This window comes from Canis lupus, chromosome 34 (genome assembly GCF_003254725.2).
Source record: "Canis lupus dingo isolate Sandy chromosome 34, ASM325472v2, whole genome shotgun sequence".
In the NCBI taxonomy this organism is placed as follows: domain Eukaryota; kingdom Metazoa; phylum Chordata; class Mammalia; order Carnivora; family Canidae; genus Canis; species Canis lupus.
This window is the reverse complement of record NC_064276.1, coordinates 8,546,576-8,690,754: the sequence shown is the minus strand read 5'-3', so window position 1 is coordinate 8,690,754 and position 144,179 is coordinate 8,546,576. Positions and strand designations below refer to the sequence as shown.

At 40.6% G+C, this 144,179-nt stretch overlaps 1 long non-coding RNA gene across 2 annotated transcripts; it reads left to right on the top strand.

Annotated features, from left to right (window-relative positions):
- The first annotated feature begins 41,462 nt into the window (after positions 1-41,462).
- On the top strand, positions 41,463-120,697 carry LOC112662816 (uncharacterized). Of its 2 annotated transcripts, XR_003138858.3 has the most exons (4): positions 41,463-41,594; positions 58,838-58,920; positions 115,224-115,402; positions 119,829-120,697. It is a non-coding gene; the product is annotated as an uncharacterized LOC112662816 (long non-coding RNA). The 2 variants fall into 2 exon arrangements; XR_007408258.1 differs by lacking the exon at positions 119,829-120,697 and having other exon boundaries at positions 115,224-116,442.
- The last annotated feature ends 23,482 nt before the right edge of the window (positions 120,698-144,179 follow it).

Below are 144,179 nucleotides of genomic sequence, written 5' to 3'. Positions count from 1 at the left end.
AGGCAAATGACGCTGTTGGCTTCCTCACTGGGAAATAGATCTGGCAATTAAAAATGAAATACACCATTAGGTAAAGCCATCACTCACAGCATCCCCTTTATGCACGCTTCCTCTAAATTGAGAAGAAGAAACCAGGAGGAAGGGCAATTTTTGCGCTCCTTACGGTGGATTCAGGGCATCCTAGCGGGAAGCCCACCGCGCTGCCGCCCGGCCCGGTGCCCACGTCTACTGCTGCTGTGCTACCTGGGCTCCTGGTAGTTCAACGTGGCAGGGGATGGGGACTCACGAGCACACCAGGCTCGGTTTCAACTGAATCCCAAAGTGGAATATTCACCCCTGATGTGAGAATGCGATGCAGCACGTTTATTGTGGTGCCATTACGCCCAATTATTTTGATTTCAGTTAACAACACGTGCAATCAACAGTCTCTAAAGACATAAAGCGGTCCTGATTTATTTCTGCTCTGAAATGTGACCGAAGTTGATTAAAGTAATATGAAGAAAGAGCATTTAGCATTAGGCATCGGCTGTTGAGGCTTCAGAATGAAAGTGGTTCCGTACCCAGCTCAGGCTGGGCTCGCTGGACCCGGGGCAGGCAGTGGTACCCACGAGGCTGCGGCGATCCCCTCTTCCCCTGGATGCCAGAAACTCTCTCCACAGGGCACTTGCCTCTGAATGGGGAGCAGAACAAGCACATTTCTAATGAAAACTAAAGTGACTTTACTATCTGTACATACTCTACTTTTTAATCTGTAATTTTGCCTTAGAAAAGAGTAGTACCTCATATTTCTCTTATAATCTCATCTTTGATATTGTACTTAGACTCCTACTTCCACGTCACTGTGATGGACCATAATATAACCCCAAAGTGCAATAACTTAATAATTCAGGACTCAGAGCAAGTGTGCTTTTCTCTTTTTTTCCCCCTAAATTTAAAAGTAGCTTAAAATTGTATATTATTAACTGCCTATTAATTGCAAGGGGAAAAGGGACCCAGACATAGCTCCTCTGACTTGAACTTGTTCTAATTTTTCTAATTAATTCATCTAATTTTTAAATATTAGTTGAAAAACTGTGAACGTCTAAGGCTTGGCTGTGTGGTTTTAAAATTTCCTCTCTGTCTCGTAAAGTAAGTGTTTTCCACTTTCAAGTATCTTAACACTATAATTATTACCATCAATCTTTGTTTAAAGGCCAGACCTACGTTACTTCCTGGTAGTGAATTTTAATAACTACCACAGCGTGCCCAATGGGAATCCTAGTGACCTAAAATAATTAATGTACCTCGGAAAGCACTAGAACTGCTCATCAGGAGCATGCTGGGAAAATCTTACAGAATTAGCCCCATAGAGCAAGACTGTACCAGCCATAGGAAGAGTTAGGATTGTTCACATTGGGATTTAAAGCTAGCTTTCAATATCTCTGTCTTTGCAACGTGAAGATAATCATACTCAGGCAACCAAGGGCCCGGGAGAATTTGTGTTGCTATTTTGGTTTGCTGCGCAGTCTTGTGTTTTCTTTACACAAATCGCGAAGCAACCGCTCACCTTGAATGAGGTTCCCTCGGTTCCCACCCCACAAGGTGAGATGATGCGATGTTGAAGGGAAGGGCCTACGTCTCGGTGGACAGTCAACCACCTTCTGAAGCGGCTGCCTGAGACGATGGTAAAGGAGCCCGCACCAACTCTCATGTGCACTTCGGAGTTTCGATGTGTGTCTCTAAAGCCTAATCAGTCATTCCAGTTTTCATTATTTCAATAGATGTCAATAAAGAAAAGGTTAATTATTTGCATTGCATTGCTACTGAAATTAGACAGCTGAAGAGTCTATTGTCTCCGAGAATCTGAGAATCTGAGATACTAATTCCGAAGGAAGATTTGCTAGTTTACAGTAGACAGTTCCTTCACTGCTCTTTGAATTCTCTCTGCTTCTGATGGTATTGGATACAGTTCAGAAATCCAAGCTTCTACCGAATGCGGGATCCATACATCAAACAATGGTGTTATTAGTGATTTGGCCAAATTGTTTCTCCTTCGTTAATGCTATTTCTTTTTCCTTTCTTTTTTTTTCCTCTGTCTTTTAATTCGGTGAAGACAGTTCCTGTATTTCTCAGCCCCATTTCAAAGTATTAACCGGGGAGCTGCTCATTTATACTTGTGCCAAACTTCTGGCAGAAATTTATGAAAGATGCTCAAGGAGAGAGAAAACCGGCAATGATAATCCAGAGTACGGACCATAGATGTAAAATTTAGAAAAGACCCCTTCTCTGAAACAGCCTTCTGGAATGGTCCAACAGCACCCTCTGCCCCCTCCAAGGGGGAAGTGTTCATCACAGCAGCACTGCAGAGATGCGGGGCCCGGGCTTGGAAGACAGCAGCGGGCTTGCTGGCTCTGAAAGCGAGCTCCAGAAAGGCCGTGCCCGTCCAGCCCGGGCAGGACGCGGTGGGAGCCCCCCACCGATGCCGCCCAGGTGAGCCCTGCCACAAGCTTCTCTTCATTAGTTCACTGATGACTGGCCGGAGGTAACAATTAAAGGGAGGGTTTTTTATGACATTATTAACGTGAGAAGTATTAAAGGTGACTCCATTTGTCATGCCTTATTAGCAAAAGCATGGGAAAATATTCAAATCACAGAACATTCAACCTCCTTCCCCCCAACAAAGTCGACCAAACCATTTAACTGTCCCACATTCCCGTCCACACCAGCAACTTCCAGTTAGAAAGGGATCGAGCTGTGGGGAGGTTTGCCTGTGGAGGCCGGAAGAAACAGGGTTACTTTAGGGCGGTATTGCTCAAAATCTTAATGTTTTGAATGTTTCTTGAATTCTCAGTATTTATTTCTAACAAGTACAAATGCACCTATACTCAGGTGACCAAACATGTCATTTAAACCCCAGTTTAGCCCGGGATGCTGGCATGGAAAACACAGCTTGGTTTTAAGAAGCCAACATACAGATTGAGTATGGCTTTATCTGCACGTAGGTAGTCACGCTCACAAAGGAGCTTGCATTTTGTCTGTTTTCAACTACAGACTCCATGCACCCACATATATCTTAAACACATAGATAAATTTATTTAATTTTCCTATGTCATGCTTACCCAAAATTTAAAAGAAACATGCTAATTCATTCCATGCCACCTAATTTAGATATTCCAGTCATGTTTCCTTAGGAAAAAATGATTAAATGTAATCATTACTAGTTAAAACCACACTCATCATCTGAAATCCTCTGCCTGTGATAGATCATGATACTGATTCACCTCAGTGTGGTTTAGCTTTCGCTTTGAGTCATTTTGCTGGTACAGATGTGGTATTCGTTCATTCACCCACCTATCCACGTATGTAAGGTTATTGAGGACTTACTGGGATTTACTTACCCTAGTAAGTAAGCCAAGGGAGTCCCTGGCTCCCTCCCTCACAGGCCAGGGAGCAAAGCTCATGAAATGTGCCCACTTGCCCCGGGAGCACATGAAGGAGAAGAGGACTGGCCAGATCTAGCACTGACACAGCAAGAGATGTAGGCTTGGCTGCACTCAGGTATGCCCTGAAATTTTGGCTTTATTTCCCTGTACGAGCAGCCATGGCATTGAATGTATAGGTATATATGTACATGAATATGTGTGTGTGTGTGTGTGTGTGTGTGTGTGTGTGTGTGTATATATAATATATATACACATTAATAGTCTAATATCCTCATGTGCCTACTTAGGGCATATTGGTATTGGCTTTTGCATACAGGACACAAAACTATTACTCTAAATTAAAACAAAATACTCCCTCGAATAATACATCTCTCTCATTTCCTCTTCCCTGTACACATGCATGCTTGCATACTCAATGTGATACAGTCATTTATCAAATTAAAACAAAAACAAATTATTAAGGATCTCTGCAGTACTAACAAAGAAACAGCCTTGTAAAAAATGTGAATTTATTAGCACCCTATCCTCTGAATGTACATTGATAGAAAATATAATTAAATCAGCATTTTTTACTACTCACTCAGCATAAATTGTCGCTAGCTCTGCAAGACTGATGCAATGCATTGTTTGTGCTCGTGAGGACAATAGTCTTTGAGGCTGAAATCCTTTCTTTTAAAAAAAAAATCTATACGGGATCTCCATACCCAAACTTGGGCAAATGGGGGTAGAATGTCAAATAATAGCTTCATTCTCATCATGCCACCCAGAAATTCTCATCTTGCCAATTGCCAGAGCACTGTGTATGGGAAATATCCACGATCCAAGAGCTGACAAGGGATGGCTCTTAGAAGCCACTAATTATTTGACTCCTGGTATTCGCATTGGATAAATCCCACTAACTGAGAGGCAAAAGGCAAGATAGGCTCTTGCTTCCACTCTTTGAACAGATACTGTCAGTCAGCATGGGCTGCTCTAGCAAAATGCTATAAAGCGGATTGCTTAAACAATAGATATTTATTTCTCACAATTCTGCAGCCTGGGAAGATCCAGGTACTGGCAGGTTAGGTCTCTGGTAAGAGCCCACTTCTCGGCTTATAGACGCTGTCTCCTCTCTGTGTCCTCACATGGCCCTTCCTTGGTGAGTATTCCTGGAATGAGACCTCCCTCTCTCCTTTGTCTCTTAAAGGCACTGATCCTGTCGTAGGGGTCCCACCTCCTCATCACCTAATCTAAATGTAATCTAGGGCAGCCTGGGTGGCTCAGCGGTTTAGAGCCGCCTTCAGCCCAGGGAGTGATCCTGGAGACCTGGGATCGGGTTCCATATCCGGCTTCCTGTGAGGAGCCTGCTTCTCTCTCTGCCTGTGTCTCTGCCTCTCACTGTGTGTCTCTAGTGAATAAATAAATAAAACCTTTTTTAAAAATTAAAAAAAAATAAACCTAATCTAAGCTTAATCACCTTCCAAAAGCCTCGTCTCTAGAACCATCACACTGGGGGCTAATGTTTCAACATATGGAATTTAGGAGAACATACATATATATGCAGCCCATGGTAGATACTATACTCTTATTAGACTAATATGACCCTGAAGCTCTTCTCTTCTGGAATCATGGATGATATCAAAGTGGTGCAGCTTAGTTTTGAAAAACTAAAACAAAACAACATAACACAAAATAAACAAAACAAAACAAACCAGACCAATCATAAATGGCCCCCATGATTTCTGCCCTCCACCCAAGGAGCCTGAATACCACAGGAGGACAAAGTCATACCCAATGGTTTGCCAAAGTGATACCACCAGCCAAAATCTTTCCTCTAACTTCTCTAGTAACTTTTTCCAGGATGACTCCTCAAGTGCTTCCGTGCATTTCCACAGCCATTGCCCTGCATGACTTTCTTGGGGACTAATGGCTATGCCAGATGATCTGGGAGTTCACGTTCTAATCCTAATTTTTCAATGGACTTCAACAAGTTCCTTTCCTCTTGTATGATTTTTTCCTCTTATGTAGCACATGAGCTAAAGTCAGTAGGAAACATAATTCTGATGGTGCTAGAGACCACGGCACAAGCTCTGCAAAATAGGTGGTGCTGGAGTGGCACAGGTGTCCCTGTTCCAGGTCCTGGGGGCGGGGGGATGGGGAACCAGCAGTAAGAGGTGGATTTTGACTTCAATTCACGGTGTTCCCAGACTTCTAGGGTGAAGGCCTATAACCAGCAGAGCTCTGAAGCAGAAAGTGAATGCCTTCGTGAACAGTCTTGCCTGCCATGCTTTCCCCAAGGAGAAGGTAGAGGAGGGAGCAGACCTCTGCCAAAGACTGTGGCTTGGATGTTCTGGGATGAACAGGAAGCAACAGGGAGTTGTCTCGCTGTGTTACGGGTCTACAAACTTCTAGTTCAGTGGAGAGGAAATTTGCCTGAACACCTTTGTCACTTAAAATACCTCAAAACTGAGCACATCTGAAGAAGGCAGCCATCTATTAAGGTAGAGTCTCTGTGTACATGGGAAGATTCCTCCCACCTTGCGAGGGTGCATGTTGCTAGCTTAAGGGGTAGGTCTGGGCCATGAGCTTCTGTGCCCCAAGCCTCTCCATGTGACGCCCTGGTGACCAGACACCTGCAGCTCTGACACAGGGGAGCTGTGAACAATGGATGCTTCTTTCCATGTGTATAGGTTGTAGAAACATTTGCCGGCTGGCTCCGTGTAGATGGATGAGAGTTGGCATGAGAGTAAACAGGCACCATAAAATACAATGTACTTATTTTAAAGACCTTCATGCTCACAATGTCCTGTTCTTTTTCAATGTCTGTCCTCATCTCCTTGGGGACCAGTTGCCATTCCAGTGTGTCTATGGACACACTGCAGAGAGCTCTTCGGGCCACCTGGCTGGTGGTGGCTGGAAATGGCACCCAGGGCAGCGCAGCAACATCTAGGACTCCGCTCTTGCTTCTCTCCTGAGTTACGTTCATGAAGAAAGACCCATGAGACCATACTTGGGACAAGTCCCCAGCTTGCTGTCCTTGAGAATAATTCTAACACATCCTCAATGGACGCATTCCAAACATGTTAATGAAACAAACTCGGTTAGTCAGAGAGTAGACACACCTACTCAGTGGACATAAAGTTCCTGTCTCTGAGTATGTGGAGGAAAATGTGGGACTGGTCTGGGGACAGAGGGTGGAGGAAGGGACAGTGAAGATAAGACATTCAATGATGTTACCTGGTACTTTGACTAGAGTAGAGTGCTGGAGAAGGGAAGTGAGCCCTGGCTCCCGGCCCAGGCTGGAGGAGAAGAAGGAACATATTTAGAAATTAAAGTAGATGGTGGGATCCCTGGGTGGTGCAGTGGTTTAGCGCCTGCCTTTGGCCCAGGGCGCGATCCTGGAGACCCGGGATCGAATCCCACATCGGGCTCCCAGTTCATGGAGCCTGCTTCTCCCTCTGCCTGTGTCTCTGCCTCTCTCTCTCTCTCTCTCTGTGACTATCATAAATAAATAAAAATTAAAAAAAAATAAAGTAGATGGTGCCTGCATAAAGAAAAGCATTAAATCATAACAAAATACACCCTATGTGATTCAATCTATATGAAATCAAAGAATGTATATGCTAGTACAAAACTAGTAAATTCAGAATGGTGATACCCGAAGGGGAGTTAACTGGAAAGGGCACCCGGGAACTTTCTGGGTGACGCAACTGTCCTATGTCTTATTTTGCTGACAATTATTTGAATGTGTGCAATTGTCAAAACTTATTGATCCGAACACCAAAGATTGGTGTATTTTGCCATATGTAATTTATGCCTCAATAATAATAATTTTAAACTATGGAAGGAAGCTGTTACTAGACTGAGACTTGGTAATGTCGATATTTTTTAAGAGAAGAGCCTAAGTGGTTCTGAAATCTGGTCTCAGCAGGCAGCAGCGAGCCTTTCATTTTCAGATTTCTTGAGCATCCTCTTGTGCCCGGGACACAATGGAGTTATGTGTAAATAAATAATAGTGGAAGCAGCACATTGGAACACTCACTTAACCTGTGAATCGCAAGGTTATTTTTGTAGCTGTGTCCTGTCTTCCTGTGTGGAGGGTGATTTATGGTTTTCCGCCGAGCTTCATCATCATTGTGCTCACCTTTGTTTCCATCATAGTTAATTAAAGGGAAGGTCATTGTCACCTTATGTTTTAAACCTTCTTAACATAATATATCACCCTTGGTACACTTTAATAAGGGGATTTGTGAAGGAATGGTGTAATAGGAAAAAAGTTTACGGCATAATCCATCCTGTTCACAATTACACTTTAGCTCTTGCACATAATGAAAGTTAATAAGTAGACAAAATGAAAGGTCTATCTTGGGATTCATTCAAGTGTTGATTAATTGGCTGGGTGATATAGTGGAAAAGAAGATACCTAGCTTTTCTAAACTGCACGCAAATGTGGCCAAAACAAACTCCATTAAAGGACAATCTCTCCTTCCCTTTTTTCCTTGCAAATTGTCACCCCTAAACAATACGAAATTAATTAAACAACTGTTTATTGAATGCCTTCCATGTGCCAGGCAGAGTATGAAACCTGGAACATAAAGGGTGAAGCAAGATACTGTCCCTTTCCCCGAGGGGGACGTAGACTAGTGTTGGTTGAGATACAAAGGAAGGACAAATTATTTATTCTAAATGGTTACTCCTGGGGATACCAGAATTAGTTAAGATTCATAAGAATGACTGAAATAATATTAAGTACGCCAAGCACATCTGCCAAGAAAATGTTAAACCCTTTCTCCAAAGCCATTTATTTTATTTAACAAACACTTATAAAGCACTTACTAAAAGACAGCCATTGTTCTAAGTGTTCTCTAAATATTAAGTCATTTAATACCAACAACGTCCCTAATGAGGAAGGTACCATTATCATTCCTCTTTTATAAATGAGAAGACGAGGCACAGAGTGATCAAGTAATTTACCCAAGGTGGTATAGTTCTTCAGACTCTGAGCTCGGATCCACTAAGCTACACTACCCATAAATAAGATTCTTTTGACAGTTTCAGAAAATAATGACTTTTTACAAAATGTTCAGTTAAAGGGGACGGTGTTGCATAAAGATCTTTTAGGATTCTATATCTCTAACAGTAATTCTATGTCTAACAGGAATTACTGGTCTTGTGAAATAATACAACTCACCTAATGTAAAGAAACGATTAGCCCAGTAAAAGTAAATTGCTGACCCAGTTAAAATTTAGGAGAACATGAGGCAAGATGAGAAAAATGTGTTTTGAAGCATATCCTCTTATGCACTTGCAAAAAAGAAAGGGGATATGTCAAATCTAGGATGAGGAATATGTGAAGTGAAGCTTCACACATCAAGAAAAGTGTCATGGTGATTAAGGTAGAAGGGGTTCATCAATGACACGATTCACTGTTTGAGTTATCAACAGGCCCATCTTTGATCTGTGTTCCCCTAGGATAAAGATGGATGCAGGTTTGCATAATGCAAAAGATGAATGCAAACTAAAATAAATCACAAATGGCCAAGTGAGAATTGAGAGGAACAGTGTGGTGGGCAGTTTCCAAGATGACGGCACTGATCCTGCCTCCTGGTGTTCACACCCTTGCATCAGTCCCCCACCTTTGCGTGCAGGCTGGACCTAGTTATGTTACAGAGAGAGCAGATTCTGTCCTGGCCACTGTTCCTCCCATGTGTTCACTCTGACAGTGCTCTAGAAAGGCTCATGAGACAAGGAAGTGAGGGTGGCTTTGGACAAAATCCAGCAAGGAAATGAGGCCTCGGGCCAAGAGGTTGCAAGGAACCAAATCCTGCTACACCCACAGGCATGGGAGTGGAAGTGGATCCTTCCCCAGGCAAGATTTCAGATGAGACCACAGCCCTGCTGGACACCCTTACTGCAACTTCAAGACAGACCCTATGTCAGAGGTACCCCGAGAGGCTGCACCCACATTTTTGACTCGCAGAAACTCAGACATAATATGTATTTCTTGCTTGAAACCACTAAGGATTTATGTGATTTATTATGCAGCATACATAGTAAAAGCACTTTTCTTTCAATACGTGTTTATTTTCTGCTAACTGCCAAGAAACAGAAGGGAAACTGCAGAAAGGATGAGGTGCAGCCTCTGCCCTCGGGGAGGCTGCAGTCTAGTAGAGGAAAGGCGAGTCCATGCTCCCCAAAATTGTCCAATAAAATGTCATGCTCCTTGGGCAACAAGGAGCAAAGGGGCCTCTGTAATGATGTGTGTCAAACACCAGACACAAAGTCCTCAATGATGAAAGGTGGGGATTGGGTGGTTTTCAGTATATTTATGCTTTGTTTTGTGTCAATAGAACACAGAAGTTTAGGGGGACTGTTAGCAGATGATTTTCTTCATTTTGTAGGTGGAGATAGGCCCTAGGAGATCTGGGTGGGTTGCCTAGAAATGGGGAAACTCTGGCATATGGCTGCTCCTTTGTTTATCTCCACTCCTTGATTCTCCCTGTGGTTGTAGTAAAACAGCAAAAGAACTGGAATGAGAAAGGATAATACAGTGGGTGATGTGCCTGCTTTTCTTCCAATAAACACGTGTTCAGCAGCTCTATGTGCCAGGTCTGGTGTTTTGCTGAGAGATACACATACCCTATATGTCTCCATATGGTAATATGGAGATGAAAAGAAATAATTTTCAATTCAAAATATATTTTATACAAGATGCCTAACGTGGTCTACCTGTTGCTTGTGTAGATGTCCTTAAGAATACTAAGTGGACTTCACATGTGTAACTCAAGCTCTGACGTTCCTTCATGTAGTTAAACTGATACTTTGTCTTCCAACATGAGCATCTGTGTTTGAAAGAAAACCAATAATTCTATAATGTGTATCGCCAATACCTCCTCTTTATAACAATCCTAAAAAGGAATAAGATATTGGGTAGATGTCAGTTCATTTCATAGGGAAGCAGTTCTCTTTCCAATAATAGAAAATAAATATTTTCAGATATATTTTGAAATATCAGTTCAGTTCCATGGGAGTCTCTCTTACTGGTGTAAAGTGCAAGACATTCATGACAAAGGTGCATGGATTTCACCCACCAGAGACCACCAATTAGCTTTATTTGATCTTGTACAAGTCGCTTCCCTGCTGGCAGACCATTTCATGGCCTTTGGGGAGGGAGACAGAAAGACGGCCCACAGGGCCCCTTGAGGCAGTACCACCTCTCTGGAGTTTGTACTGAGATGTACCCTTCACTACTTATCAGTCACATGGGCACGGGTAAGTGACCATCATTTTGAACCTGTTTCATTATCTTGAAACTCACCTTACACTCATCTCATAAGATGAGGAAATCAAAAAGAGATAACCTTTACAAAGTACAAAGCCGAACAACTGTCACAGGGTAGGTATTTGATTTATAGTGATCATTAGTATTTCTGTTTCTTTAATTCCATGATTGTTATTTATATCGCTGTTATATAAGGTGGCAATTTCTGAGTCTCTACACCAAAGGGAAAACTCTCTACCTGAGACACTGGGAAATAAGAATATATGACTCAGCTTTGAAACCCTTTTTGCAATAAGCTTATGAAATCAAAATGGTGCCCATTAGCTCCACTTATCTATGGAAGGATTGAGAAACACTTCCAGGCTGAAGCTGTGTTCATTTATTATCCTCTCTGTCCCTTGGTGCCATGGCTGACACAAGTCAGCACTTAATACCTGCCAAATGACTGGATTCCTTAATGGCTTTTAAAATATTAGAAATTTCATCCCCTTTAATTACTTATGGGAATGTTTCAAGGTGATGGAATTCCCCTGAATTCCTGGATGGAATGATCATCTTCATCTGAGAAAGTCTCATCCCTTCCTCTTCCTTGGCTTATGTTGAGGAACACAGGACTTATTGTAGATGGGCTGGGTTTCAACACTATTCCTTTTTTTTTTTTTATGGCAGATTCTTCTGAGCAACACTTCTTATTCAACAAGTATGACACATAGATTAGTATGACTTACTGTGGTCTCACTCCTTGAAAAATCCGGGCTTTAAGAGCCTGAGAATGCATGCTCATATCATGACTGGATTCATCCTTTCCTGGCAAGTCTAGAAGAATCACTGAATCGGAGCCCCAGGAAGTAGAAACGAGGCTTGCAGGTGATTGCCGTGTGTCCATGCCAATGGGCAGCCATCACACTCCTCTGGCCAACTCAGTACTTTGTCCAGAGCTTTATTTTAGCTCTGTGAGCATATTTAGGTCAGGTGATTTAACATCTGGTAGGACTTCTTCACTGATAGTTTCTGTTTATTTTTTTTTTCTTGTGATCTGGTCACACTGTCTTGTTTTTTTCTGTATGCTTCTTTTTTCTTTCCTGAAAACTGGACATTTGAATATTATAATGTAGCAACTCTGGGAAGCCGAGACCCCTTCCCCTCCCAGTGGCCCCAACTGCTATGGGCTCCTGTTTGCCTGTGTGGAGGCTTCTTTAGACCAAAGCCCTAGCTCTCATGACTGAAATGAAGGCAAATTAAATTCAGTCTTTTTCTAAATATCTTTCAGTCTTCCCCTAAAAGAGGCCATAATGGACTCTTCTTTCCCAGACTCCCAGCAAGAATAAGTCAAGTCTCAAGTGGACTCCACTGCTCACTGCAAACTATTTTCCTTTAAATCTGGTCACAAAACCAGCAGAATGTGCTGTGCAGCCCAAGCCTTCTTATCCCTTTGCCAAATGAGGCCTCAGTGACCAGGGCAAGCAGGCTAGTAGAGCAACTATCTTCTGGTGGACAAAGCGACAAACTGAATAGTCATGTTCTGTGGAATACGTATCCAACTGTTGCGACGGATCTATCTCTTCCTGCCAGACCTTCCTTTCCTGGCTAATGCTCCACTTCCTGGGCCCCTGACAGAGAACCACCTGGCCTGATCTGCTTCTTAGAGATGCTCCTCCAACTCAGCTCTGGGGACGCTACAGGAAGGTAGCTTTCTGAAGTGCATGTGAACTTCTCCATCCAGAGAGGTGCATTTGGTGAACGGCTTTTAGGATCCAAGTAAAGAGGTTAGGCACTTTTTGCCTATTTCTAAAAGAAGCAAACACACACGAGGCAGGGCCTCCCACAAACTCCCTTAGGAGGAGAATGTTGCTTTTAAATATACTTTAATGAGGACTTGTCCCCTTTATGTCTTGTGGAAGTTAAATAATTCTGCAAAAGGAAGGTTCTCCAAGGGTTCCAGACTGCTTCAGAGACATGCCCATATCTGCTGGCCCCTGGCCTCCAACTACTCACACTTGCCTTCTCTGAGCCACAGTCTTGCTGCCCAGGGTCTATTGGGGTCTCCAAAGTCTTCATGACTCCATTCCTCCAATTGTGTCATTCAGAAAAGGCAGGCATGATTTGACAACAATCCAAACCTTTCATGTAACCTTTTTCATACAACTTTCGGATAATTTAGTGACTTTTTCTAGATATCATAGTGCAAATTATTTAATAAAAATGTTTGTTCCAGGATTAGCAAACTACTTTAAGCAATGACTTACAGACTGCTCTCTCTTTTGCAATCTTTAGCTCATTCTAATGAGCCAAACTTCTCTCTGGTGTTGATCTTTGATTTAGAGCTTCAACTGGGACATGCTTTGCCAAGTTCACACTAATCAAAACAACTGGCACACTAGGTGATTCATCAGGACAAGCATCTACTTTGTGTTCTGTTAGAATACTGACCAGCAGAGCATAAGGTGCTACTTTCTGAGATTCCTGACCCTCCTGGGCTCTAGTGCTTGGCCTCTAGGCCTTTCCTGGTGCAGATAGACACATTTCAGGGTATTTTCACACAAATATGACACCTACGTCTTCATCTCCAATGACCAAATTGGTCCCTATACTACTATCCTTGTTTGAAATACATGATAAATTTTCTTCTTGGTTGAATAAGTGACTTTACAAAATAAGGGTTTATGTCATGAAGTAGGATTATTCTATCAATCTAAGGGTTTCAGTGGTGTTGCCTGGTGTTAGTTCATATTTCCCACTTGGCAACACAGTTCCCATTTGATGACATAGAGTCTCTTTCCTTGTGTACATATTTGGTGATCGTGGCTTTGAGTGTCTTCATCCTTCTAAGAGTGTAGTATCAGGTTGAGTATCTGAAGTTTTCTGCTCCATTTCAAAGATTATGCAACATCACTGTAGCTACCGGGTTAGATTAAAAACACCATCATGTTTATCTGCTGCCTGTATATGTATCATCAGTTAACTAGTATTTAAATGATGTTTCCAAATGGTTTACATTTAGAAAACAAGCTACCACCTAAATTAATTATCTATCACTATGCACTAAATTTTTGTGATAAGGTTATGTCTTTATTAATGAGTAAAAATCATAACTTCTCATCTGTCAGAAATCCTATTGAAAAACATTTGGCTTGTTGGCTATTGTATAAAATACTTAAAGCTTTGAACATACAGCTTTCAGCCTAATTTTTAAACACAAATGAGCCAAAGAGCATTGGAAATGCAATGTCTCAAATGTCTGCAAATGTCTCATCCTGATTTTGAGGCCTGACATGGCTCTCATCGAACTAAAATCAAGATGCCTACAGGGCAGTATTTCTATCTGGAAATTCCCAGGGACAACCTTCCCCTGGCCCTTTCCAGCCTCCAGAGGCTGCCTGCATGCCTTGGCTCAGGAGCCCTTCCATCTTCAAAGCTGGGAATGGTGGGCTGAGTTTGTCTAATTCACACTCCCGCCTCCTCTTGCGCGTACAATCCAGGACTCCTGGGATTACACTGGGTCACCTGGAGAGCAAGTCTCAGTCTTACAGTCCTTAACTCAAACATATCTGCAAAATCCCTTTTGTCATTTAATTCATAGTCCGGGACTCTTGTACTTAGGACATGGACACATTTGGGGTTTGTTATTCTGTCTACCATAATGTATTTAATTTGAGACTTCATTTCTTAATTCTTTCAAAGAGACAGGATATCACAAGCAAGAAGTCCAGGCAGGGGAAGGCCCTACAGCCACAGTGGAGACACATGGGAAAGTGGAGGCTATGTTTGGTTAGGTCACAGCTGTCATCGGGCATCACTTCCCTGGAATGAAATTTCTGAATCATGACTAGTAAGTGCAAAAGTATGGCACTGCTCATGCTTGGATCTTGAGGGTAGCTGGCTGAGACACGGTAAAGGGGAGGATATGTCCAGGTAGGGAGAGTCCAGCTCACGAAGGAAGCCATGGGATATCCTGGCCAAGCTAATTTTATACAGACCAACGGGACACTTAAGAGGCCCTGAGGACATGAGAGTATGACCATATTTTCATTTTGAGTAGACAACTCAGGTACCTATTTGAGGCTGAGTTGGAGCAGTGTTCTGTGGGGCATCAGGAATCCAGGAGAGAGACAGAGGATCTTCGTCCTCTGGGGGAGACAGAGAGGACCCAGAGCAGACCTTAGGCTTTAGGCAAAGGTTAAAATCCAGAACTTAACAACAGTTGTGGGAGCTTTGAGGAGAGGAGGCAGGCCAGCCCATGCTCAGACAGTGGTCTTGGATGGCTGCAGGACAGGTACTGCGACCACAGATGGGCCAGAGTGGAGGGTCAGATTTAAGGGCACAGCCCAGAGTTGGTTTGTCATCTATATCTGAGGTCCCTAGTGCAATCGGGGTTATGTTGGGGGCCTAATGTAACTAGTGCATTGAATTAAGAACATGCGGATTATGGCCTCCTGAATGAAGAGGCACGGGCCACCCACACAGGGTGACAGCTAGCTCCCTCAGCATCCAGGCTCCTACTTTGGGGAAGTGAAACTCAGGATCATTCTGGTTGAAGGCGCAGTTTCAATACGCCCACACAAAGAAAGTAAAGCCATAGGTTTATTACTGACAAATCTCAGAGCAGGGGTGCAGAGCCCAGGGAAGGGCAGTCCTCCATCCCAGGTCACAAGCGAGAAGCAGACAGAGGGCAGGGCGGCAGCACCTATTACTTTAAAGAGGTCGAGGTGGAGGTCACCAACTTTTGCAGACTCAGCTCTAAGTGATTTTATTGAAAGGTTTCCTGGGCAAAACAAAGTGGGAACTTCTGTCAGGAATCCTATGCTCGGGTTCTGCTCTAAATGTGAAGATTCTGGGAGCACCTGGGTGGCTCAGTGGTTGTCTGCTTTTGGCTCAGTCGTGATCCCAGAGTCCTAGGATCGAGTTCCACATTGGGCTCCCCGCAGAAGCTTGCTTCTCCCTCTGCCTACATCTCTGCCTCTCTGTGTGTGTGTCTCTCATGAATAAATAAATAAAATCTTTCAAAATAAATAAATAAATGTGAAGACTCTGGGCTGAGAATCTTCTACCGTAAATGCCCAGGCAGTGCCTCAGAGTGGCTATCCTCTCATCACAAATTTGAAGCCGACCACAGGGCTGCCCCATGCAGGGTCTGATGGGGTAGTCAGGCAGAGAGGAGAATAGAGGCCCTGGACATCTAAGAGGCCCCGGACATCTAAGAGGCCCCGGACACTCAAGTGAGGCCTGTGCATGCTAACCCAGGGGAAATGCACTGGAAACATTCCTCACCCTCTAAAAGCCTGAACAGGATGAGAATCCTCACATGGTAGCTACTTTGACTTGTCATCTGGACTGGCTCATAGGACACCCAGCAATTATGTTGAACATTATTCTGGTGTGGCTGTGAGGGTGTTTCTGGATCTGCAGACTGAGTCAGGCAGGTGGTCCTCGCCCAGGTGAGTGGGCCGCATCCAGTCTTTCCAAGGCCTGAGTAGAATAAAAAATTGAGTAAGAAATAAATCTCTCCCTACCAAATGTGGCCTTGGACTGGAGCTATACCACTGGCAGTCCTGAGTCTAGGTTTCTCAGCTTCCGTAACTGTGCGGACCAATTCCTTGTAATCCGCAAATCAATAAGCCAATAAGTCAATCAATCAATATCACACACACACACGCGCACACACACGCACACCTCGCTATGAGTTCTGTACCTCTGGAGAACCCTGACCTAAATATCCTGTTTAAAATTTGAAAACAATGGTGCCCGGGTGGCTCAGTCGGTGAGGCATCTGCCTTCGGCTCAGGTCATGATCCTGCAGTCCCAGGATCAAGCCTGGCATCAGGCTCCCTGCTCAGTAGGGAGTCTGCTTCTCCCTCTCCTTCTACCCCTCTCCCTGCTCATGCTCTCTCTCTCGCTCTCTTGCTCTCTTGCTCTCTCAAATAAATAAATAAAATTCTTAAAAAAAATAAAATTAGAAAAAATAAATAAAATAAAATAAAATAAAATAAAATAAAATAAAATTAGAAAATAATCAAATTCATGTGAAGCCTGATTTACTTGAGATGAATTGGCATAGCTCAAGCTGTGACGGGCTAGAACACATGAAGGCTGGTTGCTGGAGTGGGGAATGGCCCTGCACCCATATCACCCCCACCCCACATCTCGGGTCCCTGCTGTGTGTGTGGCTCCCATTGCCATGGGCAGAACAGGAAGAAAGACATCTCTCACCAGGTCTGCTCACTCCCACACTGCAGTCATGATCATTAACAAATGGACATTTAAATAAACAACGACATTCAGGAAAGCAAGGAATAAAACAGTTTGCCGAGTCTTATCTTCACCTGCTAGCCTTCTCACCTCTCTACATATCTCCATCTGACCATCACACTCGTTTCTGTCTTGTTTTCCTGTGTTGCACAGGTACTTCCTGTGTCTCACGACCAGTGAGGAATGACTGTGCGCTCCAGTCACACGTCTACCTGGCTGCACCCTCGCACGTCCTTCGCCAGTGACCGATCCATCACACCAGTCACACCAGGGCCCCGATGCAGCGGGCAAGCCCTCTATCCACTTGGCCGCCTCCGCTCCTTTTTCTTGGGCTACCCAAGGATTTCAAGACGACACCCTAAAGCTTGACCACCAGGGTATAGAACTCTCATCCGTAAAAAATGCTTTGAAGTTTTAAAAGTCATTGAGAGAAACTAACTTCCATTCTCTCTTAGCTGCAATAAGCCTCCCTCAGAGAAACACATTCTAGCACTGAAATTAGAAAAAAAATAATAAGGTGCTTACCCAATCCATTTTTAAATGTGGAATCAATAAAACCTACTAACTTATTGTTTCGAGGTTACCTTTAAAATGGTACTGAGGGAAGGGTCTGTGTACATTAATGCATGCAAATAATTCAGGATTTAACAAGAGCCTGAAGATTTTCTCAAAGGAAGAAACATACACACCTGCTTTCTCACATGCTCTCCAATTCATCATTGTGTTCTCTTAAACTCTGGGGTGTTGCATTTTAGGGTCCTATTAAATAAATCACAAGAGCATATTATCTGAAATTAGGAACCAGACAGGACAGCAGCTAAAATTAATTCACCATAGTAATCTCCTCCTAAGAAACTCCCCTGGGGGAAAACGTTATATGCCCATTTCCATGGGCAAAGATTTCAATATATCTCTCCTATTAGCTTTACATGCCTAAATCCCTATGCATTAAAATAAAATATATCTATCCTCTCAGAAGAGAAAACTGGAAATCTGTACCGCCCTCTAAATGAGTCCAATTAAATTTAATCAAGTTGCACATCTACATTTTAGAAACCACACCGAAAGGTGGCGGGAAAACGGGTCTAAAGATAGCTGTGCCCGTGTACATTTCCAAACATTTCAACCCCGGCCTCTGCCAAAGAAAAGAAAACCCAAACTGAGAGCTATCAACACAGACACATGCACGCGGAAATCCAATCATCCTAACCCCTTCATCTCGGAGCTACACATGCAAAAATAATAACTGTGTTCAGCGGAAGTGTTGTTAAACACCAGTACCCAAATTCCATTTCATTTCACCTCCAGTGTGTTTAGGGTGGGGGGCACGAAGCGCGCTTGGGTTCGTTGAAGATAATATGATACGGGGCTCGAAGCCCTCCTTGGATTTCAAACAGGTCAACTTGTCAAAGCTTTATGTGGGAGCCAATTACATTAATTTTCCACAGCAGCCAAATACATATTTCATTTCCATCTCCCACAAGAGATGGGGTCCAGGGATCCTGTTTCGAAAGGCTCTTATCACTAAGTAACATTCATACCCCCAAAGGAACCCTTGGCAGCCGGTGGCCCGTGGATGTGATTGAGCGAGGCCGGGCTGCCTGACGCTGCCGCCGAGCCTCTCACAGCCGCACGCGCGCGGGGACAATGGGCTTCCACGTCGGCCACATTGTCAATAAATTTCAATTACACTAATTGCCAAGAGTTCAATGAGTGCACTTTGAAAAGAGGGAGAAAGGAGTATAAAAAAAAAAAAAGGAGCTTATGCCTCGTAGGGCTAAAGAAAAGGAAGTAATAAATAGTCTGTGTTTTCTAATGGGGGCATTCAAGTATTTTTCAACATGGCTTAACCAGATTTTACAAGCTGTTCCCAGCTTCGGGGGATCCTGTTTTACATTTCTTTGTTACTGTCTCCAAACAACATACACAGAAACTCAATTATGTGGTGTTATATTTCAAGGGAGATTTAATTTCTTAGTTTTTTTTTTTTTTTTTTTTTAAACTCATCAATCTGCTCTTGCTTGGATTTGGATGGATAATGTGCTGAGTGCATTTGGGGAGGCCGTTTTCTGAATGAATGGGGCGGTTTTAAACGCTCACCCCCAGGATGGCACAGGATGCAGGGTGGGTGTCCCCATGACCTGCACCCAAGGAGTGTGCGACATGGAGAAAGGGAGCCCCGTGCCATTCTGGGGGTCACACACCCACGGAGTCGGGCACTCTGACCGGTCTCTGGAAGGTTGGTGGGACTTTGAGCAGTTCTTCACCATTGGACACATCCTCAGCACCATTCACCCTCTTCGGTCTTCATAAGCGAAGAGACAAGAGAAAGCAAGAATGGCCTCACAACCTGTAGGACGATCGGGGTGGCTCCCCGACGCCGGCCTGGGGCCACAGCACCCACTGCGTGCGGTGCCAGAGCACCAGGTGTGGAGGGATGCTCGCTCTGCAGGAGGCTGCTGGCTGGAGGATCCAAACACCGCTTGCGGGTATGTGGTCAGGCCCCCTCTCTGACACCCTCCCTGAGAACCTCGGCGTCCAGGGCACAATGAGGCCAGGAAAAGTAATGAGACAACACACCTGCCGGTTGCTCTTGCGACTGAGTACCAGGAGCTACGTTAGGCTCCCTCCCCGCCAGGTGTGGTCCATCACAGCCCCGTCCAGCAGGAGCCTGGGCGCGGAGGCTCCTTGGTTCGCACCAGGGCCGTCAACCTGCGCAGGCCCCTCTTCCTTTGTAAACTGGAGATAATAGCAACCCCGCGACTTGGCGGGTGCTCTGCAGCAGGCACTGTACTAAGCCCTTTATACGTATTAGCTCATTTCATCCTCAAATTGAATCCTCAGGGTCATCTTTTCTCATCTTCCAACACAAAACCTGAACACCAGAGAAATGTGGTGTTAGTAAATTACGCCTCGGTAATACTTTTAAGTCATTGTATTGCCTCTTGCAAGGATATTTTCATTTTAAACAGTATCTCTCCTTATTGAATGAAAAGCTTTGTGCTCTGTAAAGGGGTTTTCAGCATCAAGGAGCAGATGGGGGAAATTGTAATAGCTTGATCTTTGGAAACATGGTGCTAATTACACCCTGGGAGGATTAACAAGAACGAGGAAGGAGCATGACAGCACTTCTGAACACATCCAAAGGAAGCAGTCGTTGGGCTGCCCTCAATGGAGGCTTGTGTCCTGGTGAACAAAATATTCAACAGTGTGGTACGTGATTCTGTGAATGCCTCGTGCAAAGGAGCTGTCGCCGCCGAGGATGAAGCCAGGGCTATTTGTAATATGGCTTCCCGACTTGTCAGGCTCTGATGTGCCTTGAGTCTGTCATTTGGTTACATGACTCAACCTCCCGGGCATTTTGGATCTTTTAGGGCAGAAGGTTGACCCCTGAAGGTAAACAATTTAAAAAGAATAAACAAGAATAGAATGGGGAAGAAATAAAGAGGAGGTTTAGGGCCACTAGGCCGTTCCTCAGAGGGCATGGAACAAAGTTCAGAGGACGCATGCATGAGTGCATCTCAGGAACTCAAAATACTCTTATCTTGTACATGCCTATAAAATCTTTATAAAAATTATGAGTTCAAAAAATGAGTCAATTTGTAAAAAAAAAAAAAAATTCGAATGAGACGTGCACGGTCCCTCAAAAACCTGCTTATCTTAACCCTGGAGCTTCACTGCCCAGTACGGTGGAACAGAAGGAGGCTGTCTTTGCTCCCAGAGAGCATGCACTCTTTTGGGGGAGGGCTCTGGTCCCCAAAACACCATGGCTGCTGCTGGTATGGATGATCTTGGAAGGCCTTCCTTCCAGAGATCTCTGGCTACCTGTCCAGGTCTCAGGTATTGTGCAAATAAAACACCTTGCCATTTATTTATAGACTTGAGATTAGTTCCAAGGCAACACACCATAGAGTCTACCTTAGGAAGGAATCCAGACAGTCCTTTTGAGGAGACAGGGAGAAAAGAAGTCATGTTTGCATTTTAGCAGCAAATACAGACAAGTGGCAATGGGTCTCCAGGAGCCCGGAGTTGATTGCACACTTCCAGGTGACATGAAGTTCTCTCTCCAGAGATGGTTGGTAAGACAGGAGAGAGAGAACTCCCACATCAGGACACAGAAACTCAGGGATGGAAACAGAGAGAAAGGGTGTGTGAGCTGCTCTATGGCTTAGGAAGCAGGGGGGACACAATCCAGCTGGGCCCAGGGCAAAGTCATCCACGAAATTGATGAGGCCATAATCCCACGTGAGAAACAGAAAGTGGGGGAAATTCGGACAAAGCAGGAGAGGGCCACTGCAGGGTGAAATGTAGCACGTTCATGTTTCAAGAGGTTAAAAATCATCTTATCTTGATAGAGAAATCATTTACTTCTGCAAGTTGACTTTTCTTAGGTATTTTCTCTTATAACAGGGCATACTTGGCACACAATTGTTTATTTGATGTAGCATATGCTGGTGTCTTTGGCTCCCGAGTGTGACGGCATTCTGATCGATGTCCTCAGGGAGATCCAGGAGGGTAGAATGAAAAACTCTTGTCGCAGCCCTTGACGGGTGTGCAGTATTAATTCCACTCAAAAGGCCCCACGCTTTACTCGGGATGCAAAATCCATCCTCTGGGAGCATTTACCCACAGGCATTAAGCAATGGCAGTTAAGAATATTGCTGCCTCGGCCTTCGGAAAGGTTAAATGCCCCGTGAGGACTGTTGTCTTGTGTTATTTTAGGACAAAGAGCAGGTATGAATTATTACTTCCCAATCTTGACCTTGCCTTGTTTTAGAGAAAGCCATCTCTCTGCTTCTCCCAGAGTGGCCACTGATAAGATTATCACGATGATATTTTAGTATTAACGATGAGGACGGTAATGACAGCGGCCTCACCCTGCGATGCTTACCGAGCTCTTTCTGTGCGCCAGGTTTGGGACTATGTATTTTTCACGAATGATCACATTCAATGCTCTGAAACAGGCTATGCTGTAGGTATTGCTGCAGACTTCACTTTGTAGGGAGGAGGGAGAAACTCAGATTGCCTACGTAACTTCCCCGTAGTAGCACAACGAGTGAAGAGCCATGCCACATGACCCATCCGTCCAAGCCTAAGTTCTTAACCACTCAACACTGAGCTTCTTCATGACTTATAAACGCATCACCCTCAGAGCAAGACAAAGCCATCCTGTGGCTGCTGCGAGGTGGAGAATACAAGCATGGAGGGCACATCTGTCAGCATGTTGAGGCTCATTCTGAACTCCCATGAATGTGGTGGACTAACACCACCATAGACATTTAATGTGATGGCCCAGGATGCATGAGGGGGTCCGGGTCTCCCGTTACTAGGCACACCTGTGATTCCAAGGACACCTGCCCTCCTCCGCTCCATGAGCTCCTGGGCTCCTCTACCAGCCTTGTCTGCTCCTCAGTTTTGCTTGGTTTTTCTCCTGAAGAATCACAAGCATGTGGACCATGCACTGAGACATCATTTTGATGATGACAGGAAGGGAAAGCCAGAGTGAAAGCAGCGAGTGACTCACCTGGGATCTCATGCGATACAATTGACACTCAAAATCCCAATACGCACGTTTGAGGTCCCGTCACCCTGCCTCAAGCTCCAGAGACAGCCAGGCCTCCGAGCACTAGGATTAATGACTTTATACAGTGCAAATTCTATTACTTCCATTTAGAGGGAATAAAAAAAAAAAGAGCCTTAAGTGTCAGTCTTATCCTGTGATCTGATCTCTTGCCCTGTCCTAGACATTTTCTCATTAGAGCTTTTAAGATGTCTGTTCATCAGGCTGAAGGGGACAGAACATCCTCTCTGGCTTCAGTTCTCAGCACACACAGGCTTGTGAGCCCTGGCTTCTAGACCATCTCGCAACAGCATTGTGCTTCTTTTCTCTCAAATGGGAAATAACCATTCTCTACACCTATGACCTTTAAAATGAGGAATCTTGTAAAAATTGAAACCATGTTAATTGGGTTTTATTTCCTTTTCAGCTTTAGTTCCCCACCCACCCACCCACCCCCACCTTGAAACTTCCAGTAAATGCTCAAGGTGTTTTTAAACTCTGGGAAGCAGTGACTACAGCACACCAGCGACACAAACTCCAGAGTGTGATGTATTGAACCTGGCAGGAGCCGCTCATTCATCTTTGAGGTATAGCTGGAGCATCAGTAATTCCAAAAAGCATTACATTAAAATGAAAAGCCCTGATGGCAATTGAAGGTGGTTTTTTGTTTCTTGTCATCATCCATTTGTATCTGCCAATAGCCTCTAGTTAAATCAATGTTCCTGATAAATATTGCTTGACTGAGGAAATAGAGCCAATCATCATTTCTTAGTAATGGATATTTATCTCTTTTGTGATAACATTTATTTTTCAGAGATGCACATGCACAACCTGTCCCAATTTCATAATCAATTAACACAGTTTTGTGGGCAACTGAAAATTAAAGCTACTGAATGTGTAATTATTTGCTTTCTCATCTGTTCTTTTTTTTTTTTTTTTCCAACAGAGTGAATATAACTGATTGATACTGGATGCATAAGGAAGAGCGAGGACAGAAGCTTCTGATGCCCTGCCATTTAACCCTGGGTGCCCTGATCCCTCTACTTTCAGCATCCTCTCCATGTGCATCCACTGAACGCCAATCCCTAGTCTGTGCCAGGCCTTGGGCCAGCTTGGGGATGGCCTTGGCCCTCACAATCATGGGAGAAGGCAGTAACTTAAAAGTCAGACCAATAAATGGAAATTTGAAGCATAAGGAGTGCTGCCCAGGGAGGCTGGAGCCAGAGCTCTTGCAGCGTGGGGGTGGGGGGGGAGATGGGAGCATCTGAGGCACCAGAGAAGGCATTCCCACACAAGCGGCTCTGTAGCTGCTGTTCAAATTACCCATACAGGTCACTAAACAGGTGTTGGAAGGAAGCACATTCCAGGAAGACAGAACAATTTGTGCCAAGGTTGCTGGGAGGTAGCAACTTTGCAGGGTGCAGGGACGAGCAGTGGTGGCAACATGTAGTGACAAGAGGATCCTGCTGCAGAGGAGGAAGTCCACCAGAGCCAGCTGTGTGGTGCCTGTGTCTCCATCTCAGGGCAATGGGAAGCTACAGATAACTACTGACAGCAAAGCTACTGACAGTAAAATGTGGGTACGAGGGAAAAGGGGTGTTTATGTCCATACCTGTCAATTGCAATGATTACTCCAGGTGGATCATGGACACTGGCTGGAGGAAAGATGAGGAAGGGTCAGAGACCATGCTGTAGCTCATTTACAGGTGACTGCAGCGCAGCAGAGAGGTGGTGGTGGGGGTGGTTATGAAGGTGGGTCACAGTGGATGATTGGAAGGGGGCTTGGGAGGTGAAACCAACAGGGTCTGATGTTGGTTGGGTATACAAAATGAGAGCAGGGTGTGAGGGATTGTGTCCCAGGCTTGCGGCCAGCTGCCCAAGGTGAACATTGCACCATGACCTAATGCAGCCATATGAGAGAGGGCCCTGCTTGTGAGGAGACCGAGTCTAATTCACACCAATATGAGGAATCTCATTTGTAAAGAGATTCTTTCTGTATGTAATACATTTGTTTGTGTAACCATGTGGTGCTCACTCTATTCTGAGCCCTGGTCTAAATTCCTCACTCTATGAGCATCATCACTGCTTGTCATAACCCTACAAGGGGGCTCCTGCAATTGTCACCACAGAGGTCAAGAGAGTTTACTGCATGTGCATGAGCACTCACAACCCACCTGTGGGTGTCTGGGCATCTGATCGGCCAGGGCCTTGGGCTCTCAGCAGGATACAAGGCTGCCTCCCTCGGTACACACAGCCCAGCTGGCTTGCTTGGGGTTTTCACAGTTAGGATTACTGCATTTCTGGGATTTAATGAAACTGACATCAGTCCTTTTCCTTCAAAACAGTAGTTCCTTGGCCAGGTTCCACAACTTCTCAACATGGCAAGCTAACAGCCCTGCGTCATTCAAACATTCAAGGTTGCAGTCCTTCTGTGCCTGGGGTCCCTGCTCAGCTCTGGCACAGCATGGCTGGTGCCCTCGAGCATCCGCTTTCCTGTCCAACACTGCTCAGGTCCCAGGGAAACCTTCCTCCCAGACCTTGCTAGCTTTATGCCCTTGCCCCAAAGGTCACTTGTATGTGAAGGCCATGGAGGTGATGGGGTAGGCACGACCAGTGTCAGAGACCGATGGTCTCCAGGATGCAAGCAGGTTTGAGTGGTAGAACCATCAGGTAAAAGGAAAGACAAATTAATGAACTCGCCCATCCCAGAGACAGCATAAAAACAACAAATTATTTCAGAATGAAATACTGTCTCTGAGTGCCTAACACCTACTTCTTCCTTCTTCTTGGGCCTCAATTCCCAATTCTAGAAGTATTCCCAAATTAGCATAGTTGTGCATGGTGGCTGCAGACAAGCTTGCAAAAAAAAATCATATTACTCTTAAATTTGTGCATATAAAAATCTACACCAAACATTTGTGAACTGTGACACCAATTCTTTAATCGACAACAATATTCTCCTCATGTCTATATAGACACGTTCCCAGGGGACATCTGGCAAAGTCTTATTTAAGAATATGACATGGAGTTGTTGTAACTTAATCTCAGAAGTGAATTCATTTTGTATTTTGAGTTTATTGTGGTCTCCTTGGGTCTTCCTGCCTAGTCCGGCCCCACCCCCACATGCTGGCACACACAATTTCTTCCAGGGAGTGTGCCATCGGTCATCATGCAGGGCCAAGAAAGCTCTTGTAGTCAGTATATGACCATAATCACAGGTTCCTAATCACTAAGGGGTTTCAAAAAGTCTTTAAGGAATGCAGAAGATCACATGTAAATGCAAGTGACAATGGGAAATTAAACAAAAGCAGAATTTTATCGTGTTTGAGATTTGCCTTATAAGTAATTCATGTAGATACTGGTAAACACCAAGTGTTCATCAATGGTTTGGACTTATGATCAATGTGAAGCCACACTGGCAACAGTGTGAAAGTTGACATTGGAAATCAAAATAGTTAATCTCACCATGTTCCAGTTTCAGACCTGTATACAATTTTTTGATATTTTACATCGGCAATGGTCAGTTGAGGCAAATTTTCTCCTTAGGGGACATTTGGCAAAGTCTGGAGATACTTTTGATTGTCACAATTGGGGAAAGGGGAATGCTGTTGCCATTGAATGTGTAGAAACCAAAAATGCTCCTCAGCCTCTTACAAAGCAGAGGATAGCACCCACACACACAACAAAGCATCACCTGGCCCTAAATATCCGTAGTGCTGACATTGGACATAACACAGAAATAGTGAGACTATTGGAAAAATAGCTGAGAGTTACCTTGAAATATTTGGAGGAATGATAACCAGGGAAAATCAGGTACTAGTTCAAAGCTATGTGTAAAGCTCATGCTCATTGCCAGATATATAAAATGAACACGTGTCAGTTGTGTTAAGACAAAGTCTCTGAGATTTCTAGCAGTTGTCATGCTGAGTTGAGAGGAAGAGGTGGGTAAGATGGGGGGCAGATGGTGCAAGCTTTCACAACAAGGTGGGGCGGGGAGGGAGAGGAAGAGGAGGCAGGCGGGATGGTGCTGCCTTCCCTGAGGGTCTAAAGAAACTGGCAAAGAGTCTGGAATGAGGCCTGCCTCGTAAGCACAGCAGCTTAGAAAATGCAATTCCGTGATCTGTTCCTCATGTTGATTATTACTATGACTACGCTTTATCAGCGCTTAAAGATTTGTGAAAGAAAAAGCCATAGGTTATTTAAAAGCAATTGAAATAATTCAACAAGCACCTAGGAGTGATGCCATTCTCTTTCTGGGGCATGAAAGAAGTGCTTGACATTTAGAGAATAAGAAAAACAGGTTGTGATACTTGTCGACAGCAGCAACACAAAAATGCAGGCCCTGGAATTGCCTACATGCTAAATGTACAGTCACCAAATAAATACGACCTGTGGGGCACCTGAGTGGTGCAGGCAGTTAAGCAATCCACACTTGATTTCCGCTCAGGTCATGATTTCAGGGTCATGAGATAGAGCCCAGGTCGGGCTCTGCACTGAGCATGGAGTCTGCCTGAGATTTTCTCCCTCTCCCTTTACCCATCCCTCACTCCGGCTTGCACATGCACTTGCTCTCTCTTGCTCTCTCTCTGTCTCTATCAAATAGATAAATAAATAAATAAATAAATAAATAAATAAATAAATAAATACTACCCTTGCTGCCACCAAGAGGGACCTCTCCCTCAGAAGTCAAAAACAGTAGCTATGTATGGTTCCTGGATGGAGGCCTCTGTGCTGCATTGATCATTTCTCCGACGTTCACCAAGGATTTTTCACTCTGACCATCAGACGCACTGCCCCTGGGGCTCCCCCAGTATCTGCACCTGAAGTGGATGCATGACTCTGTCTGGCCACCACCTTTTATCAGAGTGCAGAGCTGGGCAGAGAGCTTCAGGCACACCCCAAAGGTGGCTGCAGCCTTACCACATCCTCCTTGCTCTCCTTCCCTAGAATCGAGACAGTGCTTTTACAGTCAACTTCACCAAAGTGCAACCCTCTTGGAGGTGACATGTCCCAGCCCATATACCTGACCTTTGACTTGGTCTGGGTCACAAAGCAAACCACCAGGGCCATTATGAACTGTGCACATCAGCAGAACGTCCTCAGCCTGAAACATTGGCACATTCTAGAACTTGGCCCATATAGTAACACGGTTAAGTCTAACTGGGCAATTAGTTTGGCTAAGTAGAGTGCATATAAAAAAATCAGAGTTTGTTTCTTCTTGCTTTTCAAGCTTTTCTGATTTTATCACTTGATGCAGGTTTAGATAAAAAGCATTAGTGAGTAAGAAAATTAAAAGTTGAGTTGATTTTAGTGATTCTAGAATTAATTAAGAATATCAAAAGGAGGTCATGAGAGAAGTATAAAGAAATGGCTGCAGTGAAGGAGAATGATGTTGGCCCAAAGTTGACATTCCTTGGGCTTAGAAGACACAGATTCCGGCTCCTCATCTTCCTTCTGAGAATGCCCTGCTCTTAATATGTTAACTCTACACAGAACTGGAAAACAAGGAGGGAAAATTGAGTAAATGTGCTAATACTTAATGACATAGTAAAATATGATAACAGTGAATTTCAATGATCAGATCCATAAAAACTCTAGGCTATGTGTTTCCAGGAGGGGAAGAGGCTGGTATGGGCAAAACTGAGTTCGCCTCATCATAAAATTTTGACATTAAAGAATCAGAGCTCAAACTATTGATTTGTTGATGTGCATGTTTATTCAACTGGCATACAACTAGTGTCTATTATCTACCAGGAGGAGGACTAGAGAAGAAATAGGGCCCCTGGCATAAGAGACACCTGGCCCACAGAGAGAGCACGTGAAGGTCAGGATCAACAACAAAATAGACAGAGTAGAAAGTTCTTTCTGGCATGTATTGGAGGGACCCTGTGCTGACCGCAGAGTTCAAAACCACTTTCCTCTGAGGGAAAAAGACATTTCTGAAAGTTGCCGATGCAAGAGGCGGCTTCTTTCCTGGTGTGATGGGCAGGCCCTGTTAGGAGGGCCGGCAGCAACTCCAGCGAGTAGCATCAGAGAGAACCTCAAGCAAGGCCAAGAGTTTGCCTGCATTTCCAGGGAAAGCTGCAGATCTGGGCAGGAGACCATGGGAGATGCACCTGGGTCCCACCCGCTGTCAGCCCTGGGCTTCATACTGACACTGCCTACAGCCCTGGACCTTGACCTCTACAGACCCAAAAGTCTTCTTCCACAGCCTGGGCATGATGGAAGCCAGGGTTTCTTAGGGCTTCCCAGGGGTTTCAGATCATGTTCGATGACCTTCATGTGCCAAAGCAGATGAGCTCCATAACCAGGAAAAGAAAGGCCTCAGCACAGACCCAGAGTCATCTGTCATGGTACTAAGACTATGCATATTGGCCCTAAGGCTCAGTTAAACATTGACTTCAACCTGAAGGCACAAACGCTGTCCTAGCCAATCCAGGCAGCATCATTTTGGCTCTCACATTGATTAGCATGACTGGGCAAGCATATCTTTACCAAAATCACTTCGCCATATGTTCATTAATGAAATGATATTAAGCTTTTGAATGTAAAGAGATTCACCTCTTACTTCGCTTATAAAACTATACTGAAATCGGTGTGGGAGGGCAAAAAAGACAAAATCTATGATTAATTTCCTTTATGTCATATTGAAAAGGGATTCACATGCTAAATAAATTATTAGACTATTTTATCTCCTCTTGCAAAGTCTTTAGAGAATTGTAGAGGAGAAGTATATTTTTCTCATAAATGGTTGGTCAGTATATGAATATGAAACTGCCTTATTTATATAGAACACAGTTGCAATTTTTACATATTGCTACAGACTACATGATCTTTGTTATTCTGTGTCAACTAGGCAGTGAGACCTTTTTCTTCAGAGTTAAGAACTAGAATAAATTTGCTTTTCTTCATTGAATAGCATATTTCTTTAAGTAAATGATGAGATCCAAAATAGTGAACCGTCAGGCAGCCTGGGTGGCTCAATGGTTAAGCGCCGCCTTCAGCCCAGGTGTGGTTCTGGGGTCCCGGGATCATAGGGCTCCCTGCATGGAGCCTGCTTCTCCCTCTGCCTGTGTCTCTGCCTCTCTCTCTCTGTGTCTCTCATGAATAAATAAATAAAAATCTTTTAAAAAATGGTGAACCGTGTAACTGTTTTTTTTTTCTCCATAATAGAAGAGTTTGGGCCTTACATCAATACTAATAACCCATGTTTGCCAATGCTGGTTTAATTGGAACCAGATCAAACTCTAGACCCGAAATCTGGTTTGCATGGTATAGAAGGATAGAAAAACAAGGTTCACAAATCCATAAAGAAATAACCACACAAACCCAAAATGTGTTATCAAGAGACAACTGACCCAGATGATCAAGGTCATGAAGGACAAAACGAAAGTTGCTTAGTTGAGAGAGAGAGAGAGAGATAACAACCATGTAATTCTAGTTTAAAACAAAGCAAAACCAACCAACCAAACAAACAAAAAACTTGTCACAACTGGAACATGTGGGCAAGTGGAAAAATTTAACAAGATTGGGATATCAGATAGATGGTGGATATTGGCTAATTACCCAAGACGGGACAATGCCATTTTGGTTATATGGCACACCTATGCTTGGGTGAAACCCGCTGACATTTTGACAAAATGACAAAGTGTCATTACTTTCTGAACATTTTCAGACTTGTTCCAACTGTTTCAGCAAAGACATGTCTGTGTGCATGCTTGCAGAGCTGTGTGGGTGTGTGAGTTTTCTGGAGAGAAATAAAGCAAAAACACAAATGTTAAACCATGAACTCTAGGAAAGGATTGAATGACTAGAATCATGTCCAAAGGAATGACAATTACTTCTTTCCAACAAGATTCTATCTCTTTATATCATTAGAATTACAGCCAGCCTAGCAGTGTTAAATATGATTACAGGATGACACAGTTGTGACTGATGTTAAATATTTGAAGCCACATAGCAGGCCAGGCCAGGCCAGTTCTCTACCAGGCCCCATACCCCAATCTCTGCTTCCTCAGCATAACATCTGAGACTAGATACTTAGATTGTGCAGAATCCTATTTTTTTTCTTTTTTTAAAGATTTTATTTATTTATTTGAGAAAGAGCACACAAGCGGGGGTGAGAAGGATCAGAGGGAGAGGGAGAAGCAGACTCCCTGCTGAGCAGGGAGCCCAACACTGGCTGGATCCCAGGACCCTGAGATCTCGACCTGAACTAAAGGCAGATGCCTGACCAACTGAGCCACCCAGGAGCCCCTTGCAGAGTCCTATTTAATGAAATGCAATGTCTTTGTCTCTCAGATGCTCTCCCTACTGCTGACCCTGCCAGGGCTTGACCTACGGGGTCATGACCCTGGAAAGCCACACCACTGATCGCAAGTCAAGAGGTCTGTAGAGGCAGGAGACCAACACTAGGAAGCCCTGCAGAGATGAGTGCCCATGTCTGCTAAGCCTGAGCTCTGACAGTGGAAGGAACAGAAGCATGGCACATGAAGACAAAATGGGTTGGGGTCCTGTTGGCTAGGGCACAAACAGTGAAATAAAAGACCTTTCCTCTTAATGTTGTTCCATATAGGAATTCCCTTTGGGGGAGTTGGGCAGTAAAGTTCAGGAAGTCCACCTTGGCACTTAGGCTTTTAGCCTGAAGCCCCAAAGACTGCTCTGCACGAGAATGATGGAAACTGTTGTGGTTGTAAAGAGTCTCTGGGAAGCTCTGTCTCTGAGCAATGACACTGATGCTGAAAATGCTCTGGAGAGCCACCATGAACACGCATTGGCCCACTCATCCAGCTGCCACTGCCAGCAGAGAACACAGCCATTACCTTCTCCATGACCTGGCAAACCTCAGGGTGGTGCTTCTCACTTCAATGACATGCTGACAAACACTGTCCCTGTACTGCAGAAGAGCCCTCAGAAGGGGCAGGGATGATGCTTAACTGAAAACTGGTGTTCATGTATAATTTGCCATTTTGTCACATAAGTGTCCATATACCCACTCTGTTCCTATCTAATGTCCAAATAAAACAATAAGAACACATAACTCTTATATATACAATTGAAGACATACTCACCCCCTTTCCAAAACGGAGATACATGTGCTAAGTACTCCATTTCCATCTCCAAAGATTTTCCAATCTTGTTTTTCTTAATTTCCCTTTGAGATATATAACAAGTATTTAACTAGCATAAGATAAAAGTGGGGTGCAAGGGGGAAGCAGTTAATACAAGCACTGATATACACAGAAATACAAAGGAATACAGAGGGATTTCCCCTGGGATTATTGACCTATTGATTGGTTGATTCATTGATTTGTGTTTTTCTAAGACACATTCTCCAAAATCCTGCCTGGAAAGTCATACCTGCATTTTAGGAGCCTGGTACATTTTTGCTTATTTCCCCTTTTCTTATCCATACTTTATCCTCACCATCCACTGGGTTAATCACTGACAAGCCTGGAGTTCAGGCATTTAATTGCTCTCTGGAATAAGCCCATAGGACCTGGAAGAGTAGGGTGAGATCAGTTGATGGGTGGAGGAGGCAGGCATGCAGTCTGAAGACTTCAGAATGTCCTCTCTTTCTTCCGTGCCCCTCCCCCCCACTACTGTTCATCATACGATCCTGTGCAATACTCACAGACGTGTCACTGGTTCATGTCCAGCAGTGTCTGATTTCCTTGGTTCTTATGGGACTTACACATTTGTATTCTTTCCTGTAGTTTAATTGAGTTTCATGAAAGAGAGAGAATAAATCATGCAATCAGTCTGTAGACACCTAAACACCACCAGGTATTTGAGGGAAACCTCTCACATGAGAGAGACCAAAATGAGACAAAAACAGAATGGGAAGAAAGCCACAGCAATGTAAAAATACTGAGGCCACTCAAGAACAAAATGTAATTAATATCCAACAATGATAAGAAAAATACTGTGTCCACAAAACAAAAAGTGCCAGTCTTAAGAAAAGATATAATTCATGAAATTTAAAGATATTAAAGGCAAAATTTAAAATACAGAGCATTAAAAAAAATCAAGGAAAGCTGTAGAAAAGTGAAATGGAAAGAATGAAATAGGACACAAAAAACAGGTAAGAACATCATGAAATGAGGCCAAACAGTCTAAAATAAAACAAAGAGGGTATTTGGAAAAAAAAACTACCAACGTGGAAAGAAGCACTGGGTGTGTATGTAAGTGATGAGTTGCTGAATTCCACTCCAGAAGCCAATATTGCACTGTATGTTAACTAACAAATTTTAAATTATAAAAGAAAAAGTATCAAAAAACGAAAGAAGAAATGTCCTAAGGATTCACCAGATCAGAGGATATAAAAGGCCGAGCACAGTGAGGGAGCAGACACACACCAAAGCAGACCATCACAGCATCCTGGAATCTCAGAACTAGAGAGAAAATACCAAGAAATCCAGAAAAAAAAATAGGTCACATGCAAAGTAACAAATGAGAGGAGTCAAAAGTCTTAGAGGCATCAATGGGTGTCAGATTTTGCACAAATTAAGACTGCAAATCTCAAATAATTTAGTTTCAGAATCCTACACTCTTAAAACTTACTGAAAATAAAGGAGTTATTTATGTGAATTATTTATATTTATATTTGCTATATTGGAAATTAAAACTGATATGCTTAATTCTATTAATTTATTTAATCAGCACAATGCATGTTTATGTACATAATGTATTTTTGTAAAATAAATTAATAATTTAATGGGGTACCTGGTGGCACAGTCAGTTAAGTGCCTGACTCTTGGTTTTGGCTCAGGTCATGATCTCAGGGTCATGGGACTGAGCACCACATGGGGCTCCCCACTTAGCACTGAGTCTGCTAAAGTTTCTCTCTCCTTCTCTCTGCTCCTCTTTCCATAATCTCTCTCTTTCTCTCTAAAATAAATAAATACTTTTTAAAAATAATAATAATTTTATTTTTAAAAAAGGCAGGGAGAAGAGTTGCATTGCTTTAAAATTTTTGCAAATCTATTGAATGCCAAACTTCTTATTAGATAACTGGGTCCTCATATCTGCTTCTTGATTTAATCCCTTGTGATGAGCTGTTTGAGTTTGAATGTATGAGGAAATTCTTGGCCTCACAGAAATAAGTGGTGGGGAAAAAAAAGAGAAATACTTAAATGTGTAATTGTGGACATTCTTCCAGGATACTACTGAAACCAAGCAAGTAGTAGTTAGTTTCTTGCAATATAGGGTCAAAACAAACAAACAAACAAAATAATGGTCTTTTTATGTTCTTTTACATTGAAATCCTCTAGTCTATCTTGTATCTTGAATGGAGAATCTATCCGTGATGCTGTCACAGCCCTCATTGGTCATTTGGAAAGCACTGGTTCACTGAATTTTGTAGATCTTCTGATTAACACAGTTCATTTCAAAATATCAAAACTTTGTCTTTATTAATAATATCCCAATCTCATCAGAAAAAATCTAAGTATTGAGAAGCTGTCAAGCTCATGCTTAAAAACTCAAATTTTATCCGTAGCAACAAAGACTGTCAGTCATTTTCCTTGAAGTGTCAGGCTCACTTGATTTGTTTTCAAGGAAAGGTCTACAAAATGTCTACCAAAGTCTGAAAAATTATAGTTCATCTGTCAGATGTTGTTTCAATTAAACATGGTGTACATGTGGAACATAGCGAGTTGGGCTTCCAAGCCAGTCGCAGAAGGCCTCTTCCTGGAAACATTTGTCATACTTTCGTGTGCAGCAGAAATGCATCATGGGACTCGCCGTGTCATCGCTTGGGGTCCTGAAGAGCCAGGGTCTCCAGGTGCACTAAGCGAGGATAGTGCATGCTGGGATGTCTGCAGCACTGGTGTCCCCTGCCTGGGGAGGCAGCACTACGGAGCCCAAGGGACTACCATCCAGCATCACTCTGGGTTTTCTCTTTAGAGATTCTTGTTTAAGAGCATCCAGCATGCATCTTTTAAAGATCTTAATATATTTGTAGTCAGTTTTTAGACAGTATTAAAATACTTTTAAGAACTCAGTTTATGAATTCATGAGTTTAATTTTTAAGATTTGCAAGATCTTATTGTTTTGGAGTATTTTACTCTTGGGGTTGTATGTTTGCCCTGGGAAGAGCCTGAGTACACAAAAACATAATCTAATACAGTAGTTTTGAGTAAGATAATTTACTCAAATAAGTAATTGAATGGCCTTTATTGTTGTAAAGGGAATCTTATCAGTCAGTTTAATACATATTGATCAATTAAATGTTAATTTTAAAATGACAAACAATTGCTAGATTAATAAACAACAATGATATTTATAAAGTTAATTTAAATACTTAAATGGAGCTATGGTTATGGAGTTTTGATATTCACACATTATACATTACTATAAAACCGAAATATCTAATTATTCCTTCCTGGTCTCCCCTTGGGCCTAAACACACAACACACAACACACACACACACACACACACGCATACATGCAACTCTCTCCCAATTTAGAATCACAAGCACTTGAAAGAACAGAATAATGAGGCAGAGGCTTTAAACAATTAAAAATTTAAGAAATCAAATAAAAGAAACAAAATATCAACAAAATAAAATATATTAAGACTGTAAAAATAATGTAATATTTGGAATAAGCAACCCAGACGATGGATAATATCATAGGTGAGTCAATAACCAATATTTTGCTTAAGGAAGAGATAATTAGTAAAGGGGAATACAGAATTAAGGAAATCACCAGTGCAGGGTGAAGAGATCACAGCAGGTAACAGGGATGAGGCAGCAGGAAAACGAGAGAAAATCACATGAAAAGGTGCAACTCAGATCTAAAACGAAGGAAACAACAGAAAAACACATTTAAAAAGTCAAAAAGAAACATTTTTGCAAAACTCTTGATGGACAATAAGCACAGTATGTCACAGGGTAGATGAGGTGAAATCCACACCCAGACATGAGTCAGTGGAACAGCAGGACTCTTTGCACAAGGGAAGATGGAATGTGTCCAAATAAAAAAAAGAGCTCATCTGTAAAGGGTCAATACTTAGAATTATAGTCTGAAAGCAACTATATCATCCAGAAAAAAAATAATAAACCCAATTCATATATTAAGACATAGATAACTAAAGAAGAAAAATTGAAGCAGATCAAAGAATCAATAAAACTCAGTTCTGGTTTTTAAAAGAAATTAAGTAAATAATAGCTGCCAAAATATATCAAGAAAATAGGGAAGGCAAAAATAAACCAATATTAGATCTGAAACTTATGACATATCAAATAATAGAAACAATATATAAAAATTATGGCATCATAAGATATGTTATGCTGACAAATTTGAAAACTTAGATAAATATACAATTCCTGTAAAAATATCGATTATGAAAATTAAGTCAAGAAAGCTCAGAATACCTGAGTAGACCTGGAACCATTAATAAATCAAATTATGAGTAAGCTCTTCTCTTCCTTTTCACAACAGAAAAGAGATACTGACTGTTTTACAAATGGGATTACAAAATATCAGAGAATATATTATCTCTGTGCTATATACTCTCTCAGAGAGCAAAATATGAAGCAGGGTTCCATAACTCATTCATAAGGTTAATATAATCTAGTGTATACTGGGGAAATATTGAAAAGAAAAAAATTCTAGAACAACCTCACTTGTCATGATAGATGAAAGGATTGTAAGTGAAATAGTAGCAAAGCAAATTCCTTGGGGTATGGAAAACACACATTGCTATTAAATCATGCCATATACATAGACAAGAATTAGTGGAATTTACTGAATGAAGATAAGAAAATATGTCTCAACTGACTCAGAAAAATGATTTCATAAATTTCAGCCAACTCTCAGTCCTCATCAAAAATTATATGATGACTCAAATTTGGAATAGAAAGGATTTTCCTTAACTTATCAGATATTTCTTTTATAATACTATAGTATAAGCCCATCCTTAGTGACAAAACGTCAAATGCTTTCCCCTTGATGTCAGGAAAAATGCAAGGATGCCAGTTATAACTCATCCTGTTTTGCTTTGTGTTGGTCCTAGCCAAGCAGAAAGTCAGGAAATAATTTATGAGAAATATAAAGAAAGAAACACAACTGTCTACATGTAAGACTATGTATAAAACATACACATATATGAGTGTATACACAACATACATTATGGTATATACAACATATATGATATTCTATTATATAATGCATTCTATTTAAATATTAATAGTATTGCTGAATAATAATGATTGTGAAATTTAATAGAAATAAAGTAAGATCTCGTTTATAGTAGAAATAAAAACCACTGAGCTACCTAGGAAAATGGCCAACAAAGCATGTTAATAAAAGACATAAAAAAGGCCCAAATAAAATGAGAACCCTGTCATGTTCATGTATAGGAAGAAAAACTGTTAATTCTTCCCTAATTAGTCAACAAATGCAATAGATTTTTAATGTACACATTTTATGCAATTCAATAAAATTATATGGAAATCAACAAGTTGATCATTACAGTCCCATATAAAAATGAAACAAGAAAATCAGCCAGGAGAAGTGAAGAAGCATTCCCACCTAATCAGAATTAAAGGGTAAATTTTTAGTCTTCAAGAGCACGCATGTATGCATGGACACAGAAATAGAGCATGTAACCAAGTATAGATGCTCAACAGTCCATGTATATGTGAATATTTTGTGTGAAAGATGAAATAAAAATGAATGAGACTAGCAGAATATTTTTTTGAAAACAACTTTTCATATGTGAAAAAATATAAAATTAATACTCCGATTACATCAAAAAGTAAGTCCCGGGTGGATTAAAGATATGATTAAAATGCAAAGGTATCAACTTTCAGAAGATGACACACAAAAAAATATTCATTCAACATCAGTGTAGGGTGAGACTTCTTAAGGAGATCTTAAAAGACCAACATTATCCTCTCAAGTCATTGTTCATTTTGACTACATTAACATTAAAACGTCTTTGTTACAAAAGACATTTCCATTATCCATTAATAATAAGGATAACAAACATTTATATAGTGCTTATTATTTGTCTGTCCTTGCTCTCATTGCTGCATATATATATTAACCCACTTAATTGTCAAGATATCTATTAGGTAGATACTATTATCATCATAAATTTTCCAATGAGGATATTGAGCTATAGCATATTATGTAACTTCTTCAAGTTCAAATAGCTAGAAACATTAGAAGCATACCAAAGACTTGGAAGAGTTATTCAAACAAAGAACAAACAGCACAAGAAGCAAACCAAGAAAATAGCTTCCAGAATATGCTGAAATCCAGACAGAGTAATAAGAAAAATTTTAAAATTGATACACTAGAGAAATAGGCAGAGGTATGTTTTTATCGTCATATGATGGATATGAGCATGCATCAGAAACAGGATGTGATGTCTCATTGGGAAAGGACTAGAAACACCCACTCAGAGTGGAGCAGAAGGAGGGAAGGCAGCACCAAGGCAGCCAGGCTTCCTCAAGGGACACACAACTAAGGTAGCTGGGACCAGCTGACAATCTGGCTGCTTTCAGAAAGCTGGACGTGCTGTTCTCACGGAGAACTGTGTGCTCTCCTGTTCATCAGCCTCTCCCCACATGCTCTGGAGACCCTGGCTCCATGTCTCATGGGTTTAAGCAATCAGAAAAACAAAAACAAAAACAAAAGAGAAGAAACAAGTGCAATATGTTCATATATGTTTCCCAAAGAAGAGATGAACGATAACTTGCCTCTGCCATCATCCCCTAGGACACACCGGAATCTAGGTTTGCTCCAGCCCCTTCCTGCACACAAGAGCAGGTCATTCATAAAAGAATAAACTTGAGTCTTCAACAAACATAGAAACGTGCTCAGCTCTACCTTAAAAAAGGAACTGTAAATTGGCACTACTAGGAGATGGCATTGGTGAAAAATTAAGGAGTCTGATGAGGGCATATGTGGGATGGGGTTACGGAAATATGCATTGCTGTGGGGAGGCCATATGGACCCAGCCACTTTGGAAAACACCTGGGCAATATCCAGCAAATGTGAAAATGCTCACACCTAAGTATGCAGCCTATTCTAAATACACATTCTACATCAGACAGAGAAAGATGTGCACTGTGTGTTCTCACCTGTGGAATCCAAACAGGCCAAACTCCTAGAAACAGAGCGGAATGGCGGTTGCCAGGGGCTGGGAGGTGGGAGAAATGGGGAGATGTTGGTCAAAGTATACAGACTTCTGTTACAGGATGAATACCTTTTGAGGATCTAATGAACAGCATCAGAATTATAGACAATAACACTGTACTATAGAGTTGAAAGTGGCTGGGAGACTAGATCCTAGAGGTTCTTACCTCAAAGAGGAAATGATCTGAGAGATGTGTTAGCAGACACTATGTTGGTAATCCTATTGCAGTATGTAAGTGTAGCAAATCAACAGGTCATACACCATAGGCTCATGCAATATTATATATATCAATTATACCTCAATAGATCTGGAGAGATTATCGAATATATATATATTATAGACTAGAGATATATGCTCACAAGGCCATAAGTATAAGAATACTTATTGCAGCATTTTTGTAATAATAAAAAAAGCAATGTAAGATCTTGTGACTTTCATTTAGAAAAAGATGTTTTAGATATGACACTAGAATCCCAGTCTATAAAGCAGAAAAACTTTAACTTGAACTTTAAAACAGCAAATCGGGATCCCTGGGTGGCGCAGCGGTTTGGCGCCTGCCTTTGGCCCAGCGCGCGATCCTGGAGACCCGGGATCGAATCCCACGTTGGGCTCCCGATGCATGGAGCCTGCTTCTCCCTCTGCCTGTGTCTCTGCCTCTCTCTCTCTCTCTCTGTGACTATCATAAATAAATAAAAATTTAAAAAAAAATAAAAAATAAAACAGCAAATCATACTTCATAAAAATTGAAAACTTCTTCAAAATATACTTTTAAAGAGAATGAAAACACAATGATAGGCTGAGTAAAATGCTTGCCAATACCATATCAATAAGAATTTTAACCAATATATAAACCCAGAAATGCAATAAATAATAAGAAAACAAAAAGACAAGTTTTAAAATGAGCAAATGGAAAAAAATAATGAAATAAAAATGAGCAAATGATGTGAGCAAACACATCACCAAAGAAAACATACAGATGGCAAATAAGCACACTAAAAATACTCAACACCATTTATCATCAGGGAAATGCAAAATGAAACCATGGTGAGATAATACCCTATCCCTGATAGAATGATTAACATGTGAAAGAAAGAAAGAAAGAAAGAAAGAAAGAAAGAAAGAAAGAAAGAAAGAAAGAAAGAAAGAAAGAAAAGAGAGAGAGAGAAAGAAAGAAAGAAAGAAAGAAAGAAAGAAGAAAGAAAGAAAGAAAGAAAGAAAGAAAGAAAGAAAGAAAGAAAGAAAGAAAGAAAGAAAGAAAGAAAAAGAAAGAGAGAGACATGAAAAGAAAAAGACTAACCTTATAAATTTACAACGTGTTAGAGAAGATTTGGAGGAAGTAGACGTTCATGGACAGAGACGTTCATAGACTATGTGAGTAGGAATGTAAAATGTCATGATAATTTTGGAAAACAGTCTGGGTTTCTTCAAAAATTAAATCTACTCCTCCCATCTGCTCTAGCCACCCTGCTCCTAGATATTTACCCTGCAGAAATGAAGGTATATGTCCACAAAATACCCCCAAGGTATGTTTAAACAGCCTCATTAGTATTAGCCGACAACTAAAATAACCCAAATGTTTACCAAGAGGTGATGGATAAACTGTGGTACATCCCTATGATGGAATATCACTCAGCAAGAAAATAAATGAATCATTTATATAGGCTTCCACACGGATGCGTATCACGAGAAGCATCCTGAGTGGGAGGAGTCAGAAAAAAGTACATAGGGTATGATTCATATTTCGGTAAAATGTGAACTTCATTTCCAGCAAGAGAAAGTAGATGAGCAGTCGGCTCCGGAAGAGACTGGGAGTGGGGGGCGGGTTATGACAAAATTTGGGAGTGAATGATGCGTGCATTATCTCCACTGTGGTGATGGTTTCCTGGGGAAGAATTTATAGATCAAAGCTTATAAAATTGAACACTGTAGATATGCACAGTCAATTCTATGTCAAATATACCTCAACAGAGCTGATTTTCAAAAACATCCTACTAAGACTCTCACATCAGTGAGCTTACCCCCCCACCCCCAGCTGCTGTGTTACGTATATATGGAATGCAGGTTTTTCTTTTAATTCTCTCCAGCATGCAAGTCTGTGGGAGGCTACTGAATCCGTGGTTTTGACCTGGGTTCTTTCTTTTCAACTGGCACAGGGGGATCCCTGGGTGGCGCAGCGGTTTGGCGCCTGCCTTTGGCCCAGGGCGTGATCCTGGAGACCCGGGATCGAATCCCACATCGGGCTGCGGGTGCATGGGGCCTGCTTCTCCCTCTGCCTATGTCTCTGCCTCTCTCTCTCTCTCTGTGACTATCATAAATTTAAAAAAAAAATCAACTGGCACAGGGAAGCCCACCACCGAGGAGTATTTCCCCGGGCCCGCGGAGCACTGTTGACAGCTTACCCTTGATGTTAAGGTGCAAGCAGATCTAGGGCACCTGCACACTCTATGTGGGTGTGCATTACTTACAATCCTGTATGTGTGGTCATTTGATTAACACAGGGAAAGAGGCTGGTGGTAGTCTAGCAGTGTCAATCTCCAAATGGAAGCTAGGCAGTATTTCTCAAGAGTGGACATGCAGTGATAAAGCAGGTTCACTTCCGAAATATGCAAAAGAATAAAAAATAAAAATACACAGAAAATACTCCTATGGGGGTATTTTTTTTCCCCCAGTCATTTGAATGTCTCTTACACATCAACTCACCTTTATATTTTTTGCATGTTTCCAATGTGGGGAGCATCCGCATCCCTTGGCTGAGTTCAGCCGGGCCTCTCCTGCAGGACTCCCTCTTCCCGTCCGTGACCTTGGCCCACTTTGCAGCCCCGCTGATTGCACTTAGCCACAGCACTTAAACGCCTGGAACTTTCCCGCTGGTAAATGCTGGCCCCTCGCGCGTGAGGGTGAGATCCGAGGACTCGCATCCTGCTTGGCAGTACAGGGACCGGGATTAATTGGGTAAGTGTGTGTTTTCACCTCCCCTGCCTCCCCGCCCCCCCACCTACCCCGGGGTCAAGACCGCTTTGAGAGTTACAAGAGTAGCAAAGGGGGTTGCTGGGGGGTGCTGAGCTGCCGTGCCCACATCATTAAAATTGTGGGTGTCCGTGCCACAGTGTCGCTGCAATGCTTAGGTGGGATCTCCCGTGTGTGTGTGTGTGTGTGTGTGCGCGCGCGCGCGTGCAAATATTCCGTGCAGCGCTCGGGGAATTTCTGGCTCTCCAGAAGTGTTAGTCGCCGGCTCAATAATCAGCCTTACCATCTGACTGCTAGATCAGAAGGTATTCACTTAGCAGTAATTAAGAGGAAAAGCTGATTTTTATCGGTGGCAATTGTTAAGGAAGATTTGATTCGCACACAGGCAGCTGCCCAGCTCGCTGACGGTGCAAATGTTGTCTTATACCCCCACCCACTGGCTGGTCCTGGGAAGCAGAGGCTGCGCGTCTGCAGACCCACGCCCGCCGCCTGCCCCCGAGCCTCCTTCATCCCCTGATGGTGATTGTGGAATTCATGCAGCTCGCAGAGAAAATGATTCCTCTAAAAGATGGGATGCTTCTGAAAGTCTCTGGCCGAGAGCCAAGTCGGATTTATAAAGGCAACACAGGCGAGGGAAGAAAAGGAATGTTCCTCGTGCTTCTGTGTGCGTCATTATCAGATACATTTCAGAAGATACGTTTTAATTAAACCCCTGAGCAGGGAGGAGCGGACAGTTTTTTTGTTTTTAATTCTGTGCATTGATAAAAGTTAAGTGTAAATATGTTTCAAGGAACTAGTAAATCACAAGAATATCGGAGGGTTAGTTTCTCTTCAATTACAACGGCTAAAAAAAAAAGCAGTAAAAGAACTGCGTTGGAAATTTTCATTTTATCGTGTTAGTTCCACTTTCTCCATTGAAATACAGGAATATCATGCCACTCAAAGGAAAATTTTAAAAAAAGAAGAAGAAAAGATACACTAGGAAAAACCCTTCAAAATATTCTGAAACACCTAATAAAACCAAAGAAATTGCTCTTTAATAGGCCATGGAAAATGTTGCAATTATTACCCAGTGAACCACATAAATTCTTTCAAGTTACATTTTAACTGTAGAGTTTCATTTCCATCCCCTAGCAATAGGGAAGGCAAACAATCCAGCATAATGGTTAAATTGAAAGGGAAAAAATATGTTTTCCTTGATTCAGCTGCCTCACATAACTGCACCGGCGAAAAGATTCTGAATTCAACATAACCCGTGTGTGCCTCATCCTGAAACAGGAGTTTGGAGAAAACCTCCACCTTCTGTGTTTCCTGCTGAAGAACACAGCGGCTCAGGAGCTCATGGTGCACCCAGGCACGTTATGCCGCTGGGTGGTGAAGAGACCCAGGCCCCGAGTCCAGTGGTCTTTCTCCTTTACCAAACTCCTCTCAAAGAAATACTAATATTTGTATGCTCATTTGCATGAGCATGTTATAATTTGTACAAAGTAAAACACACTCTTTGTAAGAATATTTGGAGAAAATCAATGCTCTGATGAAATCAAAGGCAAATAAAATAGTTGGCCCTTCGGTTTCCATCACTGTACAAATGCTATTTTTCTAAAATCTTTTGAAAATGCCAGGGACTTCTTGTCTCTGACTGATGGATTTCAAAGTCCTGGCACTCGGAGGTTTAGCACTATTGTTCGTGAAAGGAATTATGGGTAACCACAGGCTACTAGAAAAGTGCATTAACACAAATGATTAATTGATTCCTGTTCTCATGATGATAGCAATATCTGCTTACTGAATTTTTTTTAGTAGGTAAAAATACTAAAAAGAGTAAAAAAAAATAACAAAAGCAATCTATAATTCTGTTATTGAGCATATCCAAACGAACCATAATTCCATTTTTAGAGTACTTCCCTCTGTCTCTAGAGAGATGACACATGGATAGATAGATACACAGATGGATAGACACATAGATGATAAATAGAAAGCTCAATAGGTAGTTCGATCTCCATATCACTCATACTGCTTTTCTCATGGCAAAAATAATAATAATAATAAACTTATGGTGACAGCTCCTGAAAACCTTATTTCAGAGTTTCTCCGATCTTAACATAGGACCATTAAAAGCAAATGGACGCAATTTCCAAACAAAAGGGCGGGGATAGGGGACAGTTTCACACATTTCCTGGTCAGGCACAGACTGTGGATATGAAGGGAGTGGGATTCTCAGAGTCTCTTGGGGTCAATAATCTCAAGAGCAAGAGAGATGTTTACTGGAATGGTGTGTGTGTGTGTGTGTGTGTGTGTGTGTGTGTGTGTGTGTGTATGTGTGTATGCACTCATGTGCACAAGTGTGTGGTAGGGGGTATCAGATCCCAGGAGTCAGGATTTACTAAAGTCTTTAACAATAGATTCTTTGCATTTTACTTTTCAGTTTGCACAATAGCTTATATAATACTGACTTTCTTAGTCTCTGATTTATTCTTTTGTGCAAATATTGATGCTTTTTTTTCTATGATGTCTTTTTTGAGGTTCAGAAACTAAGAACTGCATAAACAAATCTAACAAAATATTTTCACCTTTTTTCCCTTTGGCTTTTGAATTAGCAAATTCCTCCTGACCCTCATGGTTGTTTACGTTCATGCATTTGTCTTTATGGCTCATTAATAGTTTTATTAAATATATATTCCTGCTGAAACTTATTTTTGTGTATTATAAAAAACAAATCATCTAAACTTATTTTTTCTAAGTAGTTAACCTGTGTTTTAGTGCAGATTGTTAGAAATCCATAAACAAACATAAAAATCAATTTGATAGTATTAAAATGGTAAGAAAATATATTTTTTATTTTGTTCTACTAATTTCTTCTGTTCCATCCACCGTTATTTCTTTTATCAGTAACATACTGTTTGATAACTACTATACTGCCAAGAGCTCTTGATGGTTATTTTTATTTTATTTTTAAGAATTTTTTTTTTAGTATAGTTGGCACACAATGGCACATTAGTTTCAGGCACACCACATGGTTGATTGTTATTTTTAAAATGTTGCTTTCTCACAGTCCATTTTACAGATGTCTTATATAGTCATATCTGAATGGACATCACTAAAAAAAGATTTTGATGGAAATTAAACTTTAAAAATTTAAAAATTATACCTGTATACACATCTATATAACATTGTGAGACATTTTTTTTTGTGAGACATATTTTTAATGTCTTAAATCATGTCATGCCTATCTATTTAAACCATATGTAGCCTTCAGGTAAGATTTGAAATTGTCTTCAGGCAGACCTTATGCATTTTTTGCTTAAATATATTTATGAGTTTTTTTTTAATTTATGGCTCTTTTCCACATTTGTGGTTATTGCCACTGTTATACTGGCATAAATTGTAATGTCTAGTATTAAAGAGTTCAAAATTCTGTCAAATTATTTTGCATAATAGATAATCTGATTGAATTTCACATTATTTTAAGTTTTGCTTATTCTTTTTTTTTTTTTTTTTTTGGTAGGTTTGTAGAATCTGAAGGTACCTGCATACACTGACATTCTCTTTTCATCTTTTTGGAAAGTTGTGCTTTATTTGCTTTTCTTATTTTATATGATTATCTAAAAAATCAGAAAAGTGATCAGTGCTAAACAGGACAGTTGACATTCTTTCTTGAAATTTTTTGCTTTAATAGAAATTAACTGAATTCTTCAGTTAGATGTTGGTTCTTTGCATAAATAGAGGTGATTTATAATTGTAAGTAACTTCTTGTTTCCTAAATGACTTCCATTTGGTTTTGTTTGCTTCTTTTAATCATGAAAGAATACTGGATATGATCAGCTGTCTTCCTGAACTCTATTGAGATCATCCTAGGCAAGTAAGCCATCATAGAAGAGGTTTTTCTGACTATTGACTCATCTCATTGCTAGTACTGTGTCTGCATGGCCAGAATGCCTTTCTTCTATTTTTATACATATGTTCTAATTTGTTGACTTTACAATATAACTGTTTTAGTTGAGCATTTTAAATAAATATTGTAAATCTGTTATTATTTATATTTTACTTTACTTTTTCCTGAAGTTGGCATCATTAAATTTATCTCAACTTCTTTAGATTTTCTTCTTCAATAGAGATCCTTAGTACATTTCATTTAATTATTTCTTGTTTAATCATGAAACTAATAGAAACTTTAATCTTGCCCCTAATACAACAACAAATTTGAGTTCGGTTTTTAAAGACATTGTGTATGAAAAAATTTTGCCTAAGTACTATATTAACCACATCTTAAAAAGATGTTTTGTAGATAGAATTTTTCCTGTTTTAAATGTAATTAGTAAATATTATATAAGTTTTAGAAAATGGATAATTCGGGTGATTCCAGCATTTGTTTTACCTAAGAGTCCCAGCAATAAAATTATTTGCATTTGGGTTGTCTGATGCTAATAAGAGAGTTAGTGACTTAATCACTACAATATGCTGTTCTCAGGGTTGACAGAGCTTGGCTACATGGTTTTCTGCTCCATGTGATGTTGGCTGGAGTTAGAATCATCAAGAAAAGCACTTGGCGCTGCCTTGTATATTTACACTCCCTACCACAATAGATTATCACTGCTTGTTTCTAGAGAAACATTTCACATAAGGACCAGGAAATATGCACAAAAATGTTTATATAGGAGCAATATCTGACTTACATGATCAATTACAGAGAATAGTAACAGTATGTTTTCACCATGAAAAATCAAAGAACAGCACAATGAATGAATTACAATTACATGCAAAAATATGCCTGGATCTTAGCAATGTAATTTGAGTGAAAAACAAGTCCCATGGCATAATATCTAAAATATATTTCCATTAAGCCCAAAAATGAGGCATAGAGTAATCTGTAATAGAACTTTTTCAAAGTAAGGGGATGATGAACACAAATAATCAGGCCAGAGGTTGATTTGACTAGTTGAGGAACTGGAGTGGGATAGATGGTAGATGGGGAACACCTCAAGAACTGCCATGTTATTGGTGATGGTCTAGTGTTGGAGGTGAGCAGTGGCCTCATGATATTATTAAATCAATTGATTACTTAATTAATTTCAAAGAGAGTCAGGAATCGTGAGCCAAGGATGACTGTGCCACCTTCTTGGATATTTGTCAAGCTCCTCACATACTCTCCATCTGACTTTTCACTGCAACTGTACCTGCAACAGCCAGGTGCACATACTCATACAACCCCTTCCAACAGGTGCATGTCTGCCCTTCCTCCATGGGACTCTGTCCACTCACTCAGCTACTCTGATGCATGCACAACCTGGAAGAGCAAGGGAGCTGGCACCTTAGAGAGAATTCCTGGACCAAAAGAGGATGGGAGCCAGTGGAAAAATGTGGAGTTCCCCATGTGTCCCTTGCACATGGTGCTCACATTGGAACTGAGCTCCTGTCTCTATTGTCTGGTCAGCTCCTTAACACATCCTTGATTTAACTTCCCTTGCCTCTCCCCTCCGTTTCTTGCTTTTTGGTATCCAGCATACAGGTTCTTCTTTGGAGAGAAAAATAGATAAACCAGTTAAAGATAAAATTATTAATTCCATCATGAACACATGAGGGACACTATTTTTTCTACACCTTCTCAGTTTATAGTATATATATATTTCCACATATTTGATGCACAATAAACTACACACAAAGTACGTGGTCTAATGAGAGGTATGTAATCACAACCAAGAGTGTGAACCCCCAAATTTTCACCTTCCTTCACTTCTACCCAGAACACTGATCTTCTTTATGTTGTTATAAATTAGTTTACATTTTCTATAATTTTTATGTCAGTGAATTTGTACGATATATACTCTTTTGGGGGTTCTGGCTTCTTTCACTCAGTATAATTATTTAGAAATTGATCCAATTGATCTCTATTCTCTTTATCAATATCATACTGTGTTAATTACTGCAGTTTTGTAGTAGATCTTGAAACCAAGTTAAATGAGTCATCCAATTCTGTATTTCTTTTTCAAAATTGTTTGGCTTTTCTAATCTTTCACATTCCGAGACAAATTTTAGAATAAGCTTGGTCATTTCAACAAAAAGAAGTTTCCTAGAATTTCAGTTGGGATTTTATTGAACTTATATATCAATTTGATAAGAATGGAAATCCTAATATTAGTCAGTGCATGAATACAGCATATATCTCCATTTATGTCTTTTCTGATGTATTTCAACACTCTATTTTTACTTTCAACATAAAGCTCTTGCACATAATTTTTAAGGTTTATATCTACATATTTAAGATTTTTGTAAATAATGCAGATGTCACTTTTAAATTTAAATTTGGCTTTTTTTAGTATATTGATCTTATACTCTTTGACCTTATAAAACAAATTATTAATTTCATTAGTGTTTTATATTCTTTGTAATTGTCTACATAGATGATCATATCATCTGTGAATAGATATAGGTTAATTACTTATTTCACAATATTTGTACCTTTTTCTTCCTTACCTTACTTTGCTGGCTTGGACTGTAATTAGGATATTAAACAAGATGGTGAGAATAGACACCATTGTTTTGTCCAGTCTTAGGAGAAAATATTTCGTCTTGTACTTTAAATAAAAATTTAATTGTAGGTTTTAAATGAATGCTTGTTAATTGGTTTAAGGAAATTCCTTTATATCCCAGTTTTCTAAGAGACTTAGCATGAAGAGAATTTAATTTAGTCAGTTTGGGGTGGGGGGGGTTGCATTAATTGAGATGTTTATATTGTTTGAATTCTTTAGTTTGATAATATGCAGTCAGTGACTGATTTTCAAATGTTGAATAGGCTGTGTGTTCTTAGGGTAAAGCAACATGTATGTGCTATATTATCCTTCCTATATATTTCTAGCTTCAATTTGTCAATATTTTGTTGAAGATTTTTGCATCTATGTTCATGAGAGATACTGGTTTGTATCTTGTTCTTTTGCAATGTCTTTGATTTACATATTAGGATGATATTGTCATAAATCATTTTGGAAATGTTTCTTCTTCTTCTTCTTCTTCTTCTTCTTCTTCTTCTTCTTCTTCTTCTTCAGCATTGATATTATTTTTTTCATTAAATTGTAGAATTTTCCAATGAAGCCACTTGGCCCTAGAGTTCTCATGCTGGAGGTTTGTAAAATGCAAATTCCATTTCTTTAAAAAAATTGTGACTACCATTTATCTATTTCTTTTTTTTTTTTTTTTACTGAGCATGGTGATTTATTTCTTGAAGATAATTTATTTAATCTAAGCTTGCCAATTCTTAAGCATAAACTTGCCTGTGATGCTTCCTTGCTACCATCTTACTCCCCATAGTGTCTATGACAGCTTTTCATTTCCAATCTTGGTGGTTCGTGGTTCTTCTCTTATTTCCCTAATCAGTCCACCTGGAGAGTTCTCCAAGAACCAGACTTTTGCTTCACTGATTGCCTTTATGGCTTTTCTTTCTGCAATTTAGCTGACTTCTCTTCTTTATTATTTTTTTCCTTTAGCTGGTTTTGGCTTTAATTTCCACTACTTTGTCTGGTTCTTAGGGCAGAAGAGGCTCTTATGGTGAGACCAGCAAGGAGTGAATAGTGTCACATGTTCCCAGGTGGCTGACAAAAGATTCTCCTGCCATCCATTTAGCCAAGGCTTAGGATTTAATGAGCTCAAGTTTTTGGAAGAGTACTTTATTCTAAGAGAGAACTGCATTACCATTTCTCTTATTTTTCCTTTGTCTGTGGAATTTTTGTGTTCCCTTCTTTTTATGGTTGAAATAATACAAATCCTTTTACATTCTTGCTTTCTTTTTCCCCATCTGATTCCAAAATATGTATTTCATGAATTGAACAACTTACTTGATGTCTTTCCTGCCCATCTGAGTCAATTTCATGTTATCCTTGAAATTATAACATAAACTTCTGCTGCTAACAATATAACAATACATCCATATACATTGGCATTTATAAATCCTCCATCGTTCTGGGTATTTGGCAAGGGCTTTTCATCTGCAGGTTAGCTCTGTCTTCAAATGGAGAAACCAGTATGTGTAACTTTATATTTTTAACTTTATTTGAATATCATCTGTAAAGAAACCAATCTGTCATTCATGGATCTGCATCCCTACCTTCCCACTACAAACCTCTCCTCCATCATGGTTTCCTGCACTCTTCTACCTAACATATGTGTCACCAGTTAAAATGCTCTGCAACGTGGATTCTACTCTTCCCGACACCTGTTTTAATTCCATCACTTAATTTTAGTCTAGTCTCTTTTCATACTCACATTTCTCTGTGCTTCTTGCCTTCTTTTCAGCTAGGTTACCTTACTCTTGGTCTTCTATTTTCTTATCCACTGAGCCAATATGTCCACATATTTGCTAGCTCTTGGTATTTCCAGTTGTGTTTTTTATTCTTAAAAAATTCTTCTTTTGAAATTGTTAAATTGAAGGAGTAATGCCTGTTTGTTGTACAGATGGGATAATATGAATATATATAAAGGAAAAACAAAACATTCTTTTTTTCTCCTTGTCTAAGGAAAATCAGGTTAACAAGCTGGTATGTTTGTGTGTGGCAGACTGTATTTTCCCCTCAAGCAATCACAGCAACACATCTGGTCCTTTATGCCCTTCCAGAATCTTGTAGATCTCCATAGAGATGGCTTCTGCTTTAATATTTTTTTTAATTGACTAGTGTTTGTGATTGCTTCAATTACTAGAATGTGGTAGAAGGAATGAAACTTGACTTTCAGGTTTAGGTCATGGGGCAATATGATTTCCACATGGTATTCTCTCTCTCTCTCTCTCTCTCTCTCTCACCTTTGGAACCCACCCACATAAAGAAAAAGTGAAAAGTGAGCCCCTAGGCAATAGCCAGAAGCCATCATGAACCACCAGACATGTGAACAAATGACACTTTAGATGATTCTAGAATCTAGACTTCAAGTCTCCAGCTGAGACTCCAATCATTTTGTAACAGAGATGAGACATCCAGTTTTGTCATATCTTCATTCCCCAATCCATGCATCTGTGAGAGTAATAAATGGTTGTTATGTTACTATTTGGGGAGAATGGAGGGAGATTTGTGATTTTAGTTTAGTCTTTTTCTTTTAACTAAAGCCATACTAACTAGATTTCTCTAGGGTTTACCTTTTTTCCTGAACAGTCTCAAAGTTACCATATGTTAATATTATATAAACATTATATAAAATATTATTCTTTCGCCAGGAAAAATATTAGGTTTGGGAAAAGTCAAGCCAAGGGTTGACCACAGACACCTAGGTTTGTCCCTCTGGTGAGCCAAGATGCCTCATACCCTACCGCAAATCTCTGTCTGCTATATTCACACGTGTTGTTGACAAGGACTTGGCCAGAAATCTCCAACATGGTGCTTTCAATGTTGTATAAAAATAGTGAACTTCATCAAAGTGAGGACTTCAACCTGTCACTTTTTGAAGACACTTAGAGAATGGAACATCCTAGAGAACATTTTCAAGTGTTTGACTAAAATTCTAAGCAATAAAAAGAACAGGGGAAAAATTTTATTAACTATCGAATAGGCAAGAGGCCATCCACAAACTGAGATACTTGAAGTATTTCTGGAGGTATGAATAAGGCAAAAACTTAGATCCAAAGTCTTTTCAGGCTAATAATGTACACACTGGCTTAGATGACAATTTAGGAGAAGTCTGGAAGCAGATCACCATGTGAACTCTTTAGGCTTCAGGGCAATCCTGCTTGAAAAAGGAAAGATTTGATCATTTTTCTGGTGGTGGAAATCTTCAGCCTCTTTGAAACTATGAAGAATTATTTTCTAAATTTGTCTCCTTGTAGAAGAGTTTTGATTGAAATGTGAGTCTGCATGAAAGGAAAAATATCACTGAAGGTAAATGAATGAAGTTGAGGACAAAAGAAATGACATCACATGGCTTACTCCAGAGTCTTAGAAAATTCAAATATTGCTTGAATTAGCCTACCACATTCTGGCCAAGAAACTTGGATAATTTATAACTTCATAAAATATGACTTTAGGAATTTACCTATTTGTTAACCATCAAAAAGAAAACTTGAAATTTACTAGATGACAAAGAGAATGCTCAGAGATTTTTCTAAAAGGATTGCTACAATTTTAATTTCTTATTTAACCTAAACATTAACATTATTCTTATTTATTTGGATATAACTTTATGCAAAAGTAAATTTCATTTCTTTTTTGGGAGGACACAATCTGTAATTCTTTAATTCAGGAAGACCTCCTCACATTTTCTCATGAGAAAGCAACACCTCATTTATATAGTTACTTTTTTTTTTCACTTCAGGACTCAATACTGTTCAAGGGAGTTGAGAATAGAAACATTCTGTATTTTCCCACAGTTTCTATACATATGTACATATAATAAGTTTATCATAGCTTGTTGCAGAATCTGAGCTCAGTTCTGTTCAGGAATTTGTTTTATTATTCCTACAAAGAACAGAGTGTAAATGTCCTTTTTACATATTGTTGAAAAAAGGTATCTTACCCAGAGGAATTTAGTGAATGTTCAATTAGTGAAAAATCTCCATGCCAAATGTTGCATATGCTAGATACTGTGAAGCAAGCTTCAGTGAAAAATGCTATTCTAATTTATATGCACCATCCCATGTACAGTGAAGCTTGGGACTTCTGGTTAATGAGTCAGATGCACTCATTAGCAACTATGTTCCAAGCACTGCTTTAGATCAACTAAATTCTGTTTAAGAATCTAGGTCTAAAATTTTCACTGTGAGCTGAGCTTTCCCTTTGCATTTGCATCAGACCATCACCCAGCCACGTGCAAAACAGGTAGACAGTAACAGAGGAAGGTCATTGTGATTGTTTTTTCCCACTTAAGCATTTTCTCATCTGTTGGTTCTTTTGAGTTTGAAGTCCATGCTGAGGGAGGACTTAAGGCACAAGCAATCTCATGCCTTTGCACCATCAGACAACAGTCCTACTTCTGAGCCCTACGGAAAAGCAGTACTTAATGAAAAAAAAAATACTGAAAAAAATATAAAGAACCCATTGGAAAATATAAAGAAAATACGTGCAAATACTGGTGATAAAAATGCGTTAAAGAACAGAAAGTAGATGTGTGTGTTTTTCGGTACCTGACTGAAAGTACAGATGAGTCAGAGGCTAGCAGGAAGCAGAGACTGGATGATATTCATCACAGAAAAAAATGAGTTTCTTTTAAGGCTGTGCTCAGCAGGGAAAACACAAATTACACATTTAGGTCAGTCTTAAGGGACTCCTGAGATTGTTTCAGGCTTAATATTTCTCCCTCTAACTCAACATTATACTCAATTAATCTGCCCTTGTCCAGAAGTAGAGAGAGATCTTAAACAGTCTCATTCTTTCTTGCTGTGAGGACCTTTCTCCTTGGAGAATACGGCACACAAATTGCAAGATTAAACCTTCTTTTTTGGCTTTGAAACCTAAGCTAATATAGTAAGACTTTGCAATGTGTTACAGTGGAAAATAGGTAGGGTGAGATCAGGGAACATAAATTATAGTGATTGAAAGGGCATTCGCAGCCGATCTACAGAGCTGGCTGAGATGTTTCTTACTTAAGAGAACTTACCAAAATGAATGATATCTGGCGAATTCAGTGCTAGCATGGTCTAGGAAAAGAATAGCAAGTGTGAGGATGGTTAAAATATTGACAATTCCAAACACCACCGGCCTTAGAAGTCATCATCAGAATTCCCCAGTGTCCCAGACAACTTCTCTTTCTTTGGACTTTGACCACTAGGGGCAAGGGCATTGGGCAAAAGACTCTAGGTAACAACAGTCATCAGGGTGAGCATTTTGAAAACCATACAGCTGTGGGAACACGCTGTTGTTCCCCTGAAACCAACACAGAATTGCATGTCAATTACACTTCCATAAAAATAAACAACTTTTTAAAAATTCAAATATGAAAAGGAAAGCAACAGAAAACACAGTATTGAAAAAAAATAGCCAATTAAAAAATACAGAGGTAAAAATTCCCCTGGGATGTGGATGCATGCTCAGAAGAGATGGATACAGGAGTCAATGCAGAAGGAAATATCAAGAATAAATAGCAACATTTAAAAAGAAAGTGCAAGCCTTCACCAGCAATCAAAAATGAAAATGTAAACAAGTTGGAAATGCTTTCATGTGCCCAGGAAACTGGCAGAAACAAATTTGAAATAAAGATACATGTGAGTCTGGGTACTGACCTTTGACAATAGCAAACTGCAAGGGAAATTTTTGCTGGGCTTAGTAGCCTTTATCTGCACCAGTACTTTCCACCAACGGTGACCTTCAATGTATCAAATGTGCGGTGCCACATAATGTCAGATGTTCGAGATTCTCAGGGTTTGTAGCAGCAGGAAACAAGAATTCTGCAGAGGCTCTTGACTGTTTGATTCAACATTAATAAAAGAAAAAGAAGTGAATTCTATTGTTCCATGCTCCTACTCATAAACAGTCTTGGATTTTGCAAATGCACCATGCCCTTCACTGGTCATTCACTGTTAATTTGCCATGGATTTCCCCCCATAGTCAATATTAGAGTTTAGATCACTGAAATGATCCACTTTCGTTCTGTGTTCCAGGATTCCAAACCCCTGCCCCTGATATCACTCAATAAAGGTGGGCTTGCTTTCTCATTACTGGCTGCTAGCAAGGTTTGTAAGTAGAGGGAGCCGGGAATTATGACCTAGTGCAGGTGGGAGACTGACACGTGCTCACAGAGTGATGTGCGGCGCTTGGGGGTGGTTTCAGCTCCCACAGTGATGTCTGTGGCACACGACTCTGAGTTTTTAGTCAAAAATTCAAAAACTGAATAAAGCTTAAATGGTTGCCAAATTGCTAACACATTTCTCCAAATGTAACAAAAAATGTGAGTGTACTGAATAATAGAATATCTGTGTTTGAAATCCACATATTTCTCATGCAAAATAATCACATAGGAAACTCATATTTGTAGTTGCCATGCAGAAAAATACTAGCAAGCTTAAATAAATTATTATTTAAAAAGTTGGTAGGCTTGACAGCAAGAAAGGTCAGGGTTTTTCTTTATCCTTTTCTTCCTCCATGAAATTGAATAAAAACCAGATCCTCACCATTGCAATCACATTATTAGTGGTAATAGGAGCAATAAGCTTATAAGTTGATAATACTGATAAATCACATTTGGAGCAGATGGGGATAATTCTGATAGCTTAAAAGTTTTGTCTGAGAATTTTATTCAGTGTAAGCTTTTAAATAAAGATCTTGTTCGAGTAAATATTCATAGGGTCCTATCAGAAAGATACCTGGGAGTTCCAGGAGTTTAGATAGTTAAGTTCCGTTTACAAAAAAAAAAGGCAAGAAAAGAATACATGTGCGATCCTAATACATATCTGAGATCACACCCATCTTCAGAAGATTACAACTGGGGATGGGGATCCCTGGGTGGCTCAGCGGTTTAGCGCCTGCCTTTGGCCCAGGGCGCGATCCTGGAGTCCCGGGATCCAGTCCCACGTTGGGCTCTCAGCATGGAGCCTGCTTCTCCCTCTGCCTGTGTCTCTGCCTCTCTGTCTCTATCATAAATAAATAAATAAATCTTTAAAAAAAAAAACAACTGGGGATATTTTGCTCCTCTAAATATTTTATTATTTATATTTATAACTTAATCTAGGAATGGCCACCCTTAATTACTCTTATGATGTTCTGAAATATGTATTTTGATCATATTTAAACTGGAGAGGGGGGCGGGTTACTTCTTTTTCAAGCCACTTCACCAACATACCCAAGCTTATCATGTGTGTATGTTTCTGTGCCTTTCTTATGTGTTTATTTATGCTGTTTTAATTTCCTGCTTAATTATCTCAAATTTCATCTCAAACCAGTAACTTGAAGAGTGTTTATCTTTTCCAATAGGTTGTTCTTACTGATTTTCAACAACCAAGTAAAGTGTTTTTTAAAAATTCTTTGATCATCCTCATGGAGTCCTCTTGGAGCTCATAATAATTTACCACTGTTGGTGAACTCAGGCATGGCTCTCTGGGGAGTTAAGGAGAGGAGACAGCATTCTCTTCTGACAAAACACAAAGCACCTGTCCTATGGATGTAGGAAGTCTTGTGGACACAGTGGGGCTGGGGCCCAGGTGAATGTTCCCCCTCCCAGCCCTCACCACTGTGCAGCAGGTACATCAAGCACAGTGACTTTATTTCTTCTGCGTTTTAAAGAGTCAATAAAATAAGCCAACATATTGGGAAGTATTAGAATTGGAGTACTGAAAAAAAGCCAATATATTAAATTTATAAAATATAAACTAAAATATTTAAACTATGACATTGAATACATTCCAGGCAACAGCAATAATTGTTGGGGTCAGTAGTCCATCCAATGGTAACATGAATGAGTTGATATAAAACACTGCTCAATATGAAATCATGTGCCCAGTGAATTCAAGCAAAAGAGGGCATTGTTTAAACAAAGAAAATATCCAGGCAACAAATTTTTTCTGTAAGAATTTCGAAGGATGAATTTTAAGGAAATCGAATAAAGATAGAAAAGTAAGAATATGAGAAAGGAAAATAAACAAAGACCTCTTTTTTACCCCCCATAAATCCAAGTAACCATGATCTTGGAAAAAAAAAACAACACAATAATAACATTAAACTTTTTCCCAATACTTTTTTAAAAGGTGAAAACAAAGTACTATACAGCAATGACACCAAAACTGGAGCGGTTATTCAGAATGACATCTACGTATCTCTCACCAATTATCAGTTAGAGGTAGATTTGCTATTTTTATTTATTGCATTGATTAATTTTAGACATAGTCACATTAGCATGATTTACGATTACTTAAAATATAGATAATTTATAGTTTCAAACTTATGTCTGGAAAAAACAAGTACATGGTAAATAGAAGACAGATAGCTAAATAGATGATAGATAAATGGATCCAACAGATATGAACAAATAGAGGGAAGAAAACAAAACACTAGGAAATAGAGTATACATAACACAGTGGAAGATCATATCATGTGCCTAAAAATGTGAGATGCATGCCCATAGTCTGACAGATTCTCTTAGGAATTGTAGCCCTGCCACCTGCAGCCCACACCCCATCTCTCCCACTGAGAGCTGCCCTTTTGCAGAGACAAGGATGTGCTTCAGGTGACCTCGTTGTCCTGTCACTAAAAGGCAGCCCTTCACCAGTGAGGAACAGACTTGTGAAGATACAGAGCTCCAGCTCCAGCCTCCTGATCAGATGGGTCCGAGCTGCTATTCTGGGCTCTCCAGAAGTCTCTGGAAGAACTGTGCTAAACTGACCTTACAACCAGTTTATCCCCACCCACCACCCCTCCAGGGGCTGCTACTGATTATCCACCCTAAGACAATTAGTGAGAACAATACACTTAATGGGTCACATTTCCTGTTAAAACAAGAGGACTTCTCAATAAAAATTAAAACATTAAAAATAGATAAAATGAACAAAAACAGAATCCCTCCCAAAGCCCTGACCTCATATCAGGCAAGCCATGACCAAATGCAAGTTGGTAAATCTACACTAGACAAAGCAACAGAGCCCGACATCATTATATCACGATAAAAGATGTGATACAGGTAAAAGATAAAGGTAAAAGATACAGCTTTCCTGGATCTGCATTATACCTAACAAACTATAAAAAGCACGGTAGTAAAGAAAAGTTACAAGAAATGGATAAATTCACTATCACAGTGCAGATTTTAACACAACTTTCTCAGAAACTGATGCACTGAATGAACTCACAAAATAGCAGATATAGAAATTCTGAGTAACGAATTAACGCTTATATCATAATGGAATATAGAAAGTTCTGTGGTCAATCTTTAACCTTTGAAATAATTACAAATTGATACTGAAATAATAACCAAAACATCTTATATTTTGTTAATATGAAAAAAAGTTTCTAAATTTCTAAACATTTATCAAGGACAAACTGATGCTGTAATAGTGAAAATTCAAAAAAATGGGATTTCTACTACAATTTAGTCCATGTAAATATTATGATTCCGTTTCAAAGCCAAAACAGCTGACAATTAGAGACAATGCTTTGCCTATGGACTGATTGCTAAGGGAACACTCAAACCAGAGAATGAAGCCTGATCTTCTGATGTAAGAAACTATTCCTTTTAATGCCATTGTAAGTCATAAAATGACTTTATTTTATGTGATGAAGTTCAGTCTTGTGAACTGTGTATATGTGTGTGGAATATCCTGGGATTTGGTATAGCAAACATATGCCAGCCTAAAATAACGTAACTCTCACCTTTGGGTTCCTAAGAGCTTGTGCTCACGTTTGCTGTGTTGATTTATGTTTAAACATGTGAAACATAGCAATCATCATCCCAAATATACCATTTGCTTGGTAGATTCCTTATTACATACAAATACGACTGATGTTGTGGGAAATGTGGTTAGATTTGAGATTTCAAAGATACTTTGCAGTATTCACATACTTTTACACTTCTTTCCATGGAGACCTCACCCTTTCTGTTGGCGCTAAATGTGCCTCTACACTCAGGACACCCAACTGCTGCCTGCTGAAATCTGCCCCTGAACCCCAGACAGCCCAGTGCCCGCTCCCGTCCCGATGTCTGACAGACATCTCATTCAAGAAGCAAAAGACCAAGTCTGAGCTTCTGAGTCCCTGCCCTGGTCCCCATGCCCAGGCCTATTCTATGGCCCTTCTTTCAGCAAATGGCACTCCCAGCTTTGAGGCTGCTCTCACCAGAAAGCTTGATGGCATCCCCACCCCTCTTTCTTTGCACTCTACAACTGTAGATGAGGAAGCCTTTTTGACTTGAGTCATACCATATGGTATCCTCAGAATCTGATACATGGTCACCACCCGGAGCTCTCCCCCATGTGTGACTCAGGTGTGGGCCATGACCCCCTGCAGCAGCTCCCAAGTGGCCTCCCTGCTTCTATGCTTGACCCTCAGCAGCCAAAGCTCTGTGTTTCACTCCGTGGATGTTGGGAGTCCCTGAAGTGGCCTTCCATGTGGCTCCAAAATGCCCTCGGTGCAGCCTACCATTCTGACTCCTTTCCTACTGTTTTCCTTCTTGCAGTCAGCGCCCACACTGGTCCCCAGCAACCTTGACCTGACCTCACACGCTCCCACCCCAGGTCTTTGCCATGGTCATCTTTTCCTGAAACTCTCCCCCAGCCATCATCCCCGTTGCTGACATTTTACCTGCTTGAAGGTTTTGCTCAAATGTCTCCCTTCCTCCCACAGGTCTTCACCTGACCACACCAAATTATGTTGCCTCCTGCCTGCCACCACCCCAGGCTCTCCCCAGCACCCTGACTGGGTCTCAGGTATTCTTCAGCTTCCATTACTTACCATGCTTCAATAACCATTAAGGTCTATTCAGTCATCTCTGCCTGTATTTTACTTTCTGTCTCTCCTTTCTGAAAGGCGGAAGACAGTGTTTAGTCTTGAAAAAAAAAAACAAAACAAAACAGTACGTATCTACGTATCTAAGATTCTCAAACACAGGCCTAGACCCTACACAATTACTCCAGCTTTTGGCTACAACAAAGCGACTTTCCTCATATGAACTGCAATCTTTATAATCAATAATCAATGTTGTCTTGACGTCCTGAGCCTCTACCAGAGCCTGCCTCATCCTATGAAAAACACATCTGATGAAAAGATGTATAGGCATCATTCTTTCACTCAGTACTGTCATTCATGTATCAGTTACCATTTTCATTTTGTTCATAAAATATTTCACATTAGTATCCTTTTTAGACTAAATCAAAAACAACGTGTGTGTGTTTTTAAATCTATTTCCACTGTGAGGTTTTAATAGAACATACCCCACAAATATATTAATCTACACCTCTTTTGTTTAAGCAAAGGTCTATCCAGACAGGCATTTTCAGAAAGCAATTATTAAATGGAATAACTTAATTATTGCAGCCTCTTGGAAGAAACAGCCCTGCTGTACTAAGTGCTGTATCAGTAGCTACAATGTGGGCTGTGGTACACACAGATTGAATCACAATAGGAGGTCAGGAGGAAGCAGAAAGAGACAGCTATATATCTTCCATGCTTCTCTTTAAATATCTATTTTTCATTTCAGAGTTTCTCATTCCCTTAGGTGTAGTATGAACTTAAAAGCAACCTAGATTCTTCATAGGACTTTTAGAGTATATGATAGATCAATAATTTGTTGGTTTGTTTATGAAATATGCCAACTTACTAGGACAGAGTCATTTTTAAGAGGAAGCCAAGATCAATATATATGTGCATAGATTTATGGGTGTTTTTGTTACAATCAGAATAAGTCTGTTTAAAGAACTCGAAACGGCAAGCCTGGCTGTTTCAGTGTGATCTATTGGCTCATGGGTGCCACTTTAATTCCAGAGACTAAAACTATCACGTCTGAGACTTTTATTCTGATAAACTCTCCTTGAATGTAATTAATTTTAACAGCCAGGATTTAAAATTGCAGACAAATAACAATCCAGCTGTAGCTTAACGGCATAATCTCTAGGATTCGCTCTCTTTCTTGGGAATGTCAAATATTTGTTCATGCCAATGAATTTTAGAGCTACAGCCTTCTGAATTTTCATCCTGCATTTTTCCCTTCGGAGAATTAAGGAAAGGAAACAGAGTTATGACCTTAAGTCTGTGTGATTACTTAAATACCAAACCAAAAATTTGTTACCATCTGGCCCGGTGTGTCCACCTTTCTATCTCTAGCTGGTTGTATGGACTCAGCCATCCTACTCTGAGCAATGCATTTTGGACAGAGGCAGAACTCCTGAATGAATAATCTTAATTCTGTTGGTTAATTTTGGTGATACTTTCTGGTTGTGGATCTGCTGAACTCAACTAGGTGGTCTCCCCAATATTGTAGAGTTAGCCCAACAACACTAATGGACATCAGATAGTTGAAGCAATAGGATAAGAAACATTTCAATGGGGCAGGTGCATTTCTAGTAACCACAACCTGCTATTCCTGGGCATTTTCATAAGGCACTCCTAACTGTGACTCTCACCTGACACGTAAATATAATTTAGCTTCTCTCACATGTCCCCATCCTCAATGTCCCATAGATTGCTCAACAATAAGGTAAACAGAGCTTCATTTCACTTTTCAAGTGTTAATCACGAATCAAAGGAGAAATATTGTTGTCTTTAATGCCTAAAACCTATTATGACTAATTAAAATTGTGAACACATACAGGGAATATGGAATCAAGGTCATTTTAGCCATAATGATACTAAATAAGTGATTAAATTATTTCTTTCCTTTCTTTTTATTCCTGCTGTTGTGATAAAAGGCTGATTTGCCAATTAGACCAGCCCCTTTGGGTGCCAGCAAACAGATTGATGCCCTTTTTTATTTATGTGAGGGAAGATGTGCAGAGCCTCCTCACTCTGGCTGTTCGTCTGAGCCCCTGCCACGTCCCCTGGGTCAGAGATGCTTATGCACCTGCGTTTCTTCTTCCAAAAGCAAGCCAAGCTAAAGCAGGAACTTGCTCAGCTAATATCTATTAGACCGAGGTGTAAACATACAACTGTCATTAGGAAGCACTCTCCACTGCGTAGAAAAATAAATACACAGCACATAGTTGGCTTCCTCCTCACCTGGTCCCTCCTTACTGACCCCTCCTCATCCTCTCCCACTTCCAATGGGATGTGACCTGTCATATCTCACCTGCTCCCGATTGCTTGCCTAAGTCCATCCTACCCTGCTGAATGCCTGTCTCCCTGACAGCTGCAGTCAACATCAATCCCAGCTTCACTGGGCACCCGTAACATGGATTTTAGTGCAAAATGTCATGAGATATATTCTTCCCTGCTTCATTCATTAAATGCTTCAAATTTTGAATCCCCCTCTGGATCGAAACTCCTTTAACAGAAGAGTTCTATTTTGAGAGTTTAAGTTCAAGAAGCAAAAACATAAAGCAATTCCATTATTTACTTATTCAGTCACTTAATTATATCAGTGTGGACTTATGGATATTTAACTTATACTTTGCATTATAACCCAATACTGACCATCTTTGTTTTGTTGGTAAATCTTTCCAGGTTAGGTCAGATGGCTCCTTTGTCCCTTTCACATAGTCTCATCGAGGCTGCTTTTTTCCACCGCTTTTTGAACACTTTCCTAATTTCTGGCACTTTGTGATGCTTCAGGCTCGTCAGGTATATTTATTGCTCCAGTTCTGGAACCAGCCAGGCATTTCTCCAAGAAGCCTTGATTCCTTTCAGTGGAGAATGGGAATTAGAAACAAAGATCTGAATGCTGGTGGGCTTGTGGCTGCTGGGGCAGGATTTGGCTTTTAGCCACCTGTTTACCTTTGAGTATATTCTACTTAACCTCTCTGAGCTCTGTTTTCTTTATTTTCAAAATGAGGGCTATACTGCAATGAAATAGCTCTCTTGCCCAGTTTTTTAAAGTTAGTCTGCATGCTCAACGTGGGGCTTGAACTCAGGACCCTGATATCAGGAGTCCCATGCTCTACTGGCTGAGCCAGCCAGATGCCACTCTCTTAACCAATTTTGACCTAACAAACTGACTAAATTAACCCTATTCTCCATTCCTCCTGTAAGCCATATGACTGATGACCATACAAATGGAAAATTTGATGAAAGCACATCACTTTTAAAAATCCTATAAAATGAGGGATTCAAGAAATGCACACTTACAAGGCAGATTAAACAAATGGAAGAATTCCAGATTCAAAGTACTTTACAAAGTGTAGGCAAGGTTTCACTCCTGTACAAAAAACACACCCAGGGAAATCCTACATTAAAGCGTTAAGTGTACATTCCAAGGAGAACTTGGAATTTCAACCCACAGATTATATTCAAAGAAATGACCTCCCTTTTCAAAAGACTGGAAAATAAATGGGCATTTATGGTTTTAATTTTTTTAAAAAAAATGTGGTCTGGTAGGTCATGGTAGGGAACGGCTATAACCACATAGGTGGGTTCTGCCTAGACTTGGACAGTGTGAAAGTGCTGTGTGGGCAGAAGAGGGTCTCAGGGCATGACACACAGTACAGCGCTGGGTCAGGCATTAATCCTGGAGTTGCTAGAGTTGGGGAACCTCCAGGGACCCACAGAGGAGCATTGTATAGAAGGGACTGAGGGAATATCAAGGAATATCCACATCTTTACTGGATGGTGGACATGGTAGGTAGGTAACAGGAACACGGAAATACACTGTAGTGAGTGTCTCAAACAGAGGGATGTGTACGGTGCTCTGGGACTAAATAACAGTGAAATTCATCCCTGTCCATGTGTCAGGAATCAGCCAGGATGGCTTTACTGGTGGTTCTCAGCACAACGTGGCAAAGCTGCCTCATTTGTGCTCAGAACTTGGGCAGAAAACGATGTCCCTTGCCTGGGCCATCCCTCCCCCATGTGGCAACTGAAATGAGAACTGAAGGACTGACCCCAGGCCTGTTTGCCCTGGAGAACTGAACATAGAAGCAGGGCTCCATGAAGCACAAGTAACAACTGTCTTTGTGGGAAGAGCAAGAACCTGTCAAAGGAAGGGGAAAGGACCACCAGGACAGAGTTACTGCTATGACACTGGTGTTCCACATGGTCAGAGCACTCTCCTGGGGGGTGGCTGTTTTGGAGGGCTCTTCCTGGGACTGATGTGCCTGGAGGAAATAAGCAGTGGCTAGGTATTACCATTAATGAATCTGTGTGCACTTCATCAAACATCTTCCTTGTGGCAAAAATAAATTCACCAGGTACTACAAATTGTGGTTCTTCTGAAGACTTTGAGGGGGGAGAAGGAAAGGTCCCATGGGTATATAATTGAGCATCTACTTGGTTTTTCTCTGAAAACCATGAAAAGATCCCAAAAGGTGAGTAGTATGGACACTCTATGAGGAGGTAAGAATGGACATTTGATAGAATTTGCTAACAGAGAACCCAGTTTGCTAGGGTTTCAGCAGGAAAATACCACATTTGAGGGGCGCTTAAGTAACAGAAAGTTATATTTCTCCCAGTTCTGGAGGCTGGAAGTGCAAGATCAAGGATCAACAGGGCTGGTTTCTTCTGAGGTCCTGAGCATGAATCTGATGCATCTCTCTACTCTGGCTTTTGGGGACTGTGGCAGTTCCTGAGACTCTTTGGCCTGTATACATGCACTGCCCCATCTCTGCCTTCATGTTCACAAGGCCATTCTCCTGGTATGCATCTCTGTCCACAAATTTCCCCTTTTGGTAAGGACACCAGTGAAATTGGATTAGGGCCCATTCAATCATTTCATTTGTAATTTGCTCACCTTTATAAAGATTCCCTTTCCATTATGGTCACATTCTGGGGCGCTGTTAGTTAGGACTTCAACATATGAATTTGGGGACATGATTCCACCCGGAACAGCAAGAATAGTTAAGATCACCTACCAACTATGAATTAGAACAGTGAAATAGTTCCTATTTTTTTTATTTAAAATATATGTGAAAGTCATATACAAAAAAATTCAGGTGAGTAGTTCAAACTTCAAACAGTTATATTCTTTTGAATGTTATTTCTCTCAATATAAAGATCATCTAAATATTTTTATATTAATCAAAGAATAACACCACTTAAACCTGTATTCGTCATTCAGAGTGTGACTATGATATATTAGAGTTGTTTTCTATGGTCTTTTCATTCATGGGGTAGTGAATATATTTTTAGTGTGACATTCTCAATGTACACAAGAAATAAAGTCATATCAGAAATGCATTTCACTTTAGTTGGAAGTTGAAGGAATAAGGTTTATTCTTATGTCAAAGTAATTTTGCACAGCTCTTCACTGTAAGGTTCTGAGTAAAATCATGTTTATTTTGAATAACCTAAGATCACCATTTTTATTTAACACATTCATGATAGGAAAAAGTCTATTTTACAGGGCAGAAGAACAAAGAAATATTGTAAAAATAAACTTTTAAAAATGGATATTTTCCCCCAAAGAGAAACTATTCCAAATCCACCAATGGGTGTCATTTAGAGCAACTGTTCACAAATTGTTCTGGGATGTGCGTTGGTCCCTGAGGTCCCTCTGGGTGACCCCCAGGCTAATCTCATGTAGTATTGATGCTTATAATATGAAAATGTCTATATTTTAGTTTCCAGAATGGATGGTTTATGAATAATGTATAATATTTAATAAAACCAGACATTGCCTCATTAATGTCTCATCAAAAGTAAAATGGATCATTCCCTTAAATCTGGCATTTTTGGGTCATGTACGGCATAAGATTGGGTAGATAGATATCCATCCTTTTACCCTACTAAACATATTTATAATCCAGTGAATCTCAGGATTAGTTTCTGGAAGGTTTTAATCACTAATCAGATTAAACTCAACATAAGAAATCTATTGTGTTTATTAATCCCTTCACTTTGCAAAGAATGCTTTTGTTTGCTTGTTATGTGCAATGCTTACGAAGAAAAGAAAGCTAAGCCTGCAGGTAGGAAAGGACTTTTGCAAAAGGCACACCATAAATTAGGATGTTAAGGCTGCTGCTTAGCACATACTTGTTAAATCGCGTTGTTTGAGGCTCATCACAATATTTTGGGGGATAATGATCATTTGGTATGAGAAATAATTCCAGAAGAAAACCTCCACGGGCCTGTGAGACTGGGTGTCGATCTCATTCAGATCTGAAATCACCTAGTGAATGATTCCCAATAGTCATTATCTAGTAAATTATTTCTATTCTTAACAATTACAAAAGCTATGGTGAACTTGCAACCTCCCTAAGTGACCACAAGAAATTATTCGTTTTGTTTAATGTTGGCATTGTATTCCTGCAGAAATGACAGTGGTCTTAAAATTCTGTCACTGAATTTTAAAAACCACGATCACTTGGTCTTTTTCCAAGATGGCATATGTATCTTTTTAGACCTGAGTGTGACTTGCGTTTCCCATGCATGCATTATATGCACGCTCCTCCTCTTTCTGCATTTTCTGTGGGATATGGTGGGGCCCCATGGGGGAAGGAAGCAGACTGGTGAGAGATGGGCTCAGAGGGGGAGGGGCCTGAGTTGGGCCACGCTGGCATGAAGGGAAGTGGTTGGAGGGGTTTGTCCTTGGTATATAGGCTGGTGTGGGGAGAGGCTGACAAAACACCCCTTACGAACAATTTCTCCTGGAAATGGGGCCAATATGTTGTCTGAGTCAAGTAGCTGACACCCTGAATTATATTAGCTGCAGTCTGAGTGATCTGAAAAGTCAGCTTCCAGAGGCTGCCAGCAGCCCCCAATGATCCCCACAACCTCTAACCAATTGCAATCTCCACCTGAAACAATTTGCTGAAATAAGTTGAATCATCTGAGAGAAGCTATGCCTGCTCCCTGTCCCCCAGCGGGATCCTAAAAATGACCTTCCATGAAGTGACTCCACCTATCTCTATCCATCTTCATCCCCAGCTCACAGGTCAGCCTTCCCCTTGAGGATGCCCATGTGTCTTGGACCTCAGGCCCACCCCTACCTCTGTTCTCTGCACTGAGGCCAGCACATTGTCTGCGGGGGCTCTCCAGGGTGCTCTAGGTGAGCCCCTCCACCACCATTTCCTGGAGCTTGGGGGATTGATGACAAATTTCATCTGGATTAGAAAGATACACCATCCACAGCAGATGCTCCAGAAAGGTTGGATGACTGGCTGAATGAAGCTATCAGGGAGGCAGAAGGTAGGGCAGTTGGAGTAGATTAGACACAGGTGGTGAAGGGGCTTGGGAGGCAAGTCACTCAGCAAATAGATATTTTCTGGGCATAGTGCTGCAAAGGGAGAAAAGCCACATTGCTTGCCTCCAGGGAAATTACCAGACTATAAAGGAGATTATGGACTTCATCCTCAATCACAGAATTCTTGCTGATGTTAATATTTAAATTTACTTAGTTTTTAAAACCCAGGGCAATGACATAATTCAATCTTTTATGAAGGAAATTACTCTGATAATGAGGTGGGGAGAGAAGTGGGCCTGTGGTGGCAGGGAGGACAACTCTGAAAAAGAGTGAGGAAAGTTAGAGATGGGTTTTGGCAGTCCTTGCACGTGGGCTCGAGCAAGATGGGGTAGGATGGAGAGGAAACTATATTGGCCAATGAAAGAGGTTAGCGTTTTCATGAAAAATTCCTAACTAAGCCCCTTGTTACATATTACAGGGACCCCATTTTTCCAAATGCATCTTTGTTTTTATAATCCAAATCGCAAAGCACTGTAGAATACCTACCGAGGAGACATTGATTCCCTTAATTAAGGTGTATCTAAACCAGAGTTATTTTTGACTCTCTTCTAATTTGCTGATTCTCTTATCTCCTACTCTGATTTCCCTCTGGCTCATTCTCTCCCATTGCATTTTTCCACCAAATTCTATTTGTGAATCAATTTGTCCCTAAGAATAGAGCAGCCCTTGCAAAAATGTTTTCAGTACACAAAGAATGGAGAGTACAAGCAAGTAAATCAAAGGTGATCCAATTAGTGATTTTTTTTCTGGGACAGAGATATTGAGTCTTCATTTATTGTGCGAAAAAAATAGAGCACCAAAATAAAAACAGTTTGGTATCCTTTTTAAGTAAAGAAAAGTGCAGATGCACTTAGAAAGTTATTTCTTAATCAGCTAACAGTGAGGGACTCAGAAGCAGGTGTCTACTGAGGAGGGTATTTATAGCAGGCCTAATACTGCAGATTCTGAGATACTCTCTCAATAACCAAATCCACTGAGCAAAGTGAAGGTGAACATCACCAAAGCTGCATAAACATCATTAACATCCTGGAGGGTATGAAAATAAGAGGGGCTAGTTTGATCCTGCTCTGTGGTCTGCCCTCCTCCAAATCCCCATGAGTGAAGGGGACCTCTAGTTACTAAGAGCCGGGAGATTTCTGCACTGCCCTTCCACCATGCGGACATTCCTATCATTAGCCATCTGTGCTCTAAGCACAATCCGGAGCTTTACAGAGCTGAAGTGATGAAGTCTTTCCCTTTTTGTTTCCATTGACCCTAGCCTCTCACCAAGGTGATTCCAACCACCTCCTTCACTGGTAACCTACCAGGAAGCCCACTATACCTCGCCATATCCCATGTCAGCCTGCATGAAGGCTATTCATCTTTGGGTTGAAAAGGTTCCAGTTCATTCCTAACCTGGCCCTAGACATCTCTGGATTAAACAATGAGAGAAAACATGCTAGGAGATCTCAAAAGACACAAAAAGATTCATTGATTGAATCAAATCATCTATGCATCAAGGCAGAAACATCTTTGAAACAGGGTTCTTCTAATAACACATTGCATGGAATGAATGAGTCAAGGTTTTGAAATGATTGGTTGCCACTGTGCAGACTGGGACATGGGATGGACTATGTGGCTGACTTCATTTTCATTTTTGTTGCCACTTAAAAAAACAACTTTCCAAGTGAGTACATTTTGTCAATTGTCACAATTATAATGCAGAGCAGCAACAAAATAGCTATTAAACTCTACAACATTATTGTGGCATGGGGAGATTAAGGTTATAAAATAGCTGAAGTTAATATCACAGCTTTGAGGGGCTCCTGGGTGGCTCAGCAGTTGAGCATCTGCCTTCAGCTCAGGTGTGATCCCGTGGTCCTGGGATCTAGTCCCACATTGGGCTCCCCGCAGGAAGCCTGCTTCTTCCTCCACCTGTGTCTCTGCCTCTCTCTCTGTGTTTCTCCTGAATAAATAAATAAAATCTTAAAAAAAGTTTAAAAAATAATAAAATCATAACTTTGGTCATAGATTTGGTATTGGTTATCTATTTTCCTCTTCACACATACAACAAGAAAATTGCCCACAGATTAAGGAAGATAGGTGATAAATATATGTAATTCCTTGATATGTGCATCATTCTTTTAATTTTTTTTATATTTTTCTGCTCCAGTGCTATAGTATATATGGAAATACAAAACTTCTATGGAGCAGGATGGTTGTCTGAGATAAAAGAAGCCGGTACAGAAGTACATGTGAAAACAAGGGCCCCCAAAATAATGTCTGGAGAAGAGAGCAATGAGGTTAAGTTTGGGGCATAAGATTCATGTCCAGAAATAATTAAAGTGAACAACAAAAAGGAAGCCCTTTGAGGATTAAAAACAGCTGGGTGGCTGTAGTAGCCTGGAAAGGGAAGATGCCAAGGTGCCCACCCTGTAAGGCCAGAGAAGGAGTAGAACCCACTTATAGCAGCAGAGAAAGCCCAGTTTACACACACCCATCAATCCCACCATCCAAGTGCCTGCTTTCCACATGGGTAGAAACAGCAACACTATTTTTAGCATTAAGATCACCGCAGGGATCCCTGGGTGGCGCAGCGGTTTGGCGCCTGCCTTTGGCTCAGGGCGCGATCCTGGAGACCCGGGATCGAATCCCACGTCGGGCTCCCGGTGCATGGAGCCTGCTTCTCCCTCTGCCTATGTCTCTGCCTCTCTCTCGCTCTCTCTCCCTCTCTGTGACTATCGTAAATCAATAATTAAAAAAAAAAAAAAAAGATCACCGCATATTAGAAACGATACCACATTTAACACTATAGTGAATTGAAAGACACAATGTCATAATGATACTTTTAGAATAAATATCAGTTATATATGACTTTAAGAACATAAGCAAAATTGTAGTTTTATTGGTCCCTATAGACATAGAGATGAAGACAAAGTGAGTTCAGCTACTTTTGTGCAAGTTAATATTCCACAAAAGCTGCTTAGCATTTCACACTATGTAGTTTCTATCACTTAAAAACCAGAGTCTGAAAGAACCACATGGCTCATGCCTGAAATCCTCACTGGAGGACATCTAAATCACTGAGTAGAACGATTATTGTTTATGAGGAAGTCCATAGAAAAAGCAGAGGGACTCCGTGACAAGCATGAAACCACAAATCTGACCTTTCTCTAGCTCTCTGCAGCTTGTGCCCTGAGACTCCTGTCCCTGTAGCAAGGTGATTTGGGGAAAGTTAAAATGATTTATTGAGTATGATCTTTAATCAAGGATTCCACAAGACTGAAATAACACAAAATAATGGGATGATAACAGAGGGACCGGATGTTGTAGTTATTTACGGCTGCGTAAGAAATTACACCAACACATAAGAACTTACAACAGGGGTCACCATTTATTATCTCACACACCTGCTGCATATCAGGACGTTGGTGGCTCTGGCTGGGGTCAGTCATGAGGCTGCAGTCGTGACGCTGACCGGGGCTCAGTCATCTGGAGTCCACTTCTAGTGCTGTTCCCCCACAAGGTTGGCAAACTGCCACTGACGAGGGACAGAAGGCTTTAGATCCTCGCCATACAGATTCCCTGGGTGCCCCCGTGACACAGCAGCTGGCTTTCCTCAAGGTAACTGATTCAAGAGAGAGTAAATCCAAAGCCACAGTACCTGGGATGGTGTGGAGGCTTCCCTCCATCAGATATTTAGTTTACCCCTGAATACGAGGTCAGTCTTACTGATTATGGGTGGGCTGCTGTGGGCCAGGGGCACCAGGAGAGGATTCTTGGGGCCGTTCTTATAGGTTGGCTTACCCCACTGGGTGACATTCCTCCAAAGACATGCACTATCTGGCAACACCCACATTAAACTCTCCAGTAGAAGAGTCAAACCCATGACTCTGAAGTCACTGTCGTCGGAGCTACCCACTCCTCACACCTTCCTCATCCAGCTCCTCACCCTCTAACATCCAGTTCCTTCCATCACTGTTTTGCTAAGAATAATATTGTCTCGAAGGCTTTTGTGACTTTGGCACAACACCAGAGGCCCCTGATTTTCCCGTGCCTGTCCAAATGCTGAATCCAGACTCCAGCTCTTGAATCTTATATCCATTCCACATTACCTATGCACCGAGGCATCTAGTTTTCCTGAATGTCCTCCCATCTCTTTATCACGGTACCTTGGTGTTTGCATTATTCCTTTTTTCCTTGAGATATCCTTGAAATTTCTTCAAGTGCCTTTCTTTAAACTCACCCCTGCCTTCAGTGATTACTCTGGCAACAGGCTCTGTCTCAGTGATCACATCTATTCTCCTGGAATCACAAGTGACTTCTGTTAAAAAAAAAAAAAAAAAAAAAATCAGTATCCTTGCCTCTAACACAGACTTCTGGGACCTCAGCTGAGCCCAGACCCACAATCCACATTCCTGTTACACACCTCCTTTTACTATCTCCCAGGCTCCTGAAGAGCACAGTGTCCCCAACACTGCTCCTTGCCTCTCCTGCCTGTCAACTGAATAAACGTCTACTCCATCTGACACCTGTGACTTCTAGATGTCTTTGCTTTTGGTATTTCCCACAAAAATCTGGTTTCGACTTCATTTTAATTCAAAACCCACTGGAAATCCACCTCATCTTTTTCATTTGCATTGATAAAAATGTCTTATCAAGAAGATTCCATACCCCTCTACTGACAATCAATTTAGAGATTGGTCCACCTAAATTCCTCTTCCAAAATGCTACCAGAAATGCTTTTTCTGAGAATCCGTGTTTAATTGGTAGTGTCTTCATAAAGTTTGTCAATATTCCAATATTTTGCCATCAGAATAGCATTAAAACCTATACCAGGATTCAGGTTGGCCATGACCAGGGTCCCACTTACCCAAATTACCTTTCTATACTTATTTCCTCATAGCTTGACCAGCCTTTGTGGACATTCTCAGCTCCAGAACCTCAATCACTCTTGTGCGCGCGCACACACACACACACACACACACACACACATCCGTCCACACACAAACAATGTAAATACTGATGCCCAGTTCAAGGCACTGGGGCCCAGGAGAGAACTGTTCCTAGATACCTGGCTCAGCTAGAATGGAGCCCAGAAACAGGGGTCCAGAAGGATAATATATTTCTGTCTCTAGTAAAAAGCCAATGGTATGACTTTCATTTCTGGTTCTAAAGCAACCCCCCTGAGCTTTGGGACTTCTCATTTTAAAGGCTTATGACACTTTGTCATAATTGAAACTGTTTGGCCAGTATGTGTTCAAATCTATTTTTTCTCCATTCTGTCTTTCTTTTTCTCTGGGTTTCCCGTTGCATGTGTGTTAGACCTCTTGACATTGCCCCAAGAACACCTGAGCTTTATTTTTTTTTCAATTTGTTTATTCTGTGTTCTTCAGATTGGATAATTTATATTTACCTAACTTCTGTCTTATTGTTTCTTCTGGTATCTTCATTCTGCTGGAGGACTTCATTGGGCTGGAGGATTCATCTACTGATTTTTTTTTTTTTAATTTCAAATACACCATTATTCATTTCAGGTGTTTTCACTTCATTATATTTTGTAGCTTCTATTTTTCTGCTGATATTTTATGACTCTGGTCTCTGTACTTTGTTATCCTTCACATCTCTGTCTTTGAGACTGGTCATAATAGCTCTGTAAAATTGTCTGCTAATCCCAACATCTAAGTCATCTTGGAGTTACTTCTACATTGATTGATGTTTGCCTGTGTATTTTTATTTTGCATGTCTACTAATTTTTTATTTCATTATAGACATTATAAAATTATGTTGTAGAGACTATGGATTCTGTTATATTCCTTCCAGAGAGCATTAATTTTTCGTATTAGTGGATGACTTTCTCAACAAAAAGCAAATTCATAACTCTGCCTTCCCTGCACAGGTAGTGACTGTTACCTGTCTTGCAAACTTGGCTGAGCTACTCACATTGCACCTCCCGTGTATGCCATGTAGCAGTTGCATAGGTTTGTGCTGTGTTTTATAAGCAGATCTGGATCACACCCTCTGCAGTTCTTTCTCTTTAGGGACACATCTCTCCTCATTTTCCTCTGGTCATGGTATCCCTGAAATCTGTCATCTGATTTTTTAAACCAGTGTTATTATCGTTTTCTATCCAATTTCTAGTTTTTCCATAAGGTGGCTTTAATGGGGGACATGGAGAGGGGAGGGTGATCTTTGGGTGAAAAACAGTTTAAAAGGAAAAAAAAAGGTGGCACTCACAATCATTTACCTCTTTCAAGTATCACTCCAGTCCAGTTTCTTCCTTGATTGTGATCACTCTGGTGACTTCAGACAATTTCTGTATTTTCTCCTGGAGTTTATTTTCCATGTGAAAGGGTTGTCCCACATGAGATGACCTACCATTTCTGACAGTAGAAGTGCCTTCACTCTGTATGTTTCTTGAGGATCGCTTCAGAAGTGAAATATCAAGTGCTATGTTACACAGAACAACATTTATTTTATAGTGCAAACAATTTACCAGTTTTGATGCAGAGAGTTTGCATCCAATGGAAGCAAAATGAAGCACTTAGAGAATATTAATGCTTGGCGTCTACATTTTATTCCCACCCACTTTCCACCTCAGCTCCATCCTTCCTGAACATCACCAGGGCTTTACTCCCTCCCCTCTCTTCTTTCTTGTTATGGATAGTTAGGATGGGATGGCTTCAAGAATTGAAAGGTATGCTGTGTCCACCTTCTGAGTTCACTAGACAGCTTTCAGAAAACCTTACATTTTTTACCCCAGGCATTTCCAAAAGGGGCGGGGGGGAAGGAATAGACAAGAAAAAGAAATTGGTTACTAAGAGCATGTCCAACAAGGAAAGGATAAAATTGTCGCACATTTATTACCCTCCCTTTTCCTCAACACCCTCTCAGGATGGGTGGCTCACTGCAGAGGAGCTGCAGGTCCTGGAGCTCCTCCAGGCCAGAGGAAAATGAAGAGAGATGTGTCCCTGAGGAGAAAGAATTACAGAGGCTGTGGTCAGTTCTGCTCACTGAAATTCATGCCTCATACTCAGATGCACCTAGTCTCCAATTCCCAACCAGGAAAGAGCAGGAAAGGAGGGGGGAAGAGGAGTGTCTCAGGACGTGACAAGAGCCACAGACTCGCTCTGAGCCCAGCTAGCACTCCTGGGACCCCTCGCCGATGATCTGTGCCCAGGAGTGAAGGGCTGTTGTGTTCCTCAGGGCTGTTTATCCTGCCAGTCTGAGGGAAAGAGACTTTGCAAGTAACTTCCCTCTAGGACTGGACAGAAGAGGCCAGAACCCATGACTTCTTCAAGTTATAGGGAAAGACACATAACTATTTTGTCTGATTGTATTAGCCAGCACAAAATATTTTTACTCATGATATCTTTTGTACTAAACACGTCTGTAGTCTCTCTCTAGACATTATTGTGGTGGTCTTGCTTCTGTTTTTATTCTGAAGACTTAAATCATCCACAGAGGAACTTAATACCTATGGGCAGAAATCTGCCTCATTTTTTCCATATTAAAACCTCTCTGCAAAAAATAAATAAATAAATAAATAAATAAATAAATAAATAAATAAATAATAAAACCTCTCTGCGTCAATCACTGCCCTGGCTAAAGCCAAGTCTCCTTCGGTGTCACCAAAGCCAAGAGTCCTACAGATTTCATTGAAATTCTCTCCGGGGCAAGCGGGGGTGGCATTAAATTCACTCCCTCGGTTTCTTTTCTTTTTCTTTGGCACACGAGGAGTTAAGCACCAGGTAACTTCAGAAAGTCAATTAAGAAGGGATAGTGTTAGCTTCATCACAAGGCTTTTCCTATCTATTTTTGCCAGTAGTTACTTTCAAACTGCTAACTCCAAATCACAGTCCTGCGCTGTCTTCAGAAGTTCACTCAATCAAAAGCCAAGTGCTGAGTAATCAAAGATCTTAAATCACTGGAAGTTCTAACCCTGACCACAAGAGGATTAAAAATCCAGTAGCCAGAACTCCGTTCTTCGATCCAGCAACTGCCCGTGCATAATGAGAAATCCCTAAAACCCCAGATCACAGCCGTGGCCTTGCCCACCGCAGAACTAAGTGGAAAACCTCTCTAATTCCTTAAGAGATCCTATCTGCCTGATGAAAATAGATATTGGCTTCTGTGTAGCCTGATTAGAAGAATAGGAGAGGATTAGCAAAGATGCGAGAGAGAAGCCGAGCCCTGCTCATTTACATGGCACTGCCCGCTGACAGGTGATGCTAACAGAAGGGAGGAGCTCAGAGGCAAGCTGCCCTGAATTAAAGCAGGCATTTATTTACTCAAGTTATAGAGAGATTAAGAGCCATTTATTTTGCCGTATCCAATTTTTAAAATCTATTAAGCACTTTGATGCTTACTAATTTTCTTTTCTGTAGCAAACAGCCACGCTGTTTGGAGAGATGTTTATTTTCCTTCACAACAACCTACAACTGATGGTAACTGAAGGTAAGTGGTTGTAGCAATAGCCTCTTCCTACGTGTTGGGATGAATGAAAATTATTCCTATCTATTTAGAGTATAAATATTTAAAAGCCCACATTCTTTAACACTGTGCCATTGCTTACTTATTGCCATATAATGTGTATATACAGTATACTATCATACACACGCCCATATACCATGTGTATGCTAAATATGCATACTGGATACAGTGTAGCATAGCAATATTTGATATTAGAGAATTTACTGAAATGATTGCCTATTTTGAAATAACATGCCTTGAGTAAGCCTATATACGTTTTAGCATTACAATTTGAAGTTAAAATTCTCCGGAAATAATAAACCTTCAGAAAGATCTTAGATTCTAATTTCTTCAGTAAAATTTGGGATTCTGTGATGCCTTTGCCACCTGCGGGGCTCCTGTCATTGGCTCCTTTTGAAAAAGTTTTTTAGAATGTGTCAATTATTTGAATAATTTAATAATTATAAATTATTGTAATAACTATAAAGTGCAAAATTACTTTGAACTAGTAAAAAAATGACATGTCCTTGCTGAAACATTACTTGTTCAGCATTAGTATACTAGCAAAATGCTATCTATATACTTGGGATTTCTTTTTCAACTCTATCATTTTAAGCAAAACTGATTTCTTTAGCCAGACTACTAGCTCTAAATTCAGAGTATTTCAATATAGTATGAGAAGATCAGTCTATATATGAAGGTTCTGAGATATAGTGGATTTGAAGGCATATCTTTAAAAAATGTCTTTGTTAATTCAAGATCACAGATCTTTCTCCTGTTTTCTGCTGAACACATTATACTTTATTATTTTACATTTGAATCTGTGATCCCTTTAGAATTAATTATTGTAGATGGTATGAGGTGGATTGAGAGATTTTTGTTTGGTTTTTGTTTCGATTTTTTTATTTTTTATTTTTTATTTTTTTGCCTATTAATATCTGTATTCGTTTGCTAGTGCTACTAGAGCAAAATAACAGACTGGCGGGCTTAAACAACAGAAATGTATGTTCTTACAGTTCTGGAGGCTGGAAGTTCAAGGTCAATGTGTCCAAAGGTTTTGTTTCTTCCAGGACCTCTCTCCTTGGATGCAAACAGCTGTCTCCTTGCTATTTCCTCACATGCTCACCTCTTGGTCTGTATTGTCTGTATCTTGATCACCTCTCCTTATAATGACACTGGTCACAGGCTTAGGGCCCACCCATATGACCTCACTTTACCTTAATTACCTCTTTAAAGACCTTCTCTCCAAATGCAGTCACATGCATTCATAAGGGGTGAACCCTATAGGATCTAGGGTTAAGACTTCGACATAAGAATTTGCAGGCAACACAATTCACCCCAGAACAGTATCTAGTAGCATTAGCAGTATTTTTTGCAACACTGTCTTTCTTTGTTGAATCCCTGTACAGCTTTTCTGAAAATCAGTGTCCATCTACATATGGTCTTAATTCTGCATTCTCCATTCTGTCCCCTTGAACTACCAGTCTATATTAACACCCATGAATTAGGTAGCATGTGTTCTCCAACTTTCTTTCCCTTTTGAATATTACTGTGGCCAATTTGTAAATTTCAGAATTCATTTGTCAATTTACACAAAATACTGTGCTGGATTCTCTTGTTTTTCATTTTAGTTTTAAAGATTTTATTTATTTATTCATGAGGGACACACACACAGAGAGAAGCAGAGACACAGGCAGAGGGAGAAGCAGGCTCCATGCAGGAAGCCTGATGTGGGACTCGATCCCGGGACTCCAGGATCACACCCTGGGCCAAAGGCAGGCGCTAAACCGCTGAGCCTCCCAGGGATCCCCAGTGTGCTGGATTCTTGATGGGAATCACACTAAATCTATACATTCTTGTGGGAAAATTTGATATTTTAATATGACCCATGACATTTGAGCAATATTAAAATATCCTAGGGCTTCCAAGTCTATGAGTAAGGTGTATCTTTTATCTTATTAGGTCTTCCTTAATTTCTCTCACCATAGTTTGGTAGTTTTCAGTATACATGACTTGCAAATCTGTTAATTGTGTCCCAAATATTTAATATTTTATAATGCCACAAATACTATTTTTAATTTTTTAAATTTCTGATGGTTTGGGGCTAGAGTATAGAAATACAAAAGCTTCTTGTATGTTATCTGTGCATGTAATTACCTTGATGAAATACCAGCTGTATTACATTTTTGTAGATTCCATCAGATTTCTACATTGACAATTCTGATACCTGAGAATAAAAATGGCTTACTTTTGCTTTTCCATTCTTATTTATTTATTTATTTATTTATTTATTTATTTATTTATTCCTTTCTTTTTATTATTGCACTAGCTAAACCTATCAGTACAAATTTGAACAGAAGTGGTGAGAACAGGCGTTCTTTTCTTATTGCTGATTATTACTGTAATAAGTTATTTCTAGCATTAATTTTCCCAATGTGAAGTATGTTAGTTATAATATTTCTGTAGATGGCAATTCAAATCCAGGATATTGTCTTCTCTTTCTAGTTGTGGGGAGTATTTATCGGTAATGAATATTAAATATTGTCAAAGGATTTTTCTGTTTCCATTGAGATGACATGGTTTCTCTAATTTAACTTTTTAATATGATAGTTACCAATTGATTTTAAATGTTGAAGAATCTTTGAATCCCTGCAATAAACCCCACATAGTCATAATGTATTATCATTTAATATATTGCTCATTTGATTTACCAATAATGCATTGATTTATGTATCGATTCTCTTGAGAGATATTAATATGTAGTTTTGCATTTTTATACTATTTTTGTCGACTTTTATAATCTGAGCAATACTGACTTCACAGAATGAATTGAGAAATATTACCTCATCTTCATTTAGGGGGAAGATTTTGCATTAGATTAGTATTATAAATACCACATATTTAAGGAAGACTGATATTCAATGAAGCCATGTAGCTCTAGGATTTTCTTCATAGAAAGATTTTTAAGTTAAGATTAAATTTTTTTTTAATTTATTTTTTATTGGTGTTCAATTTACTAACATACAGAATAACACCCAGTGCCCGTCACCCATTCACTCCCACCCCCCGCCCTCCTCCCCTTCTACCACCCCTAGTTCGTTTCCCAGAGTTAGCAGTCTTTACGTTCTGTCTCCCTTTCTGATATTTCCCACACATTTCTTCTCCATTCCCTTATATTCCCTTTCACTATTATTTATATTCCCCAAATGAATGAGAACATATAATGTTTGTCCTTCTCCGACTGACTTACTTCACTCAGCATAATACCCTCCAGTTCCATCCACGTTGAAGCAAATGGTGGGTATTTGTCATTTCTAACAGCTGAGTAATATTCCATTGTATACATAAACCACATCTTCTTTATCCATTCATCTTTCGTTGGACACCGAGGCTCCTTCCACAGTTTGGCTATCGTGGCCATTGCTGCTATAAACATCGGGGTGCATGTGTCCCGGCGTTTCATTGCATTTGTATCTTTGGGGTAAATCCCCAACAGTGCAATTGCTGGGTCGTAGGGCAGGTATATTTTTAACTGTTTGAGGAGCCTCCACACAGTTTTCCAGAGTGGCTGCACCAGTTCACATTCCCACCAACAGTGTAAGAGGGTTCCCTTTTCTCCGCATCCTCTCCAACATTTGTTGTTTCCTGCCTTGTTAATTTTCCCCATTCTCACTGGTGTGAGGTGGTATCTCATTGTAGTTTTGATTTGTATTTCCCTGATGGCAAGTGATGCAGAACATTTTCTCATATGCATGTTGGCCATGTCTATGTCTTCCTCTGTGAGATTTCTGTTCATGTCTTTTGCCCATTTCATGATTGGATTGTTTGTTTCTTTGGTGTTGAGTTTAATAAGTTCTTTATAGATCTTGGAAACTAGCCCTTTATCTGATATGTCATTTGCAAATATCTTCTCCCATTCTGTAGGTTGTCTTTGAGTTTTGTTGACTGTATCCTTTGCTGTGCAAAAGCTTCTTATCTTGATGAAGTCCCAATAGTTCATTTTTGCTTTTGTTTCTTTTGCCTTCGTGGATGTATCTTGCAAGAAGTTACTATGGCCGAGTTCAAAAAGGGTGTTGCCTGTGTTCTTCTCTAGGATTTTGATGGAATCTTGTCTCACATTTAGATCTTTCATCCATTTTGAGTTTATCTTTGTGTATGGTGAAAGAGAGTGGTCTAGTTTCATTCTTCTGCATGTGGATGTCCAATTTTCCCAGCACCATTTATTGAAGAGACTGTCTTTCTTCCAATGGATAGTCTTTCCTCCTTTATCGAATATTAGTTGCCCATAAAGTTCAGGGTCCACTTCTGGATTATCTATTCTGTTCCACTGATCTATGTGTCTGTTTTTGTGCCAATACCACACTGTCTTGATGACCACAGCTTTGTAGTACAACCTGAAATCTGGCATTGTGATGCCCCCAGATATGGTTTTCTTTTTTAAAATTCCCCTGGCTATTCGGGGTCTTTTCTGATTCCACACAAATCTTAAAATAATTTGTTCTAACTCTCTGAAGAAAGTCCATGGTATTTTGATAGGGATTGCATTAAACGTGTATATTGCCCTCGGTAACATTGACATTTTCACAATATTAATTCTGCCAATCCATGAGCATGGAATATTTTTCCATCTCTTTGTGTCTTCCTCAATTTCTTTCAGAAGTGTTCTATAGTTTTGAGGGTATAGATCCTTTACATCTTTGGTTAGGTTTATTCCTAGGTATCTTATGCTTTTGGGTGAATTGTAAATGGGATTGACTCCTTAATTTCTCTTTCTTCAGTCTCATTGTTAGTGTATAGAAATGCCACTGACTTCTGGGCATTGATTTTTGTATCCTGCCACGCTACCGAATTGCTGTATGAGTTCTAGCAATCTTGGGGTGGAGACTTTTGGGTTTTCTATGTAGAGTATCATGTCATCGGCGAAGAGGGAGAGTTTGACTTCTTCTTTGCCAATTTGAATGCCTTTAATGTCTTTTTGTTGTCTGATTGCTGAGGCTAGGACTTCCAGTACTATGTTGAACAGCAGTGGTGAGAGTGGACATCCCTGTCTTGTTCCTGATCTTAGGGGAAAGGCTCCTAGTGCTTCCCCATTGAGAATGATATTTGCTGTGGGCTTTTCATAGATGGCTTTTAAGATGTCGAGGAATGTTCCCTCTATCCCTACACTCTGAAGAGTTTTGATCAGGAATGGATGCTGTATTTTGTCAAATGCTTTCTCTGCATCCAATGAGAGGATCATATGGTTCTTGGTTTTTCTCTTGCTGATATGATGAATCACATTGATTGTTTTACGGGTGTTGAACCAGCCTTGTGTCCCAGGGATAAATCCTACTTGGTCATGGTGAATAATTTTCTTAATGTACTGTTGGATCCTATTGGCCAGTATCTTGTTGAGAATTTTTGCATCCATGTTCATCAGGGATATTGGTCTGTAATTCTCCTTTTTGGTGGGGTCTTTGTCTGGCTTTGGAATTAAGGTGATGCTGGCTTCATAGAACGAATTTGGAAGTACTCCATCTCTTTCTATCTTTCCAAACAGCTTTAGGAGAATAGGTATGATTTCTTCTTTAAACGTTTGATAAAATTCCCCTGGGAAGCCATCTGGCCCTGGACTCTTGTGTCTTGGGAGGTTTTTGATGACTGCTTCAATTTCCTCCCTGGTTATTGGCCTGTTCAGGTTTTCTATTTCTTCCTGTTCCAGTTTTGGTAGTTTGTGGCTTTCCAGGAATGCGTCCATTTCTTCTAGATTGCCTAATTTATTGGCGTATAGCTGTTCATAATATGTTTTCAAAATCGTTTGTATTTCCTTGGTGTTGGTAGTGATCTCTCCTTTCTCATTCATGATTTTATTAATTTGAGTCTTCTCTCTCTTCTTTTTAATAAGGCTGGCTAATGGTTTATCTATCTTATTAATTCTTTCAAAGAACCAACTCCTGGTTCTGTTGATCTGTTCCACAGTTCTTCTGGTCTCGATTTCGTTGAGTTCTGCTCGAATCTTTATTAACTCCCTTCTTCTCTTGGGTGTAGGATCTATTTGCTGTTTTTTCTCTAGCTCCTTTATGTGTAAGGTTAGCTTTTGTATTTGAGTTCTTTCCAGTTTTTGAATGGATGCTTGTATTGCGATGTATTTCCCCCTTAGGACTGCTTTTGCTGCATCCCAAAGATTTTGAACGGTTGTATCTTCATTCTCATTAGTTTCCATGAATCTTTTTAATTCTTCCTTAATTTCCTGGTTGACCCTTTTATCTTTTAGCAGGATGGTCCTTAACCTCCACGTGTTTGAGGTCCTTCCAAACTTCTTGTGATTTAGTTCTAATTTCAAGGCATTATGGTCCGAGAATATGCAGGGGACAATCCCAATCTTTTGGTATCGGTTCAGACCCGATTTGTGTCCCAATATGTGGTCTATTCTGGAGAAAGTTCCATGTGCGCTTGAGAAGAATGTGTATTCAGTTGAGTTTGGATGTAAAGTTCTGTAGATATCTGTGAAATCCATCTGGTCCAGTGTATCATTTAAAGCTCTCGTTTCTTTGGAGATGTTGTGCTTAGAAGACCTATCGAGTATAGAAAGAGCTAGATTGAAGTCACCAAGTATAAGTGTATTATTATCTAAGTATTTCTTCACTTTGGTTAATAATTGATTTATATATTTGGCAGCTCCCATATTCGGAGCATATATATTGAGGATTGTTAAGTCCTCTTGTTGAATAGATCCTTTAAGTATGATATAGTGTCCCTCTTCATCTCTCACTACAGTCTTTGGGGTAAATTTTAGTTTATCTGATATAAGGATGGCTACCCCTGCTTTCTTTTGAGGACCATTCGAATGGTAAATGGTTCTCCAACCTTTTAGTTTCAGGCTGTAGGTGTCCTTCTGTCTAAAATGAGTCTCTTGTAGACAGCAAATAGATGGGTCCTGCTTTTTTATCCAGTCTGAAACCCTGCGCCTTTTGATGGGGTCATTAAGCCCGTTCACATTCAGAGTTACTATTGAGAGATATGAGTTTAGTGTCATCATGATATCTATTCAGTCTTTGTTTTTGTGGACTATTCCACTGAACTTCTTAAAGGGGAATTTTAAGAGTCCCCCTTAAAATTTCTTGCAGAGCTGGTTTGGAGGTCACATATTCTTTTAGTTGCTGCCTGTCTTGGAAGCTCTTTATCTCTCCTTCCATTTTGAATGAGAGCCTTGCTGGATAAAGTATTCTTGGTTGCATGTTCTTCTCATTGAGGACCCTGAATATATCCTGCCAGCCCTTTCTGGCCTGCCAGGTCTCTGTGGAGAGGTCTGCTGTTACCCTAATACTCCTCCCCATAAAAGTCAGGGATTTCTTGTCTCTTGCTGCTTTAAGGATCTTCTCCTTATCTTTGGAATTTGCAAGCTTCACAATTAAATGTCGAGGTGTTGAACGGTTTTTATTGATTTTAGGGGGGGATCTCTCTATTTCCTGGATCTGAATGCCTGTTTCCCTTCCCAGATTAGGAAAGTTTTCAGCTAGAATTTGTTCAAATACATATTCTGGCCCTCTGTCCCTTTCGGCGCCCTCGGGAACCCCAATTAAACGTAGGTTTTTCTTCCTCAGGCTGTCGTTTATTTCCCTTAATCTATCTTCATGGTCTTTTAATTGTTTGTCTCTTTTTTCCTCAGTTTCCCTCTTTGCTATCAACTTGTCTTCTATGTCACTCACTCGTTCTTCCACCTCGTTAACCCTCGTCGTTAGGACTTCTAGTTTGGATTGCATCTCATTCAATTGATTTTTAATTTCTGCCTGATTAGCTCTAAATTCTGCAGTCATGAAGTCTCTTGAGTCCTTTATACTTTTTTCTAGAGCCACCAGTAGCTGTATAATAGTGCTTCTGAATTGGCTTTCTGACATTGAATTGTAATCCAGATTTTGTAACTCTGTGGGAGAGAGGACTGTTTCTGATTCTTTCTTTTGAGGTGAGGTTTTCCTTCTAGTCATTTTGCTCAGTGCAGAGTGGCCAAAAGCAAGTTGTATTGGGAAAAAGAGAAAAAGAGAGGAGAGAAAGAAGGAAAGAAAAGAGAAAGAGAAAAAAAAGGGAAGAGAAAAAAAAAACGAAAGAAAAAAAAGAAGAAAAAGAGAAAGAAAAAGAAAGGAGAAGAAAAAAAAGGGGGGGTGGGGGAAGGAAACAAATCAAAAAGCAAAACAAAACAAAACAAAAAAACAAAAAAACAAAAACAAAACAAACAAACAAAAAAAAACCAAAAAAAAAAAAAAAAAGAACCACAGGGGAGTATCTTCTGATTCTGTGTTCTTTAAGTCCCTTGGCTTCTCCTGGAAGTTGTCCGTCTAGCTGGTGTTCTGGGGGAGGGGCCTGTTGTGCTGATTTTCAGGTGTTAGCAGTTGGGGGAGCTGCTGTGCCCCTGCCTGGTGCAGGGCTCAGTGGGGGTTGTTTACCCCGTGAGGCCGCAGGAGGAACAGCCCCAGTGGCGGGGCAGCTCTGGAAACCTGGATTCAGCTCAGGCAGGAACTCCGTCTGCAGGGCCTGGAGGCTCCGGGGCGGGGCCGCTGATCTGCTCAGCTCGGGGCAGGAGCGTCCTTGCTGTCCTGGGCCCTCCCGGCCTCTGCCTGTCCCGGGGGAGGCGGGATCCTGGGCTGTGTCCCGGCGCCCTGTGCTCCGGAGCCTGCGCTGGTGGATTCGCGCTCCCGGGCCGCGCAGCCCCCTCCGCGGAGCTGCCGCCCGAGCCCCTCCGAGCTGCTCCTGGAACCGCGCAGGCCCCTCTGCACGGAGCCTCTTCCTCTGCCCGAGCCCGGCCGAGCTGCTCCCGGGCCGCAGCCCCCTCCACGGAGCCGCCGCCCGAGCCCCCCGAGCTGCTCCGGGTCCGGCCGTGCGCGCTGCAGCCCTTAGGGAGCTCGGCGCACTCTCCTGGGCGCGCAGTTGCTGTTACTGTCCCGGGGAGCCCGAGGGCATCCCCGCCCTCCCGGGTCCTGCTCCACCTCCCCGCGAGCCCCTTTCCCCCGGGAAGGTCGGTGCAGCTCCTGCGTCTCCGGGACGGGGCTCTCCTGTCCTGGGGACACTCGCCCCGGCCTCAGCCCGGCTCCTCGCGGGGCCCCTCCCCCTTGGAGGCCTTTGTTTCTTTATTTCTTTTTCCCCGTCTTCCTACCTTGATAGAAGCGCGAACTCTTCTCACTGTTGCATTCCAGCTGGTCTCTCTTTAAATCTCAGGCCGAATTCATAGATTTTCAGGATAATTTGAAGGTTTTCTAGGTAGTTTGGTGGAGACAGGTGATTTGGAGACCCTGCTCTTCCGGCATCTTGCTCCTCCCCATCCAAGATTAAATTTTTTAATAGGCCTATTTAGTTTACCTTCTACCTCGAGTTGGTTTGGTGGTTTGTATCTTCCAATAGATTTTTCCATTTTATCTAAGTTGTGAAAATGAATGGTATAAAATTTGTTCATGCTGAATTTTTATCTCTGCAGATTCTTCTTATGTTGATTTATTATCTATAGATATTTTTAAAATCTATAGATTTTTTTTAATTTGAAGAGAGAGAGCGGGAGAGCAAGTAGGGGTGAGAGGCAGAGGGAGAGGGTGAGAGAGAATCTCCAGAGGATTTCTCACTGAGCACAGAACCCAACACAGGGCTAGATCTCACCACCCTGAGGTCATGACCTGAGCCAAAATCAAGAGTTGGGTGCTTAACCAACTGAGTTACCCAGGTGCTCCTCTATAGATCTTAAATATACTCTTATTTTTTTAAAGACGTTATGTATTCATGAGAGACACAGAGAGAGAGAGAGGCAGAAATACAGGGAGAGGGAGAAGCAGGCTCCATGCAGGGAGCCCAATGTGGGACTTGCTCCCAGGACCCCGGGATCATGACCTGAGCCAGAGGCAGATGCTCAACCACTGAGCCACCCAGGTGCCCCTTAGATATACTCTTAATATCTCTAAAGTCTAGAATGATGTTCTCTTGTTCCTAATAATGGTATTTTGTGTCTTCTCTTTTTTCCTTAAAAATCAGCTATGTATTAGCTCATACTGAAGTCTCAGCACTAATCCCTTCTAACCATCTCCCTGCTCACTGTGAGGGGGCCCACTCCAACAGTGAACATCTAGGCATTCACCATCCATCACTAATTTGTTTAATTAGGCAATTGCAGTATTGATAGCAATATCAGAATTGCTAACCCTCATCCATAGGAAATAATTCCATCAACCAGACTACAGTGCTCACGTACAGTTCCTTTAGCTTTTGGTTTTACAGGCTCCACTCATTTCCAAATTAACTAGGTCAGTATTTCAGTGAAGGTTTTTTGTATATTTGTCATATGGTCAGATTACTTTGTCACATTGTGTATTCTATTCTGGGATTCCTTGATCCAAATGATTTCTTATAAATTTTTATATATTGGGGTTCGCTCTTTGTCTGTGAAGACCTGAGTTTCAACAAATACATAGTATCATTTATTTGCCATCACAGTACCATACGGAATAGTTTTAATGCCCTAAAATAGCCTCGGTATTTCATTTATTCAACTGTCACTCCCTCTTTCTCCCAGTGACAATTGATCTTTCTACTATCTCAAAATATTTGCCTTTCCTGATTGCATAGAATTGGAATCACAGTGTATATAGCCTTTCCAGACTGTTCCTTTCTTTCCCTCATACATTTAAGACACCTTCATGTATTTTTCGTGGTTCAAAAACTCATTTTGTCTTATTGCTGAATAATATTTTACAATTTGTTTATCCATTATACGGAAAATCCTCTTGGTTGCTTCTAGTTTTTAGTGATAATGAATAAAGATGCTACAAGTGTTCACATGGAAGTCATTGTGTTGGTATAGATTCCAGAATAATTGAGTAAATACCTAGAAGTGTAATTACTAGATTGAATGGGAAGACGGTGTGTAACTTTGTAAGAAACCACCAAACTGTCTTCCGAAGTGGCCGTATGGTTTTGTTGCCTGACCAGCATGAATGAGAGTTCCCATTGCTCTACATTCTTGCCAGCAGTTGACACTATCAGATGTTGTTTGTTTTGTTTTGGTTTAAGCCCATTCTAATAGGTGTGGAGTGGTGTCTCCAACATATAATATAACATGCAGTGCTCATCACATCAATGATATAATGCCGTCACCCAGTTACCCCATCCCCCTCCTATCTCCCCTTCTGCAACCCTTCATTTGTTTCCCAGAGTCAGGAGTCTCTCCTGGTTTGTCTTCCTCTCTGATTTTTCCCCACTCAGTTTCCCCTCTTTCTCTTATGGTCCCTTGCACTATTCCTTATATTCCACGTATGAATGAAATATTTTGCTTTTTGTTGACACCTGAGAGTTCTTTGAAAAAAAATGGTAAAATGTATAAATCTCAATCCTGTCCAGGCCAGCCACACACAATCTAAAGGTGACACAATTACAAATACCAGAAATGAAAGAGTAGTTACCACAGCTTCACTTCACATTTCACAAAAATTAACTCCTAATGGATCAGAGACCTACATGAAAAATGGAAAACTATAATCCTTTCAGAACAAAACATCTCAGGAAAAAATATTTTGACCTTAGTGTGGTAATGAGATTTTAGATATAACATAAAAGCATAATCCATGAAATAAGATATTAATAAATTGTAGTTTATTAAAATTTTATTTTCTCTTGGGCAAATGACATTGTAAAAGTAATGAAACAACAGGTCATGGATGTAGAATATGTTTGTGAAATGCATTTCTGATAAAGAATACGTATCCTTGGATTTTTTTCCAGCTCTTGCTTTCAAGATGTGCTGGGATGGCCCAGAACAGTATTGAGTACAGGGCTAACTTTTCTCCACTACAAAGGCACCATCCCTCTAGTGCCCTCTAATGTGATGTCCTTTGAATGATGGGATTTGATGGTCTGGCTGTGGGAACAGGTATTATTCCTTACTCTGGGTGTCTGGTACTTTTCCTTTGAAACCTGGCATGTGGTTCTTTCCCTCTCTCCTGTGGGTTCTTGACACCCAGGAATGGCTATGTGTGGCTGCCACTTGCAGATCACCAAACTTCCCCCGGATGCTCTCCTCTCAGGACTCTGAATACAAATTCTATGTGTCTTGGTTTTCCTAGGTTTCCAGGTCTATCTGTTCACCCCAGGGGCCCACCAGGTTCTTCTGGGTCCCCCTTCCCTGCACTGTACTCTGGAAACTCTTACCCCATTCTCTGTATTTGCCTTCTTTACTTCTGGCCCTCAGGAATCACTATTCTTTGTTGCCTGTGACTTAAAGATGGTTGCTTCAGGGGTACCTGGGTGGCTCAGTCAGTGAAGTATTGGCCTTCCATTCAGGTCGTGATCCTGGGGTCCTGGGATCGAGTCCCGCATCAGGCTCCCTGCTCAGTGGGGAGTCTGCTTCTCCCTCTGCCTGTACCCCTCCCCGCACTTGCACGCATTCGCTCTCTCTCTCTTTCTCTCACTCTCTCCCAAATAAATAAATAAAATCTTTTAAGAAAATGGTTGCTTTAGGGGCGCCTGGATGGCTCAGTGGTTGGGTGTGTCTGCCTTTGGCTCAGGTTGTAATCCTGGAGTCCCGAGATTGAGTCCCACATCAAGCTCCCTGCATGGAGCTTGCTTCTCCCTCTGCCTATGTCTCTGCCTCTGTGTGTGTGTGTCTCATGAATAAATAAATACAATCCTTAAAAAAATGGTTGCTTTATATATTTTGTCCATTTATTGTTGTTTTGGAAGAGGTTAAATCCAGTTACTCTATCTGGGGTGGAAGCATGCACTGACACTTGTATGCATTTTTATCTAATTTTGGATAACACAAAAGTCCCCTTTACTTGTAACTTAAGAATAAATACTAAGGAACAAGGAATTTTTGTCTCTTTTGTTTCAGAGTCTCAGCATTTGAAATAGTGGCATTCAGGAAAGACTTGATGAATAAATTTGGTATTTGAAGTTGAGAGGGCTTAGCAATGTCCCCATATTTCTCTTCAAGGTCTTCACATGAACTAATCAACTTTATACATCTAACTTGATAATGAGTGGACTACTTTGACTACATATGTAATTTTTAAAAAGCTGAGTCATTACAGAGACAAATTTCACAAGCTGGCTTCATCACTTGCTCTATCTTTAAATGTGATCAGATATCCGAGATACCAGTCTGGCACCTACTTGTGTTGAAATTAAAGTTAACTACTTTATGTCATGGCCTGAGTTGTGTCCCCTGAGTTCATGGGTGGGAGCCTAACTCCCAGTGTGATGGGTTAGAGGGTGGAATCTGAGGAAGATAACTAGGGCTCTTTGAGGTCAGGAGGGTGGGGCCCCACGATGGGTTGGTGCCCTCATGATATCTTGCTTTCTCTCTCTCTGCTGTGTGAGGACACTAAGAACAGGTGGCCCTCGGTGAGCCAGGAGGAGGGCTCTCACCAGAACTTGACTGTACTGGCATTCTGGTCTCGGCTTCCAGCCTCCATGGCTGTGATAGAATAAATCTCTGTTGTGGCATTTGCCCTGTCTGCAGTATTTGGTTACGACAGCCTTTACCAACTAACGCACTTTATTTTTGCAACCCAGTACATCGTGCTTCCAGGACAAAATGATAAGATGGGCTCCCCAGCTCATCTGTATTCTTCTAGAGGATGCCATCCTCTGCCAGGTTAATGGAAGGAGCTGCAGGAATAGATAATTTCCACATTCCTGGGAGTAGTCTCTGGGTGGTGTTCTGTGGGCAGTGTTTCAGAGGGAAAGGTCGGTACACAGGAGGCCCCATCTTTAGACTCACCCCCAGAAGGCTGTTGGATGGCACCGTGTACCCAGGAGCTGAGGTCCAGCAGGCTGGACGAAGTAGCCACTTTTTGGTTCCGTCTCCAGTAGCACGAATAATTTGAGAGGATGAAGTGTGAATGCACGGACAGGAGCAGCTGGAATTCTCTTCCACTCTGTAGTGAACCTTGTCTCCACGGACAGCTGTGACCTTGAAACCACCGGGTTGCTGCATTCCCATCGCCCCCTTCCTCTCGCACTTCCTACACCTGGGAGCATGGACTTGCCGTCAACTGGATCTGACATGCCTTTCTGTTCTCCTTTTCCTCAAGGCCGCTCTCGAGTTTCTAAAAATGTCTATAGTTTTCTCCTCTTCCCCAGACCCAACTCACATGAAAGGTTAAATGTTCTTCAAAAACTCACAGCTGTGGTGCTTTCATTTCCAGGTTATAGACTCTCCAACATGATCATAGACAAACACCGCTTCTAAAGATGCCATTAAATATTGATTCACTTACTTGACTGAGAAAATGTCCCTGCCGATCTATGAATTTTTGAAAGCACTTTTTCCCACAAAGCCCAGTGTTAACAACAACAACAACAACAACAACAACAAAACAGTAAACAAGCAAACATCTCCACTTTGGGGAGAAGGGAATACAGGCGTGCACGGTGCCCCTCCCCAGTCTGAGACCAGCTGCTGGCTGGGGCACGGGGCCTAGGTCTCCTCTGCGTGACAAAAGTGGCATGGAGGGGCTGGGGCTGTGTGGTCCCTGCCTGCGTGGGTTGAGTGGGGAGGAAGGAGTTTGTAGTAGGAATTCCACAGCAAACAAAGCCCACATTACTCTCTAAACAAGTCGTTCCCCTGAGGAAGTTCTAAGACATCTGGTGCTACTAACACAGCAGTGGAAGTGTTTGGTAGGCTTGGAGGTAGAGGGACTACAACTTTTGAATTTTTTGTGCTTCTGTTCACATCCTCTTTTCCTTATGCAGTTTTAGCAATATGATAATGTCTCTATTCTGCTCCTACAGAGATACAGACATGATTAAAACATGCTCCCTACGTTGAGGGCATTAATTTTATGTGTGTAAGTGGACAGACGGAATCAAATCATCCTAAGTGTTAGACCAGCCATGAAGTCCAACTGCTGGTCTAATAAACATGCAGCAGAGGGGAGGGCAGGGCAGGAAAGCTTTCAAAAGAGGAGATTTGGGCAGGAGGGTCTCAGTAGATGCTCCAGGTAGAGAAGAAGGTGAGGATCTCCCATGCAGAGGGAAGAGCAGATGCAGGATTACCAAGGTCTGAAACATAACTCAGAGGGAGGTGTGCGAACAGACCCTAGATTTTGTCTGGGGCAGTGACAGTATAAATGAGTATAAAGAGAGAGCTTCAGAATCAATTACTGTTAAACCAGATTTTATATAGTGGTTCATTGGGTTTTCAAACGTTCTTTTTTTTGTTTTGTTTTCTTTTTTTGGTTGAGCACTAGGGCCCTTTTAAGAAGACTTCATTTTTATTTGTTCAGAGCAATTTTAGGTGGACAACAAAATTAAGGGGAAGGCTCAGAGTTTTCCCATAGGCCTCCTGCCCCGACAGACGCACAGCCTCCCCATGAGTAGCAGCCCCACCAGGGTGGGACATTTGTCGCAGTTGTTGAACCAACAGTGAGGCAATGTTATCATCCACAGCGCGTAGTTGCCATGACTCTTCCCTCTTGCTGTTGTGCATTACATGGGTTTGGACAACTGTGTAATGAGGTATATTGATCATACGTATCACACGGAGTATTTTCACTGCCCTAAACATCCTCTGCTCTGCCTAATGATCTCTTCCCCACTACCCCACCCTGGCAACCACTGATCTTTTTGCTGTCTCCATAGCTTTGCCTTTTCCGGAATACAGTTGGAATCGCACAGGATGTAATCTTTTCACATTGGCTCTTTCACTTAATGATATGCATTATAAGGCTCCTCCATGTCCTTCCATGGCTTGACAGCGCATTTCTTTTTAGTGCTGAATAATATTCCACTGTCTGGATGGACCACAGTTGATTTATCCATTCACTTACTGAAGATATCTTGTTTTTTTTTTTTTTTCCAAATTTTAGAATCTATGAAAAAAACTTGCTGTAAATATCCATGTACAGGTTTTTGTGTGGACAGAAGTGTTTGACTCATTTGGGCAAATACCAAGACACATGATTGCTGGATTGTATAGTCTGGAGCATGCTATTAGCATGCAGTGGTAACTCATTGCTTTACTTTGCATTTCCTAGTGACACATGAGAGGGAGCACCTCTTCTTTTTTTAAAGATTTTATTTATTTATCAGAGAGAGGGAGAGAGAATAAGCACAAGCAGGGGGAGCGGCAGGCAGAGGGAGAAGCAGTATTTCCACTGAGCAGGGAGCCTGATGTGGGATTTGATCCCAGGACCCTGTGATCATGACCTGAGCTGAAGGCAGATGTTTAACTGACTGAACCAACCAGGTGCCCGTTGGGAGAATCTTTTCAAATGCCCAATCACTATCTGTGTTTCTTTTTGGGTGATGTAACTGTTAGGATCTTTGACCCATGCTTTGATTGGGCTGCTTGTTTTCCTACAATCGAATTTTCTGAGTTCTTCGTATATTTTGGATAACAATCCTGTATCAGATGTGTCTTTCACACATATTTTCCCCTAGTCAGTGGCATGATTTTCATTCTCTTGACATTGTCTTTCACAGAGCAGAATTTTTTTTTAAATTTTAATTTAATTTTTATTTTATTTTATTTCTATTCATCCATCATTTCTTTCGTGGAGTCTGACTTTGGTGTTATGTCTAAAATGGCATCACCATGCCCAGCAGCATGTGAGTCTCACTTTTCAGAGGAAAAATGATATTTGTAACTTTTCCAGGACTATGGGCATGATCTAGATTTTAGGATCATGATGTCTACAGCCAGATTTCAAGGTCTTTTCATATAAGGACTTTAAATAGCAAGTCCTTGAACACATACAGGGTCCTGCTGTGTTGTGTACTTGCACACAACATAACCCATAGTTAATGCTTCATATCGATTCATTATCAGGATACCCTGCCCACGAAGAACCCCAAACAGGCCAGATGATGTAAAAAGGTTCCCCTGACAGTATTAGCAAACAGCACTTGCAAGCATGGGTTGGTGCCAGATAGCTGGCGGATCATACAAATTTAATTCTTTACTTGATTCTAGGGTAATTTCCCCATCAGCAGCAGAAGGTGTAGAAGAAAAACCTCTCGTTCAACAGTTCATGCTCCTCTTGTCTCGGTATTGATATTAATGCCAACAAAATTAGTAATTTGACAATTAGTTCCCCACTTACCTGAGAAGACATGAAAGGGAGAAAGAAAGTATTTTAACTAGATTATAATGTGGCTCTGACAAGTCAGGATCCTGTCATGTTATAGCCTCCCAACGTTAACATTTTCATGTCTGCTTGGCAGGTTATTAAAATAAATGAGGGTGCATTGGGCTGCTGCTGTGCTTGCGTCTAATGGGAGTTGAGGAATTTGCAAGCCACCGATGTAAATTGACCGATCTCAGAGACTGAAAGGATTTGGCTAAAGTGGACAATTAGGATCATTTCTGCACAGCTGAGTGAAATATTCCTTGTTATTTTAATAATTCAGGCCCAGGGTAATTTTCGGAGGCTGAGTTTGTCAAGATAATGTGCCTGTGCTTGTCTGCTTGTCATTTTTAACTCAATCCCACATGTTACAGGTACAGCCTAGCTTACAAAACAGGAAAATCATTCACTGGAGAATTTGCATATGGAATACAGATACGCCGCATTTAGGGAAAGCAGACCGGGAGATTGACAGGGAGCCGTGGTGTGAATGCCTCACCACCATGCAAGTCTGAAGGGCTGAGAGGGGCTGTATTGCTTTGTTGATACAATTACAAGTGTTATTGGACAATATGCATATGCAGGCGTGGACCACAGCCATTTACCTCGTGTAACCTGCACTGTTTTGGCAAAGAAGCGTGTGCAGCTTGGGTCCTCCCTCGCAGAAGATGCAAATACTTGCTTTTGGCTTGATTTTAGTACATGGGCTGGTAGAAGAATATCTTTTAACTTTTAATAGCAAGACACATTTAGAGAATTATACATGAGTTCAAGATAGAGAAATTCTGATGCTAGAGAGTTCATCAGCACGTTTCTGCAAGCAGGAGCTTGTTTGGCCAGATGATATGGTCTCAACAGATTAAAACATCACTTGTGATTACTATGATTGGTATAAAAACTAGAAGTGACCCTCTTCTGTGTGTAGGCTTAGTGCTACATGGAGACAGTCACGTTAATTTGAAATCAAGAAGTTCTTAAAATAAAATTCTGATTGTAAGTCCACTTTCTGCCGGCCATGCTTGGGGGGCCTGTGATCAATGGGTGGTGAATGCAGTCAGCTCAGGAAGATCCTCATAATCTCTCCAGCCCCCCACACAGAGTCACTGAGGCAGCTCTTCTATCTGGTTTATTTTTCAGACCTCCATGCAGTAACTTATTTAAAGATAGAATTTACAGAAGGGTATCATCTTGGACAATGAAAGTATTAAACCATTGCTTTTAGAAAAAGAGAGACTTTGCAAAGCAAGTGAAACTAAGCAGGAAAACAGAACTGGCATTATTAGGTAACCATTCTTTAGCGTGGATTTCTTTTTCTTTTTAAAGATTTTATTTATTTGTTTATGAGATACATAGAGAGAGAGAGAGGCAGAGACACAGGCAGAGGGAGAAGCAGGCTCTCTGCTAGGAGCCCAATGTGGGACTTGATCCCAGGACCCTGGGATCACGACCTGAGCTGAAGGCAGATGCTCAACCACTGAGACACACAGGCATCCCTAGCATGCATTTCTTCAGCATATTCAGTAATATGGCCCTACGTCTTCTCGAGTGGATTTATCAATAAATTTGAAAGGATGTGTAGGGGTAGGACTTAATACGTCATAAAGCAGAGATATCTAAAACAAGTGGGTTATGCCAAATAAATAAGTGTTGTATGAAAAAAACAAAACTTTCATCCATTCCAACATTGTTACAACATCAATGGCTTTTGACCCTAAATTCTTTTTTTTTTTTTTTTTTTTTTTTTTTTTTTAATTTATTTATGATAGTCACACAGAGAGGGAGAGAGAGAGGCAGAGACACAGGCAGAGGGAGAAGAAGCAGGCTCCATGCATCGGGAGCCCGACGTGGGACTCGATCCCGGGTCTCCAGGATCGCGCCCTGGGCCAAATGCAGGCGCCAAACCGCTGCGCCACCCAGGGATCCCTTGACCCTAAATTCTGATGGAAGATGGTTTTGTGTCTCAGAAACCTTGTAGATTAAGTCCACCATCCCTAAAAATCAAATCTCCTTTTAATCTTGATACATCTGAACCCTCAGGTTGAGTTTTTCTTGTGCCACCTAGCATGAAGGACTTGTGTGTTGAAATGCTGAACTGCCTGGCTCAAGAGGAATACATCCACATGGGTCTCACCACCCATCACAACTCAGCTGAGCTGCTGAAGCTGGAAGAGAAACCATGTTTCCAAACAGTGGTGTTTCTAAATGATCTCCCGTAGGACTTTTTCTAACCCAGTGACTGAACTGTGGGAGAGGCCCATTGTTCTTTGGAATTCTGGGCCAACCGGAGGGGAACTCCATAAGTTGAATCATGAACAAATCATGGTTTCAGCAACAGAGGGGACCCAGAACAAACCTGACATCTCTCCCCGTGTCACACCATCCCTGCAGAAGATCGACCCAGCCTCCCAGACCCCAGTCGCTACCTCTCCCCTTACAACTGAGCACACATAGCTGAGAACCATGCTATAAGACATGCCAATTTCTGGGTGAGTTGGGTAATGGCAATAACTTAATGAATGAGCTTCACAAATAAAGCTTTACTTCTCATTCAGAACCTGGGCAGCTTGAACGGCTTCCCTGGCTAACCTTTATAGTGACTGATCATCCTATAAACTAGTAGAATCTAGGCCCCACATGGCACAAACTACCCACAGCCTGTTGGCACTGTGTCCCATGGCCCTACACTGAAAAGGTATCAGAGAAACAAAGCATCCTTGTGGGTCCAGGAGGCTAGTGAGCAGCTAACTGGTCCCTGTCACACAGGCTAACAAACTAAAAGCAGTGATATTTCTGAATTGAACACAAGCCCCAAACATAAAAAAAAAAAAAAAAAAATTGAATGCAAGCACAAGAGACAAGAATGTGAAGTTATGCATCAAAAGGTGCATGATACAGGAAGACAATACAAGAGGACTCCGGCCGCTGGCCCATGAAAATCCTCAACAGATGGTCTGTTGAGAGGCACCTCCCTGGCAGTTCAGAAACAAGCATTATTTTTAAAAGTAGACATTAAGGAAGAGTTTTGGAATTTTAAGGATTTACTTCGATCATCCCTTCTTGTTTTTTCCCTCACCAGCCAGACCATGATATCTCTCCTTGTGATGACTTTTTTTTTTTTAGTTTTTATTTATTTATTCATGAAAGACACACACACACACAGAGAGAGAGAGAGAGAGAGAGAGAGAGAGAGAGGCAGAGACACACCAGAGGGAGAAGCAGGCTCCATGCAGGAAGCCCGATGCGGGACTCCATTCCAGGACTTCAGGATGACACCCTGGGCTGAAGGCAGGCACCAATCTGCTGAGCCACCCAGGAATCCCTTTGTGATGACCCTCTTGTTGCACATTTCTCCACGTCACTGTTCCTTCCTGGTATGGGACTTGCATGTCAGCTGTCTCACGTGTTGTGTCTTTGGGTCTCCCACAGTCCATAGCATCCAATGAGACTAGTAGTGTACTAGATGCTCAGTATTAGAGTGTATTAGGTTGGAGCATTAGGCTGTAATAGATGATCAATAAGTGAGTAAAAGTGAGTTACAATTGATTAGCATGAGTTTTACACAAGTGCCTCCACAAGCTTAATAATTAAAACTTGCCACTCTACTTTAATTTGGCCAACTATGACCCAGACAAGGGAGCTAGTGGAGCTAAGTATGCTTTGCAGGATTCTCAGGATTGAACAAAATTACCCCAATTATAGGTAATCAATTCTGTGACTATTATGTTATGACTCTGTTCGATCAAACAAATTCCCACTGGGAAAGTCTTCTCTTTTTAATTTGATTGAGAGAAACAAATATCACTTCTGATTTGAAAATCCATAACAAATTGGAGACATCAGCTGTCAATGCTAAAATATCTAGGAAGGGGGCCTGGCATTTCAATGAGAAGAAGGAAATTAAGGGAACCGGTCCATGATCAGGAATCGTTTTAGAACCTAATTTAATCATCTCTCATTGGCCTCATTTTGTCTCTGGTGTCCCAGAAAAGACATCAACTTATGGCTGAGAAGTGCAGTGTGTTACACAAAAGAATCTGCGTGTGTGGAGACACACTTGAGCCGAGGCAGAGTGCCTCCTCGTGGGTACCACTGCTTCCAGCGACACTCCCTGAAGCGTGAGCCCCAACACATGGGAGACTTAACGTCATGATGGTGCATGGCCTTGTTTCACCATATATCACAGAAATACATTCTATGCTGGCAAATTAAAGTCTTGCAACCTTACAGAAATTGCCAAAACTGACTCTGAAGTGTGTCTTAAATTTTCTTAGGTGAAAATCCCAATCTGGTCTCTAATAGCAACTTTGAAGGCATTAGACTATCCAATTCCTACGTATTTTACAAGCTGCATTTGACATTTGTTGAGACTTACCCACCATTCCACTAAGCAGGCTTTTCCTTTTCACACCACACTGACATAAATGTAGGGAAAACATCACAAACAACAATGGCTTAGGGATGGATGTCCCTGTTAATCAGTTTTCTCCTCTCGTTTCAGTTTGCGGTCTTCACTTTGTGTTGATTTAAGGGAGGAGACTTGGTATTCAAGGCAAATAGTTATCGAAGCACAATTTATTCAGAACAGCTTTCAAACGCAGGTTTGGAATATTTGCCTGAATAATCACTCGAGCTCAAATACGGGGGAGCTCAAATGTTTTCTTGGCTGATGACTAACTCAATGCTGGTCTTTGAATGTACATTTTAACTAAGATTGTATCTGGTGTGTTTTAGCTGTGCATCTGGCTCCTTGTGCATTATATATCTTATTTAAAACTTAGCCTTTTTAGCTTGTGCAGCACAGTTCCCACCCATCCGGCTCTGACATTCAGTCTCACAGCTCCTTTCAGCTGTTTTCCATATTGGAGCTGTTCAAAGGCACTCACTATAAACACTCGCATTCAGATTAACCCTCTGAAGCCAAGACAGGAACCCACAAATGAAACAATGCATCGGATTCCTCGGTTGCCTTAGGTTACATTGAATAAAAGTATGGATTGGGACATGCAGTAGAGATACACTCTCCTCTTTACCTTCAATCTCTTAAAAATAAGAGATATTTCTAATCTTTCTAATTATTCTTTCTTCCATGTGAAGCGTATGGGGTGGGTGAGGGGGACGCAGGAGCACAGAGGCAGAGAGAAGCATCATATGTATGTCCGGGTGGCTCATATGTACACTGAAATGATAACACTCACAAGGAATGGGATATCTACGCTCTGTCAAGAGCTGAAGTGCTCCTGGAAGATGGCGTTGGACCTGGTTTTGCACAATGTGCAGGATTTAGATGGAAACGAGCTGAAGGTGCAAGGGGGATAGGAGCCCGTAGGCCAGGTTTGGGGAATGGCAGATAATATCACTTGAGCTGAAAGTAGGATTAATAAGGGGGACTGGGAATAGCAGGTGTCATTTTGGGAAGTGTAAGTAGAAGAAAATCATGAAGAGTATAGACGACCAGGATAAAGGGTTTAGAACCATCTGGTGGGCAGTAAGCTCTCATTGCCTGCAAATTGGCTGGGCTATAAGGTCAAGGGGAGAGGAATTTGGACAATGTGGAAAGCAGTCACATTATCTATGCTATCTTTATTATTTTTGTAAAGATAGATTTATTTATTTATTTAGTTAGTTAGTTAGTTAGTTAGTTACAGAGAGAGAGCTTGAGCAGGGGGGCAGGGCCAGGGGCGAGGCAGAGAGAGAAAGAGAAGCAGACTGTGCTGAGCCTGGAGCCTGCCATGAGGCTCGATCCCATGACCTGGAGCTCATGACCTGAGCCAAAATCAAGAGTTCAGCACCTCACCAACTAAGCCACCCAGGCGCCCCAATGCTGTCTTTATTATTAATGTTATAATTAATGGAGTCAGCATTTCCTGCACTCTGGGGAGAATGACCACATAGGACAATGAGTCAACCAGGGAGACCCATCTATCAGGCCAGAGACATAGAGGCTGGAGTTCAGAGAGAGGAGAGGTCAGAAGCCAGAGCTTCTGGATTTGGACACACTTCCTGTGTGTATATGCTGTGCGCATTCACATTCTGCACACAGCATCCGCTATCCAGACTACCTGAGGACAAGCACGTTCTTTCCTCTTTTGAGAAGGAAGTAATCAAGACATCGTGGCTTTTTTTTTTAAAGTGTGAGAATGTTACTCTCTCTGCCTCCATCCTTGCCTCTGGTCACAGAGACCCCACCTTCTCAAGAATAAATTGGAAACCTATGCAATATCCTGGATCACCTTTTCCAGCACGTGGATAGTAACAATGAATGAACAAAGGAGCCACTATTTGCCTCAGAGAATTTTCCGACTGTCCAGTGGGCCACGTGCACAAGGCTTGGCCATTCTCTCCGCAGCCAGACAGCCAGGACACCATCACGGGCTTTTTTCCATCCATTAGCCCAGCCTGTGAAAGCTAATATCGGAATAAGGTAATTTGAATAATTCTGAATAATTCTGAAGTGAGAAGGAGAGAGCAAGAGGAAAGATAACTTAAAAAAATTACTTTTAAAATACTAACAAGACTGTCTGTATTGCCAGCCATCAGGGGAAAGATCAACTAATACATCAAAACCTCCAAGATACGGATGCCTCAGAAATGTCGCCTTCTTCATAGAAATCCTGTCTTGTCAACTGGTCAGAAGGTTTCAGTGTTTAAACAACCTCGCAGCTAATCTGACATTGATATAAAACTTGCCATTTACATGAAAATGCCAGCCCTCACCCAGGGCCTGATGTGGCTTCTTGGTGAGGTGGAAGAATCTGCACGTATCCTGTGGATATGGAAAGGGTAGCACACAGTGCATTTTATTTCAGATAGCTGTAAAATACAGAGTGAGTAGGTGGTGAGGGTTAAGATGCTAATATGTGACTAAATATATTTACGTTGATGAAGCTGATCACCAGATGACCAGGAAGTGTCAGATAAGGGCCTTTTAGCAAATAAAATGTAGTTTGACTACATTGATTCAGTGACTGCTAATGAACCCAAAATACAACTTGATTGGCCCCTTTAAATCCGTTAGAGCAGGGATCTATTCAGAGTGAGGTAGTGGCAAGAGTTGAGCTCTGATGTACATAACGGGCCAATCTGAGTCTTTACCCTCCTAGATGATTACTTGCTCATCAAGCCCATGGGCTTCTAGGATATGGTCTTTATTAAAGTGGAAGATAAAGGGAATCTGGGTGGCTCAGTTGCTCAAGTGTCTGACTCTAGGTTTTGGCTCAGGTCATGAACTCAAGGTCATAGGATCCAGCCCCATGTGGTATTTTGCGCTCAGTGAGGAGTCTGCTTGAGATCTCCCTCTCTCTCAGCCCTCTCCGCTCAAATACATACATACATACATACATACATGCATACTTACATACATACATACATACAGAAAGAAAGAAAGATCTTTTTTTAAAAAAATGATGAAAAATAAAGTGGAAGATAAGATATAAAGGGAGATGGACCACAAAAAAAAAAAAAAGGGGATAATGGGAACCCCCAGCAATTTGCCATGGACCACAGCAAGACCACAATGGCTCTGAGAGAGTGCATTTTGCAGAGTAAGCACCCAAGACTAAGTCACCTGGATGAAGCCTGATTTGGATACACAAGGTGACTTTTATGGTCACTGTCACCATGTGGGTGTTTTTCTGACATCATAAGTGTGTATAACAGTTATCTTCCAGCTTTCCTTTTCATGATTTCTGACCCTACTTCAGTTTATCCAGAAACATTCCTATGGCCCCCAGAATAATTAGACTGGTAGGGCAGAAATGTAACGAGGTCACAGAAAGCAATGCTGTTTCATTTTCTTTCTGACATGGCTGTGGGGAATCCAAAGAGATGGGCCTCAGGAAGGTAGGGTGAGGTGAATATAAGGCACATAAGATCAGGGCATATCATCACTGGGTTCAGATAGAACACAACACTGAGGGATGGGTCTGCTGACCCAAGAGCAAGGATCCTTAAGCTCTAAGACTGTGGATCACAACAAGAACTTTGTATTTCCAACAGACTCAGGTAAGAACACCCAGGGCTCTCAGTGGGTGGAGCTCATGGGGCTCCCACCTCTGGGGCCTCTCACTCCAACCATGTATCCAAGGAAAGCCTCTGAGCAGCCAGACGAGGTTGCAAAGAAGAAGGTCAGGAGAGAAAAGGGCCACCTCTGCAGACTCAATGCTCAACTCTACTTCTCTGTCTCCAGCTTCATAAGACTCAGACCTCACATTGGTCCATTGCACAGATGACACCATACAGATTGGACAGTTAGCAGGATATTCCTATTACAAAAAGAAGCACCATGCATGGAGATTTTTGTGGGTTCTGCAGACAATGCCTTCCACAACCAGGAATGTTATGTGGCCCATATGTCGGGTGTCATAGAAGGACGACTATTTGAATGGTGCCAGATTAAAAATGGTATCTTTAGAAGGTCAGTCTGTAGTCCAGGCAGCCCTTTCATTTAGACCCTATGACACGGCATGCACTGTGGTTGGAGACATCAGAAGTCGGGAAAGATGCAGGTGATGTTTATGGAAAGCTCCAGGGGAAGAATCACAACATAGGACCCTGAGATTCTGAAGCCATAACACCTGCACCAGAGAATTATATGCCTCTTGATAAAGCTCTTAATATATTAATGGGCCCTGGTAGATGGAACACTTGACCATGGGGCTGAAACAGACTGTGAATCCAGGTTGCACCTTATGAGCAGGGTTTTTTCACCCCTGTCACATTACAAATTTATATGGATATCACAACAATTTGTTGTAAAATGTGAATGTAACATCCTGGATGAAGCCATGCAGGACCAGAAGGCATGTGTGAGTTACATAACCAGTTAACCAAGAACCAGTGGCCACCTACTTCCATGGTTTTGGGAGCGCCCTTACCCCAGTACTTCTATAACTCTACAGTGGTCTCATATGACCAGCTGAGGGTAGGATGGCTTAGGATATGGATGCAGGCTGACAATGCATGGCAGCCACTACCCTGACATTTTGGGATGTCCAAAATAGATAGTAGAGAAAAAAAATCTTTGCAATGGGCAGAAATGACTTTGTTTGGAAGGGAAGTAAAGTGACATGAGAATGTATACTTATTTCTGAATAGTTGCCAGTAGCCTGGCTGTTGGTTGGGGACATGGAAAAAAAAAAGAATTGAAATATAACATGCAAAGTGTTCTGATTAAGTCAAATGGATGAATGCATATACAAGAGCGAGCACAATATGTGAAGATATTTGTATCACTTGCTCATGCCCAGTGGAAGGTATCTATCATGGAAGAGACGTTGAATACCCCAGTAGACATAATAACTCAGAGTCAACATGAACAGCCATCATCATTAGCCAACATAGACTTTGCAAAATAGGCATGTGAATAGACTTCATGATTGTAGAGATGAAGGTTACGTGGACCAAGGTTGGCCCAACCTTGAGTTTCTTGCCTGAAGGTTACATGGACCTGGCACTTTCCAAAACTGATTTAGCTACTATCCAACATGCAAGGCACAAAGACCAGCACTGATCCCCTACTATGGCACTATTCCTTGAGGACAGCAACCAGCCAGGATATGGTCTGGTAAAGAGACTACACTGGACCTCTTCCATTCTGCAATGGCCAGAGGTTTGTCTTCATAGAGATGACTACCTATTATGGGGGAATGTTTGTCTTTCCAACCAGTAGATTCTCAGTTAACCCCATTCTCCAGGGTATTATGGATTGTCTGATCCCACACAGCACAGAATCTGATCAAGAAACCCACTTCACAACACGGAGGTATGGAAAGGGCCATGGACCAGAGAATCCAGGGGTTGTTTCATGCATTGCACTTCCCAGGAGCATCCAGCTTCAGGGAATTCTGGAATGGCTCTGTTTCTTAGCTCATACTGTTGTTACATACTACTCTGTAGAAGGTCACTTGCTGGCTAAGGGGTGATCACTATCACAAGGATTAGGGTTATACTTCTTTGTTCTTCAATATTGAGAAAAATTATTCAATTATTTTCTCTTCTTAGTTTATTGGAAAATAAAATGTAGTATGGTAGAGGCAGGGTCACAAAGTCAAAAGTGTCTTCTGGAAAATAGGTTCTCAAATTGACCATGTATGCAGATCATCATAAGGGCTGGTTTGGGCCCAACCTTGAGTTTCTTATCTAGTAGGTCTGGGGTAGGGCTCAAGAATTTGCATTTGTAACACATGCCCAGGTGGCACTGGAGCAGCTGATACTGTTTGGAGAGCATGCTTTGAGAACCACTGGTCTAAGTGCTATTGTAGAGCCTGGTTCACCCTAATGCATGGGAGTAGACCCTCTCGTGTCACTTGTGTCTGTGTCATGTAACTCCACTCTACCCCTGCCGCCCCAGGCAATGTTGAGCTACTCAGGGTGCACAGCTGGCACATGCTCTCTGATCAGTTGGTCTCCTAAGAATGTGAAGTTAAAAAGGGAGAGAGGCAGGACTGAGAATTGTCTAAAGAGCCACAGTGATACCTTAGTGCTCTAACAGGCTGCCAAACTTCAGCAGCAGAGATCCCAGATCTACCCTAGTTCCACTACAAGTCTAGGTGCTTTCATTGAATATAACTGGTCACAAGTAAAATCTATTTTATTGTAGAAAAGAGATGTTTCAGGCTTCATCAGTAGGAATGGCATTGAGACTATTTAGCAGAGATGTTGGGAAGAAGACAAAGAGGCCGTGATCACATTCTCACAACCAAAAGGAAGGCAGAATAAAGAACACAGTTGACGCTAACATGTATAAAGGAGAGAAAAGCCTGAGCCTGCACCAAGCAGACATTGCTCCCGATTGCTCTACGCAGAGATTTTGTTTTGTGTATTGGTTAGGGACACCAATTGCCCCAGTTTGCCCAGAACTGAGGGGTTTCTTTGGACATGGAGCTCTCAGTGGTAAAACCAGGACAGGAAAATAAATTGAGAGAGTTGTTCATCATGCTCATGGAATTGATATTAAGGTGATGCCACTGGGGACACCTGGCTGGCTCAGTCAGTACAGCATGTGACTTTTCATCTTGGGGTTGTGAGTTTAGTACGCACATTGGGTATAGGGTATACTTAAAAAAAAAGAGAGTGAGAGAAATTTAAAAAGATAATGCCATCAAGTTGAGAAAAGCTACATGCTGGCTTCTACTTGCTAATAATGTACTAGGTAATTTGGCCCCAACTTCCTGCTGAAGACAAATCAAAAGCTAGACAACATAACAAAGATAAAAACCTTTTTAAAAGGATCAAGTGTTTAATAAAGTAGTAAGATATCATTGGACCATACATGATTGTTCAAAGTAACAGTGGAAATGTACTGGGTAACAGTAGCATATGAATGAGTGTAATACATGACAACAATGTTATTTTCTTATAACACTGAGGAGGAATTTTGAATATTCGTATGTAAGTTACCTGTGAACCAAAGTGTTATATGAAAGTACACTTAGATATAAATGTATAATGAAAAATCTGAAGCAACTACTAAAATTTTAATGATTAAACAATATGCATCTAAATAACATATGGGTAAAAAGTCTCAAGAGGAATATAAAAATATTTTATCTAAATGAAAAAGGAAAGGCAACTTACCAAAATGTGTGCAATGCAGTGAAAGCAGTATTTAGAGGACAATTTATAGCATTACATGATTATTTTAGGGGAAAATGCACAAAATAAGTAAGAATATCTTCCATCTTAGTAAACCAAAGGAAGAAGAACAATTTAAGTCTAAAGCAAGTAGAAGAAAGAAATATTAAAAATTAAAGTAGAGATAAATGAAATTATAAATAGGAAAACAATAGGGTAAGTCAATTAAACCAAAACTGATTTTGAAAAGATGGATAAAATTGATGGCATTCTTCCCAGGATAACAAAGAAAACAACTGATGAATATTTTATTAATATCAACATTAAAGAGGGATCATCACTAGTGATTTGATGGATGATGAAAGAATAATAAATGAATATTAGAAAAAAATCTGTACCTATAAATTTGATAATATAGATGTGCCCATTAATTAAATTACATAAATCATAAAAATTACATAAAATCATAAAATTCACACAGGATAAATAATATAAATAGGCCTTCTCTATTAAAAAAAAAAAAAAGAAAGAAAAGAAAGCACCAGGCTTTGAGTGTTTCAGTTGTGAATCCATTAAATTTAAAGTAGGAATCATATGAATTCTTCAAAATGCCATCCAAAAATAGGAACAAAGGAGAAAATTCACAACTCATTATATGAAGGCACCATTGCTCTAATACCAAAACAATATAAAGAAGTACAAAAAGAAAACTACAGACCAATATTTCTAATAGATACAAATCTTAGCAAATTAAGTCCACCAACCTATAGAAATAACTATACAGGATGACAAAGAAGAATTTATTTCAAGTATATAAGACTGGTTCAACATTTCAAAATCAATCATTGTAATGAACCAACAGGGTAAGAAAGTAAAATTATATGATTACATTAATTTATATGGAAAAAGCAATGGACAAAATCCAATACCCACTCATGATAAAAACACTCAGGAAAAGAGAAATCAAGGGAAATTTCCTCAATATGGTAAAGAACATTCAAAAAACAAACAAAAAGAATATAGGTTACATCACACTTAATGGAAAGCAACTAGATGCTTTTCTCTTAAGATCAGGAACAAGGCAAAATTGTCTCCTCCAACTATTCTTACTTAACAGTGTACTAGAACTCTTAACTAATATAATTAAGAAGAGGAAATAAAAGATATACAGATTGGGAAGGAATAAAACTTTTTGTCTTCATGTGTTTATGTAAAGAATCCCAGAAAGTCAACATCTGCAACAACAATTAAACTCCTGTTACTAATAAGTAACTATCACAAGAGCTGCAGGATACCAGGTTGATATACAAACTCAATTGTTTTCCTATCTACCAAAAATAAACAATTGAAAGTTGAAATCAAAATTAATTATTCATTTATGTTATTACCACAAAAATATAAAACTTATAAATACATCTAATAAAATGTCTACATAATTTATATTCAGAAAAACACAACATTCTGATTAATGAAACCAAAGAAAACCAATGATCTAAATTGCACAGTAAAGATAATTATCAACAAAATAAAAAGTCAACCAACTGAGTGGGAAAAGATATTTACAAATGGCATATCCAATAAGGGGTTAATATCCAAGCTATATAAAGAACTTATATGACTCAACACTGAAATTTTTTTTTAATTAAAAATGGGCGGGGGATCTGGACAGACATTTTTCTAAAGAAGATACTCAGATGGAAAACATGATAAGGTGCTTAATATCACTAATCATCGGGGAAATGAAAATTAAAACCATGAGATATCACTTTACACTTGTCAGAATGACTAAAATCAAAAACAAAGAATAACAAGTGTTGACGAGGATGTGTAGAAAAGGGAACCCCAGTGAATTGTTGGTGGGAATTCAAATTGGTCTAGCTACCATGGAAAACACTATGGAGTTTTCACTAAAATTAAAAATAGAATTATCATATGATCCAGTGTTTCCACTACTTGGTATTTATCCAAAGTATAAAAAAATGCTAATTTTAAAAGATATATGCAACCCTATGTTTATTGCAGCATCGTTTAAAGTAGCCAAAATATGGAAACAAATCAAATGTCCATCAGTAAGTGATCAGATAAAGAAGATGCTGAACATATATTTGATGGACTATTACTCAGCCATAACAAAGAATGAAATCTTGCCATTCACAACAACATGGATGGATGTAGAGGGGGTAATGTTAAGTGAAATAACTCAGTCAGAGAAAGATAAATACTATATGATTTCACTCATGTGTGGAAATTAAGAAACAAAACAAACAGACAAACAGAAAACTGGACTCTTGACTACAGAGAATAAACTGGTGGTTACCAAAGGGGAGATGGAGGGGGGATGGGTAAAATAGGGTATGTGAAGTAAAAGTACACTTATCTTGATGAGCACTGAGAAATATATAGAATGTTGAATCATTATTTTGTACCCCTGAAACTAATGTAATACTGTATGTTAATTATACTTGGGATGAAACACAAAATAAGTCAATGATGAAACATTCTATATTCATAGATAGGGAGACTAGACATTGTTTCATTGTCAATTCTTCCCAACTTGATAGATGGATCACAATTCCAAATAAAATAAAACCATGGCTGTCCAGTTCATGGTATTTTATGCTAAACAATTCTAAAGTTTATATCAAAAAGCAAAACACCCAGAAGAGCCAGTACAGTAATGAAGAAGAATAGAGTTGAGGGATTGACACTATACGGCTTCCAGACTTACCAAAAAAGCTATAGTAACCAAGGCAGTTTGGTATTGGTAAAAGCTGAGATATAGATCAATGAATCCCAGAAACAGACTTTTTTAAAAAGATTTTATTTATTTACTCATGAGAGACACAGAGAGAAAGAGAGAGGCAGAAACACAGGCAGAGGGAGAAGCAGGCTCCATGCAGGGAGCCTGACGTGGGACTCCATCCCAGGTCTCCAGGATCACGCCGGGCTGAAGGCGGCACTAAACCGCTGAGCCACCCAGGCTGCCCCCAGAAATAGACTTATACCAATGTCTGATTTTCAAAAAGTAATGAAGGCAACTCAATTAAAAAAACAATAGTCTTTCCAAAAAATGATGCCAGAAATATTGGACATCTCTATGGAAAAAAGAAGAAAAGAAAAGAAAAGAAAAGAAAAGAAAAGAAAAGAAAAGAAAGAAAAAAGAAAAGAAAAGAAAAGAAAAGAAAAGAAAAGAAAAGAAAAGAAAAGAAAAAAAGAGGAGGAGAGGAGAGGAGAAGAGAGGAGAGAAAAAGAAGAAAAGAGGGAGAACACAGAACTCACACTTTTCAAAAAACTTAACTCAAGATGTATCATAGACTTAAATGTAAAATGAAAAACTGTAAAACTTCCAGAAGCAAACATAGGAGAAAACCCAGGTGGCCTTCAGTTTGGTGCTTAAGTGTTTAAATACAGGATCAAAAGCATGAATCTGTGAAAAGAAAAATGGAAAAGTTGTTATTTTTACAAAAAATAAGTTTTGTACTATGAAACTTAACTGCTAAGAGGTTGACAAAAATAATACATAGACTGAGAAGAGATATTTTGCAAAATTCATATTTGACAAAGAATTCTATCTAAAATATACAAAGAAGTCTTATACTCAACAATAAGAAGACACACAATCCAGGAGCACCTGCGGGGCTCAAGGGCTCGATCATCTGACTCTTGATTTCGGCTCAGGTCATGATCTCAGGATCATGGGATCGAGCCCTTCATTGGGCTCTGTGCTCAGTGGGAAGTCTGTTCTCTCTCATCCTCTCCTTCTGTCCCTCCCCTCACCTCATGTGCATGCGCTCAAATAGATAAATAAATATTTTTTAAAAAATGACACACAGCCCAATTACAAATGTGCAAATGATCTGAAGAGATACCTTGGCAATGAAGATTCACATATGGCAGACAATCATATGAAAAGACATAGGTCATTAAGGAAGTGAAAACTGAAACAATGATGAACTGCCATTGCACACACACTAAAATGGCTAAAATCAAACAAAACAAAACTGACAATACCAATTGCCAGCAAGGATGCAGAGTAAGAGACACTCTCACCATTTATAAAATAGTACACAATGGTATAGCCACCTTGGAAACAGTTTCACAGATTTTTCTAAAGCTAGATGTCACCCTACCACATATTTCAAAAATCGTGAGCCTACAGGTATTTACCCAATGGAGCTATAAATTCACATACGCACAACACCTGCAAAGAAAGTTTTGTAGCAACTTTATTCATAATCTTCAAAACCTGGAAGCAGCCAAGGAATCCTACAATCAGGGAATGGAGAAACAGGGTGGGATGCACCCATGCAATGTGATATTATTCAACAATAAGATTAAATGAGCCATCAAGGCGTGAAGAAACATGTGGGCACTTAAAGTTCCTATTGCTAAGTGGAAGAAGCCAGACTGTGTGATTCCAACCATATGACATTCTGGAAAGGGCAAAACTATAACTGATTTTTTTTTTAGATTTTATTTATTTATTTTAGAGAGAAAGAGATAGAGCATGAACTGGGGGAGGAGCAGAGGTAGAGAAACAAGCAGACTCTGTGCTGAGCATGGAGGCCAAAGTGGGGTTTCACTCGGGGCTTAATTCCACGACCCTGAGATCATGACCTGAGCTGAAATCAAGAGCTGGACACTTAACCAACTGGACCACCCAGGTGCCCCTATAATTGATCTTTAAGAAGATCACCAGTTGCTTTGGGTCGTGGGTAGGATGAATAGGTGAAGCAGAGAGGATTTTTAGAGCAGTGAAACTCTTCTGAATGCTACTCAAATGATGAGTCCATTCCCACTGGTCCTTTCAGATTTCTTTTCCTATAAATTTCAGGTTCACAGCCATTATAAGGGTTTGCATCCGGTCTTCTAAATATTGCATTATAGGAAAGCTACCTTATGGGGCACCTGGGTGGCTCAGCGGTTGAGCGTCTGCCTTCAGCTCAGGTCCTGGGATCCTCAGGTCCTGGGGTCAAGTCCCGCATTGGGCTCCTCCAAGGGAGCCTGCTTCTCCCTCAGCCTACGTCTCTGCCTCTTTCTCTCCCTGTGTCTTTCATGAATAAACTAAAATCTTGGGAAAAAAAGGGAAGCTACCTATTATGGAAGCTTATTTTTGTTTGTCATATGCATGGGGATGGTCTTTCCATAGCCTGTAGCCACTCTGTGACTTTTCAGTATAATCAGTTTAGAGAATGTTTGTTATACAGAAATTTTCAACTTATTTTAATATAGTGAAAACCTATTTTTCCCCTCTTTCCTTTCTTGATGCCTTATAGAAAAACCCTGCCACATGTGGAGAACACATTGTATCTCCCTATTCAACTTGAAGTTTGGTTTTGCTCTTTTAGGTCTTTAATATAGCTATAATTCAATTAATTTTAATTTTCCATTTGGATAGCCAATTATCCCACTGATTTGCAGGGTCCTATCTGCCATATGTTCATTTCATATATGAATATATAAATGTGTGTTTGTGTTTCTGTTCCTGCACCTTCTATTCTGTCCAAGCAGCTCATTTGTTCATTTCAATTCCTACATGGCATTAAATAGCACAGCATTACAATTATTCTTGCTGTTTGATGAGGCGAGATACTCCCTTTATGATTCCTCAGAGTTATCTTAGCCACTGTTCGACTATTACTAAATTTTAGGATGCAATCATCCAGTTTTGCAGCAAAATATGAAGTAGTTGATGTGAATTTCATTACACATGTTGAATAGATTGGAGAAAAAATGATATACTGGTCCCATCCACTAATTTAAGATGTCTATTTATGTGTCTTCCTTTATGTCTTTCAATAAATTTTCAGTCTTTAAAATGAAGCTTTTATGTGTATTTAAGTTACATTTATTCATATGTATATTTGTTGCTATTTTGAGTGAGATTTTTTAAATCACATTTTACAACTGGTTGCTGCTTATATTTAAGAGTATAGTTGATTTTTTGTATATTAATAGTTTATCCAACAATTTTCTGAGCTCTCCAGTTAGTTCTTACAGTTACCTTCAGATTTTGCTGCATTTGCCATGAAGACAATCATATCACCTGAGAACAAGGACTGGTTTATATCTCACCTTCAATTGTTTTGCTTCATATTTAAAATTAGAGGATCTATTAATATAATAATCTATTAATATAATGTAATATTAATATTCATTTTAAGAGAAAGCTGCTCAACATCTGCAAAACAAAATAAAACAAAACCCTGCCATCCACCCCTGAGGCTCCCTGGATAGCATATCTTGACAGTCACTTTGAACACTTGGCAGCTGGGCCCGAGGACCTCAGACACAGAGGTCATGTCTGCAAACAAATTTACTATTTGTACAAAAATGCGGACAATGAATTTAAGTCCTGCCATGCCATTTTGCCCAAAGGCACAGCTAGCAAGTTGCAGAAACACACTGATGTTTGAATATGAATACAGGCGAGTTCCATCCCACAGAATTGGGAAGAAGTCCACTGGACCAGAGTCTGCAGCCACAGCCCTGGTACCCCAACAATACCCAGAGGGCCACTGACAGGCCCACACTGGCCAAGGCTGTCTTTCCCTCACCAGTTTTCAGTGAAGAGCCTTACTTTTTATCCCCCGTTGTAAATGTCAAAAGAATGCATAGTGCCCATTTGAAAATGTTGGCCATGACTTTGCTCCTGGAGCAAAAAGCTTACATCATGACCTGCACGGAGATCCAGCTGTGCGAGATTGGCTTCCCAGCCCCACGCTGGCTCTGTCCCTGGGCCGGGGGCACAGACAGTGCCCAGAATAGACCATGAGCCTATTCTGAGGCTTTGCCCAATGCTGCTCTGACTGTGCTGGCCTGATTAAGTGTTTTGAAAAGACTGACATAGATTTATATTTTATCTGAGATCTTCTTGGTTTCATTAAAAATATCTAGTTTCTGTTAAATTATTTGATATCTACAGAAAAAAAATTATTTGCATAAAGGAGTAGGAGCAACCCCCAGCCTAGGAAAAGATAGAAGAGCAAGTTGCTGGTTTTCCCCTCATGTCAATCTTCTCCTATCCCTGACAATGGACATCCCAATCTCTAGCTGGGCACATGATCACACAGAACAAAAATCCCATTTCTCCTCTCTTCTCATAGCCAGGAGTGGCCATTTGCCTGAGTTCTGGATCACGGCATAACCAAAAGCTGTGCTGCTGGCACAGCCTTCCTCCCCCTTCAGGTGCAATGGCCAGAGCTCGAGCAGCCTTCTGGAAGCACACAGGTTTTGGCACCAGTGGTGGAGCAGAGGTAGAATGCCCCTTGCTTACCAAAGACCATGGATCCCAGGGATGTCTACCTCCAAACTCCTTTGTCATGTAGAAGAATGAAACATCTTATCAAAATCACTAGCATTTTGTGTTTTCTGTCGGTCAGAGCCACACTTAGTTCTAACCACTACAGGTGTCGGCTGACGTGGGCACCACCATTTGCAATTGCAAAACATCAAGGACTTTCCCTTTAAAGATGGGGTAAGTGTGGGAAGAGAGTGTGTATCTCTTCTCTGAAACTGAATGCAGCTGTGGAAAGGTGTGAGGCCAATCACATATTGTCTCCTGTGGGTGCAGAGGAGTTTTCTGGATAGATGATTTCTTCGTCTACCTGTCTCAAATTTAACATGTTCCAAACTTCCAAAACTGCTCATGCTTCTTTTAAAATCTTTCTTTTGGGCAGCCCTGGTGGCTTAGCAGTTTAGTGCCACCTTCAGCCCAGGGCATGATCCTGGAGACCGGAGATCGAGTCCCACGTCAGGCTCCCTGCATGGAGCCTGCTTGTGTCTCTGCCTCTCTCTCTCCCTCTCCATGAATAAATAAATACAATCTTTAAAAAAAATAAAAATAAAATAAAATATTTTTTTGATGAATAGAGTCAAATTCCCCAGGGCTATTTGGGTACTTTGCTTCCTGGTCCGACTGCCCTGACCTCATCTCCTTCAGTCTCTGTGCATTGGGATGTCTACCATGGGATAGCTTAACCAAGACGGCCTCTTCGCCTTCACACCTCACTCTAAACTCATCATAGATTTTTACCCCCTTCAGGAAAAATTATGATCCCAGTTCCACGAGATGATAGACCATCCTCACCCATGATATTTCCCCTCATGAACTATACAGCAATATCGAGCTGGAAGACACATTTTCTTATGCTTCCATGGCTTTGCACAAACTGCTCTAACTGCACGAAATAATCAATCCCAGTTTGCCTCTTTCTAAGGCTCTGGACTTAGTAAAGTTTTAACATGGGTCATCCCACACTTGAGTCAAGCTGCAATTCTTCTGCAGTCAGTAAGCCTTCTGCACCTTCTAGAAAGTACTGAGCACCCGAAGCAACCCTTTCTCTTCCAAGCTTCTGCATCTACACAGAATGCTGTTGTTTCCTCTGTGGTGATTAAAAAAAAAAAAAGTAATAACAGAATTCTTCAGCCTCTGCGTCTCCAGGATGTGCAAATTCTAATAATCCTTCTGAAGATCCAGAGTCTGAGGACTACGTGGGATGGTCATGGAGAAGGGTCACTTGGAGGATACATGACCTTTTGCTTCTCTCTTGTCCTGTCCTTCTTGTCTTATTATCTCGTGTCATTTGTTTGCTGCTTCTCCCGCAGATCTTTGCTGCCAAAAGTCACGTCTCTTGATGTCATCTTGACAAGAATGGTTCTTTTTCAAAGAATTCTTTGAAAAAGAACCATCACAGTGAATACCATGTTTCGCATCTCACTGTGTGTATCTGGCTCCTCCAAGGGAGTAAAAGTCCTCAAGGAAGTTCAGTGTGTTTTATGTCTTCCACAGAGTGTGATGCCTGGTATGGGCACATAGAAGGTGATCAATCAACATTTATTGGCTGAATACATAAATAACTCTTTTTAGTGGAATTAATTCTGAATTCTTTTCTGATGTAATGGAACGCTTGGTTTTGTTTTTATTCTTTCATCATTGTCTCATGAATCTTGTGAACCCAACAGAAACGTACATACTTGAAAATATTTCTTACTAAATAATCAATAAATGCTCACGTTCTTTTTGACTAAATTGCAATTAACACAGTTCTTCATATACTTAGTATGCATTTTGTGTAAGCTAAGGTCCCATAGAATGGACTCTCATTATGACTGCGCTGAAACTAAAATTGCTTTATAATGAGAGGAGGGCATGAGAAAAAGCAAAAGGAAAGTAGAGAGAAGGAACAGAAGGAAGATGAGAGGAGAATTCTTGCTGCTGCTAATTTTAATTTCAGTTTTCTACTTGAAGAATGTCCTTTACCTGGATATGTGTTTTTTTTTTCTTTTAGGATAAATTGGGTACCTACCATGAGCAATGCAATATGCTAGGTGTTAATCCCTCAAAAAGATTGGGCTGGTGGATAATCTTTCTTCTCACAATTTCAAGTTATTTTATAGGACAGATGTGATAAACACTCGATTTTCCAGTTTAGTCCTCAATCTTAAATTTATTGACACATTCTTAAGTGTCTTCAGGTCAGCTCTGGTTTCCCTTTCTCCCCATCTTTATTAAAGCATAACTTCCAAACACCCACATAAGCTACAGACAGACACAGAGATGAAGGCCAGGATGGTGGTCTACTTAGAAAAATAGATTGAAAATGGTTTTGTGTGTCCTGAGAGGATGGGGATGATGAAGCAAACCTCTGATTGGAAGATTGTAGGACTAGAGAAAGAAAAGACATTTGCTCAGGAATATAGAGATTTCTTTATTTGTTTTCTCTTATTTTCAAACCCATTGTGTATATTAAGGCTTGCCTTGGAGACCCTTAACCTGTCAGGATTATAAATGATTATTGAGTTTGCCTATCAAATATACAGTGCTGATTGGCTCGTCTGAATAACCACACAGATTTGGAGTTATGGTCGGAACCAGCTATAAACTGATAGCTCCCAAATTGCCATCCCTAGAGCCCTGACTCTCACATCTCATCTCAGCCTGCTCTGATCTCAGCAGCACACTCTGGAAGGGGAGACACCGTCCTCTCTGTGAGGAGGCCAGCGCAGGCAGCGATTTGAGCTCCCTCCCTGGCTTTCTCTAACAGCTCCTGTAATTTGATGCATCACATCGGGTTAACTCACGCTCAGGGCGTGGAGGACACCAAATGACACCTTTGCCTTTGTGTGGCACTGGGATGGGGTGTCAAAAATGCAGCTCTTACATCTTTTAGGATTCTGATTTGCTAATAAATTAAACAAGTTAAGAAAGTGGCTCATGCTGTTTACCAGCTTTCTACCATCTTCCCCTGTCTACCCAACACAGAAGCATATGTTCCATTTGAAAGCCTTACTTACCTTTAACATTTTTTGTGATTAAAAATGATGTACCAACATTGTACAGCATTGTGTACGCCTCAGCCCTGTATCTACGCGGACGCCCAAGTCTATAGCTGTATCTGAATCCATATCTGTATCCATATGTGTACCTATGTCTGGGTGTACATCTCTATCTGTAAGTGAATCTTTGCTTGTGTCTACATCTGTATCCCTATGTGCATCTCTATCTGCACGTACATCTGTGTCCAGATGTGCATCTATATCTGTGACCACATCTGTATCCTTATGTGCATCCGTGTCTGTGACCACATCTGTATCCCTATGTGCATCTCTATCTGCATCTACATCTGTATCCTTATGTGCATCCATATCTGTGTCTACATCTGTATCCCTGTGTGTACCTCTATCGGTATCTGCATCTGTATCCACATCTGCATTTATATTATCATCCATGCCCAAGCACTTTGCTGCACTAATTATGCCAAACTGGGGGACTCTCTCCTCAGTGCAAATATTCAGGAGATGTGATGGTAGCTCTGAAAGAAAATTGTCTGCTAGAATACGGCAAAGAGAAAAAGACGTAGGACACGTATTCGTATTATTACATTTAAAATTTTAGCCAAATTTTCATCATTCTCTATTTTTTTTCAAAGAGGAACCCGCCCTCCTGCCTTAATATGGTTTCTCATCAGCATCTGCTTCCACTTCTTTTACCTTTCTTACATTCCTCTTCAAATTCTCTTTATGTGCCCTTTTTTATTGGTTTGTTTAAATCCTGTGTATAAGTCCATTTAAATAAAAATAGGGCAGCCTGACTAGCATTTGCGTGGCGTGCAATTACAAGCAGGTGAGAGTTGAACAATTAATACTTCTTTTTTTCTCAGTGGTGGTATGAGCAGTGCCAATTTAATGCTGTTTAAGCTTATTATCTAATTGCATGCTTGTGCTAGCTTCAGAAACGGCATGACATGAAGGCAGACGTGGGCTCTGTTCCCTCCGCAGTAGAATATTCAATTATTTGTTCTGACTCATGTAATTCCCTGTATTCCAAGCTTGTTAATGTCATTACAGAGCTGAAATAAAGTGATTACTCTTAATGAGTATTTATCCAATAGGTAATGCACTTCCTGCACCCTCCAGCTGACAGTGGACGAGCCTGGGTCCCTCACCCCTTGGCTCCCCTGCTCTGGAGGTGCCATCCCCCATCTCTTGACTTTCCTGTCAGGGAGGCAACATCGCATTGCGGTGTTCTGTGAAATACTGTCAGATGATGGGGAAAAAATAAAAATCTTAAAAAAAAAGAGGAAAGGGAAGAATTGCAACGTCCCCCGGCAGAGTTCCAGCTAATGACCACTGCTTCCACTCGCTGGCAGTGATGACAGCTTGCGCTAAATGATAATGGCGTGCCTGCTGTTGAGTTCGCCCACTTATGTTATTTCTCTTGACATGGTTCTGGGGAAGGCCTAATTTTTTTGACATTTGACCATGCAAATTTGAGTCCTGATACATTATTCTGCATTTACAGCCTCCCAGTGTTGCTGTTTAAAGTGTGCTACAAGCTGCAGGAGCTCAGCTAATAAAGGCCACCGAATGAAAGAAAGTTAAATATGAATGCAAGAGGGGGTCTAATGAAGAGCTGGCTTGTACATCTCAAAGATGACCTTCTGGAGATGAACGAGTGGAAAATCCTTTTTAAAGCAAATGGTAAAGAATGTAACATCCATTTTTTTTTCTAGAATATTTTTAAAGGTTTTCAAATATATACCAATGAGAGAGGAAAAAGAGCCCATTATATATTACATGGATGTTTTTAGACTCAGCTTATCAGTTAGTGTACTCTTCACCAATTTCATGGTGGTGTTGCTTTCCAAACACTGAAATGTGTGATCCTGCAAGAAGCATCTTGATTGCTGGACCTACACTGTCTCTAAATTCACTGAATGCTTCCAGGCCATCAAACGCCATGCCTGTCGGGTCTCAGTCAGAGACCCTTCCCTATTACAGATTTCTGTGGGTTTTGGAGCAAACCAAACAATATACTACAATGTCCTAAACTCCAGGCCAAAATTGGGGTATGATTTAACAAAAGTGGAAGAAAAAAGAATTAGATAGTAGATAATAATAGCAGCTATATGAAACAGACTTTAGAATTACTAAAAATAAAAAAGAACTACTAAAAATAAGCATGTAATCTTAATAATGATAAAATACCAGTATTCACAGGTTTTACTATGTCCATCAATATTTGTAGGTATTTTTAAATACCGTCCTACTCTATAATGTTTGCAAAAAAGGAAAGTCACTGCTTATTACTTGCCTATCTCTATTTTTATTTAGGAATCATTCACTTCACTAAATTGGTATTTCTTCACACATTTTGAAATGCTTTAGTGTACCTAGTGTCTCTTGTGGTTAAATATATTAAAAGATATCATTAATAAGCAGTAGTTGAGATTTGGTAAATGTTAAGAATATTCCAGAAAATTCTGTTTGTAATTATGGAATATATTTTTCTCCTTTTCTTCCTTCCTCTTGCCCTCCCCTTACCTTCTTTCTGTTCTCCTTTCTCTTTCCTTCCTCTTTCTCTCTTTTTTTCCCATTTCTGAGCACTCATGATATTTTTGAGCATCCACTCTATTTATCTATATCCAACAACAAATGATCCTGGGAAGTTTACAAAGATAAATAAAATACAGTTTCTGAACATGAGAATCTTGGAACAAGAAGCGACTAAGCAAATATAGTAAGATACCAAAAAAAAAAAAAAAAGCTTTGCATTAAAAGAAAAAAAAAATGTTCTTATTACCAGGGAGTTAAACCAGCTCCCTGAGATCAAAGTTAAAAAAAAATGTAGCTGTCAATCTGATTTCTATGAAGGGGCTATTTTCCTGCAAGCTTTCAAACATGCGTGTGCTCCGACATCTGATTCTGCTCGAGTTGTTACCACTGGCTGGCCAACACACTGCTAATCCCTTACTGTCTCCCTGCCTTCGTCCTCTGGAAAGCACCAGAACAGAGACTGACCCTCAGTCGCCGTAGCAGCTGTGCGCTCTGCAGGCTCTTGGACCTGGGGGACAATCGGGTAGCAAGCTCCACATTCCACCACCAGGCCATCCCACACATCCTGTCAACAGCAGCTGCAGGCTCTCCAAGGCCCACGTTTGTTATGAGACACGGACTAAAAAGTGTGCTGAATGCAGACCTGACCCAGAGGAGGAAGTGGATACGCACTGCTGAGAAGCCTTCCTATCACTCTCGGAGTCATGGAGACGTAGCCGAAGCCTTGAATTGTGGTCAGCGTATATTTTGTTCTTTCGCAAAACTCCTAAGACAGAATTTAGAATTGAGTTTGAAATATGCACTTTGCGTTTATGTTATTTGATTCATGTTTTCCAAAATTAATAAGTTAATGAATGACATTTTAATAATAAGAGTCGTTTTCCCTCCACTCCCCCAAAAAAGCTGTCAAAGGAGGTCAAAAATTAGTTTTCCATTCCAGGGAAAGGTACATGAAATGGCCTTTCTCCTACCACAGTTAGGATGAGGTCCTTTTGGAGAGCACTTATGGAGACAATACATCAAATTCTCCTTCCTGTCTTCCAGAGGCATCACACCTGGTTCTTATAAAGCTATCTAGGTTTGTATGGCATCAAGCCAGCCCTCACTGATGGTCTGAAGGGTCTACAGGATTAAGCTAGAAAGCCAGCAGTGTTGTTAGCCAGAACAGCCCTCATGGCCTCCAGGGAATGCTGCAGACATCTCTGTAAGGTCTCCAGTAAGTCAGTGTGCTTGTCACTACCGCTGCATACAGGAAGGCCCCAGCCACAGTGACTTACACTGCTTTCTTAGCTCACGACTTCTGTGGATCTGAAGTCTGGGTAGAGATTAGCTGGCAGTCCTGTCTCAGGGTCTCAAGGAGCTGCAGTCCAGGTGTGGGCCTCACCTCAGATCTCATCAAAGACTCAACTGGGGAAGTAACCACATCCAAGCTCTCTCAAGTCATTGTAGGATGTGGTTTCCTGGCACCTGTAGGACCGAGGGCTTCGGGCTATTTACTATCTAGAGGTCACCCAGAGTCTTAGAGGCCAACCACAGTACCTTGCCAGGTCTCCCCCAGGCAGCTTTCTTCTTCCCAGACAGCAAGGGAGAGAGACAGGCTCAAGCCGGGTGGCCCCAAAATATTGGGTGATCTCGTCATGTAATTATGTATACATAGTCATGCACGCCTCTGCACCTTTGCCATATTCTGTTACTTAAGACGTAATTCCCAGGCTCTGCCCAGACTCAAAGGAAGGGAATTACACAAAGGAAGGAATATGTACAGATCATGGGGTCCACCTTGGATTCAGTCCCACCTGTATTCACATATTCACTGAATCTCAGCATGAGGCTATTAGGTATCAGCAGACAACGTTCAAGGTGAGGAAGACATGCCAATGAACAGAACAGTCACAGGGCTTATATTAAAGGAGAGAAAAGACAATAAAGGAATAAACAATAAACTATATCTCATTAATAACTGCTATGAAGCAAAGAAGAAGGAGAAGAAGAAGGAGGAAGAAATGAGGTAGGAGAGGAGGGAACACATAGCACAAGAGAAAACCCAGGGACAGGTACTTACGTTGGGCTGTTGGAGAAGGTGTCTGAGATGGTGACACGATCTATGTCTTACATGATTATAAGGGGAAACAATCTTGCAAAGACCTGTGCTAGAGCTTTCCAGTTGGAGTAATAGCAAACACAAAGGCCCTGTGGCAGGAGCAAGAAATATAGAATGCGTTGGGAGCCTTTTGAGCAAGAGTGATACGGACAGCCATGAAAGAGGCAGGCGGGTACCGGGAGGGTACCGAAGCCATGGTGAGGGGGTTGGACTTCATTCTAAGGGCAACAACAAGCCAGTGGGGGGATTGGCCTTGCCTGGGCACACAATGAAGTGTATATAAAGACACTTCATTAGTCTTTATATACACACATACATATATAGAGAGAGTTTCTTTAACTGATTGTTAAAGAAACTTAGCTCAATGTTCTGTAGAAAGAGCCACTGCTACAATTTGTTTCTGCTTCCTCCCAGGGTCAATTAATTTGTTCTTCATTCCCATATTTTCATGAAATGAAAATTAAATCTAAATGTTTAATGTTACATAATGGTTTTTACACGACAAAACATAGGTGATGTTGAATTGCTGATGTCGAATCACATCGGAAGACACATCCTACTCATGCTAGCCACTGCGTTAGGGTGGTGACAGCCTCATCCCTTCATTGTACACTCTTCCTATGGGGTGGGGGGAGGAAGCATCACACAGAAGCCCAGTGTCTTCATCTGCTTGGGCAGTCAGTCTGGGTGGCCTCCACAGCAGAAATTTACTCTCTCACAGTTCTAGAGACTGGACGTCCAGGATCAAAGTTCTGGCTGATATTTCTTCTTCTGAGGACAAAAATCTTATCAGATCAGGGCCCATCCCTATGACCTCCCTCATTTGACCTCAGTGACTTCCTTGGAAGATTTAGTGCCAGGTCCAGCCACACTGGAGGTTAGGCTCTAACATGAATTTCGAAGGTGGGGGGTGGGTGGGAGTGGGGCAAAAATTCAGTCTATAACATGAAGTTACCATCAACCATTCACCCAAACATTTTGTCAATGATTCATAATCATTGTCTCCAATCAGTACTTAAATCAGCACTTTTATATTACTTTTAAATTCTGTCATTCTTTCCATGTTTATTTGTTGGAGATTTTTAAAGAACACTTAACTTTTAAAAAGTCATTGGTGTTCATGAGAGACCACGGAGTTGGGCTGCAGGTAGAAATACTGTATAAAGCAGGAGGGAAGGATGCCGTCCTTCCCCACTGCTGCCAGGCCATCCGCCATCCTGGTGCTGTGGTGTCACAACCAGGTCAGCTGGGCCAGTGACTCATATCCTATCTGGTGACACCCTTGCCACCTCAGCCCTTCGATTTGGGGCCATCTGCCTTCAGGCTCAGAACTTGCTCTGGAGTGTCCAACATCGCAGGTACACTGGCAGATTGGTCTGGGAAGCTTCCATCGCCCTGTCCGCTGGAGAGGAAGGAAATCTGCTGGGTGTGGAATCACAGGTTGACAGTTTTCTGTTTCTTTTCCTGCAGGATTTTTAAGTCGTTCTGTTGTCTTCTGGATTCCATTACTGATCTTCACAAATCAGCCCTGGGTCTCATTGCTGTGTCGTTGAAGGACATGTATCACATTTCTTCTGCCTGCTTTCAAGCTGTCTCTTTAGCCAAGAGTTTTATGTTTCACTCGTACGGCCTCGGTGACACTTTCTTTCTATTCATTCAGCTTACTGTTTCCTGAGCTTCTAGACTCTGTGGGTTGACATCTGTAAGACAACTTAAAAATGTTTTAGGTGTCTTTGTTTTCTTTCTTTCTTTTTTTCTTAATTTGAGTAGACTTGACACACAGTGTTACATGGGTTTCAGGTGGACAGCCTAGTGATTTGACAACTTTTAGACATTAGGTATCTGTTTTCAAATGGTTCTTATTTTCCATTCTCTTTCTTCTCTCATTCTGGGAACCTGACTACATGTTTGCCAGGCCAGTTGTTTATATGCCACATCTCTTTTCTGTTCTCCACTTTTGAAATTCAGTTTTATCTCTGTAATTTGATTTGAGACTCTTCTATTGAACTCTCTCCAAGTATCTAATCTGTCTGTATATTTTTTGTATATTTTTTATTGGAGTTCGATTTGCCAACATATAGTACGACACCCAGCGCTCATCCCGTCCAGTGCCCCCCTCAGTGCCCGTCACCCAGTTACCCCATCCCCCCGCCCACTAATCTGTCTTTATTGAGTGCAGTGTACTTTCCATTCATCAATGAGTTATTAATTTAGTTCCTACAAGAATGTTTCTTAAATTTTTATACATTCTGATCATTGTTAAATTATATCTAATTATACACATATGTGTGTATGTAATTAGCTTCATTATTAAATTAAATATATGTTTTGATTTTTGATTATTGGATACATCAATTAAATTCTTCAAATATTTTATTTTCATTAATTCATATTTGCATTTCTTGCAATTGTCTTTTTGCATGTGATAAGGATGGTGCATAAAGGACTATATAAATTATGTCTGTAATATATATTTTTAGTTGTATAACCATTTTTTCTCATTCAAAAATTTGGGCTTCGAAATGTGATTTAATTATTATTAATGCTGACACTATACTTTCTTCTGTTTGATATTTTTTAATCAATTTGTTCCAAGGTTTTTTTTGTTTTAATCTTCCTCTCTTCTTCTTTGTGGGGGTAAAGGGTCTGCTTATTTCTGCTAATTTGCCTGGATTTTTAAAATCCAAGATGACAATCTGTATGACTGCATAATAATGTATCACTTGCATGTTTATTGTTTACCTAGTTTAATATCTAACACCTATTTTATATATGTTGCTTCTTTTTAAATTTTCCCCTTTTTTTCTGGCATATTTTAGGTTCACCTCTATTCCCCTCTTCTTCTTCCCCATACATTAATTGGGAAACCAGTTACAATGTTTTCCTCCATGCTTTTCTAAGATAAATCATTCAACTGATAATTCCTTTATAAAGTATACAAAATCATAACTGTTCCTTCCCACTGAGATGTTTCTCCCATCTGCTTATTCATTATTCTGAGATGGAACCTTGAGAGAACCTATAATGACTCTTCCTCCAGAGTCAAGGATATGCCACCTTTGTTTTCTAATGGTTTAGAATTTCAAGTTCTGGGAATTTATCCTTTACTTTTAGGAACCTTGACTTATTACTGAAATTAAAATTCCTAGTTATGTTCTCATTATTAAGATTTCTATTTTATATGGTGCACATGTTTTCTCATTATTGGATCTTTCCCATCCAATCTTGCTCTGTCTTCTTTTTCTCCTGATTCAATGCTTTTGGGTAGACTACTTCCTGGACAAAAAATCATTCATATAGAGAACATGAGCTTCCTACTTCCTAAATCTCTGCATATCTTAAAAATGTCAAAAATTCTTTGCTCCTCATCAAAAGACAGAATGATGGTACGTACCATTTATTAAAATTTTGGTAAAAAACATTCATTTCCTCACAAGAACTGCATAGAGTGCAAATATCTCGAGCTTCTACTATAGGATGTGAATGTCTACAATCTGTGGATCATTTTTATTTTGAAAATAAGTTATTTAAAAATAACAATAGAAAAAAATTAAAAATAAGACTAGCAGTAGGAAAAACTTTGACATTTTATCCCTCTCACTGGAGTGTAGGAATATCTATAGGGTCATATAAATGTTATAGTTCTTCATTTGTATTTCATTGTAATCAGAATGATTTCTTGATCAGAGAATAAAATTTCTGTTTGTTAAATTAAGCATTTTATATTATTATTCTGTCACCACTTGTTTTTTCTCATTTTTTCTCTAGAACTCCCAATAGATTAAATTTTCATCAGTTGCCCTGACAATGTTTCAACATTATATCAGGGATTCTAATTCCTTTTCATGTTTACTTTTTTCATTGATAAATATTTTCTGTTTGCTATTCCTACTATTGGTTATTTCTAGAAAATTGTGTGTATGCCTCACAGATTTCAAAGCAGTTTTGGCTGATATTGGGACAGGGATAACATCCATAAACGGCACCCAATGAAGCAGTTAGTGTAAATGGCAGGTGAAAGATATAAAATAATAATAATAATAATAATAAAGTATTAGTACATTTAGTTATAATCAAAAAACAAGGCAGGCTTAGCATAGCTTTCAGATCTCCTTGCAAGTACATTTCTTCAAATAGGCCATGTTAGAATCCAATCTCTATCAGGGACATTGATAAACAATTTCACAATACAATGTATATTCATCTATAGCTCTCACCATAACTGCTATTGAAACATTATTTTGTGATTGTGGAATATCTTCCCAGTGTAATGCAGGTTTTTTGGAACCAGGGGTAGTAGTGTGTGCATCCAGCATTGTGTCTCTTGCCCTAAGCATAACTGACTCAACATAAATGTTTGTTGAATGAATGAATGATTATAACCAACATAGGCAATTGATCACCTCCATGGAAACTTTGTGTGTATATAGGAATTGAAGCAAGTCTTGAACTTCTCCCCTGACACAGACCTCTTTTGGCTATTGACCACAGGCCTGATAAAGTGCTCTGACGTCAGAGACATCTAGTGCTGATGCCTTGACCTGGGGTGAGGGGTGGGAGGACACTTCAGCACAGGGAAGTCTGAGAACTCTTAATTTTTCCTTCAGAGAAAAAGCCCAGATGTATTTTTTTGTTGGAGGGAGTGGAATCCTTAGATGGCTGGCCTGCCATTCTGATTGCTGTCACCCTCCCAGCCACAGAATATGAAAACTGGTTGGACATTCCTTTCAGGCCTGATGAGCAGAGACATCTGGGAAGTATGTTCAGGAAGGACTGGATGCAGCAAACCCCAGCCAGTAGGAGCTTGGTCTGGAAAACGTCCACACTCCTTGCTGGGAAAAAGTCAGATTAACACTCCTCACCCTACCTAAGTACACATAACTGTAGCTCAGATGGTCCCCTTTCTCTGCATAGCCTCAGCAAAGAGCAACAGAGCCTTTAGGTAGTTGGTTTTCACAATACCAAGTTGAAGTCAAATAAGTTATTACATTAATTTATCCAAGAAATGGGAATTTCAGCAGAAATATGGAAAATGACGTATCAGATAAAGGGCTAGTTCTAAGATCTATAAAGAACTTATTAAACTCAACAGCAAAGAAACAATCCAATCATGAAATGGGCAAAAGACATGAACAGAAATCTCACAGAGGAAGACATAGACATGGCCAACACGCACATGAGAAAATGCTCTGCATCACTGGCCATCAGGGAAATACAAATCAAAACCACGATGAGATACCACCTCACACCAGGGAGAATGGGGAAAATTAACAAGGCAGGAAACCACAAATGTTGGAGAGGATGTGGAGAAAGGGGAACCCTCCTGCACTGTTGGTGGGAATGCGAACTGGTACAGCCACTCTGGAAAACTGTGTGGAGCTTCCTCAAAGAGTTAAAAATAGACCTGCCTTACAACCCAGCAATTGCACTACTGGGGATTTACCCCAAAGATTCAGGTGCAATGAAATGCCAGGACACCTGCACCCCGATGTTTCTAGCAGCAATGTCCACAATAGCCAAACTGTGGAAGGAGCCTCGGTGTCCATCGAAAGATGAATGGATAAAGAAGATGTGGTCTATGTATACAATGGAATATTCCTCAGCCATTAGAAACGACAAATACCCACCATTTGCTTCGACGTGGATGGAACTGGAGGGTATTATGCTGAGTGAAATAAGTCAATCGGAGAAGGACAAACATTATATGGTCTCATTCATTTGGGGAATATAAAAAATAATGAAAGGGAATAAAGGGGAAAGGAGAAAAAATGAGTGGGAATTATCAGAAATGGAGGAGATATCAGAAATGGAGACAGAACATGAGAGACTCCTAACTCTGGGAAACGAACTGGGGATGTTGGAAGGGGAGGTGGGCGGGGGTGGGGGTGAATGGGTGATGGGCACTGAGGGGGGCACTTGACAGGATGAGCACTGGGTGTTATTCTATATGTTGACAAATTGAATACTAATAAAAAATAAATTTATAAAAAAAGAAATATGCATGGAAAATTATAGGAGAAAGAATATTTTATGTATAAAGAAGAGAAAATGCGAAGGCAGCAAGAAAGGGTGATGTTGGCCATGTTGGAGGAATCACAAGCCGGCCAGCATGGTGGGAGATGTGTAGCTTCTAACAAAAATTTTATTGTTAATTTTTTCCTCTATGCCTTGCAAAGCTCCAGACTTAAGAAATGCACAGAGCTCCTTGGAGGAGATTTATAAGTCTACAGGGATGTGTGGCAGCTATGACAGGGCCACACTTCCCTACTGAAGCTTGAGGAGGAAAAGACAGAGTGAGTAGAAATCAGCAACTCAACATTCAGTGTGGAAATGTTGATGACTTTCTTAAAAGTAGCTCATGCTCCCTAAAACCTGCCAAATGCAAGATCACAAAGGCAGGCAGAGGTAGAGCATCTGAGCTAGTTCTAAAAGTAGCAAGGAGTGAATTTTTATTTTCATAGCTGTTGATTCATATTTAGCACATAGTTAGTCCAAAACTGGTCATGAAGTTGTTCGCGCTCTCAAATCTTTGAATAAGACTGGGAACCACAAACACTCAAGACATACTAAGAGGAGGGGATTTCTAATAACTCCATAAAGAAACTTTTATAAGGGCACAACATCCATCATGTTGTCACCAATTTTATAGTTAACCCAGAGTTTGAAAAGATCTTCAATAAAATTTGAAATCTAAAATGTGGTTCTCAAAACACATTTCAATACATCAACATTCTTCAGGATTTTATCAGTGGTTATTACAACTCTGTCTGCGACAGGGAAATCTGTTTAAGTCTATGTGACTGCGGTGAATTCACACAAGTTCTGAACACTGTGTGGCAGAAACCTGGTTTGATGAAGGATTATAGAGATGTATGTTAAAGGAGTTATTCATAAAGTGAAATGGATAATTATAAAATTATATAAAATACTTATATAATAATAGTGCTATTTTTGTATAGATTATATTAAGTAATAAAAGTGATGGATATGAAGGCCAGGTTTTCAGCAGATGTTTGAATCAAATCTTCTTGATGAGAAAATAAGCAGTGAATTTTTTCACCTTGGAAAATCAGAAAAAATATGTCTAGGTCAATGTCAGGATTTAAATTAAAAAGTAGAGGAATGCCTGGGTGGCTCAGCAGTTGAGCATCTGCCTTTGGCTCAGGGCATGATCCTGGAGTCCCGGGATCGAGTCCCACATTGGGCTTTCTGCATAAAGCCTGCTTCTCCTTCTGCCTATGTCTCTGCCTCTCTCTCTGTGTTTCTCGTGAATAAATAAATAAAATCTTTAAAAGATTAATTAATTTAAAAGAATAATAACTAGTGATAATAACATAGTTTTAGAAAAATATCATGGGACTGACCTGAAAATTTTTAAATCAGATGAAGTCTTTGATATTCAATATTTCCAGGCTGATGGCAAATAAGAGATGATGGCTTTTACACCACAAGGCTCAGCAAAGTCTCAACACACTCAGTTTCCCCAATGGCTTGACTACCATATCTGGTGATATTGGTTCTGGATTTCTTGAGAGATGGGGTGCTAGAGATCTACCACTTTGCACCCCAGATCACTTGTCCTAAAATGCATCTTTGAATCAAAACACAGAGTGATTCACAGATTACATGCTCAAGGTGTCTAATCAGAAAGCATGAAAGATGAGATGCACAAGTGAATCGAACACTTCTTCTGGCTGATGTGAAGAGCAGTGGTCTGCCATAGCCTCGTGTGTCGGTGGGTATAGATAAAATCTGCTCACTAGTAGCACTATTATAAAACCACAGAGACAGTCACTAGAAGAACTCCAGGTGTGGCAGTCAATGAGACAAAATTTGGACTGCAGTCACTTTGGTTTCCTAGAACTTATACATAAAGGGATGGAGAGCCAACTGGTCAACTGGTCTGTGTGGAGATGACTCACAGCCCTAAAGAAAGAGTCAGAAGAAGGTGCATCTACTTTTGGCAAGTTGATTAATAGATCACACTTCAGCACCATGGCTAGGGAAATGTAAGTGGATCAGAACAATTCTGACACATTTCATGTCCGGAAGGTTTGAGTGGAGACTGACTTTGGAACAACTGGAACATATAAGGAGAAATGTGCCCATGAGGAGTTGAGGGAGCTGAACCATGCAGGGTGAACATGAACCTATGTTGGTAAAACACTCAGTCACAGGACACAGGCAGGATTGTGGCACCCCAACTGTGCACTGGCCTGATTCACAAAGCACATCTCTCCACATCTCACCAAATCCCAGGCTTTTTTTTTTTTTTTAATTTCAATGGATTAAAGGACAGGATTAAGACAGACAGACATTTTAAATTTTCTTATATGTGAGCAATTGCTTTTTCTTATTCCTATGCACTTTATAAAATAACAAACCTTGAATTTTCTTACTGTATTTATAGTAGATACATCCTTAATTCACTTATTACAATTTACATTTTTATGGATAAAATGTGTTATATTACTTTTTTATTTAAACTCAATTTGCCAACATATAGTACATCATTCGTTCCAGATGTAATGCTCAATAATTCACCAATTGCATATAACATCCAGTGCTCATCCCATCACCTACCCTCCTTCATGCCCATCACCCTGTTACCCCATCCACCCACCCACCACCCCTCCAGCAACCCTCAGTGTGTTTCCCAGAGTTAAGAGTCTCTCATGGTTTGTCTCCCTCTCTGATTTTTCCCCACTCGGTTTCCCCTCCTTCTCTTACGGTCCCTTGTACTATTTCTTATATTCCACATATGAGTGAAACCATATGATAATTGCCTTTCTATGATTGACTTATTTCACTTAATAGCTGCATTGAGATATAAGTCACAAACCATTCAAATCACTCACATAAAATGCACGTTTAATCTTTTTCAGTATGTTCACAGAGGTGTATAACCATCACCAAAATCTGACTTCATCCACCTAACATTATATCCTCATGTCCTTCATTTTGTAACATGTATCCCAACTGCATTCCTCTTCCTGCTAAATGAAATTCCACTGGATGCTTATTTCTCTTTGGTTAATCCCCTCACCAGTTGATGGACACTCAGGTTGTTTCTACTTTTTGGACACTACCAATAATGCTGCTATGGAAATTTGAGTACAAGGGTTTTTATTTTTATGTTTTGTATGTAGGTTTTATCTCTCAGGAATAAACACCTGGGTCATGTGTTAACTATGAGGTTGATATTTTGCTAAGTGTCTTCACTATTTTGTATTGCCACAATCAAATTATGAAGACTAATGTTTCCTTCTGCCCTCAACATCATATGTTATTGTCTGCCTTCTCACTACATTCATGAGAGTGAGTGTGAATGGTACTTTAGTGTGATTTTGTTTTATATGGCTCTATTTAATGAGACATGTCAACATCCCTTTCTTAAATTATTTAAATATTGTTTCTTTTAATTCTTTGAACATAACTTATGACAGCTTTATTGAAGTCTTTGTCTGCAAAGTCCAACATCTGAACCCTCTCAAAGGCAGTCTCCATTTGCTCTTGTCTTCTTATTCTCTGTTTATAGATCACATCTTCATGTATCTTTGCATATCTCATGATTTTGGTTGTTGAAATCTGGACAACTGATATAATCTATTATTTTTAAGATTTTATTTATTTATTCATGAGAAACATAGATGGAGGAATAGGGACATAGGCAGAGGGAGAAGCAGGCTCCCTTCGGGGAGCCTGTTGCAGGACTTGATCCTAGGACCTTGGTATTACGTCCTGAGCCAAAGGCAGATGCTCAACCACTGAGCCACCCAGATGCTCCCGTGATATAATCTATTGTAGCAACTCTGGGTAAGGATTGCTCCTTGGGATTTTCACTATTGCCATTGTTTACTTTCTTGTTTGTTTGTCTAGTGGACGGCCAGACTGATTCAGAACCATCTTTCTCCCAGCCTCTGATATTGCTCCTCAGAGTGTGCAACCTTGAGCAAATGTAGGGTTTTTCTTACCACCAAGGATAACTAGGGTTTTAGCTGAGCTCTCTGGAGTGCTTCTTCCTGTAATTTTTCTCATTAAGGTTCAGGCTCATCTCCCTTTATGGATATCACACTTAGCTGTTAGCCTTCACTAATTGCTAGGCACCTGCTGGCTGTTTTTGACAATGCTCTGCGACATAAATTTCTCCACAGACCAGATCAATCATATCTGAGGTCTGTTAAAAGGCAGGATCTACCCTTGACTCTTAAGCCCTCAGAGGGCTTTTCTTAACCATTGCTTTTCTTATTTTCTTTTAAACTTCTAGCAGGTTTACTGTTTCTACTGTTGCTAATGGTGTCTTAGTAGCACATTACCAAGATCTCTATTGTTTTCAACAAAACCTTTAGACACAAAACTCACAACCTGCCAAATAGTCATTCAACTTGAGGAGACCAGAAACAGTTCTCTTTTCTCATGGCCCTATCACCCCCTACACAGAATCTCTGTATCACTGCTCTGGGGTTGGGGACTCTTCCAAAATAAACACCCTGCTCTACAACCTGAGGGCTAGGCAGGAATGGTAGCCCCAGACTCATGGTTTGTACCTTCTGGCACTGAACCTAAGGGGAGAGGTTTGTTAGGGCCCCACGTTCATGGTGTGCCACATCCAAGTTAGAGCTCCTACCCTACAAGGAGAAGCTGGTTGAAGGGAAGACTCTCCAATCCATTTGGCTGCACTTTCCTGAAATATGGCTTCTGCATCACGAAGCTGTGCAGAATGAGCCATGACAGTGGTCTTCCCCTTTCAGAATGGAACTGTAGCTCCAGCCTGGGATCTAGGGGAGATCAGCTCCATTTTCTTGGCCATAAGCACTTGGGATACAGCTCCCCTTACACCCGGATAGGAAGGACTATTGGAAGAGGGCCATGGTTCACACATCACAGACTCTTATTGTTCTTACTGCGATATAGTAGACTTTTTTTCTTAAGATTTTATGTATTTATTCATGAGTGACAGAGACAGACAGAGACACAGGCAGAAGGAGAAACAGACTCCCCACAGGGAGCCTGATCCACGAGTCGATCCCAGGATCCTGGGATCACAACCTGAGCCAAAAGCAGATGCTCAACCACTGAGCCACCCAGGTGCTCTATTGTAGACTCTCTTAAATAAATGTTTCCCATTTGCTATATGTCCTCAGGACAATCTCCAGATACTTTAATTTTTGTTTTCATGTTTGTCACCAGTTAAATAGATGTTTCACCTGGTAAGAGAGTCCACTGAGTTTCTCTCACTGCCATTCCAGAAATCCCTCACCTCATGTGTGTTTTTTTTTTTTTTTGAAAGAGGGATTGAATTTTAAAAACTCACATGAGAACAGCTTTGTATAATTCCAGCATTGGTGTGGTAAAACTATTATGAAAACCTGAGTTGTTCCATTTGTGATAGAAAACTGTCACAAAATATACTTAGCAAATACAGCAAAATATATTTAGGAGTTTCTCTTTACACCCCAAAGTAATAGTCATATATGGCATTAGCCCCAAGAAATGCTGTAATGTTTTTGATATCATGATAATGCCAACCATACTGTGTTATTAATATGGAGCATCATCATGGGATGCCTGGGTGACTCAGTGGTTGAGCATCTGCCTTTGGCTCAGGTCATGATCCCGGGGTCCTGGGATTGAGTCCCACATCAGGTTCCCCACAAGGAGCTTGCTTCTCCCTCTACCTCTGTCTCTGCCTCTCTCTGTGTGTCTCTTGTGAATATATAAATTAAAAATCTTTAAAAAAAAATGGAGCATCATCACCCCCAGAAATCAATCATTCCCCACTTTCCCTAACAACCAGGCATCATCTTCCAAGTGAACCTCAGAAACCATGGTATTGCTTAAAAAATAAGTATGGCTCCATTTGTGAAAAATTCTCTGGATCCAGTGACATATTGGACATCTTGCTCTGGTCCAGAGATTGTCCATGTGCTCTTGGAGATACTGAGAGCTGCAGCTAGGCCCACTGGCCACTTCAGAATTAGAGTCTGCCAACTGTCTACACAGCCTTTCATGACATTTTTTTCTGTTAGCCTGAGAGCTTATCTTTACAAATAAGTGGTTCCACCTGTAATAGCCCCAAATTGTGATGTGGAATGTGTCCAGAGTGTTGTGCAGCGGGACCAGATCACCAGGCTGTCTATCACCACGCACATAATATAACCATTGAAGCCTGTTGTTAGGACCCCAAGGCCAGCTAGGGGAACTTACCCCATATGAATTGATGATCACATCCAAGAGTCCTGTACCTCTCTGCATCTTCCACTGCACTTCCTTTTCTGAAAGAAACAAATCCCCAGCAGGCCAAGGTGCACCCAGATGCCCTGCTTCTGAAATCTGTGCCTGGTTACTGCACACTTTTCTTAATATTCTCAAAGATCTAGTGAATCATGAACTAGTTTGGAATTTCCAAAACCCTGCTGTAGTTGGTAGTCTCGTGAGCATCTGGCTTATTGGACAAGGGGACCAGATGTTAGACTGAGGATGTAGGAGGTATGACAGGATCATGTTACTATCCTCTGGAAGCCCCAGCTCATCTGAGCAAGTCTGTTTGGAGGAAGTACAGTAGGTAACTACATATGATCATGGCTCCATTTCTGTTTTTGTATGCTTGTTTTTAAATCACGTTTTTTTCCTACTCTTTTTTCTTAGAGGTTTTCAGAAACATTTTAAGGAATTATTTTATCTAAAAATCAAACTAAATAAATGAGGTTAGATAATCTTTTTTTTTTTTTTAAAGATTTTATTTATTTATTCATGATAGTCACACACACACAGAGAGAGAGAGAGAGAGAGAGGCAGAGACACAGGCAGAGGGAGAAGCAGGCTCCACGCAGGGAGCCCGACGTGGGATTTGATCCCGGGTCTCCAGGATCGCGCCCTGGGCCAAAGGCAGGCGCTAAACTGCTGCGCCACCCAGGGATCCCAGGTTAGATAATCTTGATATCTTTATATATATAATATATATTATATATATAAAGCAAAATAAATATTATCTGCACCAATTCACAGAGTATTTCTTTAAAAAAAAAGACATATATATGGGTCTTGAATAATGATGATGCTTGATGGTGTTTATCTTTGTGGTATGATGGAGGATGTTGTTGGGACCAGAGTTTGTAGGTAAAGTTGGTGCTAAGGTTTCATCCTGGAGCTGGGGGTTGGAGGGTGGGATTAAGGTTGAGGGGTCATTGGATCAGATGCTGATTTGGAAATAGGATGCCATGTATAAGTGAAGTGGACTGATTGGATTGGGGACCACATCTCCTTAAAAGCTGTGCTGTTTCCTTACCACCTTCCTCAAAATGCTCCTCTCTTGGGAATTCCCAAGGCCAGGGAATCCTCAGACCAGGCATTTGGTTCATTCTGGTGGCTCATGTGCCTCTTTTGTCTGCCATAAAAAATAAATCTCTTTCCCCTTACTTCTGGTGGTCACCGTATCTCATGCTTATTGAAGGGGTCCAACTGTTCTGTGTCTCATTGTCGTTTCTACTCTACCCAGGATAACAGGGACATTTACTTGGTGATTTTACTTATGGTGTACTATTTGATTCTTACTTAAATACTACGAGCGAGGTGATTATTTCCCTCCTTTATCAGAAGTAAAACTTATGGCTTAGATAAGCCAGGGACTTGGAGCAGGTGGAGGGTACTCAGTGGCCATTTTGTAAATAAATGTGTGCATGTACATACACATATATGACTTAGAGTCAGAAGGAAGGAAGAAAGGAAGGAAAGGGGGAAGAAAGGAATTATAAATAACACCAGGTCTTCGGAGACCAGTATCTATCATTATTCAGTAGTTCCTGCAGCCTAATGACCCCATACTTCACCTTGCTAGCCACCGCTCAGTAAGAACTGAGGCAAATTGGTCCCTATTATCTCAAACACCACCACCTACCATGCACACGTTTGTAAATGCATATGGGAAACGCAGAGAGTTAAATATGATATGTTAGAAACATTAAACCAGTGTATGAATGGAGAGTGGGAAAGTAAGATTTAACTTTAAAAGGAAATTTTAAATCTGGCTATATTATTATCTACTTTAGGGCTCTTTAAAAATACGTTGGCAGGAGCCCTGAGAAGTATATCCACATTACCGTAAATTCCACTTAGATCGTGATGGGGATTAGTGTGAATCAAAAACCAAGCCCTCATCCCGTGTGGAGTGGCAAACACTCACTGCAGCCTCATTTCCACTAATCTGGGGCTGCTGAGTGATCTTTGATCACACCAAGTATTACAGATGGAAAAGTACTCTTTTCAAATCCCCAACGTGTTTCCAACTGTCAATAAAATCCTTTTTAAGTGTCAAAAGCAATTGCTCTGGTTTACACTTACACTGCTAACCATAGCAGCACATTTCAGTAGTTCTAAAGCAAAACAACAACCAAATGGCATAACTGCGGGCCAGTATTCTGACAGCCACATTCACCCCCAGCTTTAAAGGCATTAGGAATTCATTTCTAAAAATTGCCATTTATGTTAACTGTGCTTTAAAGATTAGGTATTTCACTCAGAAATATCTTATCTGGGAGGCAAAACAACCCCCACTTCAACCCTCGAATTAAACAAACAAATCACACAGGTTACATGTCTAGCCAGATGTTTAAATCCACACAGAATATGAAACGGCCCTGGTTCCTAGAACATGTGATAAAAATTTTAATATTTGGAAGCAAGTGAACAAAGGATGTCTTACATTTAAAAGATGATCTCAATGAAATTGGATTCTTCCCCATAAATTATACAAGGAGATGGTTTGCAGTAATTGATGTAATAAAGTAGCTGCTAGAAAGAGACACAGCCCCCTAACCTAGATGAAGTAAGCAATCACACTTTCCATCGGAAAGCTCCGTCGGTGGGAAAGCTGTCGGCGTCAGAACAGAACCTACAAACCCTGTTGCGTTTAAGCATCAGAGGCCTTAGTCTTATTATCTTTCCAGGATGTGCATGTATAATAAGCTTCTCCAACAAATGAAGGGGGGATGTTTCTGGCAAAATGAAAAATGGTGATAAACTATGTCCAGATGATTAATTCACAGAAACTCTCCATCACACAGCGACGACATATGCCCATCTCCTCTGTTGTCCCCTTGGAGATTTTCCTACTAAACGTATGTGCATATTTTTCATGGCCACTGATACTTGAATTGCAGCCTGCTCCCATGCAGAACATGAAACACTTCAAACTGCATAATGCTGACTAAATTATCAAGTCTCCAGTGGCCTGGGGAAGCAATAGCCATAATAATGAGTGTGCTTAAGTGGTTTGTGTAGATCTCCCCACCCCGTAACTTTAATGCCCTGACTTATCAGGTTGGTTTTTTCCCTCCTTTCCCTGCTAGAGATTGTCTCACATAATATTACTGGCCATTTTGTGTTGAGGAAATGCACTGATCTATCACTGTAAATGAATGTGAAGTAAGAGGAAGAGTAGTGATGACCCATTTATAATCACGGTTTAATCAAATGAAATTGTCGCTAGGCATGTTTTCATCTGTGGTTAGTTCACCTTGTTTAATGGTAAATAATACAAGGATCAGTGCACATGACATTTGAAACATAGGTTTTACTTTAAATGATATCATCCATCGGTACATCTAAAATTGGCACATCAACCCTCAGTAATGTCTCATAATTTGATATCTTTCCCATTAATCATTTTCTGAAGAAGTGAAACACTATCAAATCTGAACATACGTATTTGCTAGTTTAGTAGTTAAAAGGATACTGCAAAAATCCAGTAGTGCTCTAGTTTGGTTGCATGGTTGTGCCAGTGTAGGCACAGTATTCAGCGTTCAGAAAACCTAGGTCAGGGATCCCTGGGTGGCACAGCGGTTTGGCGCCTGCCTTTGGCCCAGGGCGCGATCCTGGAGACCCGGGATCGAATCCCACATAAGGCTCCCAGTGCATGGAGCCTGCTTCTCCCTCTGCCTGTGTCTCTGCCTCTCTCTCTCTGTGTGACTATCATAAATAAAAGAAAAGAAAAGAAAAGAAAACCTAGGTCGATGTTGTAATGTTGTTTATCATTTTATGTGACTACTATGTGCCCAGGATTGATGAAATAATTGTTTTACAGTTTCTGTAATTCAGTTACTAGACTACTAGCAACAACAACTAAAGCACCACCTTGTGGCCAGGATCCAAACTAAAGCACCTCCCTGTCAGGGAAAAGCCCCAGCTGAGGAAGGTCAGCTGTGAGCTAGATGAGAGGTGCTTCTTAAGTGGATTTGCCCAGGTTTGTTTCTTTGTTTTGTCCAATGCTCCTCTGAAAACCATACTCCCCTCCTCTCAGTCTCTGATTTGGGAATGATAAAGCCAGCCAACATCTCAAGGCAGGGCACAAGGCTACGTCTTAGCCAATGGCATCCATCCCTCACCTGGTCGCAGGTGACTGCCAGATGGGGCACTTGAGAGCATTGGGTCAGTAGAATTCTGTTCAGGAAAGTGGTGTGCTCTTCTGCTTGCTGTGGCCAGGAGGATGAAAGATAAGCCTGAGGCAATGGGATCCACCTTTGCCTCCGAGCATGAAGATCCTGCTTGGGACTCAGCAACCCAGAGGCAAATGACCCAGGGGAAGGGAGCAAGAATCACAGCTGCGTCTGGATCTTGTATGTACATCATGACACAATACATTAACTTTTGTGCTTTAACCAGTTTGAGTTGATTTTCTGACTTGCAACCAAAATCACTCTGACTACTGTAGTCCCTGACCCTTGAATTCAATCCCATGGGAGCAAGTGCTTTTGGAGGGATCTCAGTGTCATAACAAGATGATAAAGATGCCATAGTCCCCAGAGAGCAGATAAATGAGAAAAATTAATCTCTCCTGGTGCAAAGGGAGGAAGCAGCTCTGGCTCAGGCCTGTCTAACCTTAGGATGCCACATGGGAAGCTTTGATGAATTAGTGAGATGTGAGAAATGTTTCCAATGATAGTATCAGATAGAAAAAAAAATCCGATCCTTCCACAAAAAAACAAAAACAAAAACAAAAACAAAAAACCTGAAGGATTTCTGCTTTTCATCTAGTTATCCCCACATGGTTCATTTCAAGGGGCTCACACAGAATGGGGTTTACATTTATTCTTGGGGTATCAAAAAAGCCTTGCACATTGCTGTTGGAGAGGTGAGGCTAGAGGGAGGATAGGAATAATTTTGTGAAGACTGTGACAAGGAAAAGGGGGCTCTTGTTGCCCCCAGTCAGCGAGGTCAACACGGTAGAGACTGCTCTACACAGAGCTGTCCCTCTGCGGTGACTGCAGTTCCCTTTAGATAATACAGCAGCCACCCTCAGAGGAGCCCAGCCCTCAGGCTCTGATCACAGCTCAGCTAACAAAGAGGGATTCGCCCAGAGAATAGTAGGACTAGGTGCACTGAGAATACTCGCCAGCTTCACTTTCATAATGCTCAGAATCGGGACACAAAGTAACCAAAGGAGAGAGGCAGTGATAAAGAACAGGTGGACCCTGGGAGGGCCCCGGTTCTCCAACCACCCACCTCCACAAGGAATCATTTTGCTTCTCCAGATCTTTTGAAGAAGGGCCATTTAGCCAATCACTCAGCTAATGGGTCCTTCTGACATCTAACCCAAGGGTGGTGCTTCACCTGCCTTCTGCTGATGCTGGGGATCTTTAGGAGGTTCCTATTTATTTGATCAACTCAGCAGATAATTGGCACAGGAAAGCATCCATTGTTCATCAACTGCAGCCCTGTCTCTCCCACCACCTGCACCCCAGAATTCTGTTCTTCATTTTGCCTACCCTTTGCTGTGCACACATTCAAGTGATTTCTGTGTAGGAGTTAATAACCAGGTTTGTGGAAACAACAGGGGGATATTTACTTCTTTTCTTTTCCTTACAAATAATTTCTTTTGAATAGGTAATATATGAACAGTTTTCAAAAATCAAATAACTCTAGGGGCACCTGGGTGGCTCAGTCCATTGAGCGTCTGACTCTTGATTTTGGCTCAGATTATGATTTCAGGGTCGTGAGATTGATGGAGCCTCATGCAGGGCTCCATGTCAGTGCAGAGTCTGCTTGAGATTCTCTCTCCCTTTTCCTTTGCCCCTCTTCCCCACTCAAAAATAAATAAATAAATAAACAAATAAACAAATAAATAAATAAATCTATCTTTAAAAGAAAATGATCAAATGGCTCTAAAGAGTGGGCAGTTAAGATCTAACCTTCCACCACCCACCTGGCACTACCCGGAGCTTTCCTCCAGGGGAGTATCCAGAGTCGCCAGTCTCAAGTCCAAGGATATTTCTCAGGTAGAGTCCTAGGAATTTACCATCCTGGGTAAAAGAGCATGTGCATTTTAAATTTAGAGATGTGCTGACAAATCACCTTCCATAAATTGCATCAATTGATAGATCAAATAAATGTGAAAGAGTACTTGCTTCTCCATGGTCACCAAGAAATTGGACTTTCAAACTCAAATCTTTACCAATCTGGTCAGGTAAGGACAAATATTTTATTTTAATTTCAACTCCCATTTATTTTTAATTATAATGTCAGTATTGTTTCACTTATTAAAATGTTTTTGTTGGGCAGCCACAGTGGCTCAGCACTTTAGCACTGCCTTCATCCCAGGGCATCATCCTGGAGACCCGGGATGGAGTCCCATGATGGGCTCCCTGCATGAAGCCTGCTTCTCCCTCTGCCTGTGTCTCTGCCTCTCTCTCTCTCTCTCTCTCCGGGCCTCTCATGAATAAATAAATAAAATCTTTTTTTAAAAGTTTATGTTTCTTTTTCTAAAACTTTATTTTTGATAATTTTTCCTTTGTGTTGGTCTTTATCCTACTGATTTATAGAAATGTCTTACATACTAGACCTTTGATATTTAGCTGTCAATATTTTCCTTCATTTGCCATTTGACTTTGACTTTGTTTATGGTGGTTTTAACTATACATATTTTAATATAGTAAAATTGACTAATGCTTGTCTTTTATGGCTTCTGAGTTTTGTTTTATATCTAAAAGTGGCTTTCTTATTTTGAGATGATATTTTAAAAATCTACCTAGTTTTTCTAGCATTCTTATTGTTGCATGTTATTTTCTTTAAAACAAAAGATTTTATTCATTTATTCATGAGAGACACACACACAGAGAGAGAGAGAGAGAGGCAGAGAGAGACACACGCAGAGGGAGAAGCAGGCTCCATGCAGGGAGTCTGGTGTGGGACTCGATCCCGGGACTCTAGGATCACGCCCTGGGCCAGAGGCAGACGCTAAACCGGTGAGCCACCCAGGGATCCCCATATTTTCAAAATAAGTACATATTTCTACTTTACTTTGGCAAAGATTATGGGGCAGATATCCCACTTCATTTTTCAGTTGTTATCCAAACAGAACATTTACTGAGTAATCTATATTTTCTCCCATTGACATATAATGCCACCTTTGTCAATGTTGACAAAATCCATTTTACAGATGAGGAAAGTGAAACACAGTGATTTGAAGTAGTTTGCTAAAGCTTTCATCAGAGCCAAGTATTCACCCAGGCAGTCTGTCTTTAGAGTAGGCTTGTATCTGTATTTCTCACCTTATGCTCTCCTTATATTTATTTTATTTTTTCTATTTTACTAATTACATAGGCTTTAAACTTTTGCATTTATTTTCCATCAGGGACTGACAGAGCTGAACCAATGTCTCTCATCATTGCTAAATTTCTACTTTCACCTTGGGGTATACAAATTTTACTTTTTGATATCAATTGCACATTATACAGGACATAAAGACTGACAATCTTCTGTTTTAGATAATATATAATTAACTATAGATAATTACTTTACCACACTGAAGCCTTATTGGTTTCCATGGGGCTTTAATATTAATAGTGAAAAATCTTTCTTTATTGTAGTAAACAGTATCTTTTTAATTTTTAAAAAGATTTTATCTGTTAATTAGAGAGAAAGTAACAGCGATCTTTTAAACTGAAACTTTTCCTTCATGTAGTTTCAGTATTATACTTCATTTTTTCTTTCTTTTAAAGATTTTATTTATTTATTCATAAGAGACACAAAGAGAGAGGCAGAGACACAGGCAGAGGGAGAAGCAGGATCCCTGACGGAACCCCAGTGCAGGACTCTATCCCAGGACCCCGGGATCACACCCTGATCCAAAGGCAGATGTTCAACCACTAAGCCACCCAGGTACCCCTGTACTTCTCAGTTATATTTTAGTACAATTTCAGCTCTAGATTCAATCATTATCCTTTTCTGTTTCTTTTTTTTTTTTAAGATTTTTTTATTTATTTATTCATGAGAGACACAGACTGAGAGAGAGGCAGAGACACAGGCAGAGGGAGAAGCAGGCTGCTTGCAGGGAGCCCGATGTGGGACTCCATCCTGGGACTCCGAGATTACACCCTGAGATGAAGGCAGGCACCAACTGCTGAGCCACCCAGGTGTCCCTCCTTTTCTGTTTCTGAAACAATAACATACCAATGAAAATGAAACTAAATCATGTTGCATAAGGAATAACTTTTCACACCTTATTTTATTTTGAAACCCACCCTTGCAAGTTTCCAAGAATGAGGGGTGCTTATGTATTATTATGGGCTATATATTAAAGCCCCAACCCCCAAAGCAATAGTACTAGGAGATGGCCCTTTGGGAAATAGTTAGGCCTATATGGGGTAATGAAGCTGGGGCCCCTATAATTGGGTTAGAATCTCTTGTAAGAAGAGGACAATAGAATTCTTTCTCTCCATGTAAGCACAAACAAGAGATCACAACCTAAGGACACAGGAAGGTGGTGACCATCTACAAGCCATGAAGACAGCCCTCATCAAGCACCAAATCACTCAGCACCTTGACCTTAGATTTCCAGTCTCCAGTACTGTGAGAAAACAAAGTTTTATTTAGGCCATTTGGTTTAGGGTATTTTGCTATAGCAGACCAAGCCAAGACACATACAGTATTTATTATTTTAAAGCATGATGCAGGGGCACCTGGGTGGCTCAGTCTGTTAAACGTTCCAGTCTTGGTTTCAGCTTAAGTCATGATCTCAGGGTCATAAGACCAAACCCCAAGTGGCCTTGGCACTCTGCTCCAGATTGTCTCTCCCTCTTCCTCTGCCCTTCCTCCCATTCTCACTCTCTCTTGCTATCTCTCTCTAAAATAAATGAATAAATCTTCAAAAAAAAATAGTACAAATCACATTTTTGACAATTCTTTCATATCAACTGAGGTCATTAGAAATGATTTGAAGTTTGAGATACACTTATTTTGTTATTTAATACATTAATTTTTATTTTAGGTTGGAAGGGTAAAAAAGAATCATTTCTTTATGAAACATAAATAACATTTGGGTGTCCTGCACCTTATCATTTTGGAGCCAGGACCCAGAATCATGGTCTTCTGACATATCTTTATGGCCTGAAACATTGTCAAAGAAAATTAAAGTATTATACATATCAGCAAGTTGAAGGAATGAAATTTCAACCTTCAGCGGAATACACTCAAAGATGAATTCTCATTCTTAAAGAACATTAAGTACTTATGTGGCTCTCGTGTTAGCCAGATTGCTGCATATCTCAAACACAAGACTGTGAATTAATACTTGAGAGATTGACAGAATGTCATCCAGACCCACAGCTGGACAAAAAGACAGCCCATATTTGTAAAAAGAACCAAACATGATTCTGGTGGCCAAAACTGATGCTTTAATTTAAAAAACTAAACAATAAACACAAACCAAAAATCATTAAACCAGTAGGGATTTGATGTTACATCTAGTAAATGTAGAATTAACACAAAATGTTACCTGAGTTTCAGGTGCACAATACGGTGATGGGACAACATGGTGACTGATCGGACAACTTTATATACTCAGCTATGCTCACCACAAGTGTCACCGTCATTTACATTGAACTGAAGTTTAAGATCTTTACTTCAGAAGGATCTCCATGTTTGGCCCCAATTTTTCATAATATAAAGCAAATGGTAAACTAAAATTTAATTTGCAGAAATGATCTTTCTTTAGGCTTAATCCTTTTTTCATTCCCAGTCCTTGATTCTGGCTGACTAAATCATGTGTTTGGAGAGTGTTGCTGGAAACTGGCAGTCTTACTCATCCAGGGAGGCTGAAAGTACACCTGAGGAAGCCTGCCACTTCCTCACAGGGGTGAGCACGAAACCTCTTCTCTGAGAGATTACAAAGAAAGCCCTGGAGAATAGAAGGATGACGTTCCACCTCCAATGGGGCACTATCCCTAATTCCCTTGTTTCTGGACCTTTCTACTTGCATCATTCCTCTAGCCACCCAGCCCCTCCCCTGCCATTGGAGGTGTAACTAATAAGCAGATAATGGCAATTAAAATGAAACCACTCAAGTATTCCAACAAAATGGCAGAAGAAAGGGGAAAGAAAAGCAAAGAACCAATAAAAAACAAATGGCAAAATTGTACATTTAAATAGAAGTAATCTTAAGCACATTAAATGTAAATGATCTATTGACAAATAGAAGTCAGAGACTGGTGTGAAAAAATAAATCCACTTTAAGAAAAAGAAAAAAAAAGATAGCTTAAAGGAGATGAGATAATCTATACCCCCCAAACCTAAGAAAAAACGTCTGGAGTGTCTGTTGTGTCAAACACAGTGGACTTAAAACAGGGACTATTGCTAAGGATAAAAGAGGCATTCTATAATTATAGAAGAGTATATTGATAAAGACAACATAACAATCCTAAATGTGTAAGAGTATCAGAGCTTCAAAATGATAAAAGAAAAATGGATAGAGCTGAAAGAAGTAGAAAACACTATAATTATACTTGTTGACTTCAATACTCCTTATTAGTGCAGACCTCATGTAGACAGGAAGTTGATAAGGATCCAAAAGACACATTAAACACAACCAACTTGACCCAGCTGGTATTTATAGGGAACGGAGAACACTCCACTCACAATAGCAAAAGATACATTCTGCTCAAGCATATGTGGAACTTTAGATGATATTCCAGATTATAAAACAAATCTCAATAAGCTAAAAAGAAGTGAAACCGCAGTAACTCTGATCACAATGGAATTAAATTTGAAATAAATTACAGAATAATACATGAAAAACCTCCAAATACTTGCAAATTAAATAAGCCACACTTCTCTCCATCCCCCTCATCAAAGAAGCAAACAAAAGTGAAATTAGGAAATGTTTTTGACTGAATGGCAATGCATTAAAAAAAAAAAGTCACATATCAAAATGTGTGTGGCACACAGCTAAAGTAGTATTGAGAGGAAAATTTATAGTATTAAAATTCCTACATCAAAAACAAGAAATATTTCCAATCATACGGTACACATTTATCTTAGAAAGTAGAAAAAGAATCCAGAAAATTAAATCCAGAATGAACCCAAATAATGAGAAAATAATGATAAATGCAAGAATCAACAAAATTGATAACAGAAAAACAAGGCAGAAAATCAGTGAAATTTAAACTCCTTCCTGGGGTAGCAGCGATTTAAGCTGACCAGGAGCTGGTACAGGGAAAGTCCCTCCTGGGAGTCAGGAGGAAGGCGATGGTGTGCCTGTCCTGTGATCCACAAACGGGAAGGGTGGGAGGCCTCAGGAATTCTGGCGATGGGCAGGGATGGGTGGTTGAGTGGTTGATGAGATCTGGGTCTGTTTTTAACGTTTTGCTTAAATGCTTGCTTGAAAACCAAATCCTCTAAATACTGGCTGTGTCAGCCTCTGATCTCAAATCAAATGAAACCAAATCGATGACAACGTACCTGAATGCCTATCAAAATTAGGAAAGATTTAAAACGAGAGCAGGATCCTGGGAAGGCGACAACATGCATGTAGAGAGTAATTTATTCATGCGCATCCAATGCTTTCTAACTGGTTCAGGCCTTTAGAAGCTGTGGTAAGCCTTCTTTTCTTCTGTTTATTGCTCTCAGAAATAATCAGTATACCAGCTAAGATTGGTAGGCACAGTACTGTTTATAGAAGCATTATTTAAATCGGGCAAAGTATATGCCCTCGGTAGTGGACATTTAGAGACTGACTCTTACGTCAGACCCCTGTGATTAAAACCACCAATAAAATGAAAGAGCATCACGTTACAATTTCAAGAACACTCTTGAGCATCCAGGTGGTTCAGTCAGTGAAGTGTCTGCCTCGGGCTCAGGTCATGATCCTGGGGTCCTGGGATCTGGAGTCCTGTGTTGAACTTCCTGCTCAGCAGGGAGTCTACTTCTCCCTCTGCCCTCCATACCCCACCACTCATGCTCTATCTCTCTCTCAAACAAATAAATAAAATCTCTTTTAAAAATCTTAAAAAATATATTGGAAGACAATCATATGTAGTATGAACTCAAGATGTATAAAAATAACAGGTAGAAAAAAAGATGTAGCAGAAATCCCTCAAAATATTAAATGGAAGAACCATGTAGTCAGCTTAAGGCTGTTCTAAATGCATCTTCAACATTTATTCTGAAATTTTTCTACATTTACATGAGAAGGTTATTTAGAAATTCACTAAAATAACACCAAAGTCAGTGAGGAATCCAAGTGAAAAGAGTTACCCGTCCATCAAAGATGTATTTATTACTTAGTGATTGTTGGTGTTTACTTGTATATTTATTACTTTTTCACCTTGAGAATCCACATAATGTGAGTAAATCAAACTTAGAAGGAAAAGCTGAATGATCTGAGGCACAGACCGGGCCATCTTTAGCAAGTCCATCAGTTTCCAAAGAGGAAGCAATATTTCAGAAAATGATGAGTACAACATTTCCCTCTGCAGTTTATAAGGTATTTTCAGAAGTGTGAGAGCAGGCTCCCCAGCTTCAGGTGGGCCACTTTTCTCCCCACCTTGCCCAGATGCTCCAGATGCCTGGCTCGGAGGCTGAGGAGTGAATGCTTAGAGCCCGCTCCAGGCTGAAGGGCTGGATGTAAATCCCAGTCCTTCTCCTACCAGGTTTGTGTCCTTGCTTGGGTTACCATAGTTATTTCTCTCTGCACTCACTTTGCACATATGTAAAATGGATATAATAATCTCAATCTCAGGTGTTTGCTGTGAAAATTCAAGAAAAATACTTTGCACAATGTTCATAGATGCACATATGTGTGCATGTGCAAACATACACAATGCCCATACATGCATATATATACACACACCACCCATTATATACACATAGATGCACACATACAAAACGCCCATTTATGCATGATGTACATGCATATACGATACCCATACATGCACGTCCATGCACATACAGTGCCCGTGCATACACATATGTGCACATGGATAATGCACATACATGCACATAATTGCACACACATCTATGCATGCATATGTGTGCACACACAATGCCCATACATGCAAACGTGTGTGTTTGCACATGCAAACATACACACAATTTCCTTAATTAATTATAAAGTTTAATTACACATTACTCAGAAGACTATTTTCATATCATTTGAAATGATAAAAGTAACACAAGCCAGTGTGCATCATGTGTGCACTTGTGTGTCAGACATTGTGCTCTATTATTTCACTTACTTTCAACCACGTTCAATTTCCAGCAGAGGGAACCAAGGTCCTAAGAAAATGAATGAAGAACTAGCACCTACCAAAATAACTATCTGTGAGATACAAGGCAGTGAAACACAGCTGTTTTAAGTTCTCCTTCTTCTTACCACCTTCTTTTACTTTTTTTTTTCTTTTTTTTTTCTTTTACTTTGAAATCATTGTTTTTATGATCAGTTTTGGATAAAACGATATTTCCTAGAAACACAAATGTGATATAATAATGAGGGAAGTTGGGAGGCGAAGAGGAAGAGAGAGTGTGATTTCTCAACAACAAAGAGGACACAAA